The sequence below is a fragment of the Plectropomus leopardus genome, chromosome 19 (assembly GCF_008729295.1).
Source record: "Plectropomus leopardus isolate mb chromosome 19, YSFRI_Pleo_2.0, whole genome shotgun sequence".
Lineage (NCBI taxonomy): Eukaryota > Metazoa > Chordata > Actinopteri > Perciformes > Serranidae > Plectropomus > Plectropomus leopardus.
In genome coordinates this window covers 3,801,128-3,938,266 of record NC_056481.1, presented here as the reverse complement: position 1 = coordinate 3,938,266, position 137,139 = coordinate 3,801,128, and the positions used below count along the sequence as shown (strand labels likewise).

Genomic DNA, 137,139 nt, shown 5'->3' with positions numbered 1-137,139 from the left:
TAAAACTATTACTATTATTACTATTATTATTATTTTCAATAATAATAATAATGATAAAGGGAAAGTTCATCCGAAAATCAAAAATATATGTTTTGCCTCATACCTGTAGTGATGTTTATTTATCGAGACAGTTTTGGTATGAGTTGCCGATTGTTAGAGATATCGGCCGTAGAGACGTCTGCCTCCTCTCTGATATAATGGAACTAGATGGCACTCGGCTTTTGGTGCTCAAAGTGCTAAAAAAACACATTTGACAAACTCAAAAGCTATTCATCTTTCCAGAAAATCATTTCTCAAGATAATCCACAGACCTTGTTGTAAGCAGTTTCACGTAGGAACTATTTTCTAACCCTAAACCTGACCCACAGAGCCAGAGGTCATTGGTAAACTGAGACTTTAACCCACTTCAGATTCATTTCTTGTATTTGTTTCAGGTGAGTTTCACCACTGACCCGCCAGAATCAGTTCACTCGGAAAAGTGAACAAGATTTCAGATTAGGACTGTTCCCTAAATCCCATAGTCACTTTAGTAAATACTGGACCCTTTTGTGACAAGCCCAAACCCGTCTAAGCATTCTGACGCATTTTTTGGGCATTTTTTACAGCTGATATCTCCAACACTCTGCAACTCGCACCAAAACTAACTGGAGGTAAAATAAGTAATCCTAATTTTGGGGTGAACTGTCCCTTTAAGAAATTAAAAAAATGATCTGTTACACCTTCCATTTCTAAGAATGTGACCTAAATACGCAGCCGGAAGCAACTTCAGGTTTCATGTGAGACTGTCGAGGAAAATTTGGGACTCACTCTCCAAGGACTTTGTGGTCGTCAGGATTCTTGTCGAGGAATTCAAGGATCTCCATTAAACTCTGGATGTACCTGACAAAAACAAAAAAAAAATCAGAAATAAAAGATGCTCATACACACAATGTACACATGTAAACAGCTGAGTCATCCTGCTGGAGTTTTATTGGTGAAAGTGCAGTTTTTCATGCTTTCCAAGAATATTGTGAGTGTAGTTCAGTCTTCACAAAGGAAAGAGAAGCAGAGTGAAAACAAGGTCACGTGACGTGTGACGAGGAAACTAGGGGAAAGTTCAGAGCTGATGCCCCCCGCCCCCCCGATGCTCAGAGCTCACTGGAAGGAGTTCAACTTGGCGGACCGTCCTACTACATTACACATAAACAAGTCAACAGCTGTGGCTGTAAACGTCTCACCAGTCAGAGGGATCGAACCTCGATTTAATGAATAACCACGTTCACAGATTTCCTTCTTTTGTTTCTGGATGACGTCAAAGCTACAGTGCAGACTTTGTGTAACTCGGCACATTGATCTTTTTCGCCCGGTTTGACTTACCAGCTCTGCACTATTTTCACAGACGGGGTTGTGAGCAGTTTGTCGGGCAACAGGTTAATTTCTTTCATGATGTTTGAGAGTCTTACAGGGAGCTCCTGTCTCAGAAAGACAAAGGACGTCTTCTCACAGGCGTTTATGGAACCTGAATCAACACAGAGGAAATACGAATGAAGCAAATTTGGTTACTATTTTAATAATTTACACCCAAAAAATGACAAAGAATGACTGATTTTAGCTTCTATTTTCTACTTTTCTTTAAATTAAATGACATTAAATATAATATATTTGGCTTTTGGACTGTTGGTTTGGCATTTTCACAATGTTCTTACAGTTAAAAATAATATGTTCTTTAAGAAACTGAAAATCAATCAATAGTGAAAACAATCATCTAAGTTTCAGCTCTAAAATGAAACACTGAGTTTGGGACTGTTGGTTGGACAACACAAGAAATTTAAAGACGGCATTTTAATATTTTCTGACATTTAGGCTACAGCTGCAACAATAAGTAGATTGATTAATTAGTTGATCGAAAGAAAATCATTAATTTCAGTCATTTTTTCAAACAGGAATGTTTTAATTTATGATTGAAAACAATGTATCATGCAGTAAAGATAGCGAGTTCATGACAGTCTTTGGGTTTAAAACCCATTGGGAGGACAAAAGCCGTAATTTGAAGACATCATTTTGGGCTCTGTGACATTGTTATGAGCATTTTTCACAGTTTTTTGACATTTTATAGACTAAACGATTATTCGTCAAAAATAATCTGCAGCTTATTTGCGAATGAAAATAGTTAGTTGCAGCCCTAATTTTAAACAAATGATTAACTAAAAAATTGGTGGAAAAAAAAGATTAATAAGAAATAGAAAATAACCACTACAAGTTTTGACATCCTATAACCTAAACGACGAATTGATAAATCGTGAAAACAATGAGCAGATTAATCAAAAATGAAAATAATTGTTAACTGCAGCCCTAATTTTGACAAAAGGATTAATTGAACAACTGGGGGATAAAAATCAAATAATAAATAAAAGACCAAAACAATTAGCCAGAGTTTTTGAAATATGACTAAACGATTTATCAATTGATCGTTAAACCAAACTGCAGATTAATCAATAATAAAAATAATTATAAGTTGCAGCCCTAATTTCAACCAAATCATCAACTGAATTCAGAATAGTAATCTGAAACATAAATAATAGAAAGCAACCATGATGAAAAATAATTGAAAATAACCTTTAACCATTAAAACAACTATTAGTTACAGCCATAACAACAACAACAACAACAACAACAACAACAACGAACTGGATGCTTGCATTGTTTTTGAGCATTTTGTTCTGCAAACAGTAACATTTTCTTTAAAAACGTGTGTTTGTGAAAGTTAAACTGAATTCCTCAGCATACTTTGCATAATATTTTGCACACTGCTGATGAATGAACTTATGATAAATTATTAGAAATTACATGCAGCCTTTATTTCAACCAAATGATTAATTGAACTTGGAAAAGGATATCTGATAAATAAATAATAGAAAGTAACTATGATTAAAAAATAATAGAATAACCATAAACCATTGTTACAGCCATAATAATAATAATAATAAATTGGATGTTTATGTATTGAATGTTGCAAAAAAAGTGACATTCCTTTAAAAAAAAAAAACAGTGTTTGTCAGTTTTACTGAATTCTCTGCAAACTTTGCATGATGTTTTGCACGCTACTGAAATAATTTTATTATAAGTTTATAGAAATTACAATGTAGGAGCACTACTCTGTCCTAAACAGGGCCCAAACAGTGCAGCCTGCTTGAAATCTGATGCAACACTCTGCACTGTGAACGCAGGCGGCCACAGGCAAACCCTCCACACTGCAGCTCAGTTCACACACATGCACTGAACATCCCGCCACTGAATCACGATATATCCGTGATCAGAGTCAGAGAGCCCGGACAGTCCCTTTACACACAGCTGCTTCAGTCACTTATAGGAAAAATGACCCAGGTGAAGGCGGATCAATACTTACCGAAATCGAGAAACTGCTTCATGGAGAGCGGCGAGGGAGAAAATTTGGAGAAATGCTCGATGTGTTTGGGCACGCTCGCCAACGCGGCGTTTTTCATGATAAACCTGACGAACTTCATTGTCGCTGTGAAAAGTCCTGGATCCAGGATCTGACTGACCACAGAGCCCGATGCTAAGCTAGCTGTCTGCAGCTGACCGGACCTGTTATCGCACACAGGGAGGCGACGGCCGCGGGAACGTAGGAGATCCAGCCAATCAGAGGACGGGATTTGATTATTTACGTTCCACACTGGCCAATAGGAAGAGCCGGGAGGCGGGATTAAGTTTGTTTGGCTGCTTAGACTGGAATCTCCTTCAGACAGGAATTTGATTATATAAATGAGTGATTAACTGATCAATACTAAAACAAATTACCATAGAAATTGACCTCTGCCTCCTGCAATGTGCAGGAAAAATGTCAGCCGTCCCTCTCTTGCCCAAAAAACTTCACATCAAGTTTGTCTCAAGAAAATTAGGGAGAAAGCTTTTGAGTTTGACAACATTTGGAGTAGGTTATTTGAATTTGAACACTGAATATGTCAATTTACTGTGAGAAATATGTAATGTATAAACCCTGATTGATGCTGTATTAATGTACTTTTTCATTTTAATTTAATTGTACTGAAATAAAGAACAAAAAAACATTTATTAACTGTCTTTTGTATGTCTAGTTTGTGTTTACATTCCTTTTTCTGTTTTGTTCTTTTGTTTTATTGTTTTTATTACTAGTACTACAATTCATAATATTTATTTCAACACTGCCATATATTTCCTTTGGGGAAAGTGCTGATGTTGGTACATCATATTGCATGTTATATGTATAAATGCTTAAAACAAATATATATATGTTTTTTTTAAAAAAAAAATGATAGAAATTACAAATTACAAAAGTGGTGGAATAAAAAGTAAAAACTGAAAGTTTTGATCTTAAATTAATTTGAAAAAAACAAAAACATTTTCAAAATAAAATAAGTAACAAAAAAGGTTAATTTCAACTTAAATATAATTTTGAATTAATTCCAATTCTTATTACTTTTGGATACATTATTTATTTTTAATAATTTCATATTTGAGATCATTTTCTTTTTGGGTGCAGATTTCATGTTTTCAGATTCATATCTTATTTATTTATTTATTTTGCATTTTTTGTTTAAGATTTTTTTTTTTTTTTCACTTTGATGATCATATTTTTTCAGTTTCGGAGTTTTGGCCCTGATCTGGCATGGGGGGCATGGCATCATCTGAGAGGGGCGTGAGATTGTGAGTTTGGTTTTGCATGAAAGTGCTTCCCACAGGCAAACATATGGATACACATTCAAGTGTACAGTACATTATAGTACTTTATACTCCAATACATTTTTTTGATGGCTTTAGTAACTTTGCAGCTATAGATTGAAAATGTGTGTTTGCTAATGGATCAACACCACATGGCCAAAACACCATGTGCATTGATCCGGATGGCTGCAGGGATTTGCTCCCATTCAGACACAAAGAGCTTCAATGAGGTCCAACGCTGATGTTTGGACAAGCCATTGGGCAGAAAAAAATGTTTGCATTGTAAGTTTCTGCACACTACTGATATGTAATATGTACCTGATATTATGAAAATTGACATTTGTTTACATTTTAACAACACTGTGGTCAATGTGTGAATATGTTTAGGCACAAAAAACACTGGTTTGGGAGTTTCTCATTACAAAACACCCCGTTTTAGGGCTTCAATCACAAGTGGAAATGCCTCGAAGTCCTAGTAAAAAAAAAAAAAAGCCCAGTTTTGGTTCCCTAATCTAGGCTGAAAATGCTCAGATGTTTCTCTAGAAAATAACTGGTTTTAGTACCACAATCATGGCTGGTAATACCCCAGAATCACCACTGAATATATGTGTATGACAGAAATATATATATATATATATATATATATATATATATATAAAAATAGTTTTTATTGCTTATTTATGGTTTATGGAGAATGAACCTATTTTATAACAAAGAGCTTTTGTACTGATGATTGACTATTTTATCAAAAAAAGAAAGAAAACCATGATAAAGATGGCTTTGCCTTTTCAAATGAACATATAGCAAATGTATTTTTGATTTCTCGTTAAGTTTTCAGGTATATTACCTAACAGGCAACCTAAATTATCACAATAGCCTGTTTTGTTGGAGCTGTATTGGCCCCCTCACCCCATGGGCCCCTGTGCAACTGCCTGCACTGTCTGTATTTACGCCCCTAAATAATAGTGAACATAAACCGAGATATTGCTCAGGGAAATTGTCAATAAAGAGGTGATGGACTTGATCGGGGGTAATTTTTGCAAACAAATCTTTAGTTTGAAGTTGCCTAAAAACTCAGGGGACCTCGCTGCGGCTCCATCCTCATCGGGATGATAACAGTCAGATGCCCTCTGCTCCTTGTTTACTTCCTGCCCTCCTGATGGGCACAAGTTCACCCTCTGTGAATGATTCGCTGGAAGCTTGCCACCCATGGTTTTGAATAGAAATGCCTTTGTCAGGGAACACAGTGTCCTGGTCAAATCTCCCATTACATAAGCGTCGGGCGGCTGTGTCAGTACAGTCGGGATTGTCCTTATAAAGCCAGTCTGTCCCGCCGCTCCGTCAAAACACTAGTTTACACCTTTTGTACGTGCATGTGGAAGGCAATAAAAAAAACTGAAAGTAATACTGGAATGATGTCAGAAATATGCACAACAAAATGTCACAGCTTTGCCAGCTCACAGAGGATAATACGCTGATCCCTGCTAGACAATATCAAAACAAGTATTAGTCATATTGTTTTTTTAAAATGTCAGTTATTTGGCTTTTTAATGCTACTGTATCAGCTACAGCTAAGCTCTTACAGGAGTTAATCTTGTTGGGGCTCAAGGTATTTGTGCAGGACACCTGTGATATAAGCTGATGAAAACAAAGCATCAGCATCTTTTATATTGAGGTGTTTTTATGTTGCGCTTGCAGAATAGCCTGAATTTAAATGTCACATATAACCTTTCAAAGCTTGAGCAAATCGACTTGATTTCTTACAAAAACACGAGAAGAGGAAAATGAGGTAACTTAATTAGAAATGGCCCAAAAAATGCAAAAAAAGAGTAAAAAGTACAAGAAATATACCAAAAAATTTGAAAAAAAAAAACGTAAAAAGGAAAAGAAGAAAAACAATAAAAAGAAGGAAATAACCTGGAAAAATTAGGCTAAAAAATAATAATAATAATAACCTGCTAAATTAAATAATTATGAATGTAGGTTTTTTTTGGACATTGCTCTTTGGCTTTTTCAAAAAATATTTTCTAAATCTAGTAATTTCTTGCAATTTGCAGAGTATTCGTTGCCTTTTTCTGTATTTTTTTTTAAAGCAAGCCAATTTACACAGGGTTTAAAGGGTCCTGAATGCATCACAAGAAAAGTCATGTCAATCCAGGTTTCAAAGGGTTAAATCTGCCTGTCAGGGTGAAATATGTCGTCCTTCAGTCAGATGTGTCCTTTAAAAGAGAGTCAGCAGTGTATTTCTTACCTGTGGAGATGTGTTTGATCACAGGAACCTGAGTGCAGTCGAGTAAAGATATTATTTTTTATGCCGGCCGGTTCATGTCATATTTGCTTAGAGGGTCCTCTTTCTCAGTGCAGGTTATTTATTCATTTATTTGTACGTCTTTATTTTTACTATGTCTCTGATTGCCTTTGTTGTCTGAGTTTTTGAAAGAAACTGCACCAGTTTCCTCAGAAATCAAAGGCTTAAATACTTGTCAAAGGTCTCTGAAAGCACAAGAAAAGTGATGATGCTGCAGATTTCAAATGGTTAATTCCATTTTGCAGAAAACTACTGGAAAGATTTTTCCTCATTATTATCAGCTGCTATTAAAGAGCAGCACTTTTTTATATGAATCTATGACATATTAGGCCTCTGTAAGTTTGATGTTATTGCGGTGTGAATTGAACTGCCGGCTGCCGGCGTTTAAAAGCGGCCCTGGAGACACATCTAGTGGAGAGTGCTTAACTGGTCAGGGGGGATGGGGAGGTTGTTGGCCGGCCCCAGTACTTTTCCGCTCTCCATCAACCTGCATTCCTGCCAGTAGTCAGCTCCTATTCCCCACTGTCAACAAACAGCCGGGCATATCGGGGATAAATGTTTGGGCATTCTGTCACTAGTTGAAGAGCTGCACAACAACTCCAGTGGAAATTTCCTCTCGCTGGGGGCCAGAGGGGGCTGCTGATGGCCCATTAAGCACCACTGGGGTCACTTTTATACCAGCGCCTTAGCCCTAACAAAAGAATCCCTCAAATTAAAGTTTACTCTCACTTATGACGTGTTCCTGCTCACAGTCTGCACTGAAAAGAGCAGAACTTTTAATAATAATCACGCCCGTTGCGTTCTCTACAATCTGCCTGGTCGGTGTAATCATTACAACATTCACAGCGTGTTTAGCTCCTATTCATGAAACCACTGATAATACATGCAGATTACTCTAATCAGGCGTGTGAATTGAGCTTTTAGATGCTCATTGTGAACATTTTGAAAGGAAGTGGCAACAGTGAACAATAAAAAGAAATTTTAAAAAGTATAAAAGAAAGAGAGAAAACTTAATCATGGGCTGGGAGAGAACAATATCTCAAAGGTTACGCCGTCTGAATCAGACGCCCGATCGTGTCGAGCTTCAGCACCCAGTTATTCAAACTATTTAATGTGAATGATGTGGATTTTAAAATCCCATGTTTTGCTGTCGAGGATCAGCTGATCAATCTTAGCTTTGTGCAGTTTTTTCAAAGCAGCATCTGATCCAGATACAAACTTTTCAACATTAAATAATCTGTATAATCTGTGCTCTGAATGAAACTGCTCACCCAAATGTAATCTAGTGAAGAATCAAATGTAAAAGTGTTTTTCTTTGAGGAGAGTAACCTACTTTTGGCTCAGTATGTTCACATTTTAGAAAAAGTCGAATTATTGTGTCAGTAGTTAAATGTAAACATATTACTGCAACTGAAACTGCACTAAATTTCATTTCTCAAAATCGGACAAACACACCCAGATAATTCGACTGGAAGTCGAGCTATTCAGTCACGTAAACATGTCCGTCGGACTTTAAAATGCTCTGTTAATCTATTAAAATACTTCGTCCCACTGAGGGAGGCCGGCCAGAGAGTAGGAGCTTGTGCAGTTAATCTCATGCCACTTTCTACATCTCCAGAGGGAAATATTGTACTCTTCACTCCACTACTATAATTTTGATAACTTCAGTTAATAAAATAAAATAAAATAATTAAAAGGAACATGTTCTCATGTTCCTTTTAATTATTTTATTTTATTTTATACTGATGCATGAGTTAAATTTTTCTGCATGTGTACTTTTACTTTAAAAACTTTATACATTTTCCTGACAGTACTTGCTTTTAGTAAAGTAACATTTCCACTAGTATTTAGTCATTTTACAAAATGGTTTTAGAACTTTTACTTAAAAGTAAAGGATCTGAATAGTTCCACTGCTGAAACGACATTTACAGCATCACAAATGTTTTACTGATGCTGGGTTTAAATTTTCCTGTGACGCTCTGTAAAGTCACATTTACTTTTTAATTTTTTTTAAAAGTATTCTTTAATTTCTAGCCTGCTGAAGTTCTTCTAACAACTTGTTTTCTGTTTGTTCTCTCCAGTTCTTGGGTTTGTGTTAACGCTGATCTAAATATCATCATAAAACATGTTTATTAACATTTAACCAAAATCACGAGCTTTCCCAAAGCTTAACCAACGTGTGTTTGCTGCTAAAGCCAGACGACACAGGACTCATGACGCAAATCCAGCTCTCCGGTGTCAAAGTCCTGAGTTTTGTTCACTTATCATCCATAATCCAGACAGCAACTACTGCAGAGTTACTGAAAAACAAATATTCCAGCGGACAGGGCTGCACAGACAGGAGTGACAGTGACACCAGAGAGTCGCAGAGGACGTCATGATGATGTGAAGGATTTGACATCAGGATGAATTATTATTTAAAGGTGAACAAACATCTGAAAGAAGACGCCAATTATTTACTAGAGACGGAGATCTATCCAAATCTTTTTATGCAGTAACGCAGATTAACTGCGAGTTGGAAGAAGTTCTCGATGAACTGAACATACATTATGTTTTTCTTCCAGCGTTTTTGAAAGAAATCAAACCAATTTTCTCCGTTTTCAGAGGTTTAAAAGCTTACAAAATGCAACTAAATGCAGCACAAGAAAACTGATTGCGGTATTAAAGGATTATTGATTTACTCGTTAAGATGTAACTTCTCCTAACCTTTGACCTGATAGAAACATGACATTTGAGTTGTTGTCTTTAAATGAAATGCTGGATTTTAATGGAATTTGCTGTTTTCATTTTCTGAATACCAGCCACTTTCACTAACAGAACTATTATTATTAATTCTGGATTTTTGCTAAATGTCTTACACATCATTTCTCGCCCATACAGGCTCAACGGCAACGTTTAAAACAACTGTTTTCTGTGTTTTCTGCCCACTGCGTGCTGGATCCCTTTCAGTCCCCCCTGAGATGAAGTGCATAAGCTGCAGTGAAGAGAATGAATGAATCAGTAAAATCATCACAACATGAAAAAAACTGTGTTTATAGGTAGGTTATGTTATATAAGAAACACCCACAAATATGTTATTGATTTGATGAAGTGTGCGCTCAGGATGAAGAAGACGATGAGCAGCACAGACACTGAAAGGTCCAGATTCATTTTCTTTGAAGGATTTGTTTCTTTTTTTTTCTGCCTATCTGCAGCTTGACGTTCTGCCAAAAAGTAATTCCTAAATATCTACTCCTTAAAATTTAATGTCTGGGGTTTTGCAAAACAGCATACGAGTGCTTATATTTTTTAAATGGGAAAAACCTAATAACTTTCTTTATATATATCTGAACCTTACATATTATACAAGTATATACTACGTTTGACTGATAAGTATAATATACATACTAATAGAATAAATCATGCTACATTTAATATATGGATTATATGGTAATGATAGAATATTATGAGGTATATTTAATAGAACTACAGGAGAATACTGTGCATAATATGAAGGCATTATAATAAAAAATACTAGTACAAATATTACTTAACTTAACTTATATCATGCAATATACAACTGTTATAGATATTTTTGCTTCCCGTACTGCTGTTCCTGTAGTATAATTTGTGTAGCATGTATTTATGACTGAACTCTTGTGCATGTAAAAACCTACATTTATGCGAGCTACAGCACTGATGAATCTCTAAAGACTCTTTTCTCTTTAAAATAAATCCACATCCTGCATGTGATCTGGAGGCGTCTGTTGTCAGCGTTTGCGCTCTTGTTCTGCTTGAGTTACATATACACGACTGCAGAAGCATGAACCCTGATAATTGTGTCATCAAATTCTCTGAAGACGCAGCTATCTTAGGCTTAATGCACGAGAATAGCTCCAAATCAGAATAAGGAGGGATTGTGAAATGGTGTGATAAGAAGCATCTCTCAAAGGTAAAAGTCTATCCATCATGACTCTGTCACTCACATCTGCTCCTGCAGGAAACCTCGAGTTTACATTAAGTGATTTTGCTTTTGCATTTCTTAAACAAGGAGGGTCTAAACACCTGCGTATCCCTGACAGGTATCTCAAGATTCAGGTTTTCAGTACAGGTTAGAGACCTTTTGCTGCAGTCAAAAATCTAAATCTAACATTTTAAACTAACAGTTTAAACAGGAATACTCACATTGCTTTACCTTTGGGCCACTTTTGCAAAATGACAGAAGGCCGGGGGCCAGTTGCAGCAGACAATTCTTGGATTTTAGGACATTTTGATTTAAGGTCATTTCTAGAATTTTAGGATGTTTCTTGTATTTTAGGACATTTCTCAGATTTTAGAACATGTCTTACATTTTAGGACATTTCTTGGAATTTCAGGGCATTTCTTGGATTTTAGGATGTTTTAAGGATTTAATGATGTTTCATGGATTTCAGGGCATTTCTAGGATTTTAGGACATGTCTTGCATTCTAGGATGTTTCTTTGATTTCAGGAAACTTCTTGGATTTTAGGATGTTTTTTGCATTTTTAGGATGTTTCATGTATTTTAGTATGTTTCTTGGATTTTTGGACATTTCTAGGATTTTAGGACATTTCCAGGATTTTAAGACATTTCCCTGATTCTCACCTGTACCCTATAGAGGTCCAGGTTTGACCAATGGGCTGTAGGTTGAGTATCACTAGTCCAGACAATTTTATAAGTGTATTTTCAATTATTTTACCTGTTCAGAAATTTTTGGGCGGCAGGATTTGTTGTAAGGGTCTAAGGACAGAGGGTGTCACGTATCGTAAAGCTCTCTGAGGCAAACTGTGACTTGTAATATTGAGCTTAAAGTCAAACTGAACTGAAATCCCTGAAACCAGGTTCTGAATGTGGTGGAAAGTCTGAAACCTGAAGAGTGGCGTCTGCTGCAGCAGCAGATAAAGGCGCGTTGTTTTGGAATGAGACTTTAAACAATCCCATATGGCTGTGCACATTCTTTGTTTGTGTGTCCACATATTTTTGGCCATGCACCGTGTCTATAGTTAGAGAGTCTTTTATCACTTACACCAGGACCAGAGCCAGACGTTGTAAATATTCGAGATCTGCCTCTGGGAATTTTTTTTCACCAATTTTCAGCAGCTATATGCACATTTTTTCATGCCTACTGAGATAATAAAAATGCCTATAAATCCGTGCTTCATTTGGGAAAACCTTGATAGTTGCCAAATGAAAAAAAAAAATCCTCCTCCAGTGCCTGCATCCTATTTTGTATCTAATTGTTCTCCAAATGTCCTCATCATTCTGAAACCACAACACAACAAATGCTGAGGATGACTAATTTTCACTCCTGCCACCTAAGAGGAGGCGGAAATTGTCTCATGTTACTATTTTAGAGTTATGTAACAAAGGTAAGGCAGAAATTAGGCGTAAACAGCATTAGTAATCTTGAAACCTATTTTTGTTATACTATGCTGGAGAGGAGTTCACAGAATGAATGTTTATCTGATAAATCTGCTACATTTGGGTCCATGCCATAATAATCCAGGCTGCTCTGAATGCAAATCAAGGATCCCAAACAATGACAAGTGAACGTGGTCTTTATACTCTAAACTGAATATTAGGCCAACAGAAGAAAACATATTTTTCGCTTGAGCTGGTAGCAGGGCCATAATTACGAATCTCACATTGCAGGGAACCAGTTTTAATGAGGGGGGGGGCTTTAGCAACTTGAGAGCTAAACTGACATTTTAAAGCATTTTGAAAGAGAAATCTTAAATCAGAGGCTCTCAAAATTTTGATAAATAAGTGCTATATTAGGGAGCCAGCATATGACTGAGGACTGTAGAGGAAAACTGCCCACACTGTGACTTTTTTATTACGTTGTATGAATATTATACTAAGACATTTTTGAATTTTTTATGACATACTCCTAACACTTTATAAAACTCACAATTGACAATCCATGATCATGTTACATTCTAGTTTGTTGGGGTTTTTTGGAAGTATTTAAATTAAGAGAGAGTAAAATATTTGACACTGATAGTACCCGCAGCAGTGGCATAATGTCTTCTGCTGGGGGACAGCAACACCACACAGACAAACCACACTCAGAACTGCAGCACACTGTAATATTACAGCGGACAGTGATAATACTGGCTATTGTTAAGTTTACTTATGATTAGAATAAAATTTGCTAATGATTATTTTGTATGGCGGTACATGGTTGCCTGTGGCAGCATGGACATTTTTTTAACGCTATCTCATAACTACAGAATAGGCCAGTTTTCACTGACCTCCAAAACAACATGACCAGCCCCAAGATGGCAAATATACTTTTTAATGCCCAGATAGTGTAAACCATAAGAAGGTGCCATGAGTATAAAATTTGAGGTCAAGTCCCAGAAGGGAAAATTCTGTGTTGAATATGTGTGATTATTTCCAAGTTTGCAGACGGTTGTAGATTTCAGGGAGGATGCAGCGGGTACGTCTCCTTCATTATTTATAACAGGTGCATTTGCCCCCTCCAGGAAAAAAGAGAAGTACTTTTTTTGAAAAGAGGCCATAAATTGATGCAGAAAGGGCCTTATGTATATATATATATATTATATATATATATATATATATATATATATATGTGTGTGTGTGTGTGTGTGTGTGTGTGTGTATGCGTGTGTATACTATATATCTTTTTTTCTCTTTTTTTTATGTAACCACAATAGGTTGTGGGGTGGGGGGTTGATTGTTGTGTATATGTTATCTGTTAAAAAAAGAATAAAAATAATAATAATAATAAAAAAGAAAAGGCCGCAATTGGTGCATAACAATTCAAGAGAATGCAGGAAATAAGCACATGATGCTAACAATGAAACGTATAGCAGAGACAACTCAGCATGTGCAATATAATTTTAAATATCGGTGAAAAAAAAAAAAAGATTGTTTTAGAACTAACCTGAAAGGACTAAGTAAAGATAAAAGATTTGTGAACATCAAAAGCAAATGAACTAAAGGGTTCATTAAACATTTAATAAAGACGTGTAAACGAAACAACATTTCTCATCCTTGGCACAGATTATGTGCACCACAAAAGTGGGGCATCGACCCAAATTAAGCTCAATGCTGCAAAAGATGAAGGAGACAAATATAGAGCATTTTAAATTGTGTCTCCAGTCCCTGACACTTTGCCAGCTCTGGACACATACAGACACTTTTTCTTCACAGTCTGGAAAACAGAAGGTGTGAAGAGTGTTCATGTATAGAGGAAATGTGCATTGGTGGAGCCATGTGGCTTTAAATGTAAGCTGTTGGACTGTGTGCATTGAGCTATGAATACACCGACTCTGTATGTGGTGCTTTTATCTTATTTCCTTGGACTCTTGTTCTCTGGCTATAATTTCACCTTTTGAAACAAAGCAAATCTGTTTAGTTAGTTATTATTATTTTTTTGTTTTATTTACACTGTTTAAGATTACAGAGACCGTGTACATTAATGGGGATTTCTGTAAATGTGCCAGCTTGGCTAATTATCAGCTGTGGTCCCTGAGCAGGTGTGATGACAACTACAGAAAAACATATATATACATACATTAAAACAAATTTGGCCCGATACATTTCAAAAACATGGGATGAACACGCTGAGTGACGACCGCAAGATATCAGTGAAAAGTACAAGAAATGTACCTGAAAATAAGTTTTTTAAAAAAACAACAAAAAACAAAAATAATAACTATAATGGTAATTATGATAATTATAAACAGCTTTTTTTCCTTTTTTTTTCACTAGACATTTTTCCCTTAAAAAAATCTAAATCTACAAATTTCTTGCGATTTGTGAAACATTTCTTGACAAGTTACTTATTGCCTTATTGCCTTTTTTTCCCCCTAGCTTTTTAAAACTATAGCCTAATTTTCTAAATCTACTAAAATCTTTTCTTTTTTTCCATTAACACTTTTCCCTATCTTTTTTTTTTTCTTTTTTCCGTAGACATATTTCCCCCAGCATTTAAAAAAAAAAAATCAGATTTCTTACTTTTTTTCTCACTGGCTGTTTTCCCATGTTTTTAAAAAGCGAAAATTAGTTAAAAATAAATAAATAAATAAGGCAAATAAGACTTTAATTAAAAAATAGAATAATTCTGTAAAATAATTTCAAATCCAGCCCGTCTCTAGCTTTTTAATATTTTTTTCTCCCTAGACATATTTCCCCAGCATTAAAAAAAAAAAATCTTGCAATTTGTGGAAAATGTTGCCAAGTTGCTTATTGGGTGTTTTCCAGTGTTTCTGAAAGAAATCACCAATCAAGCAATTTGCTCACGGTTCAAAGGTTTGCATATTGTGAAAGGCGTCTGAAAGCAGCACATAAAAAAATGATCTGGCTCCAAGGTTTCAAAGGGTTAAATTCCTTGGAGGAAAAAAGATCCAAATGAGAACATGAATCTTTTGTGCAGGTTGCTGAGCGCTGCGTTGCCTTGGCTCTCCCTCTCACATGCAGAGTGACTCAAGCAGGAGATGTTCTCGTTAGAAGGAGAGACTGACGCTCCTATTCCCGCGACATCATCATCCCACACTAGTGGGGCTCCACGGTGTGCGATGTGATGCTCAGTCCTGCACAGTTGCATCTACAGGAGGCGTGCTTGTCCCTGCCACAGGAGCACCGGAGGAGCACCGGAGGAGCAGCAGCCTATTAACCGGGCATTGGACACACCGAGGAACAGAGCGCATTTTTGGGGGGGAGCTCTACCTCCCGCCTCCCACACTCCCAAGCGATGGCATTTACGGATCGATCAACGGGAGCGCGTGAGTTATCCTCCTTATACAATCAATGTCTTTCATGACGGATACAATGAACTGCATGTCTGATAACAGCCATGTTTTGGTCATCGCACCAAGAGGCTTTGAAACGCGCCACAAGGATGCAAGATTTTAAAATCATATTAATAATAAGAATAATCTGCTGTGTTTATTTATCGTACGCGCATTTATTTGCAGTGGCCACAGCTGATGCATACATCTCCTTAAAGGAGACGCGTGGTGCTCGGGCGCTTTGGCAACATCAGCATCACACACAGAGCGATGCCATGGCCGCAGGCAACCTTCAACTTCAGCTCAGTGCTGATGGAAAGCGGTCAGCAAAAGTAGCCTACATCTGTCGGGTAGTTTGCTCTCTGGCCTGGTTTCATCCATGCATCATCATATCCAAGAGAGAAATATGAAAATCTCAGAATAGCCAAAGGACTGTCAGTTTATGTCAAGATTGGAATAATTCTCTCTTTATTTTTAGTAAAACTTGTGACTAATTTCTGTTGCAAAACAAAAATAGAGGAAGGAAAAAAAGGCTGCTGGTGGGGCTGTTGGAACATTTTGTCTTTGAAATACAAACACTGCTCATCAGGCTAAATATAGGAGCATACATTGCTCATCTCTTCTCCTTGTAATAGAAATGCTTGCACATCTGAATGTTTTCCATTATTGTTTCGGTAACAGCTCTCCGGATAGCTTTTTTATAAAGACATCACTCCCTCTGATCATCATCATTAGGCTGTAGTAATAGTACGGCTGATGATATCAACACTATTTTCTGTGCAAAAACTTACACCCAGAGAGGATATTTAAGAATCTTAAGCCAGCAGTTATTTAATCTGAAAATGTGTCAATATTTCATCTAAAACACGCTTCTTGGATACTCCGATGAGTATTTCTGGCTTAGAAACACTGGCTAAATATGGATAAAAAACTAGAGGTGAAAAAAAGAAAGGCAATGCTTGCCCTTTTCTGAGCGGGACTGGAGCCATCTATCATGCTCCAGGCTCCCACAGCCCCCATAGCTTCTTCCAGTGCCCCTAAGTGACCAACCAGCCCTGGGCGTCCTCCAGGGGACAGACGTCGGCCACCCGCCCGCTCAGCCTAACTCTCCAGCCCCTTAAAAGAAAAGCTTGCATGTGGATGGAGCTGTACTAAACATCTGGATGATTTTCATTTTTGTTTAACCCTTTGAAACATGGGCAAATTGGTTTTATTTCTTGAAAAAACAGGAGAAGGCAATCAACAATGTAATATGTCATAACCCAAAAAACTGCAAGAAAATTATTTGGAAATATGCACAAAAAAGTAAAAACAAAAAAGTTCTGAAAATATTTATAAAATTTGTTTTCTTTACATTTTTTGGTAACATAATTTTGAATATAATAAAATAATAATAATAATAATAATAATAATAATAATAATAACAATAATATAATAATAATATAATAATAATAATAATAATAATAATATAAGTATAGTTTTCTGGACATTATTTTAAATAGTTTTCAAATAAGCCTCCTCTCTTTCATTAAGCTAAATTTTAGGCAATTTTCTTGTCACCTTTTTCTAATGACTTGCAATTTGTGGTACATTTCTTGCCAAATTGATTATTACCTTCCTTCCCCATGTCTGAGAAAGAAACTGAACAAAGAATAAAGAGAATAAATATCTGCACACGGGACTACAGCTCCCAATATTTAATTGACTATTTTGATTGACGTCATGAAGACCCTGTTGGGTTGAAATATTGCATCTGTTGTAGTTAATTAAATACTGGGAGCTGTACTCCAGTGTGTGGATATTTCTTCTCTTTGTAACGTTAATATGTAGTTTAATCTGGTGCCTGGCCTCATAAACAGGTCGGATGTACACACAGCTACTCTGCTGCGCTTAGAAAGAAACTGAACACCTTCGCTCAGGTTTCAAAGGGTCAAATAGCTTATGAAAGGCTTCTGAATGTAGAAAACTGATGTCAATCCAGGTTTCAAAGGGTTGAAGTGATCGTAACAAAAACAGCCTGACTCTAAATATCTCAGAAAAGCTTTATATGTAGACATCGCAGCTTATTTTAAACTGAATATCAGCCCTTTTAAATATGATTTCAATGAAATAATAATAACAATCACAACAAAAATAGAATGTGACAAACTCACATCAAAAGTTGTGAGGTCAAATGTCAACCTGGTTGGTGCTCTGAAAAGTAAACAGATCACCACATTTTGTGCCAAATCATCCAGCGAATGGTGAGATATTTTATTCATAGGAATTAATCTTGTTTCATCTTAAAATGTCTGCTTTAGGTGCTATATTCCCTGTTGGAAATGCAGCTATTTGTTGGCCAATCATTTTTGGCTGCATGGTCCTCAGTGGAAACATGGCAAATTATCAGTCAGCAATGTCTCGGTAAAAAACAACAGCTTTTGGTGCCACAATTCTCAATAGAAATAGCCATGTTTTGGTAATAAACAATGACTGCTGTTGGCACAAATCATGGTAGAAACACAGCAATGTCTTGGTATAAAACAACCACTTTTAGTGCCACTGTCCCCTGTGGAAATGCAGTGATGTCTCAGTGAAAAACAACAATTTTGGTTGGCACAGTCTCCAATGAAAATGCAGTGATGTCTTGGTAAAAACAACCACATTTGGTTGCACAATCCTTATAGAAAGCAGCAATGTCTTGCTAAGAAAAAACAACCACTTTACTGCCACAATCCCTGCTGAAACACAGCACTCTCTCTTTAAAAAACAACTGCTTTTAGTTCCACAACCCACGGTGAAAACGCTGCAATGTCTCAGGAAAAAACAATGGCTTTTGGTGGCACTATCCACCAGTAAATTTTTAGTGTATCTTCGTAAAAAAGAACAGCTGCTGGTGCCAAAACGTCTGGTGTAAATGCAGCAATGTCTCGTTAAAAAAGAACCACATTTAGTGGCAGAATTTCCGGTGTAAATGAAGTCTTGTTGCATGTCTTGTTAAAAAACAACTGTTTATGGTGGCAAAAAAGCCAGGCTGCTATAACACCAACATGAAGAATCTGACCTGCTGGTGGCACTAGATTAAGTCAAGGGATCATTAATTCAGTAGAATTTATCCTCAAAATTAAACACCAAATTACATGGCAGTCCATCCAAAAGTTGTCAAGACATGTCACTTGGATGAAATCAAAAAATTGTCAGCCTTCTTGTGGCACTGCAGGAAAAAACTAAAGGATAATTTGTTACAGTTTATCCTCTGGGGAGCATGCATTTCCATCCATCCAGTAGTCGAGATATTTCAGTCTGCACCACATTGACTGATAATTTCTCCTCCACATCACTAGCATGGTTTAAAACCATAAAATCAGAGCCACAAACAGACCAAACATTCACAAATTCAAGCTCCTTTTATCGGAAGAGCTTGCACGTGGATTCTGCTCTGCGTATCACGATAAAGATGTTTCATATTATGTTGCAGAGGTGAGTTCCGCCTTTTCAACAAACACGTTTTTTTTCTTTTGTATGAAGTGCGGCTTTAAGGCGGCCTGTTTTTGTCCTCAAAGAAAGCCTGGAGTGGATTAAGAGCGGACAGCGACGTGGTGCTGAAATGCAGCCGGGTTTATCCTCAGCGGGTGAAACATGTCGGGCTGATAACTCGTATCAAACAGGGGCGCCTATGCTTACTCATGCTGTTTGCATTCAGATCAAGTCATTATTTCACATGCTCATACGGGCCTGATGATAATTAGCTCCATGCCAAAGTCTGTCAGCTGTGTGTGTCTCTGCAGCGGCCTGTGAGAGGGGTCAGTAGGTTACATTAACAACTCCTTATTTTTCACTTCCCATCCATCTGCGGAGCCTGATCTTACTGGTTGTCTCTCTTCTACTTGATTAGCACCACTTCATTTGAAGTATTCAGCCCTCCCTTCTTGTCAGTTCCCATGGTGTCACGTCCAAAAGAGCTAATTTAAGGAAGTGAATCATGGCTTTAGCCTACCTGCTAATCACCAATCACATAGCCGCTGTGCTGCTGTATATTCTCTGGCGGGTCTGGGCTTGTTTTTCTGCATTTTTGCCCTCGTTAATCATGTTTTTTTTCCCCCTTGCACTTTTAAATTGGATCCCAGCGAGCTCCCCCATGCTTGAAGCTGTTGTATAATGTACTTTGTTATGTGCTGATGAGTGCTGTTGATGCTGTTTTTTTGGAAACATGATGCGCTGTGAAGTGAGGTGAGAGTGCGCCAGTGATTTCATTCTCACGAGGAAACGGCCTTTCAGTCCGATTTTGTTTGGAAAATTATTGGATTACGACCAAGGACAGTGTCCAAGTCCAATACAATACACCTTCTATTTTAATTTATTTTGTTGGACATTACCAAGACACTTTACAGGAGAACGTACCACAACAGGTTGGGTGTGACTGTCATTGTGGATGATTTTGGACGTGTTGTCCCTTTTATGTGTGGTTTTTGAAGCTGCATTGTTCCAGCTGACCTTGAGGAGGGTTACTCTGGGGTGATATGTGTAGAACGAGGGTGCGTTTATGTGTGTATATGCTTGTGTTTGGGACGGGAGGGGGTTGTGTGCTGACGCAATCAGACTGAGAACATTGGCACCTTCGATTGAACAGAGGAAGTGTTTTTCTCTGTTGAATGAATTAACTCGCAGAAGCAAATCACAGCTGAGACAGTGGCCGTTAGCACGACGTGTTCAACGTTCTGGATAATGCTGCTCAATCTGGGAAATCATACCCTAACGTAGAACGAAACAGCACTCACGGAAACACATGACAAGGCCTCATTCAAATCAAAACCATCTACCTAACAACTTGTCAACTCTTGTATAAAAAGGAAGCATTTGCAAAGTGTTGCCTCAGAATTGCAAAGTCAAGAAAAGCAGTGGATGATGAAGTCGATTTCTTTTTTCTTTTTTTTTTTGGCGGCACACTTTGAACCCTGCAGATCTCTGAAAGAGTCTTTCTGCAAATTCTGACAAGCTTGTAAATATGAATCTGTTTTTCAGATATCATCATAAGTAGTATTCAATGACAATGACATTCATTAAATCTGCATCTGGTGCAAGGCTCAGTTTTTTGTTACTTTCCATATCTCCATCTCATGAATATATAAATGCATATACACAAATGCAAAACTTTATTGGATGTCAATGCCTTCAAGAAAACATTACACCTGATCCACATGGCTGTTTTTTATCCAAAACAAAGACTTGACAGTGTTTTTAAAAAGACAAAGGAAAAGAAACTGATGCAGCAGAACCACAAATGTCATCTTTCTTATTCCACTCATTTTGCCTGCTTGTCAAAACATGGTGCCTACATTACCCACAATGCAACTCATGATTCTGTGTTATGCTAGTAGTGGCTATGGACTCTTTTTAAAAAAAAAATAACACTACTAGGCCTACTACTACCCCTATTATTAATTAGCATTATTACTACTACTATTATTATTATGACTGTTTTGTCAGGTTGTCACATCAAATTTCCATTCAGTTGAGTTAAGTCATTATAAAATAACCCAAAAAGTACCATTTATGTCATTAAATCAAGTAAAACTGAGATGATTGTATTAATACAATTTATTGCAGCAAATCGTGAGACTGAGTGCACAAATCCCTAAGAATTCACATAATTTACTAACAAGTTTATTTTATTACCGTTAAAAAAATTTACACTTCAAATATTTTTAATAATAATAATAATTTACTGTAATAAATTTCATGTAATTACTGTTATTAAATTCTATTTCTTTCAGATATGTTGATGTTGATGTTAGAATTACTTAACTCAATTGGAGGGGGTTTTTTTATCTAAAGGAAATACATAAACCTGATAGAACAGACAAAAAAATTGAGTGCAACCACCAAAAAAGAAGTAACCACTGTGACATTTTCACTGTCCTCCGTGCTGCTTTACTTTTTGCTAAAAGGTTTTCCGGTATGTCTGAGACATTGAAAATGACACACCAGAGAGAAAAAAACAGAGCATACACATCTATCTATATTCATAAACATCCTGCAAATATGTGCTAAATTTGGTGGAGAAAGGTCATAATACTGTAATTTTGTTATGTGGAGAGTCTAGCGAGTCAGCTTAATGTTTCATTATGATCTGGACACGCACACTGTGCTGTTTTCTTCCCTGAATCTGACCGTCCTCTTTGACAGAATCGGAGAATTAGAGCTGTCAGCTTGTTGAGAACAGCACCAAACAACAGCAAAACATAATTCTATTCATCTTCTTGCAGTAACAAAGTCCTTTTGGAGGCAGCTCTGACATAATAACACATTGAAACATCTCAAAATCCTCAGCGAGACTGAAGCCAGTCAGCCAAACAAAGGACAGACCATAACAACAGAAAACAGATTTGTCGCTTTCTGTCAAAAAAAGGTGGAGAAGAAAACTTTGTAGTCCATTACATTGAATAAAATGGAAATTTGCTTTCAGCATCTTGGCAACACAAGGACAGTTAAGGGCAGCTAAAATACATTGAAGACATTTTCAACACTCAGGGCACAAATTACTTCTTGCACACATTTTTTTTTTTTTTTTTGTGTGGCAAGTGAGACCTTGAATGTCCTCCCAGACAGCGGCATTTGAAATTATGAGTTGATGCTAAAAAATAGCAAGAAATTTTTAAAAAGTACAGGAAAATTACCTAAAAATTCATTTTAAAAGTTTTAAAAAGTTTAAATGCCTAGGGGAAAATGTACAGGGGAAAAAAGCAAAAAGCTAAGGGTAAACTACATTTATATTTATTATAATTTAATTGTGAAAGATTATGTCAGAATTATTAGACATTTTAAGATTTTTCAGGTAATTTAATTTTTTTTACATGTATTTATTTTGTTTTGTTTTTCTTTTCTAAACCGTTTTTCAGGTGATTTTCTTGTACTTTTTACTTATTTCTTGCTCATTTTTGGGTCATCCCTTCCTTGATTGCTTATTGCCTTCTTCGCAGGTTTTTGAGAGAAATGAAGCCAGTTTGCTGAGGTTTCAAAGGGTAAAGCAAAAGTGGCCCTCGGGCAATGCAAGTTGAGGATCCGTGTTCTGAAGCCAGAAAACAGAGCCAAGAGGAGATGCAGAAGTCTAGTTTTCTCTCAGTCCACTTAAATTGCAATATGCATGAAGTTTATTATGGGATTTTTGCCCAAAATTAAACAGCCTACTCGGCTTTAACCACCTGGATCAGTTGGATTTTTGCGAAACCTTTGCCTCAGCTTTTCAGCTCTATTAGTGGAGAGCTGCTTGAGTTGAGGGTTGTGTTTTTCAAACTGGCCTTCAGAGCAGGATTGAAATGCCACAGATACTGCGAGCTTTATTTCCTCTCTCTGCTGAGGGTTTGCTGCACATCAGCTGCGTCAGAACGACACAGACAGCGAGTGCTTGTCTGTTTCTTTGATCCTGATGGTTTGAGGAGTCTGGTATCAGATCTGGAATCAGATGTTTTGGCAGCTTCATCGATGGCGTTAACGATCGCTCTCACCTGTGTCACTGAGGGGCAGGTTTGGCATAAACGAATAAACCTCAAATAAATTACATTACATTATGTAAAACTGATCAAATTGGGGATTTTGGCCTGTTGGTGAGAGAATGAAAACAGTGTTTAATCCTCTGAAATCAGTTTGCTGCTTTCAGACACCTTTAACAAGCATTTAACCCTTTCAAACCTGAGCAGATTTGATTTGAAGGGGTAAGTTAACAAGAAATGTTAACTTGGGAAATTGCAACAAATTAGTAGGAGATGGTGAAAAAAAGCCTTAAAAAAAGGTTAAAAATAGTTGGATTAATAGAAAATAATCATTACAGAAGAAAATACAAAAAAATGTTTTACTCTATTTTAAAGAACTTTTTTTCAGGTCTTTGTTTTGTTGCTTTTTTTTCCTTTTCTTTTTTTGTTGCTTATTTTTTAGGTTTTTTTCTTGTATCTTTTTAGTAATACCATGCTGTTTTTGTCCATTTGCTGTTAAGCAGCTCATTGCATATAATTTTTGAAAGAAATCAAGAAATCAAAGAAATTCTGCACAGACATTCATGCTCCCCAGGTGATTAATCCTATAGAATCAATCTGTTGACTTTTCCTCCAGCATCAATATGAAGCTGACATCTGTGGATTTAGTGAAATATCTCCACAACTATTGGACATACTGCCATGAAAAATGTTGCACACATTCATTTTCATCCCCTGATTATTACTAATAACTCTCGGGATCCTCCACCAGAAATAAACGTCTGTGTGTTTGAAGAAAGTTTGGCTGCGCAGCACAAGTTTGTAATGACTAACCCACCAGCAGGCTGCTTGTTAAGCTTTCTTTGTGGTTCAAGTTATTACATTATCCCATAATAAAAATTTGATTGTAGCATCACAACAAAGTTAACACAATTTCCAGTACATTTACAGTAAATATTGCACTCTGAAGTTGCATTAATAACCCCACAGCTTGATGATGCTGTAGTTTCCATGAAGCACCTGAGAGCCGAGCTCAGACATGAGAATATGAGGTCATTTATCTCACTCTGCAGTATCATCACCGGTGGGCAGCATATATTAGACCCGACACACACACACACACACACACACACACACACACACACACACACACACTGAGGAAGTGTCCTGCCTAGAAACAGCGCTGACATAATTCGCAGAGTGCTAATTTATGCAAAACCCATTCCATTTCCTGCGATGGCTTTGCCCCTTTTTCAAACTCATTTTCAATGTTTCCTGTGCTGCCTGGCAATCTACACACTTATGGTATGATTATGTTCATATACATAAATATGGACTTTTATGTAAGCTACTCACAGACTGCATGACTAAATGAAGAGGGGGAGCAGAGGCCCTGCTGGCTGATGGAATATTCATAGAAGGCTTTCAAGGGTCAGCGGGGGTAAGGGAAGGGGGAGACGGCGAGAACAAAGAGGGAGTGATGCTGAACCGCTGTGCTCCCGTCTTCATTATATATCAGATGTTTCAATTTAGACCCGGCTCTTGAATAAGTCAAAAAATTACAACGTGAGACATGATTTGTTGCATAAGTTAAAGGGATAGTTCGAATTTTTTGAAGCGGGGTTGTACGGGGCACTTATCCATAGTCAGTGTATTCATAGACCATTTTCATTCTGAAGTAATCAAATACTGCAGCTTTTGCAGTGATTTTGGCCTAAGATCCTGACACCAAAAGCTTTCGCATCCACATAATACGTCACTAGACGGCGTCAGCCATCCATTTGTGGTGTTAATTAAGGGTCAACAGACTATCAGCCTGGGTGACTATTGGTATGATATTTGGCATTTTGTAGATTTTATGTATTGGCGTTTTATTTTAATGATTTTATGATAAAATTAATTAATTAAAAAGTGCAAAGAAAGTGTCAGCATGGGAGGAACTTTTACTTTGTAAAACATCAGGAAGCTATTTTTATTCATTCATTTTTATTTAAATGTATAAGAAAACTTGCTGGGAACTTGCTGTTTATGATGTTGCAAGTTTCAGATTTGATTAAACATTTGCTAAAGGCATTAAAACAAAGTTTTGCATTGGAGTTTGTTATATTCCAAATTCTAATTACTGACAGAAAGATTCTCATTTTTATTGCAAATGCATATTGGCTCCAAATATTGGTCATCGGTCAAGTGTTAATATGCGCCATCAGTCAGCTGGATCGCACGACCGGAAACAATCTGTTGCATTTGCAGGGGTGCCGGATCTATCGAACAAACCCCGGACTTTCATGTGGGAGTCCGGTGTTTGCATCCTGTCTGACTGTGATGTTTTTTTCTACACCCTTCCCTTAACCTCACCATTTGTGGTAGCATGTCCGTTTGTTGACATCACGGCATTGGTTGCCATGTGCACTTGTTGCCTAAACATAATCACATGCAGCCTAATCCCAACATGTGCATTTGTTGACATCACAGAAGCATCATCCCGTAAGATAAAGAGCACATGCAGAAGAACGTAATATGTAGACATGGAGGTCCGCTGCAAAGCGGCAACATTTGATCATTTGGGATGAGAATGTGTTGGCGAGCCTCTTTGCAACTCGCCTCCGCCCCGGCTCCTACTTTTCATGCTGTGTCTGACTTATCAATATCAAGACTGTTTGTCATTGATGCTCGCTCTGTTCCGTATCCGGAGGGGTCTTTGCAGCTGCTCTCTGCTCTTTCTGCATCAGGCTTGAATGTATGAGCGTAGAGGACAGAGAGGTGTGCTCTCTCCACGTAAGCACGTGAAAGGGCAGAGAGGTCCCAGAAAGGGAGCCACACCGCCAAAATGTCATACTGCAAATAGCAATAAAGTTTTCTTTGACTAAAATGGTCCTGACTGAAATAGATTTTGTTGCTGACCCCTCAACAAAAGATTATTTAGTTTTCATGTCAGGCTACTGCCTGCTTTACCAGAGTGGGGTCATGCCGACTGACATGTATTGTATAAAATACACTGTTCGTGGATAAGTACCCCATAAAACACCACTATGTCTTTAAAGCAGCGGGCTTTATGAAATTACAATTTTGCACATAATCATAATCGTAGGCTAAAACTGGACATAATGACCATTTCCAACAGATGCTAACCAATCACAACTGGTGACTAAGTGTTAATTATTTTCAATACAGCAAGTACCAAAATCCAATTAACAATACTTTGTCCTCAGGCTCGCTGGCACATAAACAGAGATGAGAAGCTCTTTTTGAAGTTCAGTTGATAAAAGTGTTCCAGAGCACACAGTGTCAATCTGCTTTCATCTTTAATCCAAACAAAATAAAAAAGGAGCAAACAGGAGCCAAAGTGTAGCCGGTGACAGACACACAGTAACGTCCGCCCAGCTCGAGCCAGATTTCACTAATCAGGTTTATGGCACAACACGAAACGCTGCCAGGCCGGTGACACCTGAAGGACGTTTCTGTGCCAAATCAAAGCTTTGATAATGCTGGGAAACAACGCCGCTCAGGGATCCTCCCCCTTTACCTTCAGGAGATAGCAAGGTCGACACACACACGCACGCACGCACGCACGCACGCACGCACGCACGCACGCACACACACACACACACACACACACCTCCTATGCCCCCTCGTCTCCTTTCATTCCTTCTATTTTTTGCTTTAATTATGTCCTCTCCTCTTTGAAGTTGCTGCCATTCTGTGTGAATCCTGCAGCTTGAGTTTACATGATTTTATTAAAAAAAAATATATCTGTAGTTTTGGTCATCATTTTTGGAGGCAATAACATACTGTAGTGCCCGAAAAGTTATAACTAGGGCTACATCGTCTGACTTCATCGGCCTCCATAATAACACCTAGGCTTTGGATGTTAGTTGATGGATTAGTTAATCCATCTATGCACCCATAGATGGATTACTGAACTGGCTTTCACCTGCAAAATGTGACTCAAATAATACGTACACTCCTGAAAGAGACTCAAAATGACCATAAAGAGATGCAAAGGAAGTGAAAAAATAATCCAAATAACTATAAATATGGGCAAAGCAACCATAAAAAAGCAAAAAAATAACTACAAAGAGGCACAAAGCTACCTAAAAAAGACAGAAAATTACCTTTTTAGCGTCACAAAATGACCACAAAGAGATTGCTAAAGACTACAAACAAATGCAAAACCATCACAAAGTCTGTGTGTCTTGTCATGTCCAAAGGGCCCACTGTTTGTGTTAATCAGAGATACGTTGCATTTGACCGTTATAATGTTAATGTTTTAATGTTAAAGAAGCGTAAACACACACATGCATAAGCACACACACAGCATGCACAATAACTTTAATGCTGCATTTCTAAAGGTGAATTGAATTTTATAATGTTAATATGCTGCAGAAATGTACTGTTAGTTTTAGACATGATTGACCCGATGTCCACTAAAACGGACAAGTTATAAAACAAAAAAAATCTTTGTGATTTTTTTTAACACCTAAATTGCTTAAATTATGTTTAAAAAAAAGAAAAGTAAATAATAGAAAGATTTTGTTCTTCTGGTCTCAGGAGGATATTAAAATGTGGACAATTACTCTTTTGAGGAGCTAAATTTTTCCATCATGCTCTCACTTTATAACCGTCACCCCACTTTGGCTTCACTTGGTTTGTCTTCTCTCTCTACCTTCTTTTCTCTCCATATTTTTTACGTAACGGTGGTGTAATATCTGTGGGCCAAGGCAGTGACCACTGATTCTTTTTCTCCTGCTTCTGAAAAAGCCATGGGCGGCCCACCTGCATCAAGGCTCTCCTCTCTATCAGAGTTTTTGGCTTCAGATGAGTCACTTTGCCATAGTCTTTCAGGGGGAAGAAAGCCTCACCTCTTTCCAAACTCTGCTTTGCTGCTCTCAGAAAGCAACAAACTCACACCTCCTCCCTGTCCCGGCTGTGTTCATTGTTCCAGAGCAACCCCACTGACTGCACCAAACACCAACACGTCTTTTGCACAGCGGTACAAATGTATCGTGATGACGTGTTTTTTTCTCCTAATTTGTTTAATGTGGAGCCTTGAACATTGTGTGACAACTGGAGGATGACATAACAGGGTTGTAGTTGTGCTGCTTTTGTTGTTGGAGGACACCTGGTTGCTTGGGAGACTGAAGGAATGTGATGTAACTGCGGAGTAATGTGACCACTCACTCTCTCGGCCCACGCAAGGCGCTGTGCCGACCGTGGAGGCACAATGTAGAGTAATATGCACAGTACGTCTGTGTGTGTGAGAGTGTGTGTGTGAGACCAGAGCAGCTAAAACTGACAGAGGAACTCTCCAGTACCTTCACAGAGAAAACAGACACTCAAAAGGACTTTGTGTGTGTGTGTGTGTGTGTGTGTGTGTGTGTGTGTGTGTGTGTGTGTGATATCCTGGTTCCAGAAGGCAGTCCGTTTGGGCCTGGAGTCTTGGAGCTCGCTGGGGATTCACACAAGTCTTTTTGTGTCTCAGAAAAACCAGGTTACCCACTTGCATGTCACTCCTAACTGGACTGCTTAAACTCTCTCTGCCGCGCCTAAAAATATCCGCTCACACTCTGAGAATGCCCCAAAGAAACTATTTTAAGTCTGTGACATTTCTTTTTCTTTTATTAAAGGAAATACACAAACAAAGAAACAAAAAGCGTCTCAGACATATCGACTACGCTGTGACATCCCTCCTCTCTGGAATCAAACCTAACGAACAAAACTGCCGTCAAATTGACTCAGAGAGCACAAAGAATAATTTCATGTGAGATAATCTTTGTGTTTGCAGCAGGGCCTTGCCACAGCGCATAGATTTCCAATAAATATGCAGCTGAAATACAGAGCGAGAGTGACAACAACTGAGAGGAGGTATGTGTGTGTACCGTGTGTGCTGCATCATTTCATTTTGCACAGCAGAGCAGAGCAGAGGTGGACGTATGTAGGTCTTTACTTCAGTGACTAAAAAGGACCAGCTGCTTTGTGTTTACAGCCTGGTCGTCTTTGATGGTGTGTTTTCGGAGGCCAAACACAGAGGACTCGCTTGTTGTTAGCAGACAAACAGTGCTTGTTAGCCTGCCAGTGCAGGTCAGGAGGATATGAGGATTAAATTTAACTGCAGCAATCTTTAAAGATGCCCTGTGAGATATTTGGTGCTGGTGGCACTATGTGGGTCCCTGGTTAGTTTGTATCTTCAGCCTTTGTCTTAAATAAACTCTGGAAAGTGCCCTGAGAATCAGGTCTGGACATTGTCTGAAGTTTCTCTTTCAAACATTTAATACACAGTGGCCACTCGCAGTATTGCAGTGAAAAAATCCCCTGTTGACAGGACTTCTCGAACTGGAAACAAGGTCAATTATGAATCTCTCTATCCTGAATTTTTGAGCCATGGTGCTTTTATATTTGCTAAGAAATGCAACTTAACTCAGACCCAGATCCAGGATTTTCATGGGCTGTTTTAGTTGTTGGTTAAGCCCGAAATGCCTGATTTCATGAAAGCTTTTCCAGAATAGTTGCAATGCTGTTTAAACATTTTTATTTGTTTGATTTTGCAATGAATTAGTGGGGGAAAATAAAAATTGCAAAAATAGTTATACTACTGTCACAGAATTGATTAATATGAGAAATTAGTGTTTTCTGCAGAATTAAAATAATTACATATAATATGATATATAATAATATAATTAAATAATCACATATTTAGAATTATGTTACAAAATTATGTAATTTTAACTTTTTACAAATCTCTCATTGCCTGCTTCCCATGGTTTTGAAAGAAATTAAGCCATTTCACTCATGTTTCAAAGGGTTAATTGTTGTGATGATCAAATCCCAAAGGGACCGATCTACAGTCCAGACTAACAGACTCAATAGTCTCACTGAAACAACATCACGTCTATTCAGGGTCCAGAAAATGCACGAGCACGCTGTGTGTCCTGCAGGAAAAGTCTTAGTAGTGTTGCTGCTTGTGTGGGCTGCTGTCCATGGTGCTGAAAGCCAATAACCAGATCAACCTCACACAAAGGACAGAGACAATGTCTTCACGGTTCCCAGAGCAAATCAATAGGATGATATTGATAATTCAGGAGTATCTATTTCCATACTCTCCTCATCATTTTCCCACACTGGGACAAAACGTCTTATGTAACACTCCTCAAGAACAATGTCTCACATCCCTGACTCGAACTGCCATCACTACTGTTGCTACTATAAAACTCAGGACTGCAGGTTAGAAATGAGCTGAACACAAATAATATTACACCACCAGAGTTCACACTCGATTTCAAAAACTGCTCTCATGTATCACCTTCTTTTTATTGTGTGCTTGATGCTACAGTCAAAGACCTCTTTTCAACACCTCCCCGTGCATCTTTTATTTCACGCCAGACGATGGAAGACAGAGAGGTGTTACATGTGTGCAGGAGCGTACTATGTACAGACAAAGAACAAGCTGGGAGCCTTTTCTCTGTGTGAGCGTTTCTTCAGTTAATGATGAGCACACAGGGTCTAAACGTGTGAAGTGTGCAGAGACATGTGAACTGGAACATATGGGTTCAATGCCCTAACAAGTCTACTGTTGCGCCTGTGTCTCTGTGTGATAATTGGCTGTCGAACGCAGCCCCTTCTACATGTTCCTATTAACAGAAACCCCAGCCTCATTCATCCCTCCTTCTCTTTCATCCCCTCATCCCTCCCTTCTCTTCTATCTTTGTTCATCCTGTCAGCTGTGCTGTAATCTACTGTAGTTGTTTGCTTTATTCTTCAGAAGTGTTGCGTGCTTCTCTCACTCCGCTGCCATTCTTCTGTTTCTCTCTCTCACTCTGCTGGCAAATGCATATGAATGTTCTTAGCAATCACAGAGTGTGTGGTGACTGCTGGTGGAGGAAATATTGAGGCCACGTTTAGATGAGAACGGCCCCACTTAAAACTGAAAAAGTCTTTCCTTTGCAGTTTTTAAAAAAAATATACATGCATATGATAACATTGTGAAAAGATCCTTATGTACACGGATCTGCAAAAACAACCAAAAATACTGTAGTATGCATGCCCCACCAGTAGTTGGTGGTGTAACTTTGTAATAACACACCACAGAAGAACAACACACACCTGCACAAAAAGGCGTACTTCTAAAGAGCGGTGAGTATAAACAATCTGCTCTTATTCTCCACTGGTGTCTCCGCCGGTGTCCGCTCCGCTCTTATTCTCCGCCGGTGACTCCACTGGTGTCCACTGTGCTATCATTCTCCACCAGTGTCTCTGACATCCAGATAAAATTGGATTATATTACTTTCAAATAAAACCATTTAAAAATGAAATGATCAGGTGTGCCCACAGGTATATTATTCCTGTGACAGTTATATTTGAAAAAATATGTTGACATCTGCAATAAACTACTATTAAAAACTCTATATGATAACCAGCACTAGTCCATGGTACAATATCAGTGTTTGTGTGTGTGTGTGTGTGTGTGTGTGTGTGTGTGTGTGTGTGTGTGTGTGTGTGTGTGTCTACAGTGTGTCTGTGTCTAAACTGTGTTTTGACACACTCCCTCTCAGTTATTATGCGTGTTTTTGTGTTTCTGCCTGTCTGTGACATTCAGATTTACTCCAGTCTCTTTACCAGGACCCCCACCACCATCACCACCACCTCTTCCCCCCAGACTACTACACAGTAGTCGACTACATTTTCTACACCCCATCCTCCACCCTCCATTCTCCATCCTCCACCCCCTCACTGTCTTTTGATTGCCCCAACACATACACACATTTTCACATACATCCACATACACACCACATGCTGTCTCCTTCCCTTAACGCTCCAGTCTGTGTGAGAAGATGAGCATCTGAGGGCAGCCAAGGGGGAGGATTTAATGTGTGTGTGTGTGTGTGTGTGTGTGTGTGTGTGTGTGTGTGTGTGTGTGTGTGTGTGTGTGTGTGTGGACTGAGGAAAGGAGAACGGCCTTCAGTGGCTGAGCGGTTGCGTCCTTTGCCAAGGACACTGACTTTCATTAAAGTAATGTGCTAACAGCTCGACAAAGCACGTGCAACTGAAGCACACACGCTCAATCATAGGACACACACACACACACACACACACACACACACACACACTCTGTATTGTTTTTCCTCATAACACCTGAACGAGCAGAGGTTATATCCATTGCAAATAGATGATGTCACACACACATGCAAACACAGCGAGCACCATCGCTCGGCCCCCACAATGCACTGCTCATGTTTATCATACATTCTTTCTGATCCAAGCCAGTGCTCTCTTTTTTCCCCTCACACATCATCTTGTCTCTGGACTCATCCAACAAGCAGCAGCAGCAGCAGCAGCAGCATTAATTAATCAGCAGACACAGATTGTCATATCAGCGCTGGGAGCCAATTAAACACTCAGTTATATTTTCTCTCTTAAGCAGGTTCTCGTAGATCTTTATTTCTTATTATAATAGAGGCCAGAGTTAGAATTAACCTCCGTTTTAGCAGCTCCTTTTACAGTAGTTTGGATTATTTTATTAGATATGATTCGATTTGTTATAAACATGTCTTTGTCTAATTTTAGGCTCTGGGTCTCTGTGGATAAGCTCTTGTCTGCATAAAAGCATGTTGTGCTTTGCATTTTATGATGCATCTGTCTGGATTTGTCCGTTACATCTGCTTTTCTGGCATGTGCATCTGGAGTAGGAAGAAATTCCCAATCGAGAGCAATTCATTTGCATTGCATAGGGACGAAACTGAAGTCTAAAAATGAATAAATAATGAAAGTGATATCTCAAGAATGTCTTGTAGGAATTTCTTCAAATATGGCACAACTGCTCACTTTGATGCAAGGATCACATGAACAGAATTAAGTGGTTAAGGGTCAAGGTGACCTCATCCATCGCAATGTCGTGGGCTTGGTATCTCAAGAACACCTTGTGGGAATTTCTTCAAGATTGGCACGAAGGTCCACTTAGACTCAAGGATGAACTTATAGATTTTGGTGGTCATAGGTCAAAGGTCAGCTTCACTGTGACTTAACATTTTTTTCATTCTTCTGATATGATACCTCAAGAACATATGAAGGGAATTTCTTAAAATTCGTAATGAACTTTGCTACAGCAACAAACTGATCAGATTTTGGTAGTCAAAGGTCAAGGTCACTGTGACTTCTCATCCGTCTCATTCGTGTAAACACGATATATGAAGAATACCTTGAGGTAATATCTTCAAATATGGCACAAACGTCTATTTGGACTCAATGATGAACTGGCTAAATTTTGGTGGTCATAGGTCAAAGGTCAGGATCACTGTGACCTTTTATCCATATAATTCTTGTGAACGCAATATCTGAAGAACACCTTGAGGGAATATTTTTAAATTTAGTACAAACATCCACTTTTGGTGGTCAAAGGTCAAGGTCATGGTAACCTTGCATCTGTCTAATGCTTGTGAATGCAACATCTCAAGAATTCCTCGAAACAATTTGCCACAAACGTCCAGCTGGACTCAAGAACCCTGTTTGCACCGTAGTGCCCACCTTGAAAATATAATGATTGTGTAAATCTTCTGTGCTACCGGCAATAAGATGTGTGTGAAACATCCACGTTTCAGAATTTGTAGCTTTTTTTTCTCAGCCAACATCAGCATTTGAAGCATTGTCAACTAGCTACATAGCTACATGTGAGTCTGTACAGACATGGATGCAAACTTCAACCTGACTGATTTACAGAGGCTCACAACCACGAGGCTGTCATTTTAGTTTTAGATCGTTTCTCTCCAGCTCTCTTTGGATAACGTCTTGTCTGCATGACAGCATGTTGTGTTTTGCATTTTGTGAAGCGTGTGTGGGTTTGTTTGTTACGTAGGCTTTTCTTCTGTACATTTTGCATGCATCTCAGGAAATTTTCTCAAGAGCAAATGATTTGCACTGAATAGGAATGAAACTGAAACAAACAAACATTCACGTAGCACACATTCCCAATGAATGTTTTTTTTATTTTAATAGTGTAATACGTGTTTGTACATGCTCTATATGCATAATTTTTTATTTCATGCATACAATAATATTTACTTTTAGCCATTTTAGCTCTGTGAATGCGTGTGTGTGTGTGTGTGTGTGTGTGTGTGTGTGTGTGTGTGTGTGTGTGTCAAAGATTGTGCGTCTCACTATCAGTCTGTCTTTTAGTCAGTGCATGACAGCAGAACAGACACATTGGAGGAGGATGTGATGTTCTGTGAAGCACACAAGCCTTTAGATGCCGGGGGAACAAGACAAGAGTGAGAGCCAAGTACGAGTCGGGGCCACTGGCGCTGGAATGATTCGAGCTGCTCCAGCTGTCAAGGTCTCTGGCTGGCATTAATGTATGAATTTACCGTGAGGCGGAGGCTCACAGAGGTGTGTGCACGTGATGGGATCTGACTGATACCGCTTTTCCACGTTAAGGCTGTGAAGTCGTAGCATGCTGCACCGTTTTGCATTACAACATCCTCCTCACCACCTGATCCTCCCTCGCAGCAGGCTGTGCAAACTCAGCTGCAGCGTCACTAAACAAGAACCACAAAACCAGATCCACACTGCTCTAAGAATATTAATTGCGAGCCATTGATAAAAAAACCATAAGACTCATCACATCCCACAGAGGTTCGGACCTTCGCTTTGCACTCTTCAGTTAAGCCCATTGCACAGCAGGCCACATAAAATATTGACTCTAAATCATATTTTTATTATCAATTGGTAAAAGCAAAATATCTTCACATTTTAGAAGCTGGAAACAGTGAGTGTTTGGCATATTTGCTTGATAAATTATCTAAAGTGACACTTACTTTTTAAAGTTTAAATAAATAACTCATTATTTATCTTTCAAATAATGAATTCCTAAGCCTAAGAAACACACCCTTGCTCCATGTAGCCGTTTTCTACACTTTATTATACATAACTAACAGCATAGGTTGATTTCCACTGACTGCAAAAAACACATTTTATGTATCTTTGGGTGCCGGTCATGTTTGTGTCAACCTGATGAATATGCCCAGTATTTTTTCTCTTTTAGCTCTGTTTTTGGTCTCCTCCAACTCCTGAAGGAAATATCTAGCTCTTTAGCTGCTAAATGTTCCATTATTTTCACCAGTTAACTCTGTCTGCTGTTTGGTGCTGGACCGAGTACAGCTCTACATCCACTTTCTCTTTTCACCACATTGTGCATCTCATTCGTCCAGAGCAGTCATCTTTCACTCCATCCTGTTGCCACTAATTTGAGAGGCTAAACGAAGTTAGTAGAAAGAGGGCGGGCTTTTTATCTTGTCCTCTCCGTCTATTCCTCTCTGCTCTTTGCTTCTGGGCTGCAGCTTAGCTCGACTTTGACTCAAATTTCAGAGCGAGGGAATCCAAGTATTGGATTGGTCGTAGTAATAATGAGGAGATTAATGTCTTTTGTTGGGAAAGTTCTCATTCAAAGTCAAGATTGAGGTTTCCTTTTTTTTTCTCTCCGCTCAGGGGGGCTGTGATGAACTTTGCAGCTGAATACCAAGATGGATGAATGACGTAGAGAAAGAGCAAGAGAGGAGGGGAAGAGGGGGGGAAAAAAACGGCAGGGGAAGGGATTGACGGTTCGATACAGCTCCGGTGGAAAGAGAGATGAGGGAGGAGGAGGGAAAAGAGCGATGAAGCAGACAGAAAACAGAGTTGAGAAAAAAAAAATACAGCAACACAGCTCATTGTCTCCATCCTGCCCCTGCCATCAATCTCCTGAACGTCAACTGCCTGCTTTACTCACACACACACACACACACACACACACACACACACACACACACACACACACACACACACACAGGGAGAGAGAGAGAGAGAGACTCATGCACACACATATACACACTCTGCCTGCCTGCCTACATGGCTGATTCCCCGAGTGATGAATCATGGCGCGGTATGGCATGGCACAGCACGGCATTTGTTAGAGGTGGTGTTTTTCTCCTGTACTGACAGGCTTTGTATAAGTGCTGTGTGTGTGTGCGTGCACATAGGTGTGTGTGTGTTTTGACAGTAGTGGCACGTGGCGTGGGTGCTGGGCTGAGCTGTGCGTACAGTTAAGTACAGTATACAGGTGTTTTAAGAGGACGTAGTGTCTTCCAGGTGACGCCTCACAGCAACATCTTTACTGAACAGAGTGAAGCTGCAGCCTTTACATCATGAAACCAAACAGAAATGTTGTGAATTGATTAGATGTTCTGTAATCACATTCATATAAATCACATTATGTAATATGATTCATTTCTTTTAATTAAATTAGTTCGGTTTATTTTGCCAAGGACCCAATGTACATTTCAGCTGCTCCTGGTGCCATAAAAAACCCTAATTTCATCAAATGGTAAAAGGAAATAGAGTCAGCACTTGAGTGGGATTAAAAAAAACAAAGTGCCAGTTGTCTAAACTACAGACGGTATAAAAATAATGAACTGTGATGTCACCCAATGCTTTGTGGACTCCCATTTTGAAATCTCAAATTTGGCATTTTGGACATTCTGTCTTGGTTTTCTGGAGTCAGAAGTGGCCATATTTAGATGAGACGGGGAGATAACCCTAATTCTATTTCTAAACCCACCCACGTACCTGTGCTGCACAAGGAAATGAACGTAAATTACGAGATGCTTTATTGACATTATAAGTTTATTTGGAAAAGCTCTATTGAGCACAAACTGTACATTTCATGTGAAAATAAAAGTGTACATCATGTCGACATTACCTAACCAGCGTAGTTGAAGGAATCTTTACCCTAAGGGCGATTTAACATCATTTTGCTGGTCTCGTACACACACATGCAGGTGGAGCAAGTGATGCAATGATTCCACATTGATCCAGTGATTTACAGGTGGCGATAATGTGCCAAGAAATGCAGCAATGTGCCAGCAATGGCAAAGAAGAAGAAGCATCTAAACATGATAAATTATTATTAAAGGACTAGGAGATATTGGAATCCGTACAATATTATATTTTGGGTAAATGTGGGCAATTTCTACTCTGTTTTATGTAAATATATCAAACTGCGCGCCATTGTTAAGTCATAATAATAAATCTTTGCCTCGTAAAATATAGTACAGAGAGGTAAAAGAAGTTTTCCTGTTTAAATTTGGAAATATCTGCGTATTATGTATGAGCAAACCTAGGAATCTGAGCAAGGATTCAATACAGACTTTCAGTACCAGAAACATCAATATTCAAGAGTTAAATGTTCTGTCAGTTATTAGAATATATTGCGTCCGACTAAGGAGGATCACATATTGCACGTCACACAGCTGCACAGCTTGTTTGAGAAGGAAATAGGCCTTTTTTTCAAACTGCTTATCATAACTGCACCATACCTTTATTAGAAAAATGGCTGTAGTGAATAATAATAATTGCACAAAGCAAATATGCCAGCGCTCTATGCTAATTCAAGCATTGTAGGTGGTTACTCTGCATACTTGACACATGCAGGCAGGTGAGAATGACAATTTCTCAAGGTACATGACTCAAATAGTATTTTCTAATATATCTTGGCATTTGTTTGAACCAGTCTGGAGGACCAGATGGTCGGGTTTTTATCACATCAGGTCGGAGTTAGAATTATTAGGCTAGTTACCAAAAAGGATATGGCTCAGTGGGTGTGCACAGAAATCATTTTCTGTAGTCTAAACTTTTACTATGTTGTATCTTTTTTTATTTTACACTGCCCACTTTTAAAAACAAAAAATACTTTTCTTTTTTTTGTCTAATTCGCAGGGTTTCAAATACTGATGATGGTATTATGCATCTACCAGCCAAAGGCCATCTGTATTTATTTTGTTTGTCCAGAATTACAAACTGCAGCTTCATTTGTTTAGGCAAACTTTCATATATTATTAGACACAAAATTACCTTTTTGCACAATCAAAAATGTTTTCTTTTCTGTGACGTTTAACTGGTATTAACCCTTTGAAAATTGAGGAAACTGGCTTGATTTCTTTCAAAAATATGGGAAGAAGGTGACTAAATGGGCAATGACCCAAATATTAAGAGGATATTAGTAAAAAACAAAATACAAAACAAACTAAGAAAAAAAGAACAAAGAAAGAACATAAAAATCAGCACAAAAAACAGCACAAAAATAATAATAATAATAAAAGCAAAATTAATAACATTGAATAACCTCTTTTCCCTGCAACAAAAACATAAAATTATAAAAATTCTAAATGTAATTTTGGGGATATTTTTTGCCTATTTGTTTAAAATAATTTTCTAATAATTCTCTCTCTCTCTCGGTTTTCTAAGCTAATTTTCAATTAATAATTTTATTGACATTTTTAAATAATTTCTTGCAATTCTTGCAAGATATTTTATGTCCAGTTGCTGATTGCCTTTTAAAAAAAAAATCAAATCAATTAATTCACAGTTCAAATGTTTAAATACTTGCGTAACATGTCTGAACACAGCACAAGAAAACTGATGTCGATCCAGGTTTCCAAGGGTTAAATCACAATATAAGACAACCAGTTTACTGTCCTAAAAGGCACCTATACCCCCCCTCTGGTACTTCAGAAACAAGCACCGTTATCACCATTTGACCCAGGTCTGACAGCTATCAGAGGTGTTTACCCACAATAATATCCCAAAGACACTCCACTGTCCATCAGCACCAGTGATGGACAGTCTGGCATGGCAGGTTTCTGCAAGGAAATTATTATTTTTCTCCCAATCTGTCTATTGAATTTTCTTCAAATAGAACAGTTTAAAAAGTACCAAAATAACTGGTCGATCCAGTAGAAATTAAACAAAACCAAGACAGGACTAAGACAAGACAAATACTACAAATCAAATTAGTCCCCAGATCAAGACAAAAACAAAAAACTTAATAAAATAAAAACCAAAAAATGTGTAAATATAAGTGTATAATGATAAAAGTAACATTGGACACTGTCGGTTGGACAACTGCCTGTCACGTCACAGTGTGTTTGCTTTAGACAGAGGTTGTCTTTAATATAGAGTGCTCTTAAGCCGATGTGGAAGTTAGCATCACCCTGCTGCCCTCGTCAAAAAGCCTATGGGATTTTCCATTGGATTTTGGGTTACTGCAGAAAATAAGCTCTGTGGTAAACAAAAGCCTATGATACTTCAGTGTTTTTTTTTTTCAAGATAACCTTCACAAATGAACACCACTTTTAACCCATTCAAAAAACTCACTGACTTTGACACAAAGAACCAAGAGTGCCAAAATGCTGACTCATCTCTGCATTTTAGGACTCATTCCTGGGGTTCTCTATTTCTGCGGAGAAAGGGATGGAGAAAAAGTGGATGTACTTCCAGCCCTTTTTTAGATTTTTTTTTCAGTTTTCCTTGTTATGTGAGAACACCATGTCAAACAAAATATTAATCATGGCGGAGTACTTTACATACTTTAAAATGTGTCTAGAGGGGGACTTCAATCTCATCATTTATAGAAAGGAACTTGTTTTCAGGATGTTAGCAGAGGTTGCTTTCTGTTTAGCCAAAGGGGCCCACCTCTGCTATTAACCACTGTGGAAAGCCTTTAATAAACAACGCACTAATTATACAGCACTAAAAAAAACAAAACAGATTGCAACTGTGTGTGTGTGTGTGTGTGTGTGTGTGTGTACTGTATACAATAACAATCTGATATGTAAATAGAAACTGTACCAGCTGTTGTTTATCTATTTAAGTGCCCGACAGTTGCTCCCCCTCTCATATATTGTATATGAGATGTATGCACTATTAATATATGTAGATAGAGAGCACAGATACTCAACTTACTTTACTTGTGGGCCAGTTTTGCAAAATGAAACAAGGCCAGGGACCAGTTGCAGCAGCCTTTTACATTTTCCTAGGATTTTAGGATGTTTCTCAGACTTTAGGACATTTCAAAGATTTGAGGGTATTATTCAGATTAAAAAAATTCCTGGATTTTATGACATTTCTATGATTTTAGTGTGTTTCTCAGATTTCATGACATTTTAAGGATTTGATGACATTGCTAGGTCTTCAGTAGGTTTCTAGGATTTTAGGACGTTTCTAGGTTTTTAGGACATTTGTAGGGTTTTAGGACATTTCTGGGATTTTTGAACATTTCCAGGATTTGTGGATATTTCCAGGATTTTCGGCCGTTTCTCAGATTTTAGGATGTTTCTCGAATTTTAGGACATTTTTAAGATTTTAGGGTGTTATTCAGATATTAGGATGTTTTAGGATATTTCTAGGATTTTATGACATTTCTAGGATTTAGGACATTTCTCAGATGTTAAGACATTTTAAGGATTTTATTACATTGCTAGGACTTCAGGATGTTTCTTGGATTTTAGGACATTTCTAGGATTTTAGGGCATTTGTAGGTTTTTAGGACATTTCTAGAAATCTAGGACATTTTTAGGATTTTTGGACATTTTTAGGATTTTAGGACGTTTCTTAGATTTTAGGACATTTCCAGGGTTTTTTTTGACACACACACTTACAGTGCTCTTTTCCTGCTTGCACTGCTGCCTCCATGTCCTTGCACTGACACACATTAAACACACTGTCTCTGCACGGACTCATTTTCACACACATTGATGTGCACGTGCTCACATGCCCACTCATTCACACACAATCAAACGCTACCTGCCGGTATGTTAATAGGATCTCAGTGTGTGTTGCAGCGTCCAGCTCTGTGAAAGGGAGACTTCAGCAGAGGGAACAGATGCAGTGGAGTGAAGCTAGGCATTATGGGAGCATTTGGCGGGTGAGCACGGGACAGAAAGGCACACCTCCTCTTTGCCCTGGACTCTTCATTCACAGACATACTGTCTGAGTCAGAGGTGCCAAACGTACAGCCTGCAGGGATCACGAGGTGGCATTGAGAAGAGCTGGACTGTTTTACGGTGCCAGACAGAAAATAATGAGGGGACAGAGACAAGGGAGAGGAGAGGGGGACGTGAAAGAGAGAGAGGGACACTTTAAAATCATAGACTGTATAAATAACGGACACAATCACCATGACGTCACTCATTGCTTTGTGTCCATGTTTACGGAAGTTCCTAATGACCAATTTCCTTGAGATTCAAACCAACGTTTAAACTGAGACTTAATGCCAACTAGTCCAAAATAAAGAAAAAAGTCAAAATTGAGCACAGTTTAAACTAGAAGGTTAAGACTGTCCAAAAATATAATGTATACTATAAGAGCCATTTGAAATCGTTAATCACATTTTTCAATAAACAAATTGTATTTAAATGCAGCCGATATGTGCATCGTGCAGAATGAACATCGGGCTTTCTTGGTAATATTGCCAAATCTACACACTGCACAAGTGCATCTGGCCCGAAACGTCCATGTGGCAATAAAAAAAGTTATATAATTGGAGTGCTGTCCTAATTTTTCCTGCACTTCTATGAAACTTGGCATTTTAACATGGGGAACATCTATGGGGATTGACTCGTTTTTGGCGCCAGCCTCAAGTGGCCATCAGAAGAACTGCAGTTTTTGGCTCCTCAGCATTGGCTTCATTTTTCAGCCCTGGAGATTGCAGCTTGTTTGAAATACAGCTGAAGGGAAGGAAAAGGGGGAAATAGAGAGGAAAGTTGCTGCATCCCCCTCATACAAGATCCAACATTAAAATCTCACACTGCAGGGACTCTCTCCCCCAGTTTCCTCTTTGATCCTGGTTCTGTTATCACCAGAAAACCCAGCCCTGACCCAGCTGGCACGGTTTCTACCGCGCTCATATATTTACGCCCTGGGATACAACAGAGACACACACACGCTGAACCTCCTATATAAACAGGCTTTATGGAGAAGACATAAATAGCTTGTGATGATACAGCTTGTTACCAAAGAACGGGTCGTGCCACAAAGCAGGAACAAGAAGAATGCATCGATATTAACATCTGTAAGAGGAGATTTGCACCATTATACTCTACAGCGAGCGGCGATTAGCTGGCACACACTGAGAGAATAATCATCTGTTGCTTCAGTCCTCAAAGGATCCCAAAAATATGATTTGCAGTATTTACAGAGAGCTCCAGCTCTGGGATTTGATTGGGTTATGAATGTTTGTAAATGGATGAAGCTTGTTCTTTTCAACTCTTCGAGGAATACTCCGGCTTAATACCCTAGCTGCTGCACGTCACATAAATCGAGGATACACGAAGTGTTTGCAATATTACAATTTCTCTTTTGAAGTCAAAGCATAATATTTCAGAGCCTCGCAGCTCTGTCGTGGCGCTAAATAATTAGAGATGTGAGCATAAACAGGATGAAAGAAAGCCGTTTTGTATATTAAGTTTGTCAGTTTGCTAATAATTAATATTCTTTAGTCAGTTTGGTGAAAAAGTTTTCATGTCAGAGCCATTTAAACAACTGAAAAATATTTGTAAATAAATTATCATTTGTGTGTTATTTAATTTTCTAAGACAACCTGTTCTGTAATTTTATTTTATAATAATTAATAACAACGTCAGCGAGCTCCTGCTTCTAATTAATGCATATGTAGAACAAACTATTGATTAATTTGCTAGTACTCACTTTAGATAAATCTATGAAGCCTGGAGAGCATGCCGTGTTTGACCTTGCTTGTGTTTTGCATGACAAATGTGCTGTTGTATTTTTTTTTTTTTTAAAGGAGAATCTGTTTTAGTAACTATTTCTTAAAAAACACCCAGCTGAACTGTAAACAGAACCATAATATGGGACACCAACTCAGTGCCTCAGTGAGACAAAACTCCTTATTAATTAACTTTAAATCTTACTTTCAATTAAAAAGTGAAACAGGAGATGCAGGTTAATAAACAAACTCAAGGAACCACAACGATTAATAAAAATCCTGGCAAACTCAAGTTAATTAAAGCTATTTAAAGGACTACTTCATACCCCAAATGACCATATGTATATCAACAATTCAACTTATGAATTTAGTTTTTCTGACATGCCTCCATTGTGAACTATCAATTGGAAAACAGGGAATATTCTTGATGATTGAAAGTCTTTGGGGTCCACATTTAACAACAGCAAAACTATTTCAAAATACCTGTTTATAAACTCTTTTTTTACCAAAGGGAGTAAATTCATCCTGAGAGGGACGTGAATGCGTATCAAACTTTACATCAATTTATTTAATAGCTAATGAGATGACTGCATCCAAATTGTCATATTTTATATATTTATTCCCAACATCTTGAGTTTATTCTCTGCATTTTTAGTTTTTACACATTATCTAGACCTCATTTGGACTTTATGGTCATGACGCAAACTTAAAAATATCTCGCTCCTCTCTTTTTTCCCTTTGTGCTGGGCCCCAATTTCTCTTCCACAAATATAAGCCCATCTAATTGCTTTCTTTATTGAATCTCTCATTGCTGCAGCCTTGACGTTAATGTGACGCGTTTGAAAGAAAATGCCAGCAGGTTCGACCCTGTCCGATTGTTGTTGCGACTTCTCAGAAAAAAATAACGGATTCAAAGAGGAGACCTACATGCAAAATTGCCACCACATGTAGATAATGACAAAAACCGCTTGTCAGAGTCACCCACTCAGTTCATGGCTGGAGCCTTTGCAGGTCCACTGATGACGGCAGCAGAGCGCGGCCCCTTCAGTATACGGTGGCATGCTGTAGAGGGAGGGGAGGCAGGCTTTAATCTCTAGAGAGAAAAAGAAGGAAAGGGGGAAAGGGAGCAGAGACGGAGGACGAGCATGGGAGTCTCGGTGGAACAGTGTGTGCCATGTGGGCCCCGGGTAATGTATGACTTCCTGTGGTAATCGCTGTAATGAAGCAGGGAGCTGGTTGGGAGCGAAGCGTACACTTTCACTCCTACAGTCCGGTGGGGCCCCGAGAGCCTCTGCAAATGAGCCCAGAGGTCCAGGAGATAGAGTGGATTGTGTGTTATTGGGAAGGAGGAGGGGAGTCGGATGAAGCTGGATGAGGGATATTTTGGGTAGAGGAGCAGAGTGCAAGAGAGGGATCGGGGAAGGGGAGCTTAGTCGGAGCTCTGCGAGTGTGTGTGATAAATGCCTCATTTCTGTGCTGCCAATGAGAGGAGCACACACAAAATGGATGTTCCCGTGTCCCTGTCCTTTATTTTATCCAGTCTGAGGCCATCTATCAGCGGCCCCTGCACCGCCTCTACCGGAGCATGTGGACCGGTCGATGTACTAGAGATGTGGATGGAAATTAGTCGTTTATTAGCCATGTAGGGATGCAGCCGGTGAATAGGTACTCCATGCACAATTGAATCACAACATCCACTTGGCAATTTTATCAGATTTTTTGGTCTATGGATAATTATGTCCTCGAGCCTGAATGTAGGTGGATGGTGTGTGTGCTGCTTTCGTAGGATTTTTATGGAAATGCGGTCACTACACAGAACAAGGTGAAAGCTTAACCATTTAATACACATGCTCTACTGCTGACATTTTCTCACCTCAACACATATTTCCATACTTTGATTTATTTCTCATTTTCTGTTGTTTTTTAAAAAGTTTGAGATCTACTGAGTTAATATATGATACACAGTGAGAATCCACATGATATTGGCTCAGTCCCAATACACTCCTTTTGTTGCCTCCTGAACAAGCTTAACAAAAAAAATCACGAGTAGTATCCTATGCTTACATCTCAGTAGCCAACTAACTAAGTAGCAAATGCGACATTGACATTACTGATTTGTGCATGATAGTACCACATATTAAACAAATATTTTCCATGCTTCAGCAGCACTGTGGTTTAGGTACGGTGAGGTTTGACACAAAAACTACTTGGTCACGGTTAAGAAAACATGTTTTGACTTAAAATACCCCATTCAGAGGGTGCAGTCCTGTCAGGAAAAGTAGTGACTTCTATGTAAAACGCAATCACTTTTTATGGCACTATCCCCGCCAACAGGACACTACTAAAGACTCATGTTTGGATCCTAAAAAGCAGATGGAATCACACGGACACGTCGCTACAAAACAACCACAAATGGAGCCTAAAATGCTAATGGCAACATACCGATGGGTTGCTACAAGACACCCATGACTGGAGCCTAAAAAGCCGATGGAAAAAAACAACAGGTCACTACAAAACACCCACTATGGGAGCCTAAAAATCCAGTAGAAACACACTGACAGGTCACTACAAAAAAACAATGTTTGAAGCCTAAAAACCAATGGTAACAGTCCAATCGGTTGCTACAAAACACCAACGGATGGAGCCAAAAAGCAGATGGAAACATGGCAATAACTTACTAAAACACAGCCGCTCTTATTTGTTGGTCTCAAACAGTTCTCTGCAGCTTCAGGCCGTCTCGCCGTCCACTGTCCCCACCAGCTCCCAGTAACAAAGTCAGCTCGTATACTACGTCACTGTAGGAACATGCAAATGTAACATACTCCTCATTTGCAGAAACTATAATTCCAATATTTTCTTCTGGTGACTGAGTTACAACCACTATCCCCTGTAACTCTAGTCAGAGGGGCAAGGGGGCACTAAAAAATGGAATCAGGCCATGATAGTGACAGCGCGTTTACCAGAGAAAAGTGCACCAGCCTCAACAGCATGATGTCAGACCCCAATATCTTCCCAGTGTAAACACCAGTCTGCAGTCAGCTGGCAGGTGACTGTACAGTCCGTCTGTGTGTGTGTGTGTGTGTGTGTGTGTGTGTGTGTGTGTGTGTGTGTGTCATCTCTTTGATCAAACAGGCATTTTTTTGTCCACACATGCATTTTCTCATTGTGCGACTTTTCCTCGGTGTATATATTTTTTGTGTGTTTTTTTGGCAGCATGTGCACAGACGTGTGTTTGTGTGCATGTGGGAGTGCTTTTGGATCATCCTGTTAGACCAGCGAGGAAAAGAGCCGTAGATTGGCTGAGGCTTTATCCCCCTCTCTCTTAAAACACAAGGAAAATAGCAACCGTGGAGGAAGGGAGCAGATGAAAATAGCTCAGTAGGCAATCGCTGACTCACAAGGCAATGCTGGGAGTCAGGAAGGCATCCATTCCAGTATACATCAAATCAACTGGCTGTTGTGTAACTCCCTCAGTACCCGTAAATCAAACCGTTATCGGTGCGCCATTCTACATCTAGTATGACTTTTGTGCACATGTCCCCTCTGTGGCTGCATAAAAAGAGGGCGGTGACATCACAGGTGCCATTTATCATTTTGACAGCGTCGCCCGGAGTCTTTGGGGCCGGGGGGAGGGAGGGAGGCTGGAGCTGGTTGGCTCTGATGTAGCATGGTCAGCTAACTACCCAGCTCATTCATCATGCCACTCAAGGAGCGTAGGCTGTCACAGCTCATGTTTTTTTAAGTACTGTGGAATGGAACAAGTGCACGAACCAGACTCATACGTGAATCAGAGTCTGATTAACATATCAGCCACCATACATGCAGTGGTTACTCATCCACCTGTAGGGCAGCTCGCAGCAAACATGATATGTAGTTAATGGAAAAGAGGGATGCAAAAGGCACAGAAAGTCTTCAGACGATATAAGGTTGAGAAGACATTTTCCGTAATACACGTATCGTGGTTTGCCCATGTAAACATCATGTCCTGGTTTCATAAACCTAAAAACCTGACTCTGCTGTGTCAAAATCTTACGCCGGGAACACGCTGCATGCATGAGATGCACATGACAGCAACCTCACCAAACTGCAGGGTGTTTCACGCTCGCAATGTTCACATTAGCAGCGTTGTGGCTACAGCGTTCTTGCAGGGCTGCCTGCTTCTATGAGTTCTGTATTCCCACATTTATAAAATTCAACACATTTATAAGTTGTGCAAGCCCCTGCATTGACAACAAGGGACAGGTCAAAGATACTGCAAGATTTGTTCTAATTAAGCGTACATTGTAAGCTTTATTTAGATTCACAACATACAAAAAAAACAATGAAATATACTTCAAACCAGCGATAATCATTATTTTTATACTAAAAATGTACTAAATGATATGTGACAATGTATAAGGGGTTACTCATAGTGATGAACCTGAGATAATCTCACAAATCTTTAGCTCCTCTCGGCTTAACAGCGACTTTCATCTCACTATTTAGCTGTCCAGCTGTTTGGGTTCACGCTCACTGCTCTCATAGCATCATTTTCCACGAAAAAGCTCCAAAATCCCACTGTACGCTACCTGCTCAGCAGTATGTCTTTCCTAGTAACATAACAAGAATCAGCCATCACCAGATGGAAGTGATGGAAAGATCTGCCACTGTAAATAAACTCAAGGAGACGCTGATACATCTCAGTCCTCAAGAGACACAGAAGTGTACTCTGAAAGCTAAGTGCCGAGAAAAAATAGGAATCTGTATGGAGGGGTGTGCAGTTTAAAAATATTTGGGAACCACTGCTAGACTGTTGTGCAGTCTCTGTTTATTGGCAACAATAACTGTACCAACATTAGCCGTGGCTAGATAGCAACATATGCACCAACTGTGCGGAGTCGTAAAGCCTTTGGTTGAAGGCCAATTCTTTGCTCCAGTAAAAAAAAAATCAAACTGTGTCCTCACTCACATTTTGGACAAATTTCCATCTATTGGCATCCACTGCATTGCATCATTGCAACGACTTTCTGTGCAATCACGCTGCCTCTACACTTCGCCTTCTGTCTGAACAAAACTTTATAATCACGAATAATCGTTTTTTTCTTTTCTCAATGTAAACTTCAAAAATATGATCAAAACCAGGATGTGCAAATAAACATACACAATAATGTGAGTCAGTGCTTTGTCTGATGTATGTATCCACTGAGTCATCTCTAAATTTCACATGTCCCTCATGCTGCCTCCTGTCTCTCTCTGTTCCCACTTTGCTTTTGAATATTTTACATCGTGTGTGCCAGAAATCCGACCGCTCGCAGTTGAACGCGGCTTTGTTCTTTTTTTGTGTTTGTTGCCTGCTTGATGTTTTTCGCACTGCTGCTGTGGCACTGATAGTCAACCCCTGCCAGGATTATGAAATGGTCCTTTTTTTTCGGGGGGGGGAGGGGTACATTTAATTGTATGGAAACAATCTGGAGATTTAATAATTAATTGTAAAAATAACTTTCTGTCCTCAGGTTGAGGCTCTGAGTAATGCAGTCTCTGTTCGGCGGAGGAGAGTTGGGGCTGCTGGGAGGAGGCGGCGACGCAGGGGGCCTGAAGGAGGATGGCTGCGGCAGCGTGGCGTGGCACTCCTCGCAGCTGCCCCCCGACGACGTCTACTCGGCCTCCCACTTTGCCCTCATCACCGCCTATCAGGACATCAAGACGCGGCTGGCTTGCCTGGAGCGTGAGAACACCAGCATCAAGAGGAAGCTCAAGATCTATGAGATCAAGGTGAAGAGTTTGCACTTCAAAGTCAAATATGGAAACTAATTATTTTTATTGTCCTTGTTGGGATCAGACAGAAGGTCTCTAGCACTGACAGGCATAAGGCCGGTTTGTGTTTTGATTTATTAGCCTTTCAAAAGGGGACTGAGCCGTCCACTCACCCTCAGTATTATTCAGCAGTGAGATTGTGCACAAAGATAAAAGGAAAAAGCTTTGGTGGGCTTTGATCCTGGACCAGCGGGGAATAAACAGCTGAAATCATTTTACTATGTCGAGGCAGGAGGCTACTGAAGTTTCAGCTCATGTTTAAGTAAAAAATATGTTGAGAAACAACCTTGAGGAGCCCTGGGAGCAGCAGAGCAAACTGCGGGGCTATGAAAGAGGTTTTGCACACATAACCTCTTGTTGAAACTGAATTAATAGCTCACAGGAGCTAATGTCACTGAGTAAACATAGTCCTTTAAAGTACCATCTACACTGGCATTAAAGGATAAGTTTGGCATTTTTCAACCTAGACTCGATTTTCCCATTATTTTATGACAAAGTGGGTAATGGGAACAACATTTTTTAAATTGGATATATATATAGAGCAAGAGGGATGCAGCCAGCCACAGAAAAACACCAAATCATCACATATTGCAGACTACTGCATCTACATATTACGCTCTGGGTATCCTCCTGTGTCTGCTCTTGACGTTCCAAGATAACGTCAAGTCAACAAAAGCACATGGTGGGATTATGCTACAAAAGCATGTGGTTTTAGGGAACAAAAGCAGGTTATGATGAGGCAAAAGGGGCAAATGGTTAGATGTAGAACAAAAATATTACATCTAGACAGGAAGCGAACACAGACTTCCTTGGTGAAAGTCCAGGGTTTGTTGGACGCATCAACCGCCCCTACCACCTGCCCTATATGGACCTTCATACTCCTTATTTTATGTTGCAAACGGCAGCATTTCAACCTGACAACGTCTGGCAGCATATAATGCAAACTCACCAGACTACATTTAAATAAACAGTAATTTTATGAAAATAATTTCCACAAGATACAACCGTATTTCAGGCATGTGAAATGCAAGTCTTGATATCTGAAAAATCCCCTCTTACTTTGTTACCATGTCAAGCCAACATTAATTTGACTTTAACCTGTCAGAATTAAAGTTTAGATATCAATGCAAATTCCATTTTTTGAAAACTGCAATGGGATATCTTTAATATCCACTAGTGAAAATTGAGTGGCTGTCATTTAGAAAAATGGCAACTTGTCAAAGTTACATTATAAAAGTGGTGACTTGGAATCAGAATCAAAATTAAATTATAGATATTTGCTACTGAGTTTGAAATTAAGTCAATGGTAAAAGGTGACATGTTACAGATATCTATAATGAACATTTCCAATAAACTAATTGTTAATATCAAAGTTAATATCAAAATTAAAATTAAAATTAACATTTTGGCTAGTGAAAAATGAATTGAAAATATATTTAATTAGACTTGGTTGTAGTCAAAATAACATTATGAAGATGTTGGCTTGGAATTCTAATTAGTCAAAAAGCAACTGTTGATAACTACAATAACACTAATGAAAAATGTCAAAAGTGTCGCTATAAACATTGTAGATCATTGATGTTTTTTTTATTAGTTTCTGGAAAACAATGGAGCTTTATGGCACAGATGATGATATATCAGGCTTTAATACACATAAAACCTTTTACTATACTACTGGCTTTGGTCTTTTTATGGGATTTGTTGACACTTATATATAATATATAATATTGCTGACCTCATCTACTAAGAGAAAAAGAGGTATGATCTTATTGCAAGTTCACAAGTCATGATTCATGGGGGAAAACATATTTACTGCTGAGCATGATATGAGGTGGAAATGTGATGCAACAGCAGTACATATAAACATTTAAATTATGCAGAAATAATTGCATTATATACAGCCGTGGATATGCAAAAAATGTCCCATTATATAATCATAACATTGTAGAATATGCGTTTACTGTTGTTTAACTTGTGAAGTAAGCAGTTTGTCTTGTTATCGTGCTAAACTGTTGTCTGGTTCAGACTCCTGTGCTGGAAACACGCAAGAGAAGTTACATAACTGCATGTGGTTCAACCTAAATGAACACATTTACATTTAGAGTGCCTACCGTAAGCAGGGAGGGCTTTTCATTTTCTGTGTGAAGTCATTGCCGCTGATGCAATGTCTATTTGAGGAGCAAACAACCCTTTTCCATTTAGCAGGAACACCTCTCTCTGCTCAGTTTAACAGTAAATGTTCGCAACAAGGGCAGAACCCCCCAGGGGGCCCGAGAATCCTCATACCGCCGAGCATCGGGAGCTCTAAACGGGAGAACAACCTCACTTCAACCCATGTTCAAAGAAGCAGGAAGCACTTCCATCTGCATCATTACAGCGGCTGTACTCTGGCATCTTGTGTTTAGAGAAAGCTTGCAGCAACAACACTCATCTCTCCTAAAAAAAGAGGCTTAAAATAATGGAAAACTATCCAGAATTTTTGCAGTTGAGTGAAAAGTCATTTCACGTGGGGATTTCTGGAGTCAATGTTGTCATCATTGTTTCAATTGATTATTCAAATCTGAAAAATAACATAAAATAAAAGACACATGCTGTATTTACAGCGAGACAGCTCTGACTCCAAACAGCCAACATCTGCACCTGCTCTCCCCAAAATCAACACCTGTCTCTCTGGGAATGGGCCCTGAACAAACTGCCGCTTGTGAGTAAGTCAACAGCGATGCGGCAGCCTGCAGCCTTCAGTAACAGCTGCTCCCTAAAAGGATGCAGGATTTCTGCACGACACATATGTCGAAAGAGGAAAGACAAAGTCAAACTGCATTTCCGTCAATTTCTTTAAAAAATCAGCCATGAAATATCTGAGCAAATATACTCAAAAATTTAACCTTAACACATTTTGTTTCACTCCCATTTTATAAGGTTTAAGTTAATTATCAAAGATTTTTTTCCATGCATACTATTTGACAAATGGAGGGATTATTCTTTTCCAAAATAATCCCTCCAGGTCCCCCATCAAGCTGCTAATTAAAAACAATCATTACAACACACTTTGGGATGGTCATAATTTGAGGCCAATTTCAAATATTCAGTTATGTCACACAACACAGTGCCACAGATGGAGCATGTCATTGGCTTCTGAGCGCAGAAATGTCCACCAGAGCTGTTTTCTGTTAACTTAATGTTAATTTCACTACCATCAGACATCATCAATGTCGTTTCCCCGAATTTGACAGTATATCCAACAAGCCAATATGTTCTTGTCCGAAGTCGTCACATGTTGCCACTTTGCAGTGGACTTCTGCACCTTCTGCATTTGCTATTGACTTTCCAGGATGCCGCTACTCTGACGTCAACACAAGCACATTGTGGGATTACGCTGCACGTGGTTACGTTCAGGCAACAAACGCTGTGATGTCAACAGACGCACATGCTGGCACAGATGGTTAGGATTAGACAATTAGACATGGAAGTTATTGCTGTTGTTTTTATTCTATGTTTTTTAATGTTCTTAGGGCATTTCTTTTAAGTGTTTTATGGTGACATTAAAGGCAAATTTTAAAATTTGTGGACAATAAAGTTTTTGTAATCCACATCTTGATATGGCACACCTGTCATGTGGATGGATTATATTGCAAAAGAAAAGATTTTAACAAATTTGCAACCAAAATTTGTATATCGTAATATTGTTTATCTATTTTGTGCATGAAAAAAGTTAACGCTCTTTAACATAAACCTGAGAAAAATGGAAGCAAAAATAGAAGTGTTGCATTTAAATTTTTGTTCAGTGTGTAACATCAACTGTAATAATCTGCTCTTGATGCAAAGAGCATATCAAAGCTTTCTGGAGCTACAGTAGTGTGCACCGATATTCAGCTCGAACATGACAGAAGAGTTTAAATCTCCCTTCCGACAGTATCCTTAGTAGGCCACAATGCAGCAACAGCTTGCATCTTTCTGGAATTGTCTTCCTCAGCATTTCAAGTACAGCCGCCTCTTTGATAACTTCTTGTCATTTGAAGCATTTCTTTCTCCCTCTACCGTCAGACATAAAACTACTCTCTTTCTCTCCTGCATTGTAAACAGCACGGCTTGCTGAAAGTCCTCCAGCACCTCAAGTAAAATTTAAGGGGAAAGAGGGTACATTTTGCCATGGAATTCCTAGAATAAGTAGAACACCAGACACTCGAGATAATAATGAGAACATCCAGGATTTTTTTAATCCTCCTTTGTTCTTAATTTCAGCAATTTATCTATCCCTTGCTCTTTGCATCATTATCTCCTTTTACTCCGTGGTTCCTCGTCCCCTTTGTGTGTCTTACACCGCATCCTTCCGCCCATTTAACTCTTTCCTTACACTTATTTTTTTTCCACTTTACCTCACTTTCTGTCCTCCCACACTATTCCCTAAAGCTACCTTCTCTCCTTCTCTATATGTGTCCGAAGGCATGGCTACTGCTAGGAGGTGGATTTCTGCTCCACCAACATGCAAACAGGCCCGGCTATACAGAAATGTTTACGGTGACAAAGGAGTTCAGCCGCATTTTGACCAGAAAAAAAGATGTGCAGCTCGTTTTCTTTGCGATCACTGAAGACTTCCAATATTATGACCCTCTGGATGAGCCCTCCTGAACTCTGAGTGCAGCTCTTTGACGTGACCATTCTTCATGTACAGTGGCTATTTCCCTGCTGACTTTAGATCGATTTCACCAATAATCCTAATGTACATTCACACAATTAATCAATGCAGAAGTATATTTACAAAACGTAAGGTCATGCAGTTGTGGACTTACTTTCACATCACCTAATTATCTTCACTTTGAACTGACTATAGGATCAGTAACATTTGTCTGACATGGCTCTGTTTAAACTTTTTATTTCTAGATAAAGAAACACGCCAGTGCAGGTTTAATGCATTTCGACCATATCACAGGTGTGAATGCAGTCTGAATGGTTTAACCACATCTTATAAAATAAAATGCACCAACAAATATCACCTAAAGGACAAGAGTATGTGCACCCATGTCTGCCGGTGTGATGAAAAAAAAGATCCTGTAAGTTGCTATAATGAGGAACTGTCTCAAAATGTTGACTCTGAAAATAATGATTTGGTATCTTAAACTAATGCTTTACTTTCTCAAATTAATGACTTAGTATCTCAAAATGATTATTTAGTTTCTCGAACTAAAGAGAAACTTTGTCAAAAATATTGACTAAGTATCTCCAAGTTATGAAAAACATTCTGTCCTATCATGCAGAAGAGACAGATTCTGATTTTCTCAACTTATATCAACCGTATATGTACCATGTCAGACATGCCGGCGCGCAGGAGCGGGCTGTCGAACATGTTTGTGCGCGGGAGCGGGCTGTCAGACATGTAATATCATAATCCTGAATTGTGCAGTAGTTTGAAAAGTCTGTTTGAATGTGAATGTGTGAGCTGTTAATTAATCATCAAATACGGTCTGATGATCTACGATGATAATTGTGGTATCACCTTGAAGATGGTTTATAGCAGGGGTACTCAACTAATTATTATCATTATTTATTAAACTTTCCAGCATTATATAAAAATTAAAACTCCATTTTAGACAAACTTCAGGTACATTTAAGCACACTGTGCTGATAATAGGCCAACTCCTCTGACTGCAGGACTCTTACCTAAACTTCCGTGAAACTTCTGTGCTATTCATCATTTTACTCGGGAATTAAACACTTTTGAATAGGTCTACTTCTCCTATAGCTGCCAACAGCCTGCCAACATTCCCAGTTAGAGAAAGAAAGACCTGAAAATAAGGTCATGTGCTTGTGGCCCTGCACAAAGCAGTCTGTAGAAGTCTAAAGAAGTTACTTTCCACCTCTGCAAATGTCTGCAGTGTCTGTTTCAGCGCTGTGGCTGTCAAACACTCAGCTGTTCTGAGTCAAAGTCGTTCACTGCATTTGGTTCGCCACAGCGCGATTCTTATTATCATTGGCTGTTTGTGTTGTCTGTCAAACATGGCTGGAATGCATTCAATCGACATTCTATCGACTACATCTCATATTTCAGTCGAGTAAAAAGTTATTTCATGGTTGACATCGTTATCATTTTATCGTCCAGCCCTAATACAAAGTGAGTATTTTTACAGAGTTTGAGTGGCTCACCTGGTAGTGCAGGTGCCCCATGGACAAAAACTGTCTGTCATCCTTTCACTCCCCCTTTCACTCAAAACCTTCCCTATCTAATACAAGCGAAAAAGTCAAGAAAAAAAGTATGTTTGAGACAAACCAGTTTATATGACATGTTTGACGTTGTATGAGGCTTTCTCACCTGCGTCTCCAATGCTGTGAAAATGTGTGTGGGGGGAATTCAGACGCTGTTTGCCAATCCAACAATCACTTTGTTTGACACATAATAACTAGAGCTGCAACAGCTGGTCGATTCATTGTTTTATGTGCAACTATTTTGACAAGCCATTTATCTTTTCAGTCATTTTTCAAGGAGAAAAAAGGCAAATATTCCCCGGTTCCAACGTTCTCAATTCTGACAATTTTCTGCTTTTCATTGTCATTTATAAGTATATGTTTTAATATCAAATACAACAAAAACATTTTTTACCAGAATGCAGGAAATTCAGTGTTTGATGCTCAAAATTTTCTGGTGGGGGATCCCGAAACCAAGGGTTCCAACAGCTTAAAGCAAGTTAGATTTAAGACTTTTCAAGACTTTTTTAATTGCCTCTAAATCTAAGATTTTATGAGCTGAATTAAAAAGTTAATTAAAAAACATGAATGACTACAAATTATTTAGGGTTAGGGACAATTTTGACCCCAATGTGAATTGTAATATATAACATGACTTGGCGATTGTTTTTTTTCTCACTTTGCATGTCAAAAAGAATTGAAAATAATGACTGTTGTTGGTTCAACTATCCTGATCTGTACAACAATTTGGTTAATTATATTGTATGCAGTGAAGTATTATATTACATCATTATATTTTATAATGCAACTTCAGAAAAAAAAGATTTAAAAAATCCAGTTTCCAGTCATATGATTATTTTAAAGATTTTTGAGACTTTTGAAAGATATATTTAAGACATTTTATTACCAATCAAGACCTTATTTTTGCATAATAAATTCAATGGTCGTTAAGAGTTATGTATTTGGTGTATTTACATATGTATTTAGAGTTTGTCACTTATTATCCAAACACTCAGACACATTTTTGTACCAGGCGTAAACAAGGCCAAAACGTATCAAGAGACTGACACATTGTTGGTTGTGGTTTTGTCATGGGAGATGCTGACAATAACAAAATAGAAAATATCACCAGCTTTGGCCTTTTGCCTAATCCGTGTAATTTTGAAAATGCCACAGTGGAGCGATGAGATGTGGCACTCGCCTTCGAAGTGAGAAAATCTGACACACAGTGTTTGAGATAGTGTGATTGGCTTAAAAAAAAAAACACCAAAATGAACATTGTAGCACCCAAATTTGAAAAAGTATTAATCATGCTCCAGAGTTTTGTCAAAATATGAGCAGATGGACAAACTAACCGACGGATGGACGGACAGCAGCTGAGTCACACACACACATCCACTCAAGATTGCATTGTGTGGGACTGAATTTGAAACTTGCTGTAAATTCAGAGCAGTTTAGGAGAAACTGGAAAATCTAGTTCACGAGGAACAGAAAAAAACATGACATTAGTTAAAACACCCTGATCCCCCGAGTGATATCTGGGCCAAACTGAAGCTGCAGTTGATACAAGATGAATATTTAATGACCACAGTGTGAAATCATCAAAAATTGCAGAAAACAGCAGGAAAAAAAGAAGTATAAGCACACAAACAAACAAAAAGTATAAATAAGCAAAGGGTTCTTTCACTGATCTTGTTCTGTACTCTCAGTCATGTTTCGGGGTTCAAGTCTGAATGGCTGAAACATTATTGTTTTTGCTTCTTCTTTATTTTGTTTCAAAAATGTTTTCACTAATTCCTCTGAGATTTTACATCGTAGAGATATAAAACTTTAAGCAATCACTGAAAGTTGCAAATGCTGCTAAAGAAATATGACAGTCGAACAGATGTGGGCGCTAAAATTAAGACCTAAAAGTTCCAAGTTTTTAAAGACAGTGCCTCTCACACCGAGAGTCTGATTGACTTGAAATTTGACACACAAATCCAGCTCCATGTGCTCTGTAATTTTTCCACAATTTAAAAAAAAAAAAAATCAAAATTTCAAAAAACATTTTTTAATTTTTTGACTTGACTTCTGCACCAAATTTTCTGTGGATCATTACTGGACAAAACTTATCAAAAGCTATAAAAATCTTGTAGATGTCTCATCAGGTTTTTAAGATACTGAATAATAAACTCTAGAGGGGTGTGGTCCATAACATAAATAAAACTAACTACGGTTTACAGTCTTCCGGTGGCACGGGGTACAATTTTGATATCTTGCCACAAAACAGGAAATTGTTATAACTTTGGTGTACATTGTCCGATCCGCCGGGAATTTCATACGTTTGATTAGGGTATGAACACATCTGTATGACAATATCTACGTAATAATGCCACATACTGGCAAGAGCAAGTAAGCATTGAGGGACAATTATCATTGGATTTACACGGTTTGATCTACAAATTATGTACACGAAGACGACGTGGAAGTTGTGTCCTCTCCACTGCCACCTAACTGCCACTGGAAGTACTACACCATGTGAAATAGCTCACTCCAGGGTCCAACCGTTTCACTTCAACTTTCACATTCATGAACAACCGCTTTAGTTGGTGTCCCATCAGTACCCCAACATACGTGGGGGTGTGAGGGCCTTTTCATCGTTGCTTACAGCTTTAATTTATATATGTTCTTTTTTTTCTACAGTTTCCTATGATCAATGAGTTTGGGGAGGACACCAACTCCTACTGCTCCTTCGAGAGCAAGGAGACGGCGCTGCTGCACTCGGAAAATGGCAACCTGCAGCAGAGAGTCAACGTCCTGACCCACGAGGTAAGAGGACAGATGAGGACGAGAGGGGGAGACGGGGAGACAGTCAGACAGACGGGGAAGGAGGCAAGAGGTCGGAGAGGAAATATAAGAGACGGCAGAGAAAAGAAGAAAATCTGTTTTACTATATATTCATTAAAATAAAGTGGACAGAATAAAAGTCCCTTATCACACCAAAGGTTTTCCTCAGCGCTTGAATTCTGCAGAAATCCCTCCCTGCATGCATATTAATTGAATTAAAAAGAAAAATCCAGGCCAACCCTGGTGGACATATGCCGAAAGATGTCCAGAACTAATTAAGCACTAAAGCTGCTGTCCAAGCAAAAAATGACTGAGATCAGGGTGTTTTTTAAGAAACCGTCCAAGGAGCACTGTGACATGGGATTTCCACACTGGTGCTCTATTTTTGAGACGCGCTATAATTGGGAACAAACCTGGCCAAGATTTCTGCTGAATGTGTACGCCTTGAGAAACAAGAAAGCAGACGTGGGATCTTGAAATTAACGGGTGCTTTTTAATACAAATACAGCCTGATTTCAGCTTTTAGACCTTCATCGACATAAGTTTTCCTGTACAGCATTCAGACACCTTTCACAAGCATTTAATCCTAAGAAAAATGAACAAACTGGACTGATTTCTATGGAAACAGGGAGAAAGAGGGAATACATGTGTTGGCAAAATATGTTCTACAAATTAGAAAAAAATGGTAAAAGGTGGGAGAAAGATTATCTGATTTTTTTTGCATTGACAAAATGTCAAGAAATTTGTATTTTAATCATTTTTTTAATTTAAAATTATGTTACAGTAAACATATGTTTATTTGTTAATTTTTTTAGCACTTTTTTGATGTCGTTTTGATGACGTTGTCCTGTTTGTTTTTTCTCACTTTTTTCTTCTTTTTTTCATTCTTTTAAAATTTTTGATTATTTATTTATTTTTGCTAATTTTTAAGTAATTTGCTTCTAACTTTTATAAAATATCTTGCTTATTTTTTAGGCCATTTCTTAAGTTATTCACTGCCTTCTTGCCATGTTTTTGAGAGAAATCCATCCACTTTGCTCTGGTTTCAAAGAGTTAAAAAATAAAAAAATATGTATGTAATATTTCTGCTACACACAGACAGAGATTTCAAAAGAATCCATTTTTACTACTTTTCTAGTACTCCATTCCAAAAATGGGAGAGCAGAGTGAGAAAGGCTGCACCCAAAATGTGCTTGGATTACTCATTCCCCTCGCTCTCAACTGTACTATTTTCTATGACTGTGTAAACGAGAGCGTGGGGAAATAGAAATGAGAGAGACTGACACAGGAAGGCAACGGTAAAACTGGTTAAAAAAAAAAGAGCTAGAGAGCACGTGAAGAGGAAGGAAATGGTTTATGGGAGCAGCAGAGGCGATTAGCGTGGGACACACAAGGTCACACGGCTCTGACACCAGGCGTTTACAGTGATGAAATGTGCCACAGCTCACTGAGCATGCTCTGTTGGGATAGGACCCCCCTCACCATCACACACACACGCACACACATCCACACACACAAAAAACTGTCTTTCTTTTGGTAAAGTGGTGACTTGCAGTTATCAAGGAGAACTAGAGAAAAGCGACATATTTCCCGTCAGGGTGGCATTAGAGAAATTCAAAGATCTCAAAGCCAAAAAAAAAAGCCAAAATAGATAAAATTGTAAAAACTTCTCCTTCACACACTGCACAATATCAGCTGACATAACGTCTGAAAGCCTTGTTTTGCATAATTTCACTGTGTTAAAATTAGGGCTGTCATACGTTTAATTTCTGCAAAATTGTGATGAATTTCGAAATTTTAATAGTTAAACGTGATTAATTACATTTTTTTAAATTGCATGTTTTCAGTTCATTATTTTGCATTTAAAAACTGTTTTTAAGTCCATGTTGATAAGGTGCATAAATGTCTGTAAAGGGGTGTTTCACTCACAGAGATCATTTTCATTCAGGTATCTTGAGGTCAAGGGATCCCTGTAAAAGGAAAAAGCCAATTTTCCATCGCCAAAATTAAGCCTATTACTTTGGAGTGTTGTTCCTTATTGAGAAGCTAGCATGACATGGTTGGTATCACTGGAGTTTTTTGTACTTTCAGATGATACCAGAATCATCACTGTAGCTTTAAAACTCAGCCCAGTACAGCCTCTGAAACACCACATTGTCGGCCATTATTAACGCCATTAAAAAAATCAGCAGCTCCTGTGTTCAGAGGTAAAATTACTGTTTTTGTCAACGGAGTCTGAAGAAAACAAAGATAACTTACGTTCCGTTTTAAATTCCTAAATTTTGAGTTTTTGTGTGTGTGTTTGGTAAGTTGGTTGCTGAGCACACGGCTGGATGGATGGATGAGACTTGGATTATACTGCACATGTTGTGTGAGAGTTTGTAAACAAACGTTTTTATATAGTACTGCTGCTGCTTAATGTGGACCCCTTTTAGTCCAAATTAGAAAGAGCATTTACGTTTTTTGTATTCCTCCTTCACTGTGGAGGCACGTGAGACAAGCATAAAAATTCAACATAAAACAGGGTGAATACTTAACATACAAATTATCATGTTGCAAATGTAATATTCCTTTAATGGCCTTCTAGCAGATTAATCCGGCCGTTATTACAACAATGAGTCTTCTCTTTAATGCATGGTAAATGGACATATAACAATAATGGGTGAGAGAACTAATTTGCTTTTTCTTTCGCTGATTATCTGGAAATTGGGTTACAATTTTGCACTACATTTGCATGGAAACTTGGCTAATGCCACCATGTTCTGGTTTTCTTTGAAAAATACAGACGACATTATGATAACTGATAGAGATGGTGGTCAGAATTATGAAAATAAGATTGCAGTTGAATAGCAGAAATGAAAAAAAGATGAGACAGAACATCCTTTATCCTGAAAGAAATAGCTGTGCTGCAGTTGCAAATATAAAGAGTGCAAATAGAAACATCTAAAATAACAATAACACCCTCCCCATGTTTTTCCTTCTCTCTGATGTGCAGCATTAAAACTGGCACCCTGAATTCATCAGCTTACAGAGGACGTGGAAAGCCCATATTCCACACTGCAACTGTTTTATACCAACTAATTAAACTAAAAATAATTCCCCCCCCCAAAAAAACACAAAACCAGACATCTTTGAATCTAAGGAGCCATTTAAAACAACAATCCCACATACAGAACCAAGACTGCGGTGGAGAAGCAAAGAGGTGATAATGAAAGCATCTTAATGCATTTTTTTTTTTTTTTTTTTAAATCTCGTCTCTGTGTGTCTCCTCAGTCACGACGCTGTTGACAAGCCGTCCTCACCTCACCACCCAGCATATGTTACCATAGACACACTGAATAGGCGTCACCGCTCCGGCACACAGCAGTGATACACCTCTTTGTCCTCGCCGGCTCTCTGTTTATCTCACTCCTTTGCTGCGGCTGCTCCCACTCGCGTTCTCCGTGTGGTCTAAAGTGACCATATTCTTCAACTATCCCTCCCCTGCTTGAAAATCCTCTCCGTTTCACTCAATTCGGCGGATGTCACTGCCCGCAGATCTGTCAAAAAGTGTGTTATTGCGGCTCTTATTATGCCAATGTGTGGAGAATACATCAGCGAGAAATTTGTATTTTAGAAGTGTTAAAGATGTTAGTTGAAATGATGATTTTGTCGAGTTGGGGAGGCGTGCGTGCTGAAGTGTCAGGATTTCAGTGTCCTAAATTTGCTTGGTTACACAACAATTTCTTAAGAGACACATTTGACGACTCTCACAGAGGAAGTTTTTGGTGTTTCCCCCTCTCTTTCTCTCTCTCTCTTTCTCTCTCTTCAAGAGGAAGTTTGAAAACTGACAAAGAAGAGGAAAAATGTATGTCAACCCTTTTTTTTGTTCTTCTGTATCCTCGCTTTCAGCTCCAGAAGAGGAAGGAGAGAGAGGAGCAGCTGGAGGATGTGATCCAGGCCTACGAGAAGATTCACATGGAGAAGAGCAACCTCCAGAGGGATCTGGACAAGATGGTCAGAGACATTATTCAGTTCACTGCTCTGTGCATTCCTCATTTCACTGCAGCCTCACGCAGGAGCCATATGGCTCATTAATAAATTCTTACAGTTTCACATTCTGCTGAATATGAAATGTAAAAGTCGACATGACTGACATCATGAACTGGCAGTGAGCAGAAGACATGATTATATTTAAGTCACCAAATACACTGAAAGGGCCAAAAGTATGTGGACACCCATGACTGGATTACTGGGTAAGCCCAATGGGCACAAGCAGAGTGTCATGTAGCCCACTGGCCTTCGTTTGCAAAATGTCACTCAAATTAACATGTAACGACCAGGAAGAGACTCAAAAAGACCTCACAACAACCACAAAGTGATGGAAAGGAACATGAAGAGATGCAATATGGCAAAATGACGACCATAAAAGACACAAAATTGTCTCTGTTAGATGCAAAATTACCCCAAAGAGACCCAAACAACAACAAAAACACACAAAATAATCACAAGGAGACTCAAAATGACAACAAAGCAACACCAAATGACCAAAAAAGAAACAAAATTACCTAAAAAACGCACAGAATTACTTAAAGAGACCTAAATTACTATAAAAGAACATAAAACTAATACAAAGAGACACAAAACAACCACAAGAAGACTCTAAATGACTAAAAAGGCATAAAATTACCTCACTTACACACAAAATTACCTACACATAAAAAAACAACCATAAGGAGACAAAAAAAAGGCCACAAAGTGACTCAAAATGACCAAAAATGACAGAAAATGACCTCAGAGAGACTCAAATTACATCACTTAGACACAAAAATGCCTTAACGAGGCGATCGATATGACACAAAATAACCTTAAAGAGGTTCAAACAACTACAAAGACACACAAAATGGCCATAAAAGACACAAAATTGCCACAATTACACACAAAATTACCCCCAAAAGACCCAAACAAAACATGAGTCGGATGCCATTATTGTGGTTCCTACGTGAAGCTGCTCACAGCGAGGTCCGTGGATTATCTTGAGTAAAAAGGTCATGATTTCTGAAGAGACATTGCTGTTGACATTTTCAAATGTACTTTTTTGGCACTTTGAGCGCCACAAGCCGAGTGCCATTTAGCTCCATTATATCAGAGAGGAGGCAGACCGCACACAAAAACAATATAGACTGATATAAAGCACTACAGGTAACAGGAAACATATGTATTTTGGATTTCGGGGTGAACTCTCCCTTTAAAGTCCGTCACAATTTAAAGGCAATCTTTAATTGTAGTCTGTGTATCACTCCTCTATGTAAATGCTAAATGGATGGAACAGTGTAAGACTGTACTTTTCCTCTCTCCTAATATTACTTTTACATTTGTCACTCTGATTGTACAGCCAAGAAAAACAGACACTTCACTGGATCACTTTGACCGAGCACTTTAAAGTCCAGCGATCAATTTAAAGTAATTGGCCTCTGAGCAAACTTTTTCATTACTTCTTACACTGAGTCAACGTCCTTCAGACAGACGAGTCCTTTTAGAGTCAGTGAAGCTTCCCCTCCGACACGAAAAATACACTTCTTTACTGTAAATTACATTAATATTTTAATTTGGCAAATTATTGTTTTGTGCTGCAAGTTAATATCTTTTAAAGCTGCTGCAAGTTCATATCTTTTAAAGTGTCGATACTGATTTTTCAGGGCAAATATCAATACCCATTATAATTTATCGAGACCTATAATCAATATTTGGAACCATTTCACATTTACAGTATTAATAAAAATATTTCTGTCTATATTTAGAATTTGTAATATAACAATCTACAACGCAAAACTTCCTTCAAATGCCAAATGTTTAATCAAAACTGAAACTTTCATCGTCATATACAGCAAGTTCCCACCAACTTTTGTTTATAAAAACAAGTGAAAAATAGAAAAATAAATAAAAATAGATCCCTGAGGTTTTACAAAGTAAAAGTTCCTCCCATGCTGATACTTTCTTTTCTTTTTTAATTTATTCATTTTATCAGCGATCATTAAAATAAAACGCAGATACAGATAATCAGCAAAATGCCAAATACTGGCCCAACTAATCAGCCACGCCGATAATCTGTCGTCCCCATTTTCAAACACACTAAACTTAATCTTTCGCTTCATCCTCTGTTTTCTTTTGTTAATACATGTGCAACTGTGAGAATTTTTCTTTTTTGGAACACATTTCTGTAACTGGTAACAAATCAAAGTCGATCCAGACCAGGTAGACGCGTCCAACTGAACAGATTGGCTGGCTGTTCTCTCCCAGATCCCCTCTGTGATAATAAACCCTCTCATATGAGAGTGAAGTCCATTGAGCAGCTCACGCCGAGCAGCCTCAGCAGTTTTATGTGGGCACAGTGATTACAGAATGAGGCGCGCCAAGGATGTTGGAAGTGCCACCTGCCGAGGACTGACACAGTGTCAATGTCACCTGAAGTCTGTGACGGCGACGCTTAATACGGCGCCAACTACCCACTGAGCCTCATTGACCTTTAACCTACCAGCAGCGCGCTCACTAACTAATCTGCATAATATATACATAGAATAGGTGACTGAGTTTGTGTGTTTTGCACAATGACAAGAAAAGACTTACTGCTCTGCTTAAACCACCATGTAAATTACTGTGTGTTGGTACAAATATTACAGTATGTTATAGACATTCCCATGAGACGCAGGGATGTTTAACCCTTTAAAACCTAAACAAACTGCTTTCATATCTAGTAAAAACATGCAGGGAAGGCAATGAGTAATTAAATAACACATGGCCCCAAAATAAGCAACAAATTAGTACAACAAATTAATGTAAAAAGTTACTAGAAAATACGCAAGAAATACAAGAAAGATTTAAAAAAAACCAAAACCCAGCAAGAAACAACCCAAAAAAGTGCTCAACATTGAAAAAAAAATCCTGTAACATACTATTACATATATAAATAAACAACCCAAAAAAGTGCTCAACATTGAAAAAAAAATCCTGTAACATAATTTTAAATATATAAATATGAATATAGTTTTATGAATATTTTTCTTTCTTTTGAATGCCCTTTTTTTTTAAAAAAAAAAAAAAAAAAAAAAAGCAGGTCTCTTTGCTGTCACATAAAACAATTTTTTGCAATTTTTGGGTTGGGGAAAAAAGTCTTTTTTTTGTGGGTTTCTAAAAACATAGTGACATCATGACAAAAACCTGGCATATAAAGGGTTAAAATTCTGAAAATTAATTAATATTTGATGTTTATGATTAGGATGTTGGTGTAAAAATGAACTCAATCAAAGCAGAAAATAATATTAATGTATAATAATGTTTAAAGCTTGATTTTGGAAAGTGCATTTTGTGTGAAGAGCCATAAAGCGGGCCCTGAGGGTTAAACATGTATACTTTTAATGTCCACGGTGGATTAAAATAAATTAAATGTGTGTTTTCAGACCAGCCTGGTGGAGAAGCACGTGGAGCGTATCCTGGGTCTGGAGTCAGCTCTGCGGCAGAGAGAAAACTCCCTGCAGAAACTCAACATGCAGCTGCACAGCAAAGACATGCAGTACCTGCAGCTGCACGCCGGCCCCGACACACACAGTGAGTGACCGCCAACTCGCAGTAACGATGTTCATCTATAGTGCCGGTATACTGGATTTACTCAGTTTTTAGTCCCATCATTACTGTGCATCTCACCAATGTGAATGTTACATTAAATGTTAAAGTTCTTAGCTCTTTCGAACTTTTCTAAATATTTTATCACAAAGCTGTGATCAAAATGTAATTTGAATATGGAAAAAAAAGATGTTGTTCCTTAGATCTTATTGATTATATTGATAGGTAATTATTTATGGGTGGGAACCTCCTAAATCAAAGAAAATGTTCATGATAGCCACTGAAACCAATTTTTACCTACTCAGTTAGATAAATAATAGTAAAAATGAGCAGAAATCAGCCAAATCTTAGAAAGACAGACAAATGCATTTTCCAGTCAACTGTCTTGAACTTGAAGCAGAGCATTTACTTTTGTGTATGTTGTTTTTGTGCCTTTAATTTTGCTTAATTGCGTTTGCACAAGATGATTCTAATGTTTTAAGTAATTATTTAAAAAGATATAAATGAGCTATGTTCCTCCACAGTTTCCTCCATCAAGTTTTACATTATAACATTATAACTTTAAGTTAGAATACTAAATAATAATAATAATTTTTTAACATAAAATGTCTCATGTAAATGACAAATAACAAAACAAATGGTACATATAAGTTTGTATGTCGCAATGACATGAAAATATCCTCTTAAAACATGAAAAACACCCTATTATAACAATAAACTTTTCCCATTTCCCAAACAAAATAATATGATGTTTTTTTATTTTAATTTATTTATTTATTACTGGTGTGGCAGCAATAAGCTTTCATAGTTTATCACTAAACTTAGACAATTACAGTAAGGTGATAATGCCATTAACCACGTTTGGCCACAATAACAGCAGTATGGAAATCTGACATCACAGCACATCCCTTATTAATCCATCTGTTTATACATAAATATATAGAATGTGAGCGTAAAATACAGATTTCAGAGGACTATTCAGGTCAGTATTTTGGTACTCAACTCTGATAGCTATTTTATTAGTCACTGTAAAGTAATAAAATACATCTCTATATTAACCAGCCTGGACACCAGTTTTCTATGTTAATCATTTTTCTCTGTATCTTTAATCAAATCCAACAATCTGGCCAGAGAAACATTTTAAACGAGGTCATGTTAATCCTCGGCCTGTCGGAGAGAGCCAGCTTGGACATTTTGTTCCAAATTCCCCCTCACAGTCGCAGAAAAAGAGACCTCCAAATCAATGCGGGTGCTTGTGACTGAAATCGAAAACATTTGAAGGGTCTGGTTCTGCAAATTTGAGGATTTCTCTGTATTATTCAGCCTGTTGCTTCCATCTGTACCACCACGTACTCTCTGTTGTGATTACTGCTACATCACCAAATGCTGGAAAAGCTGTGAGATAATACGACGTTGCGATGCAAATTAATTCCTGTTTCAGAAATGTGTAAAAGTTTGAAAGATGCTTCACACATGGCGGGTCACTCGCACTGCTGCAATTGCAAGAGAAAAGCATGCAAATAAAACCTTAAAATCACCTTTGAGTTTGGATTATGAGGCCAAAAAGTCAGGAGATTCCCCCATTTTAAGACTGCAGCAAAGAATTCAAAATAAAATATGCAATTTCTAACGGCTTTGGAAGAGAAAGTGTTAAACTTTAGAGTCAGTAGATGCTAAACTCTGCCCTCTTCAGTGACGTGGGCGGCTGATGGAAACATGGAAGAAATTTGTCACCACCACCTCAGCAGATGCCTCTACTGATGGTACACCTTTGTGAAGAGGCGGTGTAATTTTGCAAAGGCATCAAAGTCTCTTATTTATTGGAAAAATATTTTTTTCTGCATGAATTTGCATGCAAGGAGTCAGAATCTGCATGTTGTATTGTTGATTAATGTGAGAAACGATCTGCGTACAGTATGCGTGAACCTGCACATGTGAGCGGCCGGGTGAGGAGGCAGGAGGAGCTGGGATATAAAAGACGATGTTACAGTGTCTTCTGGCTCAAGGACTGAGTGAGCGGAGCTGAATCACTAACATGCCCACGCAGATCATGTCAGGTGCAAACTGAAAGATGCTGCCCTTGGAAGGAGTCAGCTCTTCTGCTCTTTCACACTCATCTATTGTACAACAACCGTGGACACACGCTCCATTAGTCAGGGCGAGAGCGATGAAAATTAAGTGTTTTGACTCTTGTATTTTCATTTTCTCTCTCTTTTTTTTTCCTTCTAGTGCTGGATTGTCCGGCGTTAACCCTGCAGAGCTCCCGCAGCCTGGACGCTCTGTCCGACCTGAAGCTGCAGCGGCTGGAGGCCGAGCTGGAGGGGGCGCGGCACGAGGCCCAGGGGGCATGTCAGCGGGAAGAGGAGCTGAAGGGGGAGTGTGAGAGGCTGAAGGAGGAGATGAGGATGCTGCAGAATAGCCAGAGGGACAGGGTCAGTGCTGGTTTGTTTTAGTCTACTTTGGGAGCAACAAGGGTGGAGTTTAATGCGTCTGGACATTTTAAAGGGATGGTTCAGATTTTTTAAAAATTTGGGTAAAATTAGGTACTTATCCATTGGTTGGCCAATAGAAGATGTCAGTCAGCATGGCCACAGTTTGGAGAAGCAGGCTGGAGTACTGACATAGAAGCTGAGCAATGTACTGCTGTGGATGGGGTCCACAGTAAAACAAATTTTAGCTTATAAAGAAAGTCCCACCTAAAAGAAATCAGTATCAGTTTAAGTGTGTGCTATACTTTACTGAGAGTATTTTCGTTACCTTTCAGCCAGACAGCCTGTTTGGATGGGGAAGCATTAAACGACTTTAGTTCCCCATCTCTGATCTCGTCAAAGCCACCAGACTCCATTGAGAAAAACAGTAATTTTAGCCTGCTGAACACAGGGGCTTCTGCTCTATAGCTGCTTTGATCATTGATAGTTTGTCATTATGTGACTTTGCTGAATCCAAACTAACACACAATAATACAAACAAAATAACTGATAGACGCAGTAATAGACCAGCAGCTCCTGTGTTCAGCGATGTTAGATCACTGTCTTTTTCAATGGACCCTGGCTTTGAAGCCCCTTCAGAAATCACCGTCTGATGCAAAGGTAAAGCAGTGAAAGTATTCTCAATGTTGCATTCACTTACCTGAAATTAATTGTTTTGGAGTGGACTTTTTTTAAAAAGTCAGAAAGTATCTCATACAAACCCACTTAAAAAAAACCAAACTATCCCTTTAAATTATGTAAAGGACACTGGGAAACAGTTTCAACATTTCAGAAGCAACATTTCTTATGATGCATTCCCTAAATTGTATTAAGAGAAATGTAAATCTATCTCAAGAACACTGATTCTGCAAAACTCCAGATTACATTCAAACTCAACATTGACATTGAATGTTGTTATTGGTGGAAAATGTGTGCTGCAGAATCATCCAATATAAGCATATTTCTTAGGGTCTTTGGGCTGCACACACTTACAGTCGTGGTCATCGTATAACAAAACATATCCGAGATGATGAACAGCTTTAAAGCACCACAGGGGACACGTATTTCTGGCTCCAGTGGGACAGAAAAACCTGACCTTGCCAGTTTAGTGTCAGGCTGGAGGCAGTGAGCTGTGCAGGGACTAAAGATCCCAACACAGCAGTGTCAGAGTCCGGCTCTAACCAGGACATGACAGAGGACAGCATATGTATCTGCAGTTTTCTCATTATGCTGCATTGTATTTAAAGGAATAGTTCACAATTATGGAAAGAGTCCTCATTAGCTGAGCTTAGCACCAAGACTGGAAACAGTGGGAAACTGCGAGCCTGGTTCCAAGCGAGCACAAACTACATTCAAAGAGTAGCTTATCTGCTGGCTATATTTCAATGAAAAGTACCTAAACTATACCTTTATTACTCTCAAAAAATTAGCCTTAGTTTCAAAAAGTGCTTCAAATACATCCAAACAACATCATGCAAAACAGTCACATCTAAGTCTGGAATCTTACACTGTTACAAGGAAGTTAAAATGAGCTAACTGTGAGTAAATGTGTTTGAGGGAGGGAACTCCAAGGGAAATTCAAGCCCAGTAGCAAGAAAAAAATGTTGTCCAGGGGCATCGTAGAGGGTGAAAAAGCAGGACTGAGAGAGGGGTCCTTCAAAAGCCCAGAATAAAAAGTTTGGTTTTGTTTGCATTTTTTTTATTTCTAAGTAATCAGTGCCTTAATTAAATAAGAATTATGGTTCCAAAACTGAAAATAATAGAAAAAAGTGAAAAAAGGTAAACTGTTATGCATGGTTAGATTTTTATGTTTTATTTATTCCAAATTCAGAGCCATGGATCGGGAGAGGAAGGACGGGGGCCCACAGAGAGAGCATGTGCATAGGACCCACAGAATTCAGTGCTGCGCCCCTGGTTGTGGCATTATACCATATTGTATGGCAATAAATGTCATGAGAATACAAAAAATATTAAATTTGTATTTAACTACATAAACCACATGACCCAAAGTCATAAACTACATAACATAAACTACAGAAAGTGCTACTGAAATTTGAATGTGATTAAAATCCCACCTTACTACTACAAAATATAGCTTAAACTAGTGATTAAACTAAATGTATTTTAAAGCACATTACTTCCTTTATGTTTTTGCACAGATGAAACAAACAAGATAAACATGAAAGGAGTTTGACCTTTAGACAGAGCCATGTTCGCGGTTTCCCTCTGTGGCAAATTTTTTTGCTTCTGGGGGTGGGTATATATTTACCGTGCAGACATGAGAGAGGCATCGATCTTTTCATCTCACCCTGAGCAGAAAAGATAAACTCAACACTACTTCTTAAGATCTCGTTCTACAGCCACATCACAACACATCGTATTAGTCTCTAAAGAGACAATAAAACAACAAGTTTTCAGATTTCCAGTTATCTCTCTCTTTGTTGGAGCACTATAGTTAAACATTTTGGTTTTGGAAGACTTCACCAACACACATGAACCCACAAAAGGTCCACGGCTGCACACATACAGTGTGAGAAAAATAATTATCAGTGACAGTGACTATCAGTGTCTTTCTGACGACGTTACCTTCGCACATGTTGCCTCGACTCGGCTGTTGCTGTCAGATTTTTGTCCAATATTCCACCAGCACCTGCATGCTAATCTAATTTCACGCTCTACTTCGGCAGGAAATGACTTCCCCGTGCAAGCAGTGCGATGTGGAGTGGATAAAGAAGGTGGGAGACGAGCAGTAAGTGACCACAGCCGATCTCTGGGCGGAGGGAGAAGGGAGGGAGGGGAGATACAGAAGCATTGGAGTGAAGGTAGTTAGTGAGGAGCATCATCTACGGCAAAAGGAGGAATGTTTCACAAAAAGCCGCTGCTCATCTGTATCTTTATTCTCCTGCTGTGATGTGCTCAAGCCGACCTCCAGGGGCCTCATTAGGAACCAGACGAGCTCTCCATCGCTGGCTAACTGGGTTCAAATGCAGCATTAATAAAGGAGTGTTATTCTTTCTGCACAAAAGCTTTATATTCCAGCATATGTGCATGCAACCATAGCTCCATTGTTTCTGTTTTTAAGCAGCAGGGGGCAGTGTATGTACAGCGCAGAAAACCTTCCTGTGCATTTCCTCATTTCTAGTGAGGCAAGTCCAGTCTATCTGTGCTCTTTTTTCTACCTGAAACCGCACAAAAAGAGCAGCAGTGAGAGTCAAAGCTGCTGTTTTTTCCACTCATCTCTGTCACTTACAGCCAAAAAGAGAAACTTGCAATAAGAAGACAGAAAGTCCTCATGTCTTCGTCAAATGCACACGACACGACTGTTTATAAAGGGGTTACAGGTTAAAAAAAAAAGGAGTAAAAACCACAGCAGGTTGGGCAGATGACTCCCACACAGTGAAACCCCAGAAGTGTTTCGATGGGGAGCAAACTGAAAGTAAACGACATGACAGTGAAGAGAGGATGTACCAAGTGTGTGGTGGAAGCCTACTGCTTTTTTCCAGACCTTGGTCACCTTTTGGTTTTACTCAACAATATCATTTACTCCCACTGAAAACCTACGAAGCACGAACGCTGTTTCCTGGTGCTTTTTCTTGTAATTGGGCTCATTTAGTGTAAACTGCACAGATTGATATGGAGCGTATTAACACAACACCTTCATCAGCACTTTAAAATGCAGAGACAGTCTTTGGGGAGGAACTAGTGTTATTTAAAAACAAAACTTTTGTCAGTGAATGAGTTTCAGTGAACTTTTAAAGCCTCTCCAGTGTGCTGATACCAGCATTTCAATGATTATTTAATTGAAACTTCACCTACAAAGCAAAAAAAAACAATTTTATTGTCCATGAGTCATAAAATATTCTTGTTTTTGTCATGTTTCTCTCTTTTCTGAGAGAGTCTGTGCAGTTTGTGGCCGATTCTACAACCAGTCACAGCTTTCGTGACTGTATTTGTGGATTTTCGTGTGCCTCACTCAGAACTAGTAGTACGTGAATGAGCTGCCCTCACAGACCACAACCCACACTGCTGAAGACGCTGGCAGCCACCTGGCAGTACAACCCCCCTCCTCTTTATCAGTACACAGAGAGACTGACTAATCCCTCTTCAGCTTTCAGAAAGTGAGAGCTGTTTCCAATAAATCACGACGTGATGATTTTGAGCTGAACTCCTATTTCTTGTTGGAAATTCACAAAAACAACAAAGGTGACATGTTTAAAAAGTTTTATTCTGACTGAAACTGAGTCTGGCTTTTAAAACAACAAAGTGTAACCTTTGGAAATCACTGTTTTACATTTTAATTCAAAATTAGCCCCCCTTCCAAAAAACTCACTTCAAGAAGACATATACTCAATGTTCTTATAGAGATCCACATATCGGCGTCTCTGTTACTGAGACTAGCAGCACTTTCTACCATGAAAAATCCCAAATAAAGAAGAGAATTCAACAAATCAGCAACCGAGATTATTGGATTCCCTGATATGAGCGTGTATCGACATGTAGCCTCGCTGTGGAGTGACTTTATATGGGGGCATTTTCTCCCTTTAAACATCAACTGTAGGCAGGTTTCCATTACAGATTTGCGCTTAATATTTTCAAAATGTGGATAAAACATAATGGCGAGACGACTGTGTTTCCACTGAGTGATGCTCTGCGACTTCTCCTCTCGCAATAACACTCCAAGACGCATGGAGACAGATGTTCAAAACATTTGGGTAAAAAGAAAAAAAAAACCCTCACAAATTTCTGTGAAAAAAAGTCAGATATTCTGATTGCAAAAAAACTGTAGCTTTGGAGAAGTGTTTTTTAAAAAGATAGGGAAAAATGTTTAAAAATGATATTTATTGTTATTTTACATAATTATTATTTTTAGCACATTTTCCTTTTTCTTTTAGGTATTTTTTTGTACTCCTTACTTTTTTATAATTGTTTTGGTTTTTTGCTCATTTTTGGGACATTTCCTTTAATTTTCTCATTGTCTTGTTGCCACGGTTTGGATGGAAATCAAGCCAATTTGCGCTAGTTTCAAAGGGTTAACATGAACATCTGATATTTTTTACATTATTTAAATGACAGAAACTACGAAAATGCATAACAGGTCCTCTTTAAAGTTACCAGGTAGCTCAACACACTGAGCGCTTGGTGCACTCGGTGTGAGGACGGTTTGACAGCTCTCTGTGTGAGTGTGAAAAGCCCCCAACGTTTAACACCTGTCCCTTCACGACACGCAGCGAAGACCAAAATTCACTTTGTTCCAACTACCATGAATCTCTTACTCATTCCTAAAATCACAACTACACAGTTACAAGTTTCTAAGAATGTGTTATCAGTACGTCACGCTGACCAGCGCACACACTCAACTGTTCCCCCGAGGCTGCGTCTTTAATGACGGTGACTGAGCTCCAGCAGCTCTGACAGAGAACGCTTATCGTCGAAAAAGAGGAGCTCAGACCTCGCAGGCAGCTGCAGTGACGGCTCGCTCTTTGAAACGTCTGATCGGATCAGAGGTCAGACTCCTGCCCACACTCTCTTCACTTCACTTCATCTCCACACACACACACACACACACACACACACACACACACACACACACACCTGTATCTGATCAATTCAGCGGTGCGAATCTCATCAATGCATCAATCGGCATCATCACACCCCTCCTACACACTGTACATTTTACAGTATGCACGCACAGTTACACACACAAGCAAAAGGAAACAAATGCAAAAGAGCAGACACAAGTATTTTTAGACACGCAGAGACAAAAACAAACACGAGACCTGCTTTGAAAGATTTTCTTAACCCTTTGAAACCAAAAGCAAATTGGTCTGATTTCTTTAAAAAACACAGGAAGAGGGCAACAAGCAGCTTAACTTTATACTAAACACTAAGCTCTACTAAAAAGTTGCAGGGAACTTGCTGTATTTGGTGTTCAAAGTTTCAGTTTTGATTGAAAATTTGCTAAAGGCATTAAACAAAGTTTTGACAGAAACATTTTACATTTTTATTGTTATGGATATTGGTTCCAAATATCAGTTATCTGTCTCAGTAAGTACTAATAATCAGTATTGGCCCTGAAAAACCAATATTGGTCAACCCCCTACATGAAATCAACAAAAATCCACAAGAAACTAGTGAAAAGCTGGAAGAAAACTATCTAAAAGTGAGCAAGATAAGATAAAAGAAAATGACCTCAAAAAATTGCTGAATTTCTGTTTTCTGTAACATAATTTTAAATATATAATTGAGAGGATCACAAATATAGTTTTCTGGACAATTTCCTTTGTTTTTTGACAATATCTACCTACCAATCAACCCCAGTTCATTTCCAGATTTTTATTTTTTGTTTGTGACATTTCTTGCAGAGTTGCTTATCATGTTTTTCCTCCTTTGAAATAAATCAAACTAATTTTCTCAGGTTTCAGATGTTTCTATGCAAGTAAAAGGTGTCTGAATGCAGCACAACTAAGGTCCACCCCAGTATTAAGGGGTTAAATGACGTTCTCACCTCTGCTTTACTGCATGCGACCATGAGTGAGAGGTGTCACACAGATAATCCAAACACAAACTGAAACGTGAGACAGCAGACTCTAATATCAACCCAAAGTGTGAAAAGGAAGAGGAGCGTGAATGTCAAAGTGTAGAGAAATCAGTAAACACTTTTAAAGAGAGAAGTCGAAGCAGAGCTGGAGCTCAGAGTCACCTGAGAGTCGTGAGCAAAGGGAGTGGAGACATTTACATTTTATAGGTGCTTTGGTGGTTTTCCTACATGCTCCACCCACCATGCCAGTAAGTAATGATTGATGATTTCCTACTGATGCAGGACAAGTGTTTATATGTTTGCAGGAGTTTTCAGAATCATACCTGTCTTAACCCCGTAAAGCCCAAATGTAGAAAAAAAATAGCATTTTTTCACATTTCAGATGTTGATGTAGGTCTCTGATTCAAAAATTAAAGGGTTTTCCCTTTTTTTTTTTTTTTTTACATTTTAATATGTTTTAGAAAAAAGGTTATATTGCAACATTGGATGGGGGCAGAAATTCTGATTTTGTACGCAAATTGTCAGAAAAAATAAAGGTTCATTTGCAGGGTTGATTGTTTATATAATACTAATAATAATAATAGCAATAACCACATAGTTCTATTTTTATGAAGCAAAAAAGACACAGGTATAAAATTAAAAAAAGAAAAACAATAATTAAAAATAAAAGTATGATTATTAGAAATATAGTTCTCTTGACATTTTTCCCAAGCTCTTATAAAATTAATTTTCTAAATCTACTAATATCTTGAAATTTGTATAATATTTCTTGTCAGGTCATTCATTTTTTTGTTTTGTTTTGTCGTTTTTTTTTAATCAAACCAACTCTAAAGTTTAAATACTCGTGACAGGCATCTGAATGCAGCTCAACAAAAGTGACGTCAATCCAGGTTTCAAAGGGTTATTAAAACAAAAAAAAGTTGTATTTACAACTCTGAGTTTCCTCTTTATCTGTGTTGAACCATGTTCATTTGCAACGATTGTCCCTAAGATGGTTCTTTTTCTCTTAAAACTGAAGATAAACGTTACACTTGGGGAAAAACTCCAGTGGTGAGTGGAGGGAAATGACTTCATCTGTGATATCTGGAAAGGAAATACCAGTATCGGGATAAGTAATATATGTAAGTTGTTAATAGTGGGCTTTATAGGGTTAAGAGCATGCAACCAACTTTTACCACAAAGAAGGATGTTGTTTGGTCTGCGATGGGGCATGAAGGGGGCTTCATACCCCACTCTGTCTGAGTCATAGCAGAGATAGTGGAAAACTAGGTGGGCTACCCGGAGCCAGCTAACCAGTGGAAGTTCTGACTTATTTTCAGCTTTTATTTGTGAGCTTCCTATAAACAAGGGTCCCTGACTTTATTTTAAATGATTTCGGGGTGATGAACTTGCAGCAGTGCATCATGGGTTGAAAAACGGTGTGAAGAAGCAGCACAGTGAGCATGTTTTTCAGAGTAAAGCTGTGCAGAATTAGACTGTAGCTCAGAGGTAAAAAAGAATCTGCTGATACAAAAATATGTAGTGTTCCTCTAATACACACACAAGTGGGAAGACTCGATTAAGTTAGTGCGCGGGTGTGCCGGGGAGTATACTTTTAATTTGACAGGGTGTTTATTTGCTGTGTAGGCAGGATTCATATTTTCTTTTTTTGGTGCTGCAGTGGAAGTTTATATCTATTCCTATTTATGCAGAAGAAATCCCCAGGATACGCAGAAGTGTTTCTTTGTAATGAAAAAAAAAAACAAAAACTATCCGACACAATCGCTGCAGAGGAATGACTCAAATTCTCATCAGCACAGAGGTTAAAATTTGTTTATTGGAGACGTTTTATCAGATCTGAGCCTTGTAACAACCTGGCACTCAGGTGCAACGAGACATTCTGGTTTCATGTGTTTGTTTCCTTTCATTATGACGTGTTCGAGCTGACTCAACATTTGAGCCTCTATTTTTTCTTTAAATCTTTGACATATAGTTAAAAATAAGAAGGGATAAAAGTGATGCAATAGCGAGGCAGGTTTATTTGCATAGGACAAACCAGAAGACCGCAGTCACAAATGTTATGAAAAGAATCAAAAAAGACGTGTGAATCCACTTGGCCTTTAACACCAAAGACTCGTGATTTCATTTAAACTTGGGGCGTTTGACTAGGACAGTTTATTTACCCATATTTTCCTCAATCAGCTGACTTTATCCCCAGAAATCTGACCAGATGATCCACTTTGTCTGAACCAATCCGACAGCATCCAATCAATTTGCAGAAGAGAATCATGAAGAACTAGTTATTTTACTGAAAAAATAAATAAACAGATACAAAATTTAAAAATTATTCAGGATTTTTTTGTAAATTTTGTATAATATATATAATATATTACAAAACCTTTAGAAATGTATATATAAATAAAATATTATATATTTATAATATATAATAATTAGATATAAAAATACAAAATATATAAAAAGCGAAATAAAAATCATAAAAACATTCAAATTCAAAAAGATGGAAACTTTTTAAAGAAAATGAGAACATTAAAACACAGCCATTTCAGGGCAGGAAGGGAAAATGATTTCATGATAAGTGTTTAAGGTTGAGTGCAAAACTAACGTTATTCTGTATGTCAAAGTTGGTGCACATCTAATATCCTGTTGAAGTTTGCCGTAGTTCTCTTCACATTTGTTATCTCAGTGATGAAACCAATCAAATCTTTGAAATGCTGCTCCTGATACAAGAAAGTGACTCACGCTGGCAGGATAAACAGATTATCTTAACAGATCTCAAGTTAGATTTCAGGGTTTCACATCTCGCCAATCTTGCAATTACCATTCTAATCTACTGCTGTCAGTGCCGGGATGAGTGAATTTCAGGTCAGAACTGGGCTGTTTATAAAAAACTGGTTAGACATTTGAGATAAGATGTGCGATATCTGATTTGAGGGCAGCTAGCACCGGCAGTGACTAACTACTATAGCTGCTTTTTTTCCTCAGCCAACCTACAGATCTAAGACTCTGCTTTTAACCACATGCAGTAAATGTCACTCTTTATCCCATCTAAGCTACATAGATGTTTAAAGCCGAACAGAGATGATTCTTCCCTCTGACAGCAATGCATATTGTGGGGACTCGGATCAGTTTCGAGCTAACGAGTTGACTCAAAGTCAGCCTGTTGCCATGGATAAAAGACACAGAGGCATGTAAGCCACCCGCCGTTGTTTACGGTTCTCTAAATAGAGTTGCTCTGTCAGTGAGGCCCCTGAGAGAGACAGAGCCATGACACATCTCGCATGAAATGTTGTGATTTCATGCACTTCAAATTATACGCTATGACATGCAATCTAAAAATATAAGCCTATAAGCCTCTCAATTAGCCGGCCTGATTTGTGAGGCTGTGTCGGCGCTGCGGAGCTCGTTCACTTTAAAGAGATGGAGATCTGATCTGTGATGCGGTTCCATGCATATTAACAGTATTAAAACTCTGATTAACTTCCATACATATTTGATGATTAAACAGAGATTGCAGTTGTAATACATTAATATTCCGCAGACATTGTGATATTCTGTAATGACCGTGATTATGATAATGACATAATTGCCTCCCTTTCTGCAGGGTGAATTTGGCTCTGGCCTACACGGAGCTGACAGAGGAGCTGGGACGCCTCCAAGCGCTGAGCTCCAAGCAGACGGAGATCCTGAGGAAAGCGTCACAGGAGCAGGCCAGTCCAGGTTAGCATGTAAAATATTGTATTTAAAAAATGTGTCACTATCCTCACCGTCCCTCAGCGGAGGAGGAAGTATTGGTTTCCTTTAGTTGTACACACCACAATGTAAAAACACTTAAGTCGTACCTGGGCACCAGAAGAACATGTTGACATAACACATTCATGCAAACCACAAATATGTTACATTTGTACATTTCATGATGGTGGAAGGCGTGAACCTGGGCTGCAAAAAAACAACAACAAAACCGGATGTGATGTAGTTGTTGCTGTTTTTTCGGTGGATTTTTAGACACAGACGCTGATATTTTGTAGCGGCCAGTCTCTGTGTTTCCAGCGGCTTTATATGCATGAAAGGTGGCTGTTCTTAACCAAAGACATCAGGCTTTTCCTGATAGTAGCACAAAGAGTGGTGGTTTTTACCCCCAAAAAATTGCTGCTTTTTGTGCCAGAAAAGGTCTGTTGTCGACACAGCTGCTCTGTCATGCTAGGATAGTGGCATGAAAAGTGGTCGTTTCTTAAAGAGACACCTATGCTTTTCTTGCCAAGATAGTGCCATGAAGAATAAATCTTTTTAGCAAAACACTGCTTTTTTTTACTGCCACAAAAGGCCACAAATTTTTTATTATTATTTTTTTTACAGACATCTCTGCATTTCCTACCGCTACATTATCACAAAAAGCAGTTGTTTTTCAATAACGCATCAATGCTTTTCCTGCCCGGTAAGTGGAATGAAAAGTGGTTGGTTTTTCCGAGACAGTTCTGCTTTTCCTGTCAACAAAGAAACACAAAAAGTTCCTCTTTTTACCGAAGCATTGCTGCTTTTCCTCCCAGAATAGGTACACAAAGAGTGGTTTTTACTAAACATTGCTGTTTTTCTTGCAAAGATAGTGCAACAAAGAGTGATTATTTTTACCAAAACTGCTTTCCTGCTTTTCTGCTTTTCCTGCCACAAAAGGCAAAACATTGCTGCATTTCCTGGCAGAGTATTATCACAAAAAAAGTTGTCTTTTAACAAGGAATCTGCGCTTTTCCTGCCAGGTAAGGCAGGAAAAGCGATTGTTTTTTCCGAGACATTTCTGCTTTTCCTGCCAGGACAGCAGCAGGAAAAAGTTCTGCATTTTCACTGAGACATCTTTGCATTTTCATGCCAGATTAGTGATAAAAAAGTGGTTGACCACAGCATTGTTGAAGTTTCAGTGTATCCACTACATGATAACGTGCAAATGAAATGTATCCGTTGTTTACAGAAATGTACGATGCCAACATGTTTTTCTGACTACTGTCTGAATTGAAGTGCTGCATTCAAAATCCTACTTAAGTGAAAGTATACAGCCTATTTAAAGTAAAAGTACACAACACAGAAAAATAGTCCCAGTGAATGCTGTACTATAATATGATTGAATTATTATTAGTCAAAGTACAATTATACTGCAGTAGTAGGTGAAATTTTAACCACTTTAGATACTACGCAGCAACATATTTAAGAAGATCATTATAAAATCTTACTTTTAAGTAAGGTATAATAGATGTTGTGTAGTAAAAATACAATATTTGCCTTTCAAAATGAGTGGAGTGGAAATACTACAAAGAAGCACCAAACGTAAGCACGCAAGTAGAGTACAAGTACTGTGAATCTGTAATTAAGTACTGCTAAGTTACAATCCAACACTGAGAAACCTCATCTGACAACCAAATTTATACATACTGCTTTGTAAATGTTACAAAATACATTTCTTTTAAAATAGATGCTGGTTCTTTTCAAATTAAAGGTCATTTAATACTATCAATGCATTAAATGTCTCAATATGTTCTCCTGTGACGTTCTAACGTCACGTAAAAAAAAAAAAAAAAAAAAAAAACTTCAGGTTGTGATTTGTTGCTTCAGTTTTTCTCACTCAAAAGTAAATAGAAACTAACAGACACCTTGTAGAGTACAACTTACAAGTGTTAAACAGTAGCAGCACCTTTCTCTTCCTGCACACAGAATCACACGCATAGCTCATGTCTCACAGCCGTGCATCTACGACCTGTCACAAACCAAAAGTCACCACATGCATCGCCTTAACTGAGCTGTCGACAGTACAAACTAGAACATTTTGTTGCATAAATGAATGAATAGCTGTAGTTTTTAACACAGCTAACAGTGGGGAAAACACAGAAAACCCCAAACTGCATTGGACTCTTCCCTAATGTCGTATTTTGTCACGTTAATGTAGAAAATGTGACTTGAATGGCACCTCTGCTTAATTAGTCACGGCGTCGTGCGGGTGATGTGATTGCCTCTTGGCTATCTTTAACAACAAAACAAATATTTTTCATGAGCTGTTGAAATAATCACAGAAGTGGGAATTTGTGTGGAGCCATAAAAAATTCTCAGGGGTGTCATGCTGTAAGAGTGAGCATGAACTGAAGAGTCCCGTTTGACTGTTTCCACCTCGTTCAGAGGCTCGCAGAGTGCTTCAGAGCGCAAACACCGCCTCCCTCTTAACACCTCAACCAACCGGCCATAAATGATGTTTCCTCTTTGATATGGGAAGTGAAGCTGAAGTGGTGACTGCAGGGGTGACTGACTCATCAACGAATCTTGTAATTACACGAAACTGTACAACTGTACAGATCTTAATCTTTTTATGAATGCTAAGAGGAACATAATGTACATTTTCTATTACTGAACATCCTGATGCAACCTCTGTACAAAACTTTATGTATGACAAAGTGCTGCGAATATCATATTAAAGCAGAATAAAAGTGACATTTTCTGCTGCTTGTATTGAGAAAGTTGATTTATGTAACTGGTTGTTTTGGCACCAAAGTGTTGTAGAGGTCTCCCTTTGTATTACACACCATGGCCATAAGTATGTGGACACCTGAAAACTACATCTCAATCCAAAACTATGGGCAACAATCTGAAGCAGTAGCAGCCTCCACTCTTCTGGGAACAGTTTGCATAAGATTTTGGAGTTAGCTGCAGGGATTTGCTCCTGTTCAACCACAAAAGCACCTAACCTTGGCTTACAACTGCCGTTCCAGTTCACCCCAAAAGGTGCAGAACAGTCAAAGTGTGGCTTGCTGCTTTCTGGTGTTTCAGGCAGGAAGAATTTCTTTGTCTCATAGGTCAAACATAGATGAATTTAAACACCTGGATACAGCATTGGAGGCAGGACCCTATTAACTCCTACGAGACGTGCTCAGTGATGCATGAAGCCAAAAAAGCTAAATTTCCGCAATAGGAAATTATCTGGATAATCGGCGCTGCTGCTGACCATAGAGCAGGTGTCGGCTACTTCCGGTTTAGTGTAGTTAACTTGAACGAGTCTCAAATGATAATAATTTTGCATCTCTTCTCTTCTAAATGTTACTGGACTGACTGGATTGAATCCTGATAGTAAAATGGGTCATTTTATGGGTTGTGATGCTGGAAAAAATGTATCCTAACATTGGCTTCAAAGCCCAGTGCGGCTCCCAGGGCCTGAGGTCAACATGTCACAGGAGTCACAGGGTTATGTACTGATTGGCTGCAGATATTCTCTGGCAGCAATTTGCTGCTAAAAGTTAAAACTATCCCCAACTTTTGGTTTGGCCGCACTTCACCACAGAATCAAACAACCACAGCTCAGAGTGGCAGCTTTCCATCGTCATTCCATGGTTTCTCACCCCAGCTCACCCCCGCACTGCACCACTGTTTGGTGTGTTTTCAGCATAAAAGCCTACAATCTAACGTTAAATGTTACAATTACCCAGAAAATGAGAAATTTCAATGAAAATGTGGTTGTCTGGGGTCAAAATTAAAAGCTAATCAGCTCTTTGATGAGTGACGCGTTTCCCATCACGTCCTAGATCTTGCAGTTGCTGAAGAGCAGCTGCAGCCCCTGGCTCTAAAAACTGCAGGCGACGCGATCTTGTGAGGTTGTCATTGCCCACGTGTGCATGACATCAGAGCTAGTCGGACACAACTCTGACCCGTGTGCACTGTGCAGCACCACCGGCGACAGACTCTGTGCCGGCCTGGGTCATCTCAAATGAAAGATTTACCTTTATTGGAAGTAAGGCTTGCAGCCCCAGACCAAACATACACAAATGTATACGAGGGTGGACGTTTGGTTTCAACATTAAAGCACATATAAAAGGGAGGTTTGGAGGTCCAACACTTTGTCAGGGACTCAATTTCCTGCCTTGAATGAAAAATGTAAGTCAATTATCCTGCACCAATTTCTGCATCATTTTTTGGAGAACATGTCTTAATTTCATGTAAATTAATGCACATTCTTAATATTGCTGGGGACATGTCTCCTGCAACCCTCCCAAATTAATGCCTATTAAAGAATATGAAGAAGTGTGTCCACATATTATTGTCCATGTGGTTTATATAACAGGTTTTAAAATATATTTTTATTTGCTTTTCTCTCTCAGTCCAGCGTCACTCTCCCATCCACCACCAGCGCCACTCTCCAGTATCTCAGCGCCACTCGCCCATCTCACAGCGCCATTCCCCAGTCCCGCCTCCACAACACCACTCTCCAATCCAACAGAGACGCTCTCCGGTGCTGCAGCGCCTCTCCCCAGACATGCACCGCCGCTCCCCCCTGCTGGACGTCAACGACGGACCGGCCTCTTACTCCTGCCGGCCGCCCAGCCAGCACCTGAGGGCCAGCTTCCAGGGCCGGCGCAGTTACTCCGAGGTTGCTGACCCCTCTGCTTACCAGTGCCCTCCTCGCTTCTCCCTGGACCCTGTCTCTACCCTGCCTAAACCTCGGCCCTACATTGAGGGCTACGCAAAACAGCAGCCCCAACATGTGGGCTCTCCTCACGCTGGACTGCAGCACAGAAGCTCCCCGTCTCCTCATCAAGGAGGTGCAGGAGGAGACGGGGGCCACGGGGAGAGCTCTATGCGCCACTCAAGAGAGATGCCATTCCCGCTCTCTGAGGTGGCACACCTGCATTTTGAGCCCCCTCCTCCTTCCACGCCGGCACCCCAGCCCCCACAGTCTTCTGAGGATGAGGAGGAGTGGACCTGTCCGCATCCCATCAGCCCCCCGCGGACGCTCGGCGTGCTCTCCTCCGCAGTGCCCAGCGGCGTCATGAGAGGCCCGGCGTCCTGCTCAGTCTTCCCCATCCCTCAGCGCTCCAACACCCTCAGCTGCCACCCGCAGCCGGGCTACATGTCAGCAGAGCACGCTCAGTCCTGGCCTTCCATCAACGTGAGTTCACATAGAGTGTAAAAGTCGATAACATCTAAAGAGTTAGTATGAATATACGTTTGAGTGATTTTGAAACAAAGTTGTTTGTGAAACATTTTTAAAAAGTGTCACTTTTTCACAACTGTGGGAGTACTGAGGTGGTTCACAGAAAATAAGCTTTATCACACTGAGTGTCACAATCATCTAGAGGCCCCTGTTTTTATCATGTCTCTCTGTAGTTCCTTTAATTGTGCAACAGAAAAACTGTTATTTGCTTTCTTTCTTTCTTAGAGATGAGAAGTTTGATATTTGCCTAATATCTGTGTGTTAAGTACAGAGTTAGAGTCATGATGAGTTTAGCTTATCTTAACAGAAAAGGGAAATAGTTCTGTCCAAAGAGAACATATAGTACTAACAACTCTAAAGATGACTAAGTAAGACATGGTATCACATTTGTTTAATCTGTACAGGACATGAACAGAAAAACAACTATTGTGGTTTAAGAATGAGTAGGTGAGTGTTGGGACTATTTCTTTGCAAATGTGCAGCTTCTTCCAAGTACGACTACAAGGTTGAGCACTATTGTGCTTTCACAGAGACTAAAACCAAAAGCTGTACTCAACAACCAACTCTGGCAACCCATGTGCTTTAAGATTTTGATAAATGTAAAGTGCATTAAAAATAAATCTATTATTATTATTATTATTTTTATTATTATTATTATTATCATTATTATGCCAGAGGTGGCGCACAGAAAAATGGGATGTATTGGATGTAGGAATACAAGAAGAACCCTAATACCAACTATGTCTTAAACAAGATTCATAAATAAAATAGTTTTAGTTGCAGAGGTGCTAGAAAATGCAAGATATTTTTTTTCGTAATAGTAGTTTTAACTTGTTTTGGAAGGCATTGGTTAATGTTGTCGCCCTGTAGATGGATTAGAAAATGCTCATGTGTGTTGTTGGGAGCCATTCCACCTCAATCGTCTCATGTCATTCTTGGAAAGAAAGCAAATTATCTCCCAAGATGTCCTTTAATTAGTCTCTTCTCAAAACTGAACTGGATTACACAATGAATCAGTGCTCGGATGAGAGTTTCCACCTGCGTTTACTACGAGTCAGTCTATTTCATGGCAAAACACTGTGAAGTGATCACTCACTGAGTAGTAATGCAATTTTGTTGCCGCCCACAGAATGACTAATGCAATCCAGTGAAGTCGGAGACCGACTGTGATTTATCCTGTTGTCTAATTATGTGTGTACCTGTGTGTGTCCGATTGTGTGTGTGTGTGTGTGTGTGTGTGTGTGTGTTGCCCTGCAGCTCTGGATGGAGACCGAGGAAAGCGACATGCGGAGCTGCCCTCTCTGCCAGCTGATATTCCCCGTCGGTTACCCTGACGATGCCCTCATCAAGCACATCGACTCCCACCTGGAGAACAGCAAGATCTGATTGCCATGGCAACCAGCCCGCACACATCTGCGATCTCCTCTTATAGATTATGCAAGAGGATCAGCAGACCTGGCCAGGATGGAAAGTCAGAACGTAGGATCACCAGTTAGCTATGTGTGATAATCTATATGTAGGGATGCAAAATGGGCGCAGAGAGTCCTGTTATATTTTGGAGGTACTTAGAAATGGGTCTGTTTCGGGCTTCATGCAGAGCTCTTCACTGATCGGCCTGAAGACTGCTGCCTGTATAATCACTGGCTCTGGTTGCTGCTGTTTTGTTATGAGTCTTGTTGTGCGGTTTCAGACAGTTTCAGGTATTGTGTTGTTTTTCGCTTCACAGTGTATTTTGATTTAGCAAAGTAAGCCAAAGACGAGGTATGAGAGGCACACTGGCAGGTTCAGAGGGCTCTGCATTTCAAAAAGTCAAGTGTCACTGTTCATCAGTAAATGATCAGGGAGGCGTATTTTCTTTTATTGTTCTTCTTTTTGACAGTCTATTCTCACCACTTAGCTTTAAATACTGTACACATGCTTGAGAATTTTCTACATCACACACACAAACTTCTATACACCTGCTTGGAAATTTTCTATCCCGCAGACACAAACTACAGTTTATTTTGCAGGGGTTTCCAGTGTTTCCCACAGGCTTTTAGTATCCATAGCGCAGCGCAGGTGAAGCTCTCCATGAGTTCTTTTTTTTCAGCTGTTTGTGAACCGCAGGGTGTATAATTGATCCGTCAATCCATTCAGAGCTGATTAAATCGATAAAAGAGGGGAGCAGCTGCGAGTGAATACAAACTTTTAGATCCAGCAGGATGAACAGTTTTATTTTCTATGGGCCTTACGTTCCACTGCTCCATCTGTGCCCAGAGTGCGCTCTGCACTCAGAGAGTGTGGTGCAATTAATAATTGAATGGTAAACATATTCCATTAGCACTTCTAATAGGGCTTGGGTGGTATTATGGTATTATATCATTTCAGGGAATTTAGTAATCCTGACAGTATGATTTTCCATACCTGCAAAAATACAAATTTCTATTAATCTCCGAATGTAGAGGCTGTAATGAGGATGTTTTGATCAGATCAATGGATTAGAGGGCCAGCTGCTCTGAGTGACTGTAAATTTTTAGACCCAGAAGAACAAACTGTTTTATTCTCAATGTGCATGACGTTCTGCTGCTCCATCTGTGCCCAGAGTATGCTCTGTGCTCCGAGAGTGTTGTGCAATGAAAAACCGAGCAGTATATATAATCCAATCGCACTCCCAATGAACAGTCCAGCTCCAAAAATAGAAAATCTATTTGTGGCCAGAAATTGTTTTAATCATGGCTGGCCGCCTTGAATGTCTGGATTCTGTGCAGTAAGTGCTGAGGACGGTGACCTGATAGGCACTGGCTTATTGAAATGATCGGACAGATATGTGATTATGTGTGAAGATTTTAATTTTTTGATTAAGTAAGGCGACACTGTGAAGGAATTCTGTCCGTTGATCAGGATGCCAGTTCACTTTCATTTCTCTGAAACCATGGCAGTTAAGAACGTGTAAAACATTCCAGTTTCGCATTTCATTTGCTTACAAATCAAGCTGGAGAATATGAATGTGAAAGTGTGTTTGAAGGCTGTTTTAACAGAGTAATGATGATGCCCTGCAGGGCGGGGCACTGGTGTTGTCTTCTCTACAAGTGGAGGGAAAGTTTTTGTCAGAATTTACCTTAATGCTTGCAGCTTGTTCAGAAATCTAAGTATCTTAGCACTTTAAGTTGGCATAGCCTATACAATGTATCTGTTTTCAGTCCCCATATATATTTTCCATGTATAATTTACTATTTATATTGTAAGGCAAAAAATCTGGAGATATATTTTTGCAGAAGTAAATGCACCACATGTCTAATGTTGGTGTTTCTCCCACATGCTTGCCCACTGTTGTATATAGAGGAGTCGAAGGTCAAAATCCCGTCGCATGGGAAAGTTTTCTGTACAGACTTTGACGTTTTCAACTGGGATTCTCCTCGGTCTTCCTAAAGATCTGACCTTCAAAACAGTTTGATGTCACAATGGCCCAGACCACCCAACAAAAAAACAGAAAATAAAGAAGAACACACAGCATGAGATCAAGACTTCTGACCTGCTCAGAGGAAAAAGAGGCAGACTTTATACTGTATTTCTATCTTGGAGATCTGACACCAGAAACTTCATCTCCAATCAGCAAAGTTATCTCTGCAGGGTTTCAGCAATGACAATACTCTTCTTTTGATACATGGGTTTAATTTTTAACACGAGTGGACTCTTAATTCGAGATCTGCTTGTGTGGACTTTTTTTGGAAAAAAAAAGGAAAAAAATACAACAAAGTTACACTGATGTCAGCTAATCTGAGGCTTTCAGTTCCATGTGCAGTTTCTAATGAAGGGGATGTCCCTACACACCCAGCCATGCATTTAAACTGGTTTGAAGTTACTGAAGATATGAAATGCGATAGATCAGAGCACATAGGGCAGTGATTGTGGCAGCAGGATGATGTAGGACAGTTGTTTTTAAGTCCTACCCCATTGAAGTTTAGCAACACGCTGAATCCCTACAAGCTCTGGAGGCTTTGCTCCGGACAACGACTTTCCTACAAAGGTTTAACGAAAAATGAATGTTCCAGTGGGGGTCAATGAACATCAGTGTAAAGGATAACTGGTTAATTACCAAATGGACCTTCTTTAAGGGGGTTCAGACACTGGTTCTATTAGTTACAATAAGTCTGTGCTCACCCTGTTGATTGCTGAGATCAGATAAAGCATTCATATTGCTAAAACCCTTCTGGAAAAAACACCAAAAAAACAGCGTATGATGACATGCTGATGATGTAAAACCTCTGACACACCCACCAAACAAGACAAAATGTTCCTCAAAGCCTGTTGCACACGGTTTCAAAGAAACATGTCATCCAACCTGGAAACCGCAGCAAAAACGGTACGCACCATTTTTAGACTGAATATGCCCGAGGCCTTTAGCCTGTTTCATCTAAGTCACCTTAGAGGCCCTAAAGAGTGAAACCAGGGTTTCCTGCAATGTATTACAGAAGAGGCGTCTTGCCCTACATCACAAGAAATTATCACACCTTTGTCAGATATCAAACATGCACAGGCCACGTATTTAAAAGGTAAGCCTAGTAACTGAGTACACCCAAGATGAGATGCATCAGAAGTTGTTTAATTCGGCTCAGCAAGTGACATTGATTGATCCCATTGCACTTTCTCGTTGCAGCAATTATCAGAAAAGCATGTTGCAATGTTGGGATGAAAAAAAACCTTTGAGTTGATACAAATGGGAAATGCACCTACCACCTCCACTAACCACGTCCTGGGGGAAACCCTAAAAACTGCTCAGAAATTCACAAGAAATAAGCTGAAGTTCAAAGTAGTCAGAAAAACAAACCCAATTTTATGTAGCAGAATTTTTTAATTTCCTGCCTCATTAATCGGTTTCATGACCCCTTATGGGGATCTTGATCTGAATAAGCAGTTAGGCTCATTTATAATCTGTGACTGCTTTGTTTTTCATCCCATCAAAGTCGGTTTTAGCTCAGAAATTTAAGCAATTAACTTGGTGATTATTGTAACTAATAGAACCAAGCTGAAAAAAACTTGACTGATCCTTTAAAGAACTTCATCCTGTACAATAAAAACTTCAAGGCAGTACGAAGATACTTGACCATTAAACGAAGAGGGCTTTAATGACTCCCAATTATTCTATACTGTATGTATGTTCCTATATCACTCTGTGTAAAAAAATATTTAAAGTTGTGTACAGACAGGTTATTTTGCAAGTGTGTAAGGCTAATGCAACGTGTACTCTATTATTCAACAACTTCAAATTGGAGTGTCTGTAAATCAGTATATATAATCCTAGCCACCACCACACTACGTATGAATTATATCCGAGTTATATACAAGTACTACCCTACACCTTTCCTCTTTTACTCACTACGTAGTGGTATGTCCTCTAGTCAACTAATATCCAACTACAGCCTGCAGATAAAAATCAGTTTGTTTTAAGCGGTGGGATGTGAGACTGTGCACTTTCAGGCTTTGTCACAAATTACACAAAATGATTTTGACTACGAGTACACTAGGTTTAAAGAAAAATCAAAAAAGAATGTTTGTCTGAAGGTATCAGTCATTTTAAGAAAATGCCTATTTTTCTCGTCTGATTTATCACGGAGCAAAGAAAGAAGGAAGCACAACGATCAAAATGTGTCTTCACTGATGATGATGTAATGTTGCATCATAAACCACAAGTAGCTAAACTGAATCTGGAAACTTTAAGTTATGACAGTGTTTGAGTTTGAAGTCAGACTGCAGCTTTTGTTTCATGGAAGAAAGTGCAGCGGTCAAAGATTTCAAAAACAATATCTACTCCCCGTCCCCAAATCAAACGAACCTATGTCAGCTCACAACCAAAGACAACTAATTATTTCCTGTATTTTGAAAAACAGAGGACACCGTTAGTGTTTCTTGTTTACTTCAGTGTGTAGCAAAGTGCTACATTGTGGTCATTGTTGCTGCCATGTGTGCAAACCACAACTTGTTGGCCAGCGGCAGTGATGCAGAGTGATCACACCTCGCAGGAGCTCAGTGTGGCACACACTGATGTTTATGCTCAACATGTTTGCACGCACAGAAGCTTTGCTGAGGTCTGTCACATAAAGATTTGAATTGCTAGTTGAAGTTGAAGATTTTTCTTTCTCATCAGTTTTCTTCATTGTTGCATACTAAAAGCAAACTGTCTCCTAGGTTACCTCAGGAGATAAACAGTGTGGCAAATCCAGCAAAAAGATCAGGTCTGTTAGCACTGAACTAAAATTTCTTTTTCATGAAATTTAACTAAAATTTTCCTTAGACTTACTCACGAGGAAACAGCTAGGTCCCACAAAGATTATGAGATTTTTTTTTTCAATCTTGAATAACTCCTCTCTCCTATGTGAGTCACGTATTTGTCCTGGGTAACACTATGAACAACCTCACAATGTGATGCACAGTGAAGTTTATGCTCGATTAATTCATGCAGAGGCTATGCTGAGGTTACCCACATCAAGATTAGGTTAACTAGTTCAGGTCTAAGATTTTTTTTGTTGCATTGTTGTGTCCTAAAAGCAACCTGTCTCCTAGGTTAACTCAGGAGATAAACAGAGAGGCACAAGGAAAAATCATATCTTTTAGCATTAAAATGGCCAGGTCCAAGAAAGTAAAACAATTTAAAAAAAAAAAGAAAATTATTAGTTTATAGCTGTTCTCTCCTATGTGAATCAGGTTGTTCTCTTGGGTAGCACTACGTACGAGCTCACGATGTGATGCACAGTGACTTTTAACTCGACACATTCACATGTACATAAGCTGTGCTTAGGTCCGTCCCACAAAGCTTAGATCGCGAGTTCAGGTTGAACCTTTTTTTTTGTTTTTCATCCGTTTTTCGTATTGTTGTGACCTAACAGCAATCTGTCTCCTTGGTTAACTCAGGAGATAAACAGAGAGGCACAAGGAACGATCAGATCTTTCAGCATTTAAAGGTTCAAGAAAGTGTAACAGTTTTGAATAAACAAAAAAAACACTTCATTGGTTTACAGCTCCTCTCTCCTACATGAGTCAAACTGCTCTCCTGATATGAACAAGCTCACTATGTGATGTACAGACAAGTTTGTGCTCACTTAATTCGTACAGTGACTATGCTGAGGTTATCCACATAAAAACTATGATAACTAGTTAAGGTCTAAGATTTTTCTTTTCTTTTTGATCTCACTTGTTTGTTTGTTTTTTTCATCGTTGTGTCCGAACAGAAACCTGTCTCCTTGGTTAACTCAACAGAAAGGCAAATCCATCAAAGGAAAGATCTGACAATATTATATTAAAGTTTCTTTATCATGAAATCTCACTCAAAATTTTCCTCGGATTTACTCAGGAGGGAAACAGCTAGGTCCAACAAAGAGTAACAGTAAAAAAAATTATTCTTGTATAGCTTCTCTCTCCTATGTGAGTCAGGTTTTTCTCCTGGGTAACACTAAGCGCACACAAAGACCTCAGCACTAATGAACTCTCAACAACACTAATGAGAAGTAATGTCACCTCCATGACATTTTGTGTGGTGGAACAACACTGCTGGCATTCAAGGACTTTTATGAGCATGGTGAAGAAAAAGAGAGCAGCAAACTTAGGTTTATAAGGAGTCACCTTTTCTTTCTCTCCGTCTGTAAATATTCTAATAAATAAACTGGAACATGCACTGAAAACAGTGTACGAGGTGGCTTCTTTCTGATGATGTCCTTTCCTCTCGGCTGCATTTCACTTCCTCTTTCTTTATTCATGTGAACTTTATGCGTTGTGTTGTACATAACACGAATTTAAACAGTTTGTTGCAAGAATCTAAAAAAAAAACAACTGGGTCAAACTTTGGCAAAAATATTTAATCTACGAATGGAAACTTTCAGCAGCATAAAAGCAGCTTAGAATACCTTAACTACAAAAAAATCCTGCTGATACTTACATATTTAAGTGCATCCAGTCTGTTTACTGCATCCTTAAAGTTACTACAGAAAGGGTAAAGGAACTTTTTGCTTGGTTGCTGTCAGACGTGACATATATCTTAATGTATCTCACAACTTCACCTAACAATGACCAAACCTGCCGGAGGGTCCCCGCTAAGAAAAAAAGCCTAATTTATGAACTAATTTCCTGTTATATTATTCAAAATGACAATTAAAAAAAAAAAAAAGGCATTAACATCAGCACTGTTGTTGGTTACCACCATGTGAATGTTTGGCTATTAACTGCAGGTAACTTAGCTATGAGATAAGATAGTTAATATTAGCGATGGTTAACAACAACAACAACAACAACAACAATAATAATAATAATGAAATTTATTTATAGAGTGCTTTTCACAATACTCAAACACGCTCAACAGAGACAAATTGGTTGATTAATTAGCACTCCCAAATCCAACCAGTTTCACCAAAATGTTTGTTCAATCATCCACTGACACTTTTATAGCAAAATATTATTTATTTCCAAATTTTTTATTAATACATTAGCGGGGGACATTGTAAGCATATAAACATTTGGGGATGAGTTCCCAATATATCATTTTTATTTTTTTTAACTATTAAGAGCTTCAAATTTGATATTTTTCTCTGAAATGCAAAATTTTTGGACAGCAGTTCAGTTTTTTGCAAAATTTAAAAACTTACATTACATTACATTTTGGAAAAGATAACGTGTGCACAAAAGAACAACAAAAAATATGTCAGACGGAGAAAGAATAATATAGAAGCCAAAGAAGTTTGCTGGAATAAAAAAAACATAACAGAGAAATGTATCTTATACCTCCTCGAAATCTGCCCGTACGGGTCTTACACATGTCACCCACTTGGTCCAGAATGCAATCTTGCTCTATTTTTAATGGGATTTTTTTTTTAATGTAAAACAACCTAAAGGGAAACTGAAGCCTGACTTCTTCACACATCTCAGTTTTTACAAACATCATTCACCACTTGACAGATGATAGAAAGAGGTAAGCATTTGAATTGGGTTTGGTGCACAGAAACCCCCCCACTTACACACACAGAAACTGTGATGGATGTGTGTGTGTGTGTGTGTGTGTGTGTGTGTGTGTGTGTGTGTGTGTGTGTGTGTGTGTGTGTGTGTGTGTGTGTGTGTGGTGGTTGCAGAGTCCTCAGGAGCAGTAATCATGCTGTTAGCTTCAGTCAGCCGGGCTCAACGCTGCTGCTGCTGAAAGAGCCGAGATGTTTGTGAACACACCACCCGTAGATACTCAGCTGCCGCTCACAAATCAATATTTTTTAACAGCTAATATTCATGTTTTATAGATATGATAGAAGTTGCATCAGTGAAATAAAAGCTTGTCATCATGAGCTCACATAAAAGTTAGGCGAGTCTGTTGATGTGAAAACCTTGGTGTGTCTTAGTAACTTGCTGTTTGATGTTGTGGTGCATTTATTGTACAAAATATTATTTTTGTGTTTCACTCATACACATTGATATAAAAAGAACAGCCACACTGCAGCTTTGATCATGAAAGATACCATCTCATAACCTGCTTCACCTCATTTCCTTCGAATGAATCACTATGTTTATATCAGCAGGCTTAACACAAAAAGCCCCACGACTATATCAATGACTTACTGTAATTAATAACCGAAACTTGACTCAAACTTTGATAAACGAAACTTTTTACACTCCTTTTTTTCAAATGTGGTCTTTTAAACTTTATTTTAAGAATATAGTTATTATACTGTACATATATGACACAGAAGAAAACGTCTCGAACATGACAAGACAGAACATGATAGTAAGAAAATGAAAATAAAAAATTGTAGGCAGTATATCCATCCCTAGCACTCACCACCTTCTACAACATAGAGGCATCAAATAAATAAATATAGACAAATTCAATTTATGTGGTTCAAATGTGTTTAAATGAGCTGAAAACCCCCCAAAATGTAATAACTTGTGTCTTTATAAATGGACATAAACACTTTGTTCTAACAGTATTTGACAGCTGTTTGCATCAAATGTTTGATTGAATGTTTTGTTTATTATCTGTACAAAATTTCACAAAAGCTCCCGTCACAAACACGGAGAAAATAACAAGATTTTTTAAAATATTTAACTTTCAAAGAGCAAACCAAAAAAAGCCTAAATCCCCCGACCCACTTTTGTGTGAAGTCAAAATCATCTTGTTTACCTCAAATCATGGCCTGCCTCCTTCAGCCACCAAGTTAGTTTCCTACATCTTCAGCTCTCTGTGTGCCGCTAACCTCAATGCAGAACCTACCTCAGGAAAAAGAAAAATGCACCCACCCATCCGGGCCACAAAACCACAAACCCCGGTAAAACTTCTATCTGCGAAGCTACACAGGCAGCATGAGCTACGCAGTGAGAACTAACAGAGAAAAACCACACGAAGTCAGTCAATAAGTCATGAAAAGCAGCGCTGATCAAAAACAACAACATGCTGCTAAGACACTGTACATATACACCAACATGCATGCATCACACGCACAGGTACGGTACACACTTCTTAGAAGGCACCATTTCTTTGTCATTTCAGTATTTCAACACTCTTACCTGCTGCTTTTGGCAATACTGTTTAACCCTTTGAAACCTGGAACAGCATCAGTTTTCTGGTGCTGTGCTCAGGTGCCTGAGTTGGTTTGACTTCTTTTGAAAAAATGGCTGGAAAGCTAATAAGCAACTTGATGAGAGATGTCCCACAAAATTGCAAGAAGTTAACATTTACAAGATAATAATTTTTTAAAAATGGGGGGAAATGTCCAAAAAAATAGTTGATAGTTATTATTACATTTTTATCATTGTTAACTATTTTATTTATATATTTATTCATTCTTTTATTTTTTTTTCCTTTTTTTTTTAACTTACCTTCTTTCAGAGTTTTTGAAAAAAAGCCAATCTTTCTTAGGTTTAAGAGCGTTAATACATTGTGATTTACTGAAGTTCTTTCATGTTATAGAAAATGTGCATATTCAAGATTACATTTAAATGACTGTATGATATTACCATAATTTCCATGCAAAAGGAAACATGCTTTCACATATTGTTCACCTAACTTTCCACAAGTCGTCAGCATAAATGTATCTGTATCAAAGACATTTCGTAATAAACTGTTTTCAGTTGTGTTTCTTTTGCAGTGTTTTTTCTTTTGTATTTGTTTGCAGGAATGACTCAGCTTGTAATTCAAAAATGTCACACTGTGTTTGCATATGGGACAAAAACCACACATGAGGTTAACATCCGTGAATTTTCTTTCCATGTTGTGATCCATCAGTGTTAACACGCAGCTGACACTTATAGCAAGCTTACTACAGGACCGCTGACACGGCTATCAACTTTTCTTTTTTTTTTTTTAAATGGTGATGTGTCATGTTGGCGAACAGCTTTTTTATAAACTATTTTTGATTTAAACGCAGCAGACATTTTCCAGCTGAAACATGGGTTCTGTTTTACATGTGACGGCAGTGTTTCGGAGGTTACTTTGAAAGATAACAATTACTCCACACAGATAACATCTGAACCACCGCTATCACATATTGAAAATCTTGTAGTTCTCAATCAAAATGGGAGGAAACAGATTTCTCTATTTTATACAGCTCTATTATCACATGATAATGAGTCTACCACTGATAGGTTAGAGGCATGGAAACAAGATATTCAAGAGAACATAGAAGAGACTGAATGGGAAAAGGCATGCTTAAGAGCTCAAAAACAATCAATAAATACGAGAATGAAGCTATTGCAATACAAATGGCTGATGAGAACTTACATTACTCCAGTCAAACTCAACCAGTGGTCCCCTGGCATCCCTGACACTTGCATCAAGTGTTTAGAGGAAAGAGGCACTTTGTTTCACTGTGTATGGGATTGTCCCAAATTAAAACAATACTGGAAAATAATTCTTAGAACCATACCTGACATTGTTAATGTGAAAGTCCCTTATGAAGCAAAAATGTGTATATTAGGTATATATCCCCAAAATGTTATCATTAATTCAAAACAGGCAACTTTAATTGATTTTGGACTCCTGCAGGCCAGGAGGATGATTGCCTTATATTGGAGGAAACCAGATATACCTTCAATACATGTATGGGTGAAAGAGATGGCATCTTGTATTGTAATGGAGAAACTGACTTATATAACAAGGGGAAAGGCAGAAGAATTCGAAACAGTGTGGAAACCTCTAATGGAATTTCTTAGCCGTCAGGGTGCACAGTGATTTTGAAATTAATGTGGTGCTGAGCCCGTCTATATTTAGTTATGTCTATTAATATGTTTTTTGATATGTCTGTTTTGTTTTTTGTTATGTATGTCTAGTACAGTATGTCTATGTATTATTTTATTTTATGTCTAACTCAAGTATTGTTATTGTTTTATTCAGTGTCTGTTAGTTAAATATGTAAAGTCAATAAAAATATTGTTGAAAACAATTACTCCACACAGTTGAACTATAGTGAAACGATTTAGAAATAGTGGTTCAAACTACTTTGCAAAATAAAAAAAGAAAAAAAGATTTTATAAAAACTTAAAAAGTAAATGTTATATGGAAATATAACAAAATATCATACAATAAAATTCACATGGCACCAAAAATAGCACTTAGTTGAGTTGATTGTTACAGTTCCCACTTGTTCAGGTCATGGAGTATGTCCAGGTAGGAGTATTATTACACTCAGCAGGATTACTGTTTACCAGGTAACTTTTAAAAGAACATGCAACAACTTCTGTGAGCGTTTATAAAAAAAAAATTAAAAAATAGCAATAATCAATACTTCTGACTAATTGTGGTCAAATGGGTTCAATTGCAGTAGAGAGGCAATGGTAATATATATGTTTTTTTTCTTCTTCTTCCCTTCTGTTTATGGTCCCAAATAGTTTGTAGTGTCAGTAGTTCACTGCACAAAAATGGCAACAAAAAAAGTATTTTAATTTCAGTGCTTGAATTACTATGAAAATATGAGCAACGACCAGCTAACTACTGGTTTAATCACATAGTTTTCAGCTCCCTGACACTGTGTGACAGTGAATAGGGGTGATGTGGATGAGAGTTTGGATTTTAAACCACTGAAAAACCTTTTCCACCAACATGGAACCAGTTCTGCTGTAGTTCCTGCAAGTCACGTGAGAAATCATTGTTAAAAAGAGTGTGTACTGGGGTCCACAGTTGCTTTTTGGGTAAAAACAAATAGCTGTAATAACAGGAAAAAAAAGTGTCCGTTGAAAAACATAACCTGCGATTTTCCTAAAATTGTTCCACTGTGCATTGTGCATCGTCTTGCATTGATTGCACATCCTTGATTACAACGGTTCCACGAAAAACTGATGGAAACGTGGGCTAAAACAGAAAAGGTTCAAGCACAAGAGCAAGGAGGGACAAGGAGGGGTGCAAAAAAAAAAATCATGGCAAAGAAAGTGAAAATTGAGGACTCGTTCTTTGCATATTCTAACGTCAGCAACACAAACGGGAAAAAAAGGTTTCTCACTGACTAATTTAATTCTAACAGAAAGCAGTGGCATCACTCAAGGGTCAACAGTTACATACTTTCTTAATGCATTAGGGGAATTTCTCATATTACAACAGCAGTATGCAAATAAAACACACCGAGCAAAGAAAAGAGTTTAAAGCAACTAAAACGGTTCTAATTTTCGGGGCTGTGGGTTCATTCATAACAGCTGCATTACAAAAACAAAGCCTGAGTCACGTACAAGACTCAACTATGCTGACAGCCATTGAGGAAGTTTTCTCTGCTGCTCTGCTTCATTGCATCTCAGATCTCAGACCCAACCTGCCTACAACATGGTCCACACTCAGCTGTAAGTCTAACTCAAGTCAAATGTAGTTTAAATTATGCAGTTATTTAATGTATGTAGTTGTTGGGAAAACTGTATTCTTGTATTGATTTCTCAAAATACATGAATGAATTTCATATCATCAATACAAAAACACTTGTAGTTGTCCTCATTTGCAGTTGAAAAAAAAAAAGTTTTCCATCCCATGTTTAGTTTCCATGTGGGAAGTGTTTCAGCAGCCCACTAGATGGCCACATAAACCACATAAACCACAGAAGTTTAACCCACTTCACTTCACACCACAGCAGACTCAGACCAAGTCATATTTACATGTTTGCCTTGATATTTGTTGCAAAATATCTGTTTAAATTAGATTTCAACATCCTCTGGGGTGCTCAAAGACAAGAGCAAAATTCTATTGAAATCACATATGAAAAAGAAAGTCAGAGGCTGCGTGGAAGAGGAATATTACTACAGGGTTAATACAATAAAGACAATTTGTAAAATCATGCATACATTACTGTACCACTTTAACTTTGCAAAAATGTCCTCAGAAAATGAAAAGTGACTTTATTTTCGAAAAGATTACCTCACTGTCTAAACAATGTTCTCTCCTTCCCAAAATGTCCTCACTGTATAAAATCATCTTCATTACCCACAGCTCCCTAACTTTTAAAAGATGTCCACTTTCAAAAAGATGTTCTCTCTCACCAAAACACACTCTAAAAAGGTCTGTACTGTCTAAAATTGTTTTCACTTTGCAAAAGTGTCACAAGTTTTTATTCAATTTCATTTTCAACCACAAAGAGACTCAAAATAACCACAAAGTGATGCAAAGAAATTGAGAGAGCAGACACAAAACAACAAAAATATACAAAACAACCACAAAGAGACACAATATGACCTCATAGAGACACAAAATAGCTGGGCAAAGGGGGAAACAACAAGGGGATGCAAAATGACCTCGAGGAGAAAATAAAATGACCTCCAAGAGACAAGAAATGACCCCAAGTAGACAGAAAAACATTGAGGCACAAAATGACCTCAAAAACAAACACAAAATGACCTCAAAAACAAACAAAATGATCGCAAAGAGTCACAAAATGACATCAAAGAGTCACAAATTGACCACAAAGTGACCACAAATGAATAGGACTGCAAACTAACAGCATGACTTTAGAGTCACAAAATGACCTCAAAAACACACACAAAATGATCGCAAAGAGTCACAAAGTGACCTCAAAGAGACGCAAAATGATCCCAAAGAGACACAAAATGACCTCAAAGCCACTTAAAACGACAGTAAAAGAGTCAAAACCATCACATGGTCTGTGTTTTTTGCTCTGTGTAATGGAGGTGGTGGGGCCTTCTGCATATCTGTGCCCAGGGGCCCATCGTCTCATAATCCGCCCATGCGTAAATGTCATTTTCAGATTTAGCCAGGTTATTGGATGTAGTCTTGCAGTGCACGACGTGTCACATGGATGTGCACAAAGATACTCAGTGAAAGATCAAGCGGGATGACTAATGCCGCAGTATTGATTGTTGCGTGACATTTTCCCTTCAGTGACTGAGCTGCACACAGTGATACAGCTGATCCCACACACCGATTCACCACCTGCTGGTTTAGAGAGAATCAGCGCTGGTTGTCCCACATGTCCCACTGACAACATGTTCATTATGTCGGCTGGCAGAGGGCCCGGGCCAGTGATCGAACCCCTCGCTGCTGTGGCTGAGTGAGTAAACACGCAAGCCAAAAAAAAATACATACAGTACGATGACACACACACGCTCTGACACTCCAGCACACCGTCTGCACGGGTAGAGGCACAGCGAGTGTTGGCGTGAAGCGGTGAACTGCGTTTGAACCAGCGACCTCTGTAACTCACCCATATTGATGGCGAGCAGTGCACTCACTCACAACACAGCGCTTCAGCAGGCACAGCGTGGCCCCGGGGACTGTAGGCGTCAATGGAGGGAGGGGGAGGGGCGGGTGGGTGGATGCATGGATGGAGGGATGGAGAGGCTGACAGCCAAGTTAAAAATATTGCCAGTCAAGTTTATATGTCAAGGTGTTATGGTGGAAAAACAAGGAGACAGAGAGAGGTTTGTGAAGAGAAGGCGCGTTCGTGCTTCATTTGGACTGAATGGACAGTTTTGTGTCCGTTTGGGATTAACTGGTGGTTGCTTCTTTCTTATGTTGGACTATGAGCGCGTTAAGGCAAAGATACTCAACTTGCTTTTAAAAAATGTTTCCCGGATTTTAGCACATTTGTAGGATTTTAGGAAATTTCTAGGATTTAATGACATCTCTTTGATCTTAAGTTATTTCTAGGATCAGAGGACGTTTCGAAGATTTTGAGACGTTTCTCAAATTTAAAGGACATTTCTTGGATTTAAGGCTTGTCTAGGATTTTAGGACATTTGAACTTTTTAGGACACTAGGTCATTTCTAGGATTTAAGGAAGTTTCTCAGCTTTTAGAACATTTCTAAGATTCTACGTTTCTCAGATTTTAGGACATTTCTACGATTTCACTAAATTTGTAGAATTTGATCACTTTTGTAAGATTTCTCATATTTCTCATTTCTAGGATTTTAGGTCATTTCTAGGATTTTATGGCATTTCTTGGATTTCTAAGATTTTAGGACATTTTCCTGACTCCTTCACCAACCCAACCTGCCTCCTTACATACTTTTTGTGTTTACACCACTTAATTCTTTACTACCATCAGCAGATGGAGACATGATCGTAGCCTTCCAAGGGTTTTATACGAATTATGGTGCACTACTTTTTGTAGGTGCACATACAAACGGTGCATGTGAAAAGAAAAAAATCCCAGTCATGTGACCTCTGCAAGACCCCACAGATTGGTCCCCCTCTCCCAGCAGGGGTGACAGAGAGGTGAGCCACCATCTCCATTAATCATTAATATCATTCTCATGTATAATTGTCTAATTTTGCATTAGCACCGTAAAGCTACAAGCTAAAGCATCCCGTATGAAATATTCAGCTTCACGCGGCGTCTCAATGCAGTGCAAACATTCATATGTTCTAATCCATAACACATGATCCATTATGGATGTTAGAAGGTTACTACAGTCAGCATTAGGGTGGAGGTGCCAGTTTCTACTGTCAGCACAGCCTCCTACTTTAATATTTGATCGAGAACGGGCAGCCACTGACGTATTACAAGGCTTTCAGCAGAGAATCCACCTGAATGAAATCGCTCTCAGACGCCGGACACACAGAAAGCGAGTTCATCTTTGTCCCACTGACTAGAAGAAATGCCCCTGAAGGCAGTTTGGGTTACTATCATACCTGCAAACTTTACATTAGAACATTATTATGAAGTGGATTCAATAAAATGTAGATTTCTCCTGTTTCTTAACACTAAGGTTACTGTGTGGTAAGATTTAGGCACAAAAATTGCTTGATTAATATTACAAAAGGATCATGTTCGGGCTTGAAAAAAAAATTTGGTGGCGCAACGCTGGCAGAAACGCAGTCATGTCTTCATATTCTCAATGGCACTACCGTGGCACAAAGTGCAGCAATGACTCAGTAAAAGATAAATGCTTTTTGTGGTGCTATTCGGGCAGGAAACACAGCAATGTCTCAGTATGAACAAGTCACTGTCTCAGAAAAAACAACCATTCTCTCGGTGCTATCCCTGCTGGAAACGCAGCAACATTTTGGTAGAAAAAAAACAAACGTTTTTCATGGCGATGCCCTGGCAAAAAGCAGCAATGTCTTGGTAAAAAAATACACCATTTTGGGTGGAACTATTACAACAGGAAAGGCAGCAAAGTCAGTAAAAAAGAACCGATTTTCATGGCACTGTCCCTGCAGGAAACACAGCAATGTGTGGGTTAAAAAAAACAGCCGATTTTATACCAGCAGGAAACGTTTTTTGTTACACTAACCCCTGTGGAAATGCAGTGAGGGGCCATACAATTAAAAAAAAAACCAACACCAAAGTTTTGGCTAAAAGCCTCTTTAAAACAGTGAAGAAAAAAACAAAAACACTATAAACAACCGTTGTTTATTGTTTGTTGGTCTGCCTTAAGAAATCCATGAATGGGAAACACACGTTCATTTTTGCATTACCTATTCTAATGTTTCTGTGCGAATGCAGCCTACGCTGTGTACCACCGTATAAAGTGTGTGCATATGCATGTGCTTGTCTGGAGGGGCCTCGGACAGAGAGGGGAGGGCTGCAAGAGAAAATCCGGCTGTTTTTTTTTGTGTTCATTTGTTTGCCTCTTCCAGAAAACTGCGTACCCCAGCTTTAACACCAAAGGTGTTGGATGGCTTTTAGGTCAGGATTCTGAACAGGCCAGTCAAATTATTTCACATAAATACTGGGAAAACCTTTTTTTTTGGAGCTGCAAGGGAGCACTGTCACATGGGACGATTGAAGGGCCTTCATCACACTATTGTCACAGATTTGGCTCATCATCTATGGTATCAGTCCAAGAAAAACAATCAAGACCAAAAGCACACAAAACGATCACAGTCATGTACACATAGTTTTGGCCAGCCATATTGAGTTTAAAGCTCTAGACTGAGCTTAATAAGGTTATTTTAACGGCTTGAAATTATACAGTATGTAAGCCATTTTATTTTGTTCCAAGTATGTTTTTAGCGACACTTGCCAAGCTTCTTAATCTAGAAGTATTGATCCATCATCCCTGGCAGAAGTGTTCTCTGTACTGCCATTAATTACAGAAACTCAGAGAGCCATATGAACATTTTTCTCCGGAGCAGTAATCTGGACTCAGATCACTCGTTCTGCAACTCAAACAAACACTTTCAAATAATCTTTGAGGCAAACAAACGGAGGCAGGTGCTTGAGAATCTGCCAAATCAACCATATGGCCCCTGAGGTGGAAGTAACAAGAGTGAGTGCACAGGAGCTCTCATTTCCTCTCCACAGAGAAACATTGAGCTCAGCAGACTCCAGCCAGACTGCCGGTTTCTGGTAACAGATGTGACAAAAGGTGTTGTGGCCCGGAGCAGCCCGCTTGACCTCGGCTGCCTTGGGTGAGAATGTCTTCTTCGAAAAAGTGTTGATCCTGTTTCAACACTTGTAGCTTTATTGTCAGTTACAATATGGAGTGGAGCATCACTGCGGCGAAGAGTGAGGCCGCACTGGTCTCCACTCTGTGACGAGAGATGGAGATGCGTCCGTCTGCACACATATCAGCTCAGTGATTGGAGGGCATATTGCTCGACTCGGGGAGTTTTCATCATTAGCCTGCACTGCATGGCAAACGGGCGGCGTGGCCCCCTTTTTTTTTCCCTTACAGGCGGCAGTATCACAGCTCTGATCTGTCACCCCTCGCTTGCCTTAATGTGTGAAAGCAAGACGTGTTGCGCCTATTAGCACTTCTTGGCAAGGCTGGCATGCTGATCCCTCATCCCCGGGGAGCCCGGCAATATGGTGCCGCATGGTGACCGCCCGCCAGCCCTGGCTCCCGCTGTCACAACACATCACACATCCCCAACAACCAACCGCCACCACCTCCTCTTCCACCACACCTCCATCACTGAGGCTGGATGAGTGACAGCGGCGCCATACAGTCAGAGCCCGGGTCCGCTGGGTGGAATCAAAACAAAAACTTTTACTCACGTGGAGCGCTTTTTCAATTAGTAATTGCATGTTTGATCAGAACTTAGATGAGGGACTGCAGCTCAGATCACCAAATATGTTTGTGAAAATGTGCATCAACGCCTCCATTTACTTCCTACTTAACCCTTTAAAACCTGGAGTGACATCACTTTTCTGAAATTGGTGCGATTTCTTTCAAAAACATGGCAAAAAAGGCAATGAGCAAGTGTTTTACGACTGACAGATTTAGAAAATTATTATTTAAAAAAATCAAGGGAAAAACTCTAGGAAAAAAAGGAAAAAAATGATCAGCATTACATATTTAAAATTGTGTTTATGAATTATTATAATTTTTTAAGCATTTTTATCATGTCATTACTATGTTTTTGTTTTTCTAGCTTTCTTCCTTTTCTCTTCTTTTCTTTTATCTGATTTCTTATATATATACACAGACTTGAGTATTTGCATTTCCTGCTTCTTCAAACTTCATGCAAATTTATCGAATTCAACTTCATTCTATCACTACATTTGAGAAACATTACACAGGTGTGTAATAATCCACACATGATGTCTAATGTACATTAGAGGTCACGTCAAACAGGGAACACTTTATCTACGTTTCGTGTGAGCTCTGCTAATAGAAGTTTGCAACAGACCAAAGTCATCACTTCTCAAGTTTGTTAAGGATCAGATCTGTAAAAGGTTAGTTAAATATGTGTTGGGCATGATGACCGGCACTAATGTGACTAATATACAACATTAACACTAAAATAGGACTCATGGCATGAATCATTTAGGTCATAAATTTCCACTTTGACTGAAACCTTTTACTCCACATCAACAAATATCATGCTGGTTCCACACGTCTGAATCACCAATACCATATGTAATCACCAATACCATACGTAATTATTACTCGAGTGATTCCAATAAATAAATGCAGTAACATTAAAAGCCAGTTCTATGTGATTATCAGACAAATTAACCGTCAGCAAAAAAAAGACATATGGAACCACACACCTCCTCACATGACTGAATCACTCATAACCAAACTCTGCAGAGGAGGACACCTACAGCAAACCGAGACGCTTGTTAGTGGGATGATGGAAAAACAATATATTAGGAGAATTATCAACAGAAACTGCAACTGAACAGACTGATGGCCATACAGGAACCATAGGAAACACTCAGCAGGCTATTAATGACATAAACATCTAATAGTTTCCGTTGTTTAGTCACGGTAATACGCCGTTACACAGAAGACCGCGGCCGGGTTGATGAGTGTGCTGCCTGGATGTGGATCTGATGATGAGTGGTCTCTGCCTCTCAGTTGGTGCAGATAGTGTCGCCGCCGTGAGTCATGAGGCTGCCACTGACTAACTTATCGCAGACCACGAGCGCACTAATCAGCCATGCGTGTGTGTGGGATCCGCCCACATTGTCTGTGTTTCTGTGGTGAGCAGATAGTTTACAGTAAGAGGAAATGAACCTAATCTTAAGTTTGAGCTCAGGTAGCTTGTAATTTATGAGGTTTACTCAAGTTTTTACAACCCCAATACCTAAAAAAAAAGTTAGGATACTGTGTAAAATGTACATTTTAATCTTTTATGTGATGTTGTATCTTTTTAATTTGTCTCTTAATTTATCTTTTCAACTTTTATTTTAACTTATCTTTTTATTCTGTCTTAATCCCGCTTATTATCAGTATTATCTTCTTTTTTTTTTAATTTCTTTTTTTTTTTTGTACGTTTCTGCCTCTAATCTCGACCTGCATTCTTGTCTGGACTTTGTTCAACATTTTTGTCTGGCTGTTATTGTTTTTGTCTCTGGGGTTTCTGCTTTGCTTTGTTTGTCACTTTGTCCTTTTTAAAGGTGATGTATAAATAAAGTTATTATTAATATTAAATAAAAACATAATGATTATCGAATCAATTTTGATCTATATTCAATTGAATTTAGAGCAAAGACAAGATATTTGACATTTAAACTGATCACCTGTATTGTTTTGAAAATATACACTCAGTTTGAATTTGATGCCTTCTAAAAAAGTTGGAAAATGGGAAACAAAAGACTGGGAAAGTTGCAGAATACTCGAATAAAACCTTCCACAGGTGAACAAGTTTATTGCTAACCGGTTAAAGTATCATTTAAAGGTTTGAAAGGGGAATCCCAAAAAAGGCTCAGCCGTTCACAAGCAAGGACGCCGATTAAGAACGTTTCTCGATGCACAAATGCAAAGAGTTTAGGATTTCCCCATCTTCAAAAGATTCAGAGAATCCACAAAAATCTCTGCACGAGGGGCAAAGCTGATAACCAGTGCTGAATGCCCATGACCTTTGACCCTTAAGGCAGCACTGCATTATAAAACTGATATTATTAAATAAAGGATATTACTACGTGTGCCCAGAAACACTGGAAAAAACACTGTAGGTGAACAAAAAAAAAAGATTTGCAAATCATCGCATTCTGCTTTTTATTTTATTTCTGTTTTATATACTTTAACAGCATAACAGAATTGCTATTTTTGGGGGCACCAATGATCTGACTATTAAAAAAATGAACACTAACCATTATGTGAGATTGCACATTTTACTCGTTGACCATCCCTCTGCAATCATCAGATTTTCCTCACTGATCATCTCAAACTACAGCACAAACAAACTTATTTGATATGATGTCATAACTCTGATTGGTCTGAGGTCTGACAAGAGGTGGGAGCTTTGAACACTGCACTCAAGACTGCTGACGTTCATGGTGCCATGATTAAATTAGCAGAAACTCTATCTATGAAATGCAATATCATTGCAAAATCTGAGGTCTGCATCTGCTCTGGCTTACAAACATTTTCACCTTTCAGCATCACGACTCCATCTCAGCCACAAAGCTACGGTGTTTACTGTGTACGTGGTGCTCTGCACATAGCTGTGTGAAAAGGTCAGCTCATTGGAGGGGCTCGCTGCACAGCGTGACAGCGTCGGCACACTGTACCTGCCTGTCACAACCAAACGTACGCACGCTGCATCTGCGTCCACCAAATATGTGCTGTTGTAAGAGTTTACGCCACAGATTAAAAGCTGCACAGTGCTGCTGTGACACTTTGGCTCTCAGCCATGAGTGCGACGCCTGTGAGGGGCCTGCTATCACCGCTGATCCTCTCTGCCACCCCGCCGGCACCCAGCGGGCATCTCCTGGCACTGTGATGCATCGTAGCCCGAGCACCAGAGACGGACAGGTTCTGACCCGAAATTAAATAAAAATTCCATATGCCAGAGGTGACGCCTGGACAGTAAAGGATATTTAATCCATGCGCTGAAGGCGTGGAGGCGAGGGGAGGAAACAGGGTGAGAGGAGATGGAGGCGGGTGGGGTGGCAGGGGTTCGTCTGCTGATCTGTCACAGCTCCACGCCTGGCTGGCCATGCTCACATTAACACTGACAAGACAAAGAGGTGACACATCCTGGCCTGCAGGGGCACGGGTCTATGGACACGTTCATGAACATGCACATGCAGACATTTACTCACATTCACATGTGCACACACACTTACAGTACATGTCAGTGTGCAGTGGCAGAGTCAGGAATACTGCACACTTAAAAGCCCTTTTTATAAAAATAATCTCAAACAAATTCAAATCTAAGTTTCCCGAAAAATACAGCACAAAGTTAATTTATTATGAAAAAAATGACTGCTAAAATTCAGTTTAAAACAGCACACATAACATGAAATGAGACAAAAATTGCTTGAGTGAAGTGGGATTACACAGAACTACAACTATAATCTATCTGTCATAGCTATTTCAGGGTTGTTGTTTAATAACTGAAGTTATCCTATTTATTATTGTCTTTTTCATTGTATCTGTTTTGTTCTGTATTGGTATAATTATTTTTTGGTCTTCTTTTTTTTGTTTGTGAGATTTTATTTATGTCATTATGTTGCCATCTGTGTTACGTCCGCTATTATTCGCCTGTAAATAAAATTCTAATAAAAAAATTAAAGGAAAATAATCTCAAACATTTCCATTTATTAAAATGCCTGTTAAGTTACTATCTGTCTGCAAATTACAGTAGTGCCTTATTTATATATTTGATTTTATGGTCTGGGTGTCAGGGGCAACGTTTGCAAAACAAACAAAAAGCATGTGGCAACCATCGCCAGGACGTCAACAAACACACGCTGGCACGAACGATTCGGATTAGGCAAAAGGACACATGGTTAAACGTAGAAAAAAATGTCACATTCACACGAGCAGCGAAAACAACTGTTGCATGAAAGTTCAAGGTTTGTTAAATCCATCCACCGGCACACCGCCACTCCTGCCCATCCTACAGAGACCCTCATGCTTCTTATATTACATCATTACCAGCAGAGCTTCGTGATGCCCTTCAGCAGCGTATCATGCTGCCACAGCAGCTACCATCGGGCCATAAAACGACACTGAACAGTTCTGTCCGGCCGTGCTCTCAGCTGACGATGTCCAGAGGCGTCATTTAGACGCAAACTGGCGTCAGGCTCTTACACCATAAGCACTGCAAAATCAGCAGTATTAGACAACTTCAGAATAAGGAAGGGCTGGAAAAACCCCAATTATTGCCTGACTTTCACATTACAACAACAATAGCTCATTATGTTGCGCCAGAACAGAAAAAATATTAAATCTTAAAAAAAAAAGTTTAACGTTTCATCATGCAAGAACTGTTGCCGTGTAAACGGCCCCTTAAACTGCATCTGCTGTCACCAACATTACATACAAGTGTCACCAAATCAACCAGGACTGAAATGTGTGATACTGCCACTTCAAAACTGAATTATAGACAATCTGTCTGTCTTCTGTGTGAAGTCCGACGCCTCCCTCTTCATCTCACTAATCTTTATTTCTCCTTCGCAGCGGAATTGCTGCTGTCCTGATTCAGAAATCAAGTGTAATTTTTTAAACGCACATTAAAAGTCAAACAGAAATATGCAAACACAAAGCCCAAAAACTAAAAACACCCTCATGTGTATCCATGAAGCACAGACCACACATGAAGTACAGATTATGGCTCACAAACAGTTCGGCTGACAGATGAGAGGTGGCAGAAAGCGATGCCAGAGCAGATTGAACTTGGGGACATCTCTGCTTTGGACAGCTTCAACAAGCAGAGGGCACGCGGCGGTCACTGGGGGCAAGGCTCCGGTCAATGGGGGCTGGCACAACATCCTGAGGAGGGTGTGGGGCAGGGAAGGGAGGATGGTGGGGGGGGTGTGTGGGGGGGGCTGGGCCGCATGAGGCGTTGTGGTGTCATCGTAATGTCAGCCCGTGTCAAGTGCAATCATCGTTAGCTATAATTTTCTGAGCAATTAGAGTGCTTATATTGAGAATGCTCGCCAACTGACAAACATGGGGAGTCGCTGAAGGAGTTCCTCACAGCTACGCTGGACACACACACATGATCTCAAAGGGCAAAGGGCCACACACACACACACACACACACACACACACACACACACACACAATCAACACTTTCCTGCACTGTCGTTTATCCACAGTCTAGCTGACTGCCGTCTCCTTTTTCTAATGAGTGTTTTTACATTTATATTAACAACTTGTAATATAACTAGACGATTATAGCTGCTGTCCCAAGACAAATTGCAGAGCACTCTCATTCATGAATACTGCAAAGCTGCACTAAATTCAACATAAATTAGGAAAACACACATCTGTCCCTTTTGAATTTTGCAAGAACATTTCAACTTTAGTCTCTTTTGGAAATAATAAACAAATTATTTCAATTCAGCAACTGCTGCAGAAAAAAAAAATACCAAAATTAAATTATGCATTGCTTAAAGTACAGAATGTCCTTGTAAAAATATATATATTTTGGAGGAAAAAATCCTGGGGGTGTGTACGGTGCAGTACGGCTTGTGTGTGACAGGGACATGATTTGGAGAGGCCACCTCGATCTGACACAGTTAAAAGAGGGGCATGTGGTCCCAGTCCTCTCACTCACAAACTGGGTGATGACTGACTGACCCCCTCCATCACACCCCACCCCATCATCACTTCAACTGCTTTACACACACACACACACACACACACACACGAACAGTCACCTTCAGTACGTGTGAACACACAGATGCACACAAAAAAGCATTGTGCAAAATGTGCAGAATTTGCACATATGAAGGATAAACACTCACATGTGCACAACTGAATTGAACGTGATGCAGGCAAAGTTATTGTTAATAAACACTGTGATTCAGTCTATATCATGTAGGACTAAATAGCTTTACACTGCAGTTCAAAAACAATGCTGTTTTGTATTTCAGATGGTGAGGATCCAAGCTTTTTCCTCAAGACTTGTAACTTGAGCTTTAGCCTTCAGTCATGTCATGTATGAAGACATCAAGTGCATCACTAATACCCATATTACAAAGCAATACTGTCGATATGAGTCAGCTAGAAACGTTAAAAAGTGAGCTGGAGACTTATAGCTGAAGTCATTTCAGATGGAAAATCTGCAAGTGTCTGCTAAAAGATCAGTGTGTGTGTTAGTCTCTTTCTGTTTAAAGATCAAGGACAGACTGCTTCATAAATAATAAGAATTTTTAATTAAATTGGCCACCTATTTGATTTTATCATATCAAACTACACATGACAACAGCACAGCACATGCACAGCACATGCACAGCACATGCTTTATCCCCCGCATTTTTGGCTATCATGGCTTATGATTGGTTTTATCATAATAAACAACATTTAGTTATAACCAGAGTTTAATTGGTGCAAAGACAGAGACCAGAGCAGAGGAAAAGGAAGATCAATAAAGTGAGAATAAATGCAAAGATAGAGAGCTCGATAAGAGTCATCCTGCTTGACTGTGTGTGAGCATCTATATATAAATCATTAATGTGTGTGTGCGCTGTGGATTAGAACGGATACATTTCAGTCTCACTCTCTGTCTTGCTTTCACTTTCTCTACATCTCACTGTCTCCTTCTAAAACTTTCAGAAAGCTTTAACATCTCCCACCACACGGGCGTCCCTCCATGTCACCCGCTGTTTCACTGACACGCGTCTATCTGGGACAAGTCGCTGCCCACATCCTGTCTGCTCACGTTGGCTGGCCCCTCGTCACCAGCAGCCACCCAAACACCAGCATCTGTCTCCACCGACCTCGGAGAGTGAGGGGATGCAGGGTATGACACCAGCCTGGAAACCAGGCAGAGAGATCCACCCGGCCTGACAAACGCTGCAGTGCAACTGCGATACAGTTGTGGTTTAACATAACGGAGATGGGCAGCAGTCCAAGCAGCAGATAGAGACAGAGGGTCACACTTCCGTCAAAGTGTGTGTGTGCGTGTGTGAGGACGTGAGGCAGAGGGAGATTTCATACTCTTAAATTTAGCAATTCTATTTATTAACTGGGGCTGGGTGCAGAAATGTGTCTGCAGCACCGAGTATCAAAAACTGCCACATGCCAAAAGTTGGCACTGAATGCATGGCAGTTTGCAGACTACTAGATTTGGACTTTGGACTGTGTGTGTGTGTGTGTGTGTGTGTGTGTGTGTGTAAGGATTTATATCTGAAACCAAATAAAGGATATATTTGGAACAAAACGGCAAACAAGAATTAAGTTGACTGTTCTCCAGTCTGTGATCGTACGTCCTCGTCTGATTCTGTATTTTCTTAACGTGACAATGAGGGTGAGAGCCAATGAGAGGGACACAGATAGAGAGACAAACTGGACAAAGACAGAGGGAGGTAAACAGAGAGAGAGGACGTACAACAGACAGAGAGGAAGATTCAGGGCTGCTCCTGTCCTCCGCCTCCCCCCTCCCTCATGTTTAGGTGTATAAATACCCCACTTCCCCCCGGGGCCATCTCAGCCCAGCAGGACCCTCTCTGCCCCCCTGCTCAGACCACCTCGCCCCCTCCTCTCTCCTCCTTGTCCAGCTCCCTCTTACCCCCCCACCCATTCGCCTCCCTCTTACATCGTCTAATTAGGATCTTGGGCCTTGTTAGGGCCGGCGGCCCCGGGGGCCCGCTGATACAAAAGCTGATTCTATCTGACGTAACAAGTCAATGCCAAGGGGACAGATGCTAATTTTAATTAATTAAATGGAAGGGTCAGCTCGTGACAAACGAGGGCCAGAGGGAGGGTCGGTCGCCGGTGTGCTCGGACCAGCCAGACCCCCGTTCCTCTGGAGGCGGAGATCAGCCCAGTTGTTGTTATCGCTGCTGTTGTTCCTCTCACTCTGTGAAACCGGCGTTCCCAGATGAGAACTTTACAGGCAAGTCATGGCTGGTAGGCAGGAGGTGATTGGAGGGGGAAGAAAGAAGTTGGCATTCCACCTTGTTAGTTCAAATTATAACGTGCATATCCTGAATCTGAGGGTGAAATATCTGAGAACAGACTGCTTTGCCTTGATACAATCTCCCTGGCTTATTTTCTATAAAATGACAATTATGGACAGCTATATTTTGTCTTTTTTCTAAATCAGTAAAGTGAACAAATACAAGAGAAATCAAGGTTGAAACGAAACCACAAGTCTGTCATCGTCTGCTCGCCACTGATGTCGTCTACCTGATAAAACTTGTGTAGAAACGTTTCAAAGTGGTAGATGAGTACATGATAATGGTGCAATCCACTGACTGTGCAGTTTATTCTTCTTACGGTGTTTAACGCTAAAATAAACTGCTACAATTTTCCTAAATATGCAGAATCCCCCTGCCTGTCTCTGCCTCTTTCTCCCTTCCCACTGACCTAGTTTTGGCATTTGATCCTGACTGGAAGATCAACCCCTAGAGGGTGCACGGTGTCAGCCTTGTACCATGTCAATTCCCACACAAAGGGCACCCTTTGTCACTTCATATTTTCAAGGCTCCAAAAGCCTGGCTTTTCCATTGTTGTTCCTGGCAGGGGTCATTTCCTGGTGGTGGCCCTGCCTCCCTGTTGTTCTTCCCCGTGGTGCACCTGCTGCCGCTGTTGACCGTCACACATCAGGGAGCCAAACGTCCCCATTCACAGACTATACATCTGAACTTGATCCGCCTTCTTCAGATCTGCTAAAAGATCTTAAAAGATCTGCTTTTTCGCTTCTTTGCAACATCTGCTTGGAAGTTACTACAAAGCACTTCAAAAATCCATAAACTGGTTTCTTATGGTCATTTTCAGATCTTTAATTGTTAACGTCTTTACCTCTGATTGCACCTGTTTTAACTGATTTTGAGGTTAAATTTACTGATTGCTTGTATGCTTATTTTAATTGATCACATTTTCTCTTATATTTCAAATATTTTTTAGACTTTTTAATTTTTTTAATTATTTGTTCATTATTTTTATCTGCTCGTCATCATGTAAATGAGCGCTCGCCTTCAATGATTTTCAAGTCTAAATAAAGATAAATGATGAATAATAACTTGATGTACTTGCTTAGATTTTTTTTAAATATTAAAAATATGAGAAATTCCCCATGTACAGAGGCTGTATCCTCGCCGCAGCGGCCGCGGGTTCGAGTCCGGCCTCGGTCCTTTGCTGCATGTCCTCCCCTCTCTCTCTCCCCCTTTCACACTATATTTGTCCTATCTAATAAAGGCAATAAAAGCCCAAAAACTATCTTTAAATAAAAAAATATGAGAAATTCCTGTGTCGTAAAAAAGAAAGTACTGTGAAATGAGTGCAATTTCAAAGCTTTCAAATCCAAAAAAGCCTACTTTTACAGATATTTACTTGTTTATAACCACCTGAAGCTTATTTTTCCTGCTTTGGCCAATCAGTTTTTCATTGGTTACGATAATATTGAACTCACGAAAGTATTATTGAGATCTCATTCTCAATCTAAAAGCAATTCAAAGGGGCAAGAAAGTACACAATGTAAAAAAACTAACAGTTTACCACGCTTTATGGCCAAAAGTATATGGACATGTACAGTCATGGTACTTTGTGTACTTTTGGTCTGAAGTTGTTTTCATGGTGTGGCGACATTTAGCTGGCCACTTTTGACCATATTGTTTTAGATCTATATTAAGACGGCGACATAAAGTAATGTCACTGTTTCTTTGCTGTGTGTTTTTGGCAGTCTGTGGAATGAATATAATTTCAAAACTGAACAAAAGTTGGAATGAAAACTGGGCCATCCATCTGTCAGACATCGACCACTAAGCCAGACATCGTAATTTAAAACTCAACACGACTGCAGGTTTACGAGTCTCGTGATTTCTGGTTGTGCTGTCTCACTGCTCTCGTGTTGAACTCGAACTCGAACTGTTGAAGCCCGAAAGTCCAGAACAGAATGTGAAGATGTGAATTTTGTTTACAACGGGTAATAATTTTAATGTTTGCCTTCATTTTTTCAACCAAATAATTTGTCTTTGTTCAAAAGCTGTGTGATTGTGTTGTTTTTTTTTTTTTATTTTTAAATTATGTCGCTGTGTCCAGATCTTAGGACTTTACTCGGTTTGTAGAATGGTATTCAAGAATCAGTGGCTAAATCTACAAAAATTAGATCCAAGTTTTCATAAATCACAGTCCAATACGCTCTTAAAAGTGCAGAAATGTTTGTTCTAACTATTTTCCCTCCGTGGTCTATGACTCAGACACACGGGGCATTTTAACAGGGTGTCCTTGATGAGGCCCAGCACAAATCACCCAAAGTGCCATCTTTGCTATCGCCACTTACTATTTGACAGCAGGAGAGTGAGGGCTGCTCCTGGCAGGAAGTGAGCCCAGAACCTGGCACTATTGGTGCCCAACACCGGCCAAACCGTCACGGCCATCGCTCCGCCGGGGGTCAGCAGCCATCATACGCGGTGGCCTAATGCTGCTGATGAGAGAGAGCCCGCCCTGCAGGCCCGCGCGGCCCCGAGGTGTGGCCACTCAGCGTCAGCTTAACCTGAGCTGACAGACCGTCCAGCGCTCGGCTCTCACACGGGCGTGCACGCACTCACACGTGCACTGATTCACAAAAATACACACACACAAATTCATAAAAATACCCATGGCCACACAAAACCTCCTTCTTTAAACACACAAAAGCACACAGTCACACACACACACACACAGTATACAGTAGGATTATTATAAAGACCAAAGCACATCTACATCTTTGCAACTCTTCTCTGCACTTAGGCCATTTTGAACAGTAATTTATATTTGAAAATTTTGAAAAAATAAGTTAAATTAGTAATTCATTTTACCTTTTGTATATCATCTCGTTACTATTACTATTTTATTATAAATCTTCCTTTATCATATCTTATATTTTATTACTCGTACGACATTTGCTATACAAAGCTGCCTTATAGGTTTCTGCCTATATAAAGCTGCCTTGCCTACATATCAGCAGTCTGATATCATCTTTATTATACATTTATATGTACTTAATACTACTAAATACTAAAATGAATAAATTAAGACAAAAAAACAAACAAAGTACAGCAGCCTGAAGAGAGTTACGTTATGTGGTATTTGGACGTGAAACTTCATCGATAGGCTACATAAAGTCGTCAAAGTATATGCAATATGTATCTGTGAGCTTTGACGAATTTGGTATTTTAAAATAAGCAAAGTTTATAGTTTTTTTTTAAAATAAAACTTAATCGATCATTAATTTTACCAATAATCGATTAAGTGCTTACAATTTGCAACCCTACATAAGATATTAAACAAAAGCCAGAATTAAGTTGCTGTGAGCTGTACATTATGCCAGAAGATGACATCATCTCGAAATGTTGTCACTGCACATTGACTGACCAAACATAAAAAATAAAAACATCTTTTTCGACTTGAAAATCTCAGTTGACTGAGGGGTGGTTTTTCATAAACCAAGGTTTCATTTTTAACCTGATGATGTTGCTAAATGAAAAGTCAGGGGATCAACTTCATTATTGCAATTTATCTACAGGGAGACATAAATATCTTGCCCAAATTTCACTGAATCCATCCTACACCTGTTGAGACATTTCACTCAAAACCACAAATGTCAACCTCACAGTAGCAGTAGGGGAAAAGTCACCAGAGTCTGTAGGCTTCATCCTCTTCCCTCTCGTGGGAAGAAATCCACCCAACAGTCGTTGAGATATTTCAGGTGTGGTGAGCAGACTGACATTGCTATGAAGCCACACAGCTAACACGGATCTAACTAAAGTTTTAAAAAGTTAAGATAACACAAATATGTCCAAGACTGCAATATCTGCTGCCATCTTTCATCTTGTTGTTGACATCACCAGCAAAATACACTCACACATTCATACAAAAAATACGAGCAAAGGTCTTAAGGGGTATGGTGGTTTTCACACCCAGCATGCTCATAGGAGCTTCATGTTGTGGTTAGAAAGTGGAAACTGATTAACGTCAAATATAGTGAAGCGAACTGTATTTTCAATTTAAGACTTTTTACAGTGACTCTTCAAAAGGACAGTTTCTCATCTGCAAATTATAAGATAATCCTTTATTAGTCCCGCAGTAGGGAAATTCATTATATTACAGCAGCTATGAGGTACGAAGAAGTATAAGCAGCAAAGGAACAATACAATAAAAAAACAAAATCAAATTGAAAAATATTAAGATATTACAATGTTAGATAATAAAAACAAGATGCCAAGTATGATTAAAAAAAACAAAGTGCAAAAACTGTAAAATAAAAAAACAAAATTACAATGTGCCAACAAAAACAGTGTAGAAAAAATAAATAAATAAATATAAGAAATATGTGCACTAATTGCACATGAAGAGAACTGCACATGTGAAAAAAGTCCAATTAAAAGTTAAATTAATTGGCAGATAATTTAGGTTTTTTCATTTTCTTTTTAAGATAAAGTTTTGTTCATGACAGCAGGGAAACCCTTTTTTTTGGTCTTTTTACAATTTTTGCTAAAGGCACAAAGATCATATTCCCCTACATGCCCCACAGCTGACAGATTCAGTGCTTTGCTCAAGGGCACTTGCAGGCAGCGGAAGACCAAGATGTAACACCAGGCGCATGGTGCATAATGTACCCTAAAATGTCACTTCAAAATGTCACTTCAGATCTCACCATCTGAGTGATTACTATGCATCGATGTTCCACATGAAAAAATTCAAGTCTGAAACTGAAATTTGACGCCGAAATTGGTGGGATTTCCACCACATTAGTAGTCCTGCCTGAGCAGCAGGTCCTGTTTTTACGTCAAACTATTCACAAACAGTTCAAATAGAGTCAGTAAATTTAGGTAAATACACTAATGAATGTTTGGTATGATGGTTGTAATAATGTGGCCCCCTACAAACACCAAGATCAGCAGATTGTGAAAAACTATATCAGATACAGAGCTAAGAAATCTGCTACATGTGGGCTCAAAGCAGCTGCTGTGGCTATAACCAGATAAAGTAGGACTGGGTAGTATGTCTTAAAAATAATACTGCAGTAATTTTCAGCTAAATTGCAATACACAATATATATCTTAGTATTTTAACATCTCCTCTGAACTACTGCAAGTGACTAAAATACTTATCACATGAACTACAGTTACAATAAAGTTAGATAAAGTAGCTGTTTTTATAATAAAGGTTAATAAAGTACAGCGATGATAAAGTTAAATAAATGACTGTTTAAATCACATAATCACAAGTACTGTTATGGTAAATTTGATTAAATGACAGTTATAATGAAATTTCAAAAAGCAATGTTATAACAAAGTTAAATAAAATATGGTGATAATAAGTTAAACAAAGTACTGTTGTGGTAAAGTTAAAGAAATCAAAGTGGAACCGCTGGGGCTTTTATTTTGAAGCACCTGGCTTGTCTCAGGCCGAAGTTGGAGTTTTTTGTTTTTTCACATGAACTTGAAGCTTACAGTCAACAGTTAGATGTTAGCATTAGCAGAAAGTGGGAGTGTTACCCCGGCACCGTTAAAACGTACAGATTTATTAAATGTGACCTGACACAACCTAACAGCTCTCCAGTTATAGTAGCCAATTGCAAGTTGCAAAGGTGTTTTATTGCCACAAAATGCAAATAAATTGTCCCAGTCTGAAGCCCTGCAGATACAAATGTACATGCATCACATTCCAAACACTACTGTTTCACTTATTGAGTTAAACTCATTTAGCAAGAGTATTGACTCAAGATAAATATTTCTCTTACAACTACAGCAGCGTAGATGGATGACGTCTATGGATTTAGGGCACAGCCTGCAGTTAAGGAGGTGATGTCATTGCACAGTCTGCATACATCAAGCTTGATGTTGTACCCAGGTTTAATGAAATCCATGTCTTAGAGTGTGGCTGCACTAAACTTTTAAGATTGCAAAAATCGAAGTCTGCAGGAGGCATCAGTTAAAGTACTTCCTTCCTTTTCAATCAATTTGCCATGCATACAATCCCAACAACCCACCTGATACGCAGCAGCAAAATAAGCTACATCAAAACCACACAGCGGCAGGTAATTAGTTGCCAACACATTAAATTCAGAAAAATCACAGCTTGAATGTAGTGTGGATAAGCAGCATAAGACTGTAAGGATATACATGTGGACCTAAATTTGTGTGTATGAGTGTAACTCATGCTCAGGACATCACTGTAGATGCAATAATTTTGCGTTTAAATATATGTGTACCCACAAAGCCAATGTTACACTAAAATAATGATGTAAATATTTAAAGAAGGCAGACCTTAAACCAATCTCAGGAGTAATTCATCTCCAGTAAGCTTCAATGAAACAATGGCAACAACTTAAATGAGCAACACAAGCATTAAAATTCATATTTCAGCACCGCATAACAGTATTAAAGCATCACAGTGCACATGCCAAACAACCCAATGAAAACAAATCTCAGCCACAACAGGAAATCAATAACCAACACCAATGCAAAAGTTTAACATTGCAGCAGCAGCAGCTGCAGCATGAGAGCAGAAATGATCAACCAGCAGTCACTTTAACTCATCCCATAGCTTTCTAACATTTCCAAGCACACAAACACACAATAAATCACGAAAAGCACGAAAGCACAAAATCAAAAAAGCAGCAAACACTTAGCTTTACGAAGAGTGATGTCTGGAAGAGTCTCTGTGGTCCCAAACATCCGACAGCAGGACCGGAAACTCCAGCTTCGGGCTTCAGGTGAGTGTTTGAGGCCTTCGAGCTAACAGGTCCAACAGTGACCCAGCAGGGCTCCTAAATCCAGGTAGTAACAAGGAGTGCAGCTCAAACTTCATTATTTCCTCCGCAGAGCCAATAAATGGTCAGTATGTCGAGCCGTCCATCGTGCACGAGTACTTATTCCAGGTGTTCACGCACAGTTAGCAGAGGAGCAGAGTAGGCAGGGCATTTCCACCTTAAATATCCCGCCTTCCGACGAAGGGTGTGGCTATCGAAAAGTTAAAATAATTTCCTTTCCTAACCACTTTTCCAAGGAAAGATGTGAAGGAGGATCCATTAGGACTTAGGGAAAGACGCCGCAGTGCACCTCTGCTGGGCTCTGTAACGATGCGACGGCGGGTGTTATTGACGTGACTCAGCTGTGATGAAACTACAATGTTCACATAATGGACTACAAAAAGCACGTCCTCACTGTACTGGCTTTTATGCAAGAAAATCGTTTTTAATTGTTATTCTATAATTTATATTTTCTTTAAAAAAAACTTAATTTGCTGCCTTCTGAAAGCCCTTTATAATGTGGATCTTAGAAAGTGTCATGAATTCTGAGTATTAATATTATGATCATTACTATAATAATTATAATAATTCTTAGTAATATTATTATAGTTATCGTTATTATCTTAATCACACCTACTTCGCCCCATGCATATTCACCACGTTGTTTCATGCACGTTAAAAAGGCTAAATGAGGGAAAACCCCGTGAAAAACAGCCTAATACATCATAACCAAGGTGAGAATTAAAATAAAGAGTAATATAGTCACTGAAGTGAAATGTAACTTTGTAACACGAGATGGCTGCTCACACTCCCCCTCCTTTCCCCTCATATTTATCGTCATGAATTCTTATTCTTATGATTTTATGAAAATAATAAATATGAGGGACTGTTTGGCACATTTTATGCACTTTTCATTCTTTATTTTTTGACAACTTTGGCTGTGTTCATGCATATGGTATACATTTTGACAAGATGGTGTATTTTTGTTTAATCTTGGAATTTCCAGCTCAGCTCCTACAATAAGTCTAAAATACACTGTGAAAACTAAATTGTTACATTCATACTGTTGAGTGCAAAAAATGCACCATTCAAACTGCAATTTTCAATCCCACAGCCATCAAAGTATAAAACATGCACTGTATTATTCCTGAGTGTTATTCTGGGCTTTTATCTTGGAATGTGTAATTTTTACTATTTTCCACCTTATGACATCAATTTTTACCTTATTTGGCATATGGAGAAAATATGTGCTATTTCCACTTGGTGAATAGTCACAATCAATGTTGCTGCAAATCACTGACATACCCCAGGCTGTGATAATAAAAAAAAACCTGCTTTGCATGTAGTATATTGAAAATTATATATATTTTTTTAAATCTAAAAACAGTGGCATCATGACAAAAATCTGGCTTTTTAAAGCTTAAAATTCAAAAAAAAATAATCAATGACATTTAGGATTAGGACTGATGTTGGTTAAAAAAGTAGAAAATCATATTAATGTAGAATATTTTAAAAAGCTTGATTTTGAAAAGCACCTTTTGTGCACAGATTGATATGACTGTGTGTAATATTAAGGCGAGTCTTAAGGGTTAATTTGATGATGCCTGAGTGAATTTTAGTCCTGAACTATTGGACACAGTAGTTGGAACACTATCTTATGTTGTGGTTTGTGTTTGTTGTTCAGATGAAAACACTTTATTGATTTGTTTTGTTTTGTTCAGTAAAGATTTATTTAGAAAAAAAGTGGTGCTGGGTGTCGGGGTGGGCTGCAGGGTGGATGAGGGTGGGTGGGGGTGAAAGGAAACACCGTGGTGTTGATCTCCTGGAATGCGGCATGCCAGAAAGCTGGCTCGACTGGCACCAAACCAAATGCCTTCAGCCCCCCCAGCACCACCACCACTCTCACTCTTTTCTCTCCCTCTCATGAGCGTCATGTCCCCAGTCCACTTCTCTCTCTCTCTCTCTCTCTCTCTCTCTCTCTCTTCCACAACCCATGAAACAGGAGAGCCGCCATCTCCGCTTCCTCCAACAGGATCAGGGATCACTCTGCCCAGGCCTCCGGACAGACGGCATTCCTTCCCCCTGCTGCTGCTGTTGCTGGCCGGCTGTTGCACCGGGCATCTAGAATAGATCTGTGACGTCGGCCTGGTTACTAGAATACGTCGACGTCCCGAGAATCAAAAGAGCACAGAGGATAGACACACACACAGTGTACAGGCTTAAAAACATGCATATTAATTCAATTAAATATTATTATTTGTCCCAGAGGGCAGTTTGTGTTGCAGCAGGTGTAAAACATTATAAAAACACATAAAGCACAAACAGTATGACACAGAAACATACAACAGTTGAAATGAATCTGCATACAGGGTGACTTGCACCTATGCATATCCAAGCTCCACGGGAGCAGATTAATAAGTGTCCACCATAACTCCATAGGGTCTATAATAATTCAGTGGGCACTTAAAATCTCCTCATAATGAAACCATTTCCAGTGTAGTATACACCATCAACCAGTCATGACAGTCACAATAATGTAGTATCAGGACCGGCGCGATAAAGTTTAACAATGATTATGACGACGGCAGTGCATGTAGATGCAGCAGCACAGTAGCTCCTCAAATCCTTGCTATTTTTTTTTTTTTTTTTGCTACATTTTTTTATTTTTTTTGACTCCATGGCCCCTTCTGCTGATGCAAGACTTTTCTACAATAGAGAAGCACTTATCAACATCGGGGAAAGTTGCATGGGATTTGTACTGAATGCAGCAGAACATGAGAGGATCCCCAAAGACAGCATACGTTGAGCGGACAGTCAGACCAGACGGCAGAAATGAAACCAAACACGCTGGACTAAGAGAGGGAAGAGAGCCGGCATCAGCATGAGGCTGACCCGACTCGATTTGATAGTTGTTCCTCTACCAAGCCTTCCTCTGGCTAATCTCTGGTTGCTGGAGAATAAAGAGGATGAGATGTGATTGAGGCTCACTCAGCAAGAGGAAATCAGAGACTGCTCTGTGCACATCTTCACAAAAACATGGTTAACCTCTAACATCCTGGATCAAGCTATTGCACTGGATGGGTGGACCTTGTTCAGAGCTGACAGGACACAAGACTCTGCTGCAAATTCAAAAAATGCACTGCAGGAATCGAATGGTGCTAATCAACTCATCCTTCAACTCCAACTACCTTGTACCTTGTATAAAGGCAGATGCTGCAACATTCGCACATCAACATCATCATCACTATTACAATTATAATATGTATAGCTCTTGTCATGCAAAGCATCATCATCTGTACTACAATAGTATTATCTACTGTTACTGTACACACTGAGACAAAGGTCCATTCAAACACAGAAATACTGATAGGTCATGGTTGAAACCATCACGCCTTCATATTGTCATGTCAGGCGTGCAAACTGATTGCTGGGGAAAGAGGGGGGAGTTTGTGGTTTAAATAGTGACCGGACTTTGACCCTGTGTCAATACAATCAATCAAAAACAGCACAACTGCTGAACTACCGCAGCGGAGGTCCTCCACAGCTGATGCATAGATTTTTGACATCCAAATTGAACTGTATGAGAAAAAGATGCCAAAATCTATGTTTATGTTAATCACCCCATCTCTCCCCTCCACCACTCTGAATCACAATATTGGACAAATGGTTTGTTGGTTGATCCACCACTTTGGTTCAGACTGAAATATGTCAACATCTGTTGGATTGATCGACATGAAATGTGGTACAGATATTCACTGGTACAGATATTCACTGTGGCCTGTGCCCATCATGTGTCCTGTTTTAGGTCAAAAAGAGATGTTTTGTAAAACTTTGTTCAAAATGAAGATTTTCAGAGGCTGTTTTCAATGTTGACATGTAGACAGGGAAACCAGAGTGCAGATTAGTGCTTGCTCTAATGTTGGTAGTTGAACTTTTTAACATGTTTTCTCATGAATGTACTTTAAATAGATGTTACTTTTCCGCTATACTGAGGAACAGAGGTGTCAAAGTAAGGGGGAACTCACTGCTCCAGGAAACCTTGTGGTAATAGCCTTTTTTTAGGCTTCTGACTGGCCATCATCTTCTTTATTTGGCTTTTGGGTTAGGGTTATAATGCAGCCTATTGGTTTGGCATACCCATGACAGCGCTTCAATTGTGTTTTGCATTTTTTCTTGGATAAGTGTTTATGGGAAATGTATTCTGCATCACGCAGTAAAAATGCATCCATTGAAAGAAAAACAAAAAGCTGCTCTGGCTTTTATGAGCAAACTTTTAAAAGGCTGGGGAGGAAACGAGGGAGGGATTAGGCGGCGGACGGCACGGTTGTCACTTTTGCTGGCGTCCATTTGCGTGATTCATGTTGACTGAAGCCCTGCGTTTGTCAGGGGAGGTGTCTGCAGTAAAAGTGCCACAGCCCTCCAGATTGACACTCATTAGTGAGGGGCTCCGAGGCAGAGGGGGCCCGCAGGGGGCAAGAGGGCAGCGAGGAGGGCGAGAGGCCACATCCCACTAAAAATAAATGATTTCTAATGATTGATACAGATAGCAGTGGACTGATAGGGCCGGATGAATCAGAGGGCCGAGGTGGTGGCGGTGGCGGGCAAGACCTCTGGTTGGCAAGCTGTTGTCAGCTGAAACGCCGCTTAAAGCCAACGTGTCCAGCTAAACGTGTCTGATCTGGGTCCCAACACACACATATATACACCACCTCAGTACCAGTATTCCCCCCCTCCTCCCCCTACACTTGTTGTGTTTGACCACCGCCAGCACTGCCCCTCTGCCTCCTGCCACTCACCAATACACACATTGCACACAAATGCCAGCGCTCACCCAGGAGCAAGTGAAACAAACAGGAGCTACCGGACTCCAGCGTCTGCACACACATACATGCATAAACACACACACACTCCAGTCTTAGCCTCTTATACTTTAACCCTGCTGCACTTTCCACGGCCTCACGTCCCCTAAAAACACGGCGTCCATCACCGTGTTTGTGCATTAAGTCGGCGGCTCGGGTCATTCATCGCACATGTCTAAAGCTGCCAATCATTCAATCAATCCCAGCTTCATTACAGTGATTGTAATATCGAGGCCCCCAGCATCAAGCTCGCAGGATGTTGAGGAGCAAAGGGGGCAGGATTATTTTAATACAGCGTTCAGATCAGATTTCCTTCAAAAGTAATGTTCTGCTGCACCTTCTCAGGCGGTGTTCTTCAAACACTGAGTTAGGGCGCAAGTGGGGTCAAAAGTTTTGAACTTCATGTGGGAGTTGTTGATGAAAGTTGATTAAATCTCTTGTTGAAAGTTGGAATATGACTATATTAGTTAACATAACAATTTGATAACTGTGGCATTGCACCTTAACATGCACTCATCTCAGTGTTTTTGTCTTCTTGACTTCCATCATGTGAGATAAAAATGAATTTTTCTCAGTTTTAATGTCTTAAATGACACATAGTGTTCATTACTTCCTGCCAGTTTCCATTAAAAACAAACATATATAAGAACAACTAAAAAAAACAACACATTCTCACTCCTAACTCATCGAATTCGGATACCAGGTTAGCAGCCCTTTGAATCAGAAACCAGTGCACAGAGGCTCCCTTTGGTGGTGGTATGAGTTGCAGCGGGGACCAGAATTTTTGACTTTCAGAGCAACATATATAATATATATGTATAAAAATCAACTGGAAGAGCAGTGGGCTTGGTCAAACAAACTCTGGACTTTTGTATGGGAAACAAACAGCAGTCTTCTGGTACCCCTTTTCCATGAAGACAGGTGTATAATCTAATTTATAATTCTATTATAGATTCTAAATCACAACACTTGCAATTCAAAAATGTGTACAAAATCCTGCCCATGAGAAAAATGCTTTTCATTTGGGGGTTGGAAGAGGATCAAAACTGTTGCTTCTGTAAAACTGAAGTTGAGGACATGCTGCATCTTTTTTGGTTTTGTCAACATGTGGTGACGTTTTAGGTGACCCTGAAAAAATTATAGTCCCTATTGTTAACAAGAGGGACTGTTGTGTTTTATTTCCTTTTTCTACCTTTCCTCTTTTTCTGTAAAAACAATGTAGATATGTTTACATATAGTTATACAGGGCCTATTTATAGTTTATATATAGTTTGCATTGTTTAAGAGAAAATCCAGTTTATTTAAAAATGGAAGTGGGTCAATTATTTTTCAATATCTGATGGAGAAGGGGTGGGATTAAATAAGTCTAGACTTCTTCCCATTCCTTTTCGGACATGTCTGTATGTTAGTGTATGTTTACATGTCCATTCTCTCCTTTCCTTCTTGTTCAAAATAAATTTCAATTTCAACAATTTGCCCTAACACAGTAATACTTGGTGAACTAAGAAATGGATATCCAAGTATTTTAAATACAATTATTTTATTGAACGGTGGAAAGAGAGGGGATGGCATGCAGCTAAGGGCCTCAGGTTGGAGTGGAACCTGAAGCCACTGCGGCAAGGACACAGCCTTTGTACCTGGAGTACTCGCTCAAACGGGTGAACTACTGGATGCCCCTAAATTTGTATTCCTATTTAATATTGGCTGAGGTTGGTTTGAGTTTAAAATCAAGCAGAAACAGCTGGAAAGCTTTTTTTAACTTTAGGAAATGTGATGTAGTTCACTAAATATTTCACTGCCAGGCTTCAACATCTCATATTTCTGCTGGTTTTCCCATGAACATCCTTTAAATTCCATCAGTAAAGTTACTGTAACTTTAAGGATAATATAGCTATTACTCAAGTGTCAGTGTGGGATTAAGCGGCTTGCGCTGCGTAAAACAGAAACCATGTAAGGTGTTTACATGTCCTGAACCTGTACCAGGGCCAATCTATTAGAAATGAACAGACCTTGATAGGTGACACGGACTCGTGGAAATCCTCGGTTGAACTGAGAGCACCTGACACTTTGTCCTGCAGGATTTATGTCCTGATAATGAGGCATTAGAACAAGCGCCGATCCAGAGCATCAGCTGCCACTCTGGATAAACAAAGACAACAGAGCTGCTTACTGAAGGAAAAACATCCTGTATTTCAACATGTCCTCAATAATTCCATTAAGTCAATCAAGCCTCATAAAAAATGCATGCAGTTGTAAAAAAAAAAATAAAGAAAAATTGCATGTATAGACTTATCAATTGGCCCTGGTCAGACACAAGAAGTTTTCAGCAGTTTAGGCCACAAAATTACCTGATCATGGTTAAGAAAAGATCATATGTGTTAGACACATATGGCGACTCATGCTATGAGTCAGAAAACAACTGTCTTTGAGTGCTGCAAAAGCAGCCAGAAAGGCAGCGGCATGACACTGAAAAAGACAGTGGAAAAACATGGTGGTAATGAGAGGTCAGAGGTTAGGTTTAGGGAATAAAACTATCTGGTTATGGTGAGGGACAAATTGCAGATAGTGCCAAAAAACCACCTCGCTGTGCAGCCAGATATGCAGAAGTGTCAGTAAAAAAAACCGTATATTTTGATGCTCTGAGAGTGAGACCAGGCTGGGCAATTTGTAGGTTTATGGTAGGGTTACATCCTGGGTTATTTCTTGGCAAGACAGGCTATTTATTTCACATTTCTTTCCAGTGTTTATGTTAAGTTAAGATTCAGATTTAACAAACGATGTAAAATAGTGAGCTTAGGTGCACATTAGCAGATTTGGTTACCCTTGGACAGAGCCTGGCAAACTGTTTCCCCAGTTTCCAGTCTTAATGCTAAGCTAAGCTAACCATCCCCTTACTCTAGCTTCATTTTCAGCAAACAGACATGAAAATGGCATCAACAGTCTCATCTCACTCTAAGCAGGCATAGACTATAAGTTTATACTTAATAATCACAACTTAAGTAATTTCTCTCTTCTGTCATGTCCTCTCTTATGCAAGTTTCATAGAATCGCTACAGTCTGGTTTAGTTCTGCACAAATGCTTGGACACATTCACTCTCACACTCATATTCTCTCTCTTACTCATATGAAAACATATATCATAACCTGGCAATGTGCCAAGCACATACCCCGGGCCGCTGGCCAATAGAAACACGACCACACAACCACTCATTCACAATTTCAGTCAGAAAATGTCTAAAGCGTGTAACAGTCAGTGACTCTGCATGGGTTCACTCTCTGCTCGACCTTCTATAAGCTTCTCATTTGCGTAATTAAACCCTCAACAGTAGCTGCAGCCATGCAGCTGACCCTGGACCAGCTTGCCCTGACAGCAGCACTTAGTATAGCAGGGTCAGCTTGAACCTGACAAGGGTGATGATTTCTTAATGTAGTCAGAGAGCAAGTGGACGGCGGCTGAGGTGGGGAGTCTGTCTGCATAGGAGGTGTGTGCAGGGTATAGGGTGTGTGTGGAGAGGTATGGTGCCTGTAAAGGAAGCCTGGTAATGTTTTGGAGGGGGGGGTCGATGAGAGGAGGAGGAGAGGTGGGGTCGGCATTCATGGAGCAGGCCGGAGGAATGCGTGGAAGTGCACAGCTGCCCTGTTTTGTCATAGCTGTGCACTGCGCTGTCTGTCTGCGTAACATAAAGCTGCCAGTGTTGTGTGTTCATGTGCAGGACCTCCCATGGATCTGCGCGCCCCAGATGCACAACGCAGCATGAATGAACCTACATGAGCAGCAGATAATACAGCTAAGGCTGGGCTTGAAAGCAACACCAACCATCAGTCAGGGGCTAGTTTATTTTAGTTGTGGCTCATGAATATACTTTCCCTATGCAACTATGTTTTTCTGAGTATATTGATTAAAATTAAAATTATCAGTGATTACAGAGATACATTTTAGGTAGCTGAGCCTGCACAGAGTCTGACTCGTGATGTGGCATTTGAGGGATCGCAGACTGTGGTTATTAAATGTTAGGTGTGCCAAAATTTTAATTTTGACTTTCAGGCATTTAAATGAATCTCTGAGTTTTCAAGAAATCCTTAGTTGCTAATTTTAAACCAGCTGCGAGGAATGCAAAAATGGGCAGCTGTGTGAGTGTGAAATGGGCAGTTATTATTTCTATGTAGTTCACTGTCTTTATATTTTCATATTGATGTACTTTGTATCTGTTACATTTGTGTTTTCTGTTAATGTACTTGTGTTTATGAATTTGCAAAGTGTTTGGGACATGCAGTTTATCCAAACTATCTCAGCCACCGAAATAGAGAGACTATCTAGCCTGAACTTATAAAATAGAATTGAACTGTCATTGTCTTTCGTGTAAGTGCACAACGCCAGAAGGCACCTTTCATGTGTGCGTGAAATGCTACTGGACATTATCGGGTGAAAACGAGGCCAAACAGAACCGGTCACACTGTTCCATCCCTGATAGCATGTGCATTTGTTGACATCTCAACATTGGTTGCCATGTGCTTTTGTTCCCTAAACATAAGCATATGCAGCGTAATCCCACTATGTGCTTGTGTTGACATCACAGTATCCTGGAGCTTAAAATGCAGACGCAGAAGGATACCTAGAGTAAAATGAATAGACACCAAAGTGCACTGACAAAGCAGCAACATGTGACAAGTTAAGAACATGTTGACCTTTCATTACTGCTTTAAAGTCAACAATCAGGATACAAAACCTGCTAGCTTCTGCTGCAAAAAGAAAGTCGCCACTCACTTTGGGGAAACCAGAATTGGAAATAACAGGAGCTCAAAGTGATAAAGCCACATACTAAGCTTGAAAATGGAGCTAATTAAAGAAATATAAGCTTGAGTCTGTTTTTTTTTATGTTTGATATTTTCAGTCTGAAAGGTTGCATATGTCGCTGTGGAGTGTCAGTGCCTCAGAGCTGCTGCTTGTTGCCTGAAGCTTACACATGCCCTGTGTGTTTATAGGGGTTAGCGAGGGTTCAGAGGCCAACAAGAGAGTGCACACTGTCCCATTACCCTCCAACCACAACACCACCCTCACTTAAACAAGCACTTGGAGAAAGTGGCAAATGTCTGGGGGAGTCCCACCATAACATGTGCCAGCGGAGATGTCCATGAACTCCTCTGGGGATCAGGGAGGTGGCATCACACCGCAACGGTTTTATTTGAGTTTTTTCTTTTTGATGTTTTGCAAAATATCATTAAAGTTCATATTAGAAAATAAAGCTTCATATCCTCATTTGAACTCAAACTTGTATACACATGTGTCCTGTCTCCATGTTTTTTCAGGCAGCCTCGATAAGCAAAGAAGACTTTCCGAAAACACGGCTTAATGTTCTTTTTGTTGGATTGTCATCTGAGAGCTGCGGGTACAGCTGCAGGTCTAGTGTTGCCCCGCAATGGCTGGGGATGTCTGACAGGACAGAAACCCACCCAGCATTGATTACCAGCTAATTATAGGCTGAGGAAGTGGCAGCTTGTTTGTTTCTGGGTTGCTGAGGAATACATTTGCACTTCACCAAGAGTTCATGAGCTTTCGAGTGCGAATTCCGCTGAGCCTAAGTGCTATCTTTTCCCTCTCGCTCACAAGATTTCGCCATTCTCTCTTTCCTCACTTAATTCCACCACCCTCTGTTTTCACAGCCTCTGTGGGTGGTGCCTCCTGAAGCCCTCTTTCACACCCGTGTGGAGATTTGAATAAACATATGTTGCGTTAATTACGAACCAGTGGCATGGTGCGCCTCAGACAGGAAGACGTTCTTCAGGAGCCGCTTTGGAGAGCCCGAGCTCAAGCTAAGTCGGTCTAATGAGGAACGTTTACATGGTGATTATGAGGGACGACCTCACTTCTGATTCTCACGCCGCCCAAACACCTGCTCCCGGCACTGCATTGCAAACCTGCAAACTAAAAGCAGGCTTCATCACATTTTTACTGCGGTTTTTAATAAACTTGTCAACGCCTCAGCATGGAGAAGCATAAGAACTTCCTCTTACAGTTCAGCATTTAAGATATAGTTTGGATTTACAATCAGGGGCCTTCTAAGCACAGGTCTAGGAGCCAAAAGTGTCAGAGCCCCTCCCTGGCCTTCACCTGCAAAATGTTGTTCAAATAAATCCATGCTAACCAGGAGGAGACTTAAAATGACCACAAAGAAATGCAAATATACGGCACAGAGACCCAAAATAACCACAAAAGGGTAAAAACAACTTAAAAGAAACATACAATCACCAAAAGAGACAAAAGATGACTCCAAACACACAAAATGACCAAAAAGGAAACAAAATTATTTTAAAGAGACACAAAACAACCAAAACAGACACAAATCATCCTTAAAAGACAAAAAAATATTACAAAGACAAACAAAATGACTGCAAAGAGACCCAAAATTACCAATAACAGACACAAAATTACCCCAAAGAGACACACACTTACTGCAAAGAGACACATTATGACCAAAACAGACACAAAAGTATCCCAATGAGACACAAAACAAACACAACATTACCCCAAAGAGACTAGAGGCCAAAAGAGGCTTCAAAAAGAGACACAAAATGACTACAAAGAGACACAACATGACATCATTGTGCCTCTTTAAGCTATTAAAATCTGATGGAAACATCACTCACAGACATACAAGTATGCAACCTGTGACAGGGATTGTGAATGAAACTGCTTATCAAGCCCAAAAGTTTGGGAACAACTGCCTGAGAACATCAGATTTTTGAGTCTTTATGCTGCACCTCATCACTGTCTACGATATCGGGACCGCTGAGTCGTTTTCACTTTTAAGCAAGTGATAAATCTCTCTTCCCATCTGATGATAACATCATATTTTTTAATTAGACTGCTTGCTGTGAGCACCAAACTGGTGTTCAAGTGAAACGAATGCCACTGCTCAGCCTGGTTTGATTTGTGAACTCTGTCAGACATGCAATGCCCACCCACATCGGCGCGATGTCACGACGCGGGTATTTATGGCCGAGGGGTTGTGCACCCAAAAGGCAGAGTTGACTTAAAACATGAGCAAGGAGGATAAGTTTTAAAAAATATATATTAAAAATGACACAAAAACACTACAGTTGTTATTATTTTTGAAACAATAAAAGAGGTTTCATTGCAGACAATCGTGGCTGACATACAGTACATAGGTAGCACATATTAACGACCAGCATATATGAGTTTGACATAGTGAACATTGTGGTTGTGAGTTAGAGCAACATGTTGCCTGCTCAGGTTTCATATGGGGGCTGGTGGACCTTTCCAGTGCAGATTCAGCGGGAACAAGCTGTAAACTAAGCGCTGTCAACCTGAAAACTTTATACCTGCCTGAAGGGTTCAGCATGTCTCACAAGAACTCAAATGACGACGAAAAGAAGAAAGAGTTCATACAAGACACTTTTTCTGCCCATAACTAAAAGAAAATGATCATTTCTTAGGTTTTGTCTGCACCCAATCAAAGCAAGTATTTTTTAAATTTCATACAAAGTGCAGTCGGCCACCAAAGTGTACATTTACACAAGCCTGTGGTGATCACTGGTACTTTACTTTATGTTTCCATTCAAACCATGTATATCAAGAGAAGTACTTCACTGTACCTGTAACAGTTTAAGGGTACTTGTATAGGTATTATAATGGATTTTTTTGAACAATACCTTTCTTTAAACAACAGTCTCATGTCACTGCACACTTGACACTTGACGTGCTAATCATTTCTTAACCCTTTGAAAATTGTCTGGACATCACTTTTCTTGTGCAGCATTCAGACACACGAGTAATTAATCGTTTGAGCACACTGAAAGTCACCACGGGCACGACCGGATGGGACCTGTTGCATTCGCACAATACACTGCTGGTCGACGTCAGGCTGTGAACGCTGTCGTCAAAAATATAATATAAGGAGCATAAAGATGCCTTTAGGAGGGGCAATGGATGGATCCAACAAATCCTGGACTTTCTACACCTTACTATGTGCATCCGTTACCTAATTCTAACCATCCATGCCAGCATGTGCTTTTGTTGCCTAAATATAACTACGTGCAGCGTAATCTCACCATGTGCATTTGTTGACATCACTGCAGCAGCATTTTATTTTTATTTTATTGTATTTAAGCTCTATCAAGTTGGTCCCATTGAGATTAAGAATTCCTTCCAAGGGAGACCTGGCCAACTGATTTTAGGAAATCAAAGACATGAAACACATTTAACAACACCAGCTCCCTGAGTTTTAAGTCATTCTGCAAAAAAATTCCAGGTTGAGGGTACAGAATACCCAAAACTCCTTTTCCCTATTTCTGTCCGTTAATTGTAGACATTAAAGGCTATTGCAAAGCAGCAATATGTGATGACTTAAATGAGAACATAACTGCTTGTGCACACAAAAAGTGGCAGAAGTAGCACGAAGAATACAAAATATGAGCTTCAGAGAGAAGTTCAAAACACTTTTTTCTCACTTCCACACACCTGGGCAACCGCTGCCTGAATCAGGCTTTGTTTTCTGATTGTCAGCTTCTGAAAATTACAAAAATTGTCCCCAACATGAAAAAGGTGTGACATTTAGGGCACCTGACAAGGCCTTCATCTGAGGCCCGCTGAGGCCTTTTAAGCTCAGCCAAGAATCCACAGTGTCATCCAGTACACATCCAATAAAACTTCTGTTATATTTTAAACCGGTTAATGACTCCCACAATCTGCTAATCATCGCCACGTCTTCCTTTTCACAAAATATCATCCGTTTTAATTGAGCGGTTGAGGTGATACTGTTAATGAAGACACGTTAAGACATCCGCTGATGAGCCGTCTAACACGTCTAAATCTGTCAGCCCACAGAAGCCGTGTGCGAGCCAGCCACACTCACTTTTACTACATTCTTACACAGCCGTCAAGATTTCACATCAGTGTCCGGTTGCTTCTCATGTCTGTAAGTGTGAGGGAGATTATGATTCAGAACTCGAGCTCGCTCAGAGAAACAGGAAGCAGCAGAAAGTCTTGAGCCGGGGCATTTCTTGGATTTGAGTACGTTGGGGACTTTGGATAATCCTTTTTGATAAACAAGCTTTATTTCGATGCTTTTTTTTTAATGTACTCTTGCATAATAATTACCCTGAAAAAAAACAACTGAATTCTGTTGGCAGAAATGTTAGAATTTGGTTGAACTGAATAGAATCAGAGTCCTCTGTAACTGCAATCATTAGAAAATATTGACTAGAGTTAGAAAAAAAATTTTATGGGGGGGGTCACAAAATCTGCAAAAAGGGGAAGGCATGTCAACTAATGCTGTGACCACTAGTGATGTTTTTTTATTTTGGCTTAGGTAAGCCAACTTTAATGGTTCTGTATTTATTTTACGACTGATTTTGAAAGAAAATTTAAAAATTTTTTGGCTTCTTTTTTTACTTTTTGGTGTTTTTCTGTGATTGAAAAAAAAATTTTCTTTCAATTTTTAAGCAATTATTTTTTGTGTTAAAATTTTTGGCGATTTTTTTTCTTTAAAAATTCTCGGCAATTCTATTTTCTTTTCTTTTTCTTTTTTAAAATGTTTTTTCTTTGAAAAGTTTTGCAAATTTATTTTTTTTAATAAAAAAGTTTTTGCTAATTTTTTTTTGTTTTTTTGTGATGATTTTTGTTTTTGAAATTATATGAAATAAAAAGTAAAAATTAAACCATTTATTAAAACCAGAAACTGTAAAAACAGAAATTATGGTTGGATTTTCAATTTACCAACAGTCCTCAAAAACATCATGTGGGATGAATGCTTTATGCATTTTCCACAAGTAACTCAGGGAGGCTCAAGGAATAATATTTGTAGCTTTGGGGAGAGTTGTGCATGTTTAGATCTGGGGCTATTAATAAAACATTTAAGGCTGAAGCCTAATGATGCCACTGGTCAGAAGTTTTTGGGTTAAAAATATTTGAAATGTGCTATCCTGCTCACAATATCTACATTTTCTGCATGTTTTCCTCGTGTGTGTGTGTGTGTGTGTACACGAGAGCCAGCTGACCTGCTAATAACACTTCCAGCAGAAAATGAAAGCTGATTGCTGCACAAGGTGATGTCCTGGGGCTGCAGCCGGAAGCAGAGACAGCAGAGCAGAGGAAGTGGTGACTCCTGCCGGAGGTGGTGGGGGTCGGGGTGGACACGCCTGGCTGGCCGTGGCGGCGGCGGTGTCGCTCACACCGTTGCCCTCTCGCCACCCGTGTCAGCTCTGATGACTTCAGTGTGTGCCCTTATGAGCTCACCTTGCTAGGAGAGACACAGGAAGTGGGATTAGAGCGGTGACAGTGTCGAGGGAGATAACTGTGTCATACCTGCACTGGAGGGGGGGTTCATCCATTAGTGTGTGTGTGTGTATGTGTGTGTGTGTGTGGTCACACACGTGCAGCTGCTTATTGCTCGGGGTTATCTCTTTCACCTGTGTTTATGGAGCAGATTCTGTGCTGACCAGTGACGGCACAAACAAGCCACTAAAAGGTCTTAAAGAGCAGACAAACATGATGTGTGCCAAAACTCTCATGGCAACTTTTTCAAACCCCAAACAGATCAAATAATCTGTATTCTAGATTTATACTAAGCTAAAATTGAATATATATATTTATGCTCAGTTCAACACTAAGAACCATTTAAACATGCTCATATTCTCGACCCAGCAGGGACAATATTCTGGTATTTCTCTGGCTGGATCTTTATATCATGTCTGCAATAACTATGGACATGGACGGATTATGAGACAATAGGCCCTTGGGCACAGATATGCAAAGGGCCCCACCACCTCATAGGAGCAATACACACAGAATTTTGTTTTGTTTTCTTTTTGTGTAGTCATTATGTATCTTTTTTTGCGGTTTTGTGTACATTTGTGGTTGTTTTGTGTCCTTTTCTAGTCATTTTGTGTCGCTTTGTGGTCATTTTATGTCTCCATGTGGTGGTTTTTGTTGCTTTGTGGTTTTTTTGCATGTTTTTTGATCATTTTGTGTTTATTTGTAGTCATTTTGTGTCTCTTTTTTGTTGTTTTGCCTATTTTGTAGTCATTTTGTGTCCTTTTGTCATTTTGTTTTGCTTTGTGATTGTTTTGTGTGTTGTTGTAGTCATGTTTTGTCAGTTTGTAGTTGTTTTGTGTTGCTTTGTAGTCATTTTGTGTCTGTTATTTGTTTTTTTGCCTGTTTTATAGTCATTTTATGTCTCATTGTGGTCATTTTGTGTGTTTTTGTAATCATTTTGTGCTGCTTTGAGGTTGTTTTGTGTCTCTTTGTAGTTGTGTTGTGTTGCTTTGTAGTCATTTTGAATGTCTGATCATTATGCGTCTCTTTGTAATCATCTTGCGTCTCTTTGTGGATGTTTTTTGACTCTGTTGTTGTTTTACTGTTTTGTAGTTATTTATTGTCTCTTTCTGGATCCTTTGCACCTCTTTTGGTTGTTCTGTATCTCTTTGTGGTCACTGAGTTTCTGCCTGGTAAGTATGCATTAATTTGCAGTCACATTTTGCAAGCTAAGGCTGGGGCCCCCAATACTTTGGGCCCCTAGGCCTGTACCCATTAGGCCCATTCTATAATCCATCCATAACTTTAAGACTTTGTACTCCCTTAAAGAAACTTCACGTGATCATATGTTTTTGTTAAACTGTACATGACTTAGACACAAATTCATTTACACTTTATTCTGACATGAATCTCTGCATAAGGGTGTTTATTAAATTGATTATTGCTATCAAATAAAATAAGCAAGAACTTTTTAACAGTTTAATTGCCCGAACCACTTGAAATTAATAATTCAGTTAAATAAAAATAACCACATAAATAAAGAAGTCTGAGTTCTGTTATTCATAACTGACACAGTAATAATAAAATGAAAGCTATCAAATGTTAATCTCACAAAGCCAGGGTACTTTTTTCTCGGTAATATGCGTTTTGAAAATAAAAAAAAAAAAAACTCCCGTTTTTCATGAATCAAATGGAAAATGAAAATCGGGTTGATGACGCAGCTTGTGACCTGGAGCTGAACAAAGAGCAATTTAAGTAAAAACGGAGTGATTTCATGAGTAAGTCCTCAAAAACCACGATGTTTATTGGATTTTTTGTATAAATAACAACAAATCGCTGCAGTTTATTATCGAATAAGTGTCAAATAATGTTTATAGGACGCGCTATGAGGCAAAGCGTCATTCCGCGAAATAAACAGCAATAATTAATCAATCCTCTTAATAATTAGCCTATATTTACAAAACAAAGACTCTTCTGATCGGAAAATGTTTTACCCCAAAGCGCAATATTCAGCTTCATTGTTAATTCATTATATCATACATTAGTTTAATTATTGGACTAATTAGATTAGTTTTAATTCAGCTCCTTGCAGATTATTTAACTTACCTACCATTCGGTTATTACTATTGTTATTATAAAAATAATAACATTAATTATTCATGTGCGCACAAAAACGAAAATGTACAAGAAAATATTACCAATAAGGAGTTTATTGTATTCAGTTGTGATTTTAAAGCCTTTTTGGGTCTACAGTTGAAATAATATCTCTCTTGAATGTAATAAATCAATTACAGTCTCCTTTTTTTATTTTCAGAGGGCAGTGTGTGTGTGATTTGTGTTGTGTGATGAGGGGATGGCTCTTTCATATCTGGAGCCTATCACGTCCTGCCTCTGCATCAGACACTCCTCCGAATATGACCACTTGCAAAATGTATATATCATAGGTTAGAAAACTGAGCATGTGTTTGAGTCACTGTTAGCGACTCCACGCGTCAAAAAAAAAGACAATCACCTTTATTTAAGGTTATTTAAAAAAAAAGTTTGTAGATAAATAGTGTAAGGAGGCGGTGTGAGGGATGTTTTATATTTTAATTTATTGGCTCTGACAGACCGAGACAGCGAAAAGTTTGTAGCATGTCAGTGTGAGTGACAGCTGGGGATAACAGCCCGTTTTGTGATTTCTTTTTATTGTGCATGCTCTTATTCAGCTGGACGCACGAGCGGAGCCGTATGACTTTACGCACAGACCGGGAGCGGGGCTGCAAATGGGCGGCATAGGTGGCAACCTCTACCTCAGCATGTTGAATGGGACTGAAACGCAAACTTTCGGAAAGAGCGCCGACATCAGCAGTCACCTCCACCGCGGCGGCAAGGATTTAGCCGAGTTTAAAATGGGGATTCAGGACGCGAGGTTTTACTACCCGGACTCTGTTCCGAGCGGGCAGGACGCGCTGGCTCTGCCGTACCACTCCGACCAGGCGGTGGGAGGGTACGGAGCGCAGCCCGGCAGGTTTTACGCACAGAGCCTGAGCAGCTGCCCGTACGGCAGTGTGCGGTCGCCGCCAAGAAGCGGAGCCGGGCAGGGGTACATCTCGACGGCGGGAGACGGGTTTCCAGCAGGCGGTAAAGACTTGTACTCTCCTTCTCCGGAGAATTACCCCGCGAGCTTTCAGCACGGCTACCAGCGGCCGCCTCTCTACCCTTTACCTGGGCTACAGGTGTGTGGGAAGACGCAGGCTCTGCTCAATAACTACCCGCTATGGGCCAAGTTCCACAAGTTCCAAACCGAGATGATTATCACCAAACAGGGGAGGTAAGTCCAATATTTTATATATTGTTATTATTTTATATCTTTACACAATAATAAAAAAAGATTTTCGAGGAAAAGGTGAAAGAAATTACAAATTACGCATAGTTTTCATTTTAGTTTTACGCCCTTTCTACTCATCCCACCACCACCCTTATCTTAATGATAAGCACCTACCACCACACTCACTTCCTACTCTTTAACTGGAAGGGTAGTTATTTTTCTGAGAACTGTCACACTTTGTTCATGCTGATCACGAAGAGGTCAGAGTTCACTCATCATATAGCTCCCCTAACTTTGCAGGCATCAACGCCACATCACCTGTCAGGTGACGGAGGTGTAGGCAGCTTTTGATTTTTTGATTACTTTTTAACGTTCAGCATAACACAAGTCGATTTTAGGCATTGCTGCTTTTGCGTAAAATTGCTCAGAGTTAAGTCATTATTAGAGTAAAAGCCATGAATCTTTAAAAATTAGTAATTTATTTGAAATATTGGTGGTGTAGAATCAAAATATTCAATTTTAATTGGCCTTTAAAAAAATCCAATATATGCTTGTTTTGCCATTTCTTTTCTTTTTTTCTTTTGTTTTGCAAAAATTGAATCAAATAATTTATTCACTTGGACCAAAACTTGTTCGGCAGCCAGAGAAATTATGAAGTGCAGCTGATATTAGTTGCAGGCTGAGTTGCTGGAAAACATTTTGACACATCTGCTTGACCTCTAAACTCACTGGAGTCTCTTCTCTATTAACAGACTAGCAATTTAAGAAAGAGTAATTAAAATGTACATATTTTATGCTGTTAAAAGTTGACTTCACCTTTTCTCCCTGGAGGCAGAACTTTGCTAGCGTAACTTTTTCAAAAACTTTTCCTAAATTATCTTGCATTAAATATCTCTAAAAAAAACCCCACTGATTTTTACATTAAAAGAAGTGAGAAAATCAAATCAAACTCTTTTATACGTCCTATATCTGCTCAGATGACTTTTAAAAAGTGTGATAAAATGATAAACCTTTTGATAGCTGCACCTCACAGCGATATCTCCTGTAGGCATCTGGAGTGGCGGTGATCGTGAAATCGAGATTAAATAAAACATGTGGAAGCGTTAGAGAGGTCTGAGAGCTGCTGAC

At 39.2% G+C, this 137,139-nt stretch overlaps 3 protein-coding genes and 1 long non-coding RNA gene across 4 annotated transcripts in view; 2 read left to right on the top strand and 2 right to left on the bottom strand.

Moving 5' to 3' along the window:
- Window positions 1-803: 803 nt before the first annotated feature.
- Window positions 804-3,595, bottom strand: pdk2a (pyruvate dehydrogenase kinase 2a). The gene is made up of 3 exons (XM_042508192.1): window positions 3,386-3,595; window positions 1,357-1,498; window positions 804-879 (listed from the first exon to the last, which is right to left on the bottom strand). Exons 1-3 carry the CDS (start codon window positions 3,501-3,503, stop codon window positions 804-806), a joined length of 336 nt encoding a protein of 111 aa, XP_042364126.1. The 5' UTR covers window positions 3,504-3,595.
- Window positions 3,596-15,711: 12,116 nt separating this feature from the next.
- On the top strand, window positions 15,712-85,343 carry tbkbp1 (TBK1 binding protein 1). Its single transcript, XM_042508352.1, has 10 exons — window positions 15,712-15,758; window positions 48,227-48,485; window positions 57,393-57,518; window positions 61,428-61,532; window positions 64,973-65,120; window positions 67,365-67,567; window positions 70,291-70,352; window positions 77,743-77,858; window positions 82,265-83,052; window positions 84,355-85,343. The coding sequence occupies exons 2-10, from the start codon at window positions 48,243-48,245 to the stop codon at window positions 84,481-84,483; spliced, it is 1,920 nt and encodes a 639-aa protein (XP_042364286.1). The 5' UTR covers window positions 15,712-15,758; window positions 48,227-48,242; the 3' UTR covers window positions 84,484-85,343.
- A 34,246-nt stretch (window positions 85,344-119,589) lies between these two features.
- Window positions 119,590-137,139, bottom strand: part of LOC121958708 — a 33,915-nt gene continuing 16,365 nt past the window's right edge. The window contains exons 3-4 of the long non-coding RNA XR_006106863.1: window positions 132,446-132,687; window positions 119,590-119,721 (exon numbers count right to left, since the gene is read on the bottom strand). This is a non-coding gene — a long non-coding RNA (uncharacterized LOC121958708). The remainder of the gene's footprint in view (window positions 119,722-132,445; window positions 132,688-137,139) is intronic.
- The window catches only part of tbx21 (T-box transcription factor 21), a 21,894-nt gene continuing 19,925 nt past the window's right edge, over window positions 135,171-137,139 (top strand). The window contains exon 1 of the mRNA XM_042507805.1: window positions 135,171-136,014. Within this exon, the coding sequence (XP_042363739.1) occupies window positions 135,467-136,014 (548 nt within the window). The 5' untranslated portion in view covers window positions 135,171-135,466. The remainder of the gene's footprint in view (window positions 136,015-137,139) is intronic.

Bases quoted from the DNA above. Each gene is read 5' to 3' on its own strand.
- tbkbp1 (XM_042508352.1), top strand. From the start codon at position 48,243: ATGCAGTCTCTGTTCGGCGGAGGAGAGTTGGGGCTGCTGGGAGGAGGC. The intron at 57,519-61,427 runs GTAAGAGGACAG...CCTCGCTTTCAG, and splicing joins TCAACGTCCTGACCCACGAG to CTCCAGAAGAGGAAGGAGAG. The intron at 65,121-67,364 runs GTGAGTGACCGC...TTTTCCTTCTAG, and splicing joins CGCCGGCCCCGACACACACA to TGCTGGATTGTCCGGCGTTA.
- pdk2a (XM_042508192.1), bottom strand. From the start codon at position 3,503: ATGAAGTTCGTCAGGTTTATCATGAAAAACGCCGCGTTGGCGAGCGTG. The intron at 1,499-3,385 runs GTAAGTATTGAT...GTGTTGATTCAG, and splicing joins GAAGCAGTTTCTCGATTTCG to GTTCCATAAACGCCTGTGAG. The intron at 880-1,356 runs GTAAGTCAAACC...TGTTTTTGTCAG, and splicing joins GTGAAAATAGTGCAGAGCTG to GTACATCCAGAGTTTAATGG.